The 140,380-nt window shown below is 44.1% G+C and overlaps 14 protein-coding genes across 24 annotated transcripts in view; 5 read left to right on the top strand and 9 right to left on the bottom strand.

Moving 5' to 3' along the window:
* Positions 1–15,972, top strand: part of LOC128306544 (transcription factor SOX-9-like) — a 34,582-nt gene extending 18,610 nt beyond the window's left edge. Inside the window, exons 2-3 of the mRNA XM_053044082.1 lie at positions 4,727–4,873; positions 14,003–15,972. Coding sequence (XP_052900042.1) covers positions 4,727–4,873; positions 14,003–15,749 — 1,894 coding nt within the window. The 3' untranslated portion in view covers positions 15,750–15,972. The remainder of the gene's footprint in view (positions 1–4,726; positions 4,874–14,002) is intronic.
* A 336-nt stretch (positions 15,973–16,308) lies between these two features.
* Positions 16,309–21,316, bottom strand: LOC128306545 (brahma-associated protein of 60 kDa-like). The gene is made up of 3 exons (XM_053044083.1): positions 20,968–21,316; positions 20,709–20,890; positions 16,309–17,746 (listed from the first exon to the last, which is right to left on the bottom strand). The coding sequence occupies exons 1-3, from the start codon at positions 21,070–21,072 to the stop codon at positions 16,534–16,536; spliced, it is 1,500 nt and encodes a 499-aa protein (XP_052900043.1). The 5' UTR covers positions 21,073–21,316; the 3' UTR covers positions 16,309–16,533.
* A 459-nt stretch (positions 21,317–21,775) lies between these two features.
* Positions 21,776–25,003, top strand: LOC128307003 (uncharacterized). The gene is made up of 3 exons (XM_053044703.1): positions 21,776–21,830; positions 22,673–23,787; positions 23,873–25,003. Exons 2-3 carry the CDS (start codon positions 22,708–22,710, stop codon positions 24,080–24,082), a joined length of 1,290 nt encoding a protein of 429 aa, XP_052900663.1. The 5' UTR covers positions 21,776–21,830; positions 22,673–22,707; the 3' UTR covers positions 24,083–25,003.
* Positions 25,004–25,942: 939 nt separating this feature from the next.
* On the bottom strand, positions 25,943–50,419 carry LOC128307246 (inositol hexakisphosphate and diphosphoinositol-pentakisphosphate kinase). 6 transcript variants are annotated; one of them, XM_053045008.1, is made up of 16 exons: positions 50,355–50,419; positions 49,379–50,098; positions 43,324–43,650; positions 42,199–42,289; positions 41,216–42,134; positions 41,023–41,141; positions 39,519–40,834; positions 39,130–39,252; positions 38,677–39,052; positions 38,476–38,541; positions 36,415–36,495; positions 31,098–31,652; positions 29,551–30,009; positions 27,823–27,967; positions 27,195–27,555; positions 25,943–27,106 (listed from the first exon to the last, which is right to left on the bottom strand). In XM_053045008.1, the coding sequence occupies exons 2-16, from the start codon at positions 49,496–49,498 to the stop codon at positions 26,147–26,149; spliced, it is 6,018 nt and encodes a 2,005-aa protein (XP_052900968.1). In that variant the 5' UTR covers positions 49,499–50,098; positions 50,355–50,419; the 3' UTR covers positions 25,943–26,146. The 6 variants fall into 6 exon arrangements, with proteins under 6 accessions (XP_052900968.1, XP_052900965.1, XP_052900963.1 ...); XM_053045005.1 differs by lacking the exons at positions 49,379–50,098; positions 50,355–50,419 and adding an exon at positions 43,923–44,601 and having other exon boundaries at positions 27,195–27,552; XM_053045003.1 differs by lacking the exons at positions 49,379–50,098; positions 50,355–50,419 and adding an exon at positions 43,923–44,600.
* Positions 50,420–51,534: 1,115 nt separating this feature from the next.
* Positions 51,535–54,146, bottom strand: LOC128306533 (myosin regulatory light chain sqh-like). Of its 3 annotated transcripts, none has more exons than XM_053044068.1 (2): positions 54,059–54,140; positions 51,535–52,570 (listed from the first exon to the last, which is right to left on the bottom strand). In XM_053044068.1, exon 2 carries the CDS (start codon positions 52,533–52,535, stop codon positions 52,011–52,013), a length of 525 nt encoding a protein of 174 aa, XP_052900028.1. In that variant the 5' UTR covers positions 52,536–52,570; positions 54,059–54,140; the 3' UTR covers positions 51,535–52,010. The 3 variants fall into 3 exon arrangements, with proteins under 3 accessions (XP_052900028.1, XP_052900029.1, XP_052900027.1); XM_053044069.1 differs by lacking the exon at positions 54,059–54,140 and adding an exon at positions 52,770–53,985 and having other exon boundaries at positions 51,535–52,590; XM_053044067.1 differs by having other exon boundaries at positions 51,536–52,590; positions 54,059–54,146.
* Positions 54,147–54,481: 335 nt separating this feature from the next.
* Positions 54,482–55,813, top strand: LOC128306668 (peroxisome biogenesis factor 10). 2 transcript variants are annotated; one of them, XM_053044248.1, is made up of 3 exons: positions 54,482–54,644; positions 54,768–55,066; positions 55,127–55,813. In XM_053044248.1, the coding sequence occupies exons 1-3, from the start codon at positions 54,551–54,553 to the stop codon at positions 55,508–55,510; spliced, it is 777 nt and encodes a 258-aa protein (XP_052900208.1). In that variant the 5' UTR covers positions 54,482–54,550; the 3' UTR covers positions 55,511–55,813. The 2 variants fall into 2 exon arrangements, with proteins under 2 accessions (XP_052900208.1, XP_052900207.1); XM_053044247.1 differs by having other exon boundaries at positions 54,482–55,066.
* On the bottom strand, positions 55,781–79,202 carry LOC128306667 (CUB and sushi domain-containing protein 2). The gene is made up of 10 exons (XM_053044246.1): positions 79,010–79,202; positions 61,877–62,053; positions 61,042–61,611; positions 60,811–60,963; positions 59,816–60,142; positions 58,671–59,201; positions 57,998–58,591; positions 57,570–57,923; positions 57,322–57,501; positions 55,781–57,250 (listed from the first exon to the last, which is right to left on the bottom strand). The coding sequence occupies exons 1-10, from the start codon at positions 79,200–79,202 to the stop codon at positions 56,733–56,735; spliced, it is 3,597 nt and encodes a 1,198-aa protein (XP_052900206.1). The 3' UTR covers positions 55,781–56,732.
* A 3,475-nt stretch (positions 79,203–82,677) lies between these two features.
* Positions 82,678–87,569, bottom strand: LOC128306923 (uncharacterized). Its single transcript, XM_053044593.1, has 4 exons — positions 86,125–87,569; positions 84,235–84,534; positions 83,615–84,081; positions 82,678–83,539 (listed from the first exon to the last, which is right to left on the bottom strand). Exons 1-4 carry the CDS (start codon positions 86,659–86,661, stop codon positions 83,101–83,103), a joined length of 1,743 nt encoding a protein of 580 aa, XP_052900553.1. The 5' UTR covers positions 86,662–87,569; the 3' UTR covers positions 82,678–83,100.
* A 2,294-nt stretch (positions 87,570–89,863) lies between these two features.
* Positions 89,864–98,433, bottom strand: LOC128307119 (fl(2)d-associated complex component-like). Its single transcript, XM_053044849.1, has 3 exons — positions 98,272–98,433; positions 94,214–98,191; positions 89,864–91,891 (listed from the first exon to the last, which is right to left on the bottom strand). Exons 1-3 carry the CDS (start codon positions 98,431–98,433, stop codon positions 90,620–90,622), a joined length of 5,412 nt encoding a protein of 1,803 aa, XP_052900809.1. The 3' UTR covers positions 89,864–90,619.
* A 1,491-nt stretch (positions 98,434–99,924) lies between these two features.
* On the bottom strand, positions 99,925–110,787 carry LOC128306605 (coronin-7). 2 transcript variants are annotated; one of them, XM_053044160.1, is made up of 12 exons: positions 110,503–110,787; positions 108,226–108,802; positions 107,576–108,129; positions 107,358–107,510; positions 106,389–106,913; positions 105,692–106,000; positions 105,457–105,474; positions 105,103–105,284; positions 104,107–105,027; positions 103,536–104,017; positions 103,350–103,465; positions 99,925–103,206 (listed from the first exon to the last, which is right to left on the bottom strand). In XM_053044160.1, exons 2-12 carry the CDS (start codon positions 108,719–108,721, stop codon positions 103,114–103,116), a joined length of 3,849 nt encoding a protein of 1,282 aa, XP_052900120.1. In that variant the 5' UTR covers positions 108,722–108,802; positions 110,503–110,787; the 3' UTR covers positions 99,925–103,113. The 2 variants fall into 2 exon arrangements, with proteins under 2 accessions (XP_052900120.1, XP_052900121.1); XM_053044161.1 differs by lacking the exon at positions 106,389–106,913.
* Positions 110,788–111,564: 777 nt separating this feature from the next.
* On the bottom strand, positions 111,565–112,258 carry LOC128307205 (UPF0729 protein AGAP000931). The gene is made up of 2 exons (XM_053044951.1): positions 112,104–112,258; positions 111,565–112,044 (listed from the first exon to the last, which is right to left on the bottom strand). The coding sequence occupies exon 2, from the start codon at positions 111,931–111,933 to the stop codon at positions 111,658–111,660; it is 276 nt and encodes a 91-aa protein (XP_052900911.1). The 5' UTR covers positions 111,934–112,044; positions 112,104–112,258; the 3' UTR covers positions 111,565–111,657.
* Positions 112,259–113,585: 1,327 nt separating this feature from the next.
* Positions 113,586–118,840, top strand: LOC128306993 (uncharacterized). The gene is made up of 3 exons (XM_053044690.1): positions 113,586–113,666; positions 113,770–113,919; positions 117,255–118,840. Exon 3 carries the CDS (start codon positions 117,255–117,257, stop codon positions 118,266–118,268), a length of 1,014 nt encoding a protein of 337 aa, XP_052900650.1. The 5' UTR covers positions 113,586–113,666; positions 113,770–113,919; the 3' UTR covers positions 118,269–118,840.
* Positions 114,159–120,944, bottom strand: LOC128306992 (diacylglycerol lipase-alpha). The gene is made up of 9 exons (XM_053044689.1): positions 120,850–120,944; positions 120,669–120,775; positions 119,996–120,600; positions 119,824–119,922; positions 119,560–119,760; positions 119,054–119,472; positions 118,614–118,988; positions 118,364–118,496; positions 114,159–117,113 (listed from the first exon to the last, which is right to left on the bottom strand). The coding sequence occupies exons 1-9, from the start codon at positions 120,942–120,944 to the stop codon at positions 115,224–115,226; spliced, it is 3,924 nt and encodes a 1,307-aa protein (XP_052900649.1). The 3' UTR covers positions 114,159–115,223.
* A 3,694-nt stretch (positions 120,945–124,638) lies between these two features.
* Positions 124,639–126,690, top strand: LOC128306991 (transmembrane emp24 domain-containing protein 7-like). Of its 2 annotated transcripts, XM_053044688.1 has the most exons (5): positions 124,639–124,718; positions 124,923–125,020; positions 125,252–125,362; positions 125,435–125,654; positions 125,724–126,690. In XM_053044688.1, exons 2-5 carry the CDS (start codon positions 125,006–125,008, stop codon positions 125,882–125,884), a joined length of 507 nt encoding a protein of 168 aa, XP_052900648.1. In that variant the 5' UTR covers positions 124,639–124,718; positions 124,923–125,005; the 3' UTR covers positions 125,885–126,690. The 2 variants fall into 2 exon arrangements, with proteins under 2 accessions (XP_052900648.1, XP_052900647.1); XM_053044687.1 differs by having other exon boundaries at positions 124,661–125,020.
* Positions 126,691–140,380: the final 13,690 nt, after the last annotated feature.

The following is a 140,380-nucleotide window of genomic DNA, read 5'->3' as shown; positions in this document are numbered from 1 at the left end:
CTGGAGGATAAAATCAGATTGACGAAACCGTGCATGTTGCCACCGACGCCCCAGTCGACCAGTGCTTTGTTTCGTCGGACACTTGTGCACGGCATCACTCTCCGTTCGTCTTCTTTTTCGTTCGATTTGGGGTCGTGCGTGCGATGCTTAGATCATTCGAGCTCCGACAGTCGGCTACGGTTTGGATGATTTAGTCGAGCTTCGGCAGCTGGATGCAATGCACCAAGCGTAACAGACGATAAAGAAGAAATAGACCAACAAATGCAAGACCGCCGCTGGAGCAGTGTCCAGGGTCATGTGGTATCTGCTGCGATTGTGGTCTGCGATTCGAACACATCAATACGTTTAATTTGTTGAACCCATCGGCAAGATACTATTGGCAAAGGGTAGTAATTTCGATGAAATAATTTAAAAGTCTGACTGCGACCCGTCTTAAATGTCGTAGCTCAGTTAGTCACGTTCGTTTCGGCTTATCGGACGCTTTAGCTCCAAGTGTAACTTTGATTGCATTTATTTTAATTACATTTGCATCGAGTTTGTTTCGCTCTCCTCTTTTCCATCACACCCTCTCGAGCGCATAATAATCAACAAAATTTAAATGTGGCAGGCCCCCGGACGCCTGCGTTTGCGTCTTCCTTTTTTTGCTACCTTCCATGCCCTCGAGGCCACCTTAGAGCGTGTATGCTCGTTTGCTGGAAGTTAGACGGTTGAATCGTGGATCATGGATGCATACAGCAGCGTGTACATCATCGCGAGCGCATAATGCGGAGTACAAAATTCGAATCAAGTGAAAACGGACCGAACGGGCAGATCTCTGGGCTTGCTTTGCCCATTTCCAAGAAACGTTAATGCCACAGACAACCGCACGAGTACGAGATGCACCGATGCGCAGGGTCGTGGGAGGGCGTGGTGACCCTAACCGTACGGCGACCGGATGGTATTCATCACGCCGAGCAGCAGCAGCATCGACAGCAGAGAGGTCAAGGGACAAACATCATATTTGCGCGCGGATTCTCAATCGCACGCAAGGCACCCTGACACCCTGCGTCTGCACCACCGGAGCAGCGATGCACAAGATGATGATGCTGTGTAGTTGTACTTTGTTGTGGCACCGCTTCACATTTTTCGTGAGAGCAATTACGCGACTCACAGTTTTCGGGCGTATTGAACACATTATTTTCTGTTTAGGTTTGTTTAAGGGCATTTCTATTAAGCGTTAGGAATCGGTATGGTCCAACTTCCCATCCGAGAAGTCCAATTTCCAAAGTGCTCCCTACTGATTCTCGTTAAAGGCTTGAGCAATAATGACTTTCAAGGATGCTCGTTGGTTTAAACAGTAAGGCTCTCGGGGATCCAAACCTCGGTCCTGTCAATAAGGCACTTCAGGAGGGTCTCCAAGGAAGGAGTCTGATGGAGTACCGAGTGTCCTTGGCATGTGTTAAAGCGATCAAAAAGAGCGGATTTAATTGTAGCGGAGTTGCATAACGCTCTAGTCATTCTAATGATAATGCCTAACATCTGGTTAACACGACTATAGAGATTCACTCATGTGAAGCCTCAAGCTGAAAGTTTTGTCAGTAAATATTCCTATCGAATATTACATCTACGCTACGATTCGTTTATATGGTCACAAAGGAGGACCAAGAATAAGCTCTACAAGCAATAAGTAAATAAAGCATGTACCCCAAACTAAAGGACTGTAAAATTAGACATAGAACATGGAACTATTTTTGCCAAATTATGATTATTATTACAGCTGATAGTGTAACAACGGCATGGTGTGTTAGTCTGAAGAATTGTTTGTACAAGAAAAAAGTATCCTTAAATTTTTGGACTTACTGTTGAGGGTGAGGGCGATACCGGAGGAATAGGAAGAACCATCTCGGCGAATAAACCAGGGTTCTATAATTTGACCACCAGAACAGGATGAGACATCTTCACGCTCATTGAAGGTAGCATCAACCTGGTACTCAGAGTTGGCCAGCACTGTGGCCACAATCAATCTTCAACGTTAGGACATTCCTTTTGGAAACCCTTTAATAGTCAACGAACTACAGCACATCTTACACAACTACACAGCTGATTGCGTGATAACGTAGCAGCGAATGCAAATGAGGGATATTAGGAATTTGGGAAGGAAGGATCTTCTTGCTTTCTCACTCCACGGCAGCACGTGTGGAGGTTTCTTCGTCATCCACTCATCACTTCATCTACTTCATCCCCCGGAACGAGGTATTCCAGATCATGGCAGCGCCTCGGTGTTATTATTAATGGTTTTGCGGGTTTTGAATATCCCGGGTTCCAGCGGCCAACGGTAGCCACGGCTCATTAACCTCTTGAATGCGATCCCTCGTACGTGCAGCGATCTTGCAAAACCCGCGCTGCTCGGTCTTGCTGATGGGTTCGATGATGTGCCCGCCCTGTAACGCGCTCAGCGATCGCCCCTCACTCGCGCGAGCGACGATCGAGTCGCGTTGCTTCGTTTCGCGTGGCTGCAATCTAAATGACTCACAGATTGCGATCCGTCGCCAAACGCGTCGCCAGGAAGCGAAGCCTCTTCTGACATCCCGTCTGTGAAGACGGCCAGAGCGATACCGCTGCGTACGGCCGAGGCAAGCAAGATTTGTTGTCTATTTTTTCGTGTTGCTTTGGTTTGTTAGTTTGTGTATTGTTTTGTGTTGTTGTTTTGCACCCCACTTAGGGGTGTTTTGCTCGATCCCCCGCAAACCATCACCCGCGACTCCCAACCGTAACGGATGTTAGACACCTAATTAAGAAATAACCTCGATCACTGATGTACGCATTTCGCATCAGCTGCAGTGTGCCGCTCCAGAGTGAAATTTTCTCTCCAAATGTTCGTGCCGGGCCGGGCGGTGGGTGCGCTCGAGAACTTCGGGACGCAGCATAGCTGAACGTCAGCGGGCAATATCACCTACAACACCGTGCGTGGTGCATCAGCTTCAAAGAGTTCTGTTTGTTCCGTGCAGTAACGCGTGTTTTAGCGAATTCCGCCCACCCCCAACCCGGGCTATTAAATGCTAATGGATGATCACTGTCTCACGCACTTGCCGCTAGAACGCAACGCGCCACTAAGGCAAGAAAGATGAGTTCTCTTAATTATTTGTTTCATCTTCGATGTGAAATGCGGCGTGAAGTGGATACGGGTAGAGGCACTTGTTTGATGTGAACAGTTCCACATATGGAAGATGCTCGTAATAAGATTTCCACAAGAGAGAGAGAGAGAGAGAGAGAGAGAGAGAGAGAAAGAGAGAAAGAGAGGGAGAGAGAGAGAGTAATTTCCCTACCACAGTGACCAAACCATTAAGATCCGTTCGTATGCCGCTTCCTTCCTTTAGTTTTTTTTCCTTTCCTTTTTAGCGCGGCTTCTCACGCTTTCACGCGGGGCGATTTGTTTACACGCGGTATAAAATGCGAAACGGAAATGTAGCTGCACAAACGGCACAAACCATAACCAAAACAAGCAAAACCTAACCTCCAACCTCCCGAAGATCAAACGTATCTAGCGTCGCAACGAAGGTGCACCTCGGATGCAGGACGCAGTGTGCAAATAATAACCATTTCAAATAACAAAAAATAAAATACGCCCCAGCACCTTATCATCATTGGACTGTAAAAGGAAGAAAAGTATCCTGGTGCGTGTGCCTGCTTCATATTATTTCAATCTGGTTTCTCTCTGTGTGTATGTATTTTTTTGTGTTCTTTCTCGTTTGTTTCATATTATTTCGTAGAAAATTAGTTCTTATCGCTCGGGGCCGGTTGTACATCTCACTTTTTTTTATACGCATTTTTGCTTCATCTTCTACTCCGGTCCGTACTTAGAGGTGTCGCTTGGCGAATGGCGACGTGTACGCGCGATGATTTCCGGTGCAATCGTAGCAGGAAACGGGTCGAGCGAACGTGTCAAGGGTGCGCATGGCGATTTTGGGGGAGAAAGCGGAGCATTGACATAGGAAGGGAAGGAGGGGAATAAATATAAAAATGTTAAACTACACCCGGGCACCGGAATGGGATCTATACCAAGTGCCCGCGCGGACACCCTGCAATAAAAGCCAAAAATCCCGTGTGTTCCTTACCTGCCTCATCACGGTTTAGGCGGTTCGGTTTGATCGCATCCAAATTAGGTCAGATGCTTGGCTGGGGCTCGGCTTTTCGATGCCTGCTTCCAGGACGCATAAAACAAACGAACGAATGCGAAAAGGAAGTGAACACCGCAGCCACTTTACCAGTTTGTGTGGCGTTGATGCTGCGCGGGTTTCCTTTTCCCTTCTTTCTTTTCTCTCCTTCTTGTTGAGACATTTGTTTTCCCCGGCACGCTCTGGTTTGAGGCTCATTGCGTTTAGGCGTTTAATGTTGCTATAATTTAATCGCTGCAAGGTCTCGCAAGGCGTCCATTTCGATGCGTTTGTTCGTGGTTTGTTTATGAATGTTATTGTGGCTGATTAATCATTACCGAATAACGCACTCCATCCAGTGGCGCGGTTTATCTTATTGGAGGTCCTGATAATTGGGAGCTGTGGGATTATTAAGCTATTAATGTTCCTTTTTTTGGAACCCACGGAGTTCTGAAATTGAAACTCGATTTTATTTTTCTTATCGAATTATGGCAACCTCCATTGTGTAAAAGACAGCTTTTTTTTTGTTAAATCCAATCTTGTTCTATAAGTGAATAATATGTAAATTTTTCCTCTCTCCATCTACACTGAAGGTCGCCGAGTACAAAGAAGAAGCAACACATCAAGCGTCCGATGAACGCGTTCATGGTGTGGGCCCAGGCCGCCCGTCGCGAGATGGCACAGCAACAGCCGAGACTGCAAAATTCGGAAATCAGCAAGGATTTGGGGAAAATTTGGAAGTAAGTATCGAGCTGCTTGATCTATGGTCGAATGGTAAAAGTGGTGTCGGCGGAGTTCGTAAAAAAAACAACGTACCAAGCAGTGAAGATAAGCTAATGTAAGGGCTCATTCAATTATTACGTAACGCAAAAATCGTCAATTTTCGACACCTGATTTATCAGTACTGTTCCTTATTTTTCCAGCAACCTTTCTTTTGCGTAGTTGTCTTCTATTATTTTTTTATTATGAATTCATTTTTTTACTCACTGACTAACTTTTTTTTAAACACAGATTTAAAGGTTCTAAAAAAAATGGTGAAAGTAAAACTACATTTTTTGGTAAAATAGATTTGGTGAATAATTTTCAGCTTAACACCCAATGGAACATCAGAAATTTAGAATGTCAATATTTGTTAGGCTAGGCATTAGGTTATGGTGGTTGGCATTTGGTGTGGAAAAAACGGTTAAATTGAATCGATAAGCTTCTTAAAATTCAGCACCATTAAAATCAACTATTTTAGCTGGTATGCTGACTTCAAACACAGCAACCACACCGATCATGATACCACACGTGTTGATACCACTAGTGTGGAAAGTTGATCATTGAAACGTGAATGAGCGTACAAGCACTAAATGATATTGAATAATGATTGATGTATAATTGCATGAAGTTCTTTAAGATAGTGGATAACTTGAAAGCATCATTATGAGACAGTTTAGAGATCTTCAATCTAAATTTAAGGATCATGAGACGAAGATGCTTGTTATGTGATAATGGATGCAAACTAGATCCACTACTACACACAGGAATCCAAAATCACCATCTGAGTGCCAGAAGTCTACAATGAGTAGGAATCAAAAGATACTAAGAAACTTGACCTTTAAATAATCGACAAGTAAATAAGTAATATGGAATTTGCATAAAAATCCCTTAAATAAGTTTATTTTTTATACATCGACTGTAAAGCGGGAATCTAAGTATAGTCTTATTTTATGTTACGTAACAAAAAGTAAAACCCCCCTCCCCCCTATGTAACAAATCGTAACGCTGGTACTGATCCCCTCCCCCCCCCCCCCCCGCCTATCAGCGTTACGTAATAATTGAATGAGCCCTAATGCCAGTGTGTGAGGTTCGAGAATGGTTTAACACTAGAACGACCAAGATTTTAAATGTGCAGGCCATAATGTTCTAGCAAAGTTCTGCAGCAGTCAAAATGTTTTGCGGGACGTTGTAGTGTTAATGTATTTGCGGTGGGGGATGGGGTACTTTTTATAAATTTATTGCAAGTTTACACAACACGCAACAGCGAAAAAAGGTGGTGCAAAGAAAGGGGTTTGTTTATATAGGAGGGGTACATACCAAGCGGGGACGGTACAGAGTCAAGGGCAACTTTCAAATACCTTTCCCGATTTTTTGTGGAACAGAAGGTGGACTCTGTTGCAGTGTGGTGATAACCATTCGATCGCTATTGCCACGAATGATTAGTCGGGCACTCAGTTTGTGTGATCTAACGTAAACTCGTCCATAAAATGAGCTACTTTAACGGTGACCTGGACAATGAAGATATGTTAACGTGTGAGACCTCCCAACAGAGTTCTGCGTATGCTGGCAGCATGGCTGCAGAAGTGTGGTTAGAAGTTATTGCCAACTCCGCACACGATTTTGTCGCGCGTTTGTGCAGGTTAATCGAAATCTATGACGACTTGAGCGATAACTGAATCGATGCGGTCCGGTATACGCACGCGTCCGAGCATGTCCGTCTGTTCGATTTCAGCTACAGCTGTTCCGTGCCCGGACGTCCATCTGTTCTTGACCAGCCTGCGCCGTGTCCGTTGCGAGTTCCTCCGTACGAGCACTGTCATGCCAGCGCGCCGACATGAACTCTGGCAGCGAATTAAATACCGCAATCCGCATCGAACCGCTCCCGTTCCACGCTCCAGTCTCCGAGCTGGACTACAATCGGTTCGATTGTTGGTTGACTGGCGAACGGTTGGTTTGTGTTGCCTCGCACGGAAGGTGGCTGTCACCACAACGCACACCCCATCCAACGAATCGAAGGGGAAGAAAAGCAAAATAACGCACGGAGAATGCGGTGCGTTTGTGGATGTGGGGATAAACGAAGGGGCAACGAAGGAGGTCAAACACACAAACTCAGAACTGGGATTTCCTCCATGAGAATTTATGATAAACCCACTGCTGCCGCCACTTTCCTCGACGAAACGCGCTCAGCGTTGCGATCCTGCGGATATACTGTAGCAATATCGGTTTTTGGGGACACCGAGCTTAGAATTCGAAAGAACGCCAACTGCACCTATTACATTGTATATAGGTGGAGAACCTTAGACATCAAACATTAACCAGTATCAAGAAACGAAACATATGCTCTTATCGAAACTCGTATTATTATATGCTGGCTTTAAGATATGGTAGGGCATCTGTATTCTGTAGCTGTAAGTATGCTTAACGGTTAATGCCCTTAATATTGGTCAAAAGATTCTTAGGAGAACTATCGCTTTTGCGCATCGATCCCCTGCTGGTGATTATGCTTTCTTTTTTCTTCCGAGTGCTTCGTTTAAAGCTTCCAACTATTCTGAATGTGCATCGGAATCTAACGTCTCCCACATTGGGGAATGTCACACCTTTTCATCCAAATGGCCATTCTCTAAACAGCTGGGACCGATGATACCCTTTACGTGGAGGAATCCGGCAGCGTGGGAATTTATTAACAGCTCTTATCCCTCACTATCCTGCATTAATAATTTCATTTCTCTCCTAGCGCAACATTCTAGCTAGTTGGGGGGAAAACATCGTTGACGTCGGAAGTTGATGTGATGATTTAGCGGTAAAGAGATTCCGATGGTAAATGTCCCACTAGCTAAACTACCCTCCTTTATCGATGCATATTTACTTAATCGATCATTGACGAAGAAGGTTGCCAGCCAGTTATATATCGTTGTTGGATAGAGAGTTTTTAAAAGGGTGTCCGCATGATACTTACCCCATTAGGTGATAAAGAAGATACAAAACACACGGGACGGTACACGCTTGTGCTCGCCGTACCGACTAGTGATGGGAAAAATCACTCCCATGTGGGATTCGATCCGACCGATCCGGATCCGCCTTGGGATCGATCCTCCGAATCCGATCCGAATCCTACTAGATTTTGTTATGACCACAAAAAAAATCTTTGCTTTGCAAATGAAGAAAATGCATAGTGGATATGCTAATACGACATTTTTTTCTTGAATTAAAATAGTGGGTTCACAATTGAGCTATTGTTAAACAAAAAAAAAGGAAAATTAAATTTATTTATTTTTATTCATTATTTAAAAATTCATATTTTTTAATTCATAATTTTCAGTATCGATTTCAGTATTACTCAACATTCATGAGACTATCATTTTTCAGCATCAGCAGATTATCAGCATATCACAATTTTATCAAAAAAAAAAAATTATTCAATTATTTCTATGTCTTCCTCGTTTAAATTATGCTTTAGAAACAATATTTCATTCATTTTTTGGGGAGCAGCCTATTTCTTCTGTCCGTGTAAATTTGTCCTGCCTTAGTGAAAATACGTTCAAATGGAACAGAATAAAAAGGCAATAAATCACAAAATATCCGCATTCGAAAACAATCCCTACCACAATCCCACATTCCAATCATGACAGATCCGGATCCGGGATCTGGACTCTTGTTTTGGATTTTGATCCCGGATTCTCGTATTGACGAATCCGGATCCTGAAGGATCCGAATCCGGACTCTTGTTTTGGATTTCGATCCCGGATTCCCGTCATAACAGATCCGGATCGAAAAGGATTGTTTGGAATTCCAATCCAGAGGATCCTGGATTTAGGATCGAATCCGGATTGATCCAATGAAGGATCCAATCCCAAAATCCGATCCGATCCGATCCGCCCAACACTAGTACCGACAGTGACAAACTGGAGGGCGATCCAGGTCCTTTATAGGGACACCCTATTTTGCCCCATTTCGTTTCTGGTTTGTTTGCTGTACCGTTTACATCATAATCAGTAACAGTGCTAGGAATGGGACGAACGCAGTGATTTCAAGGGTGAAGTGTGAAACATAATACTATGAGAAGGTTAACCAGGTATTAGCTGGGCTTAAAATAATTTATCCCTTTTTTTTGCCACGCTTGGCTAGAGTAAAAAAAACGTACCTAGATTGCTCAAAAAATCTTCGTGAAAGTCCCAGTACTTAGATTCAAATCATGGTTAGTAATGGGACAAATACAACGATTTTGAGACGAACCCGATTCACGATTTGATGGGACTCGAAGAAAATCTGTTATTGTGAGTTTAATCCATATGGAAAAACGCTTAAATTAGTTATCTAATGTTATAAACTTTTTGAAGTTAGAAATAGATAATAAATTATCAGAATTAATCAACAGAAGACTTGACAAACACTGTTTGTTCTAAACACTATCTTTAGATGATTTATTTAGGTCCATTCTGTGGATGTGTATGAGGTGGGAACATCATCATCATCTCGATCCTCATCCATAAATCTCCAGAATTTATCGAAGAGATCTTGTGGATCGTCTAATAATTATTTAATAATCTTTTTTGCAGATCATTTTAGATTTTAGATCTCATATCTACGCTCATATCAATTTGTTTGCTGTTTTTTATTAATTAACCGTCCAAACAATCCAAACAAAAGTTTGCGCCAGTAATCTCGGAAGCGCGTCGAGCGGCAGAGAGAGACAATTAGAACATAAACATCCCACCAAAACACAGAGCCGGGAACAGCGGAGCATAATCTTATCTCCGTAAGCGCCTTCGGGCCTTCTGTGCAAAGGACACAGCCGAGAAGTGGGAAAGTCGTGCAGATCCAGCCTTTTACACTAGGCACACTTCCGATGGAGGCAACTCCATCGCGTGTGTCGCGCTATGAACAAAATTGGCGCTCAATTGTTCCTTAAATGTTTTAATGCAATGAGCGTGAGTAATTGGGGCTTAAAATGAAGTACGAAGCCCGTACCGGAGACGATGCTGTTGGTGCGTTTCGCCTAATAAGATTTGTCTGCTTTAAATGGCTGCTTGATGGACGGTTACTTGCACACGCGATCGGTACCGGTGGCTAAACGGTACGGATTTGCACAAGCTGTAAATAAAACGTTGTACCAGTTGCTTCATCCAACGTGTTGATATAAGTTTACCCTGCGGAAATGCCAAAACAGCGCAGTATTTCCGTATTAATTAACGTGCCGCAGGTACTCGCGCTTTCGCTTGCCAGTTTTCCCTCACCACAACGCACATCGGTGACGGATCGCGGTGGCGGGTGGGATCAATGGGGCTAACCTGAATGCATCAACGCCCCCATTCCTCCTCCTCCCCAAAACCCTCCAGCATCATGCAAATAACAATCCACTGTGCATCCGGAAGTTGTTTTCTGACTGGTTTTATTTTTATTTTGCAACTTTCCTAATTAAACCGGGCCTCGCGGATGATACGGGATGCAGTGCAAGTGGTTGCGACAGCACACACTGCGTACGGCCACATACGTACTGCAACGCGGTTAGCGAATGGTTTGGGTGCGATTTTAATGATGCGAGCCTCGGTGAAGCATGATAGCAAATGTCACCAAATTTTTGCATTCGTTTGCTAAGTTTGCTCCAGGGTTTTTGCTGCAATTGTTTTAGCAGAGCGGGTGACAGGTTGCTGCTAATTATTTACTCCGAATCGCCATCGTTACCGATGCGCCAGGAACCGGGATACACTTACCGGTGCTGCAGCGTTCGGGAAAACTCGGTATTCAAATACAATTTCAAAGAATCGGTGTGTGGCGGCCGTGCTTGGCGCAGCTTTCAACCAACGGAGCACCGCATTTTCTCGAGCGTTAAAAGCATTGAATGTTGTTGTTTTTTTTTTGTGACCGGAAAACTAAAACACGGCCACGCAATAACAAAGCAAAAACCACCCTTCGATATCATATCCATTTTGCGATCGATACGGGGCATTAGCATAAATATCTTTGCTTTCGTCTTGTTTCGCGCTCGCATCGTTGTTCGGAGTTCACTCGCGGTTCACTTTGGGTTTTGTTTCGTTTGGCGCGGATGATTTTTCACCCGAAAAAGTTGCTTTTTCCCAAGCATTTTGCAAAAACCGGTGAGCCAGATTGAACAACAACAGTCGCCCGAGGTGGGAGGGATGAATGGGATCCAACAAAAGATCAACGTGGATTAATTAATAAGCTACGATTATATAGACCACGGTGACGGCTTCCACCAAAACGGGTGAAGCGCTGGAATTCGTTTGTTGGCACAAAATGGTGGACGAATCTTGGAAAATCCAAATCAACGGCCACGACTTGCCACGACTGGTAGGAGCTGCCCGTTTAGAACGATACTCCCGCAACGCAACGTTCCCCGGAAAGGGAAAACGGAAGGAATCCGTTTCATGGGCAGATGATGGGGAAAGACAAACGAGAGCGAAAGGGAACGTCCCACCGTTCGTCAGGAGCGCGTCAAGGATTAGGGATTGTTCTGCCAGACTGCATAGCTCTCTGCTGGGGGTTTTCCATATTTCAGCGGAAAAGGAAAAGGGGGAATAAAAACAGAACGTCCATAAATATGCAAACGTTAATATTTTAAAGCACCTTGTTCTGGATGTGCTGAAACAGTTGATGAGTTTTCGAAGAAATTGCTTACCGGTTACAGCCAACCGTCCAGCTGGCTGTTCCGTAGCATCAAAAGACGAGTCAAAATTAATTTATTAGACAGCGTTGCAAAAAAAAGCCCCCCCCCCTATTGAGGGATGTTGAGAAAGAAAATTATAAATTTATAATAACTCTTAAAACATTATTAATAAGCAAGAGATCAAACCAATACCGAAACACCGGAGGTTATAACAGCAAGAATAGATCGAAATGATGTTGGTTGCTGTTGTTTTGTTTTATTTGTACGTTTCATAATTCTTTTGCAAAAGTTTCGACGGATCAAAAGCCATATTTTGCATTTTGCATCCATTCTATTCCACTACTGTTCGTACTTATCCTAAGGAGATTGTAACAGAATGCGGCTTGGATCGCTTGGAAAAGTTAAACAAAAGAACCCAAATGCCTCCAAACGGATGGAAGAGAGAGAGAGAGAGAGAGAGAGAGAGAGAGAGAAAGAGAGATAAAGCACACACACACATTTAATGAGCGATGTGAAAAGTGGCGAAAAGTTTTGTACCGAATTTTCCACCCGTTAGCAAACCGCGAATTCGATGAGGCATGTGCGCGCTTGGGTGGCCGTCGATCCATATATAAACCGCGCCACCCATCCGGAAGCTGATTAGCCAGGACTAGGGCTGTGCAGAAAGGCGAAAAGCGTGGGTGTTGGCGGCGTATCCCCTCCGGCACCCAACGGGCGGTACACACTTTGTGTGAGGTTCGCAGTGACGGGATTATCAAGTTCTTCGGCATTGCCTTTCATCGCTTGCTGTTGCCGCTATGTTTGGAGGGCAGCAACCCGGCCACTGCCTGCTAAAAGATTTCGCATCAGTGACGTCTGAGTTTGCGTTTGAGTTGCATGAAGAATTTTGCGCTGTTTATGTGTTTGTTTCCCCCATTTCCGGTAAACTTTGGTGCTATGTATTGGCGGGAAAAAGTTTCATCCGTCTTCCGGAATTCTACTTAACTGATTGCTTCATCAATAGCCAACGACAGACTAGTGAGGAAGCTTCCACAATTTCACAGAAAATGATGGTAACATTTCATAATGTTCTGCCCTAAATATCACTTTGCTAAACAGCACTCTTCCTACCAATTTCTAATAAAATTCTGCGTCCCATAAACATATATCTAACGAAGTCCATACAAGTGGCATGGAAAACCCCTGCTTTAAACCCTCAAGAAATCCTCAAGAAGAAACACAGCTTATACTGCTACTCATTCGCAAGAATTACCAATGACCAACAGCTGCTGCTGCTTTACGTAGTACTCCTACAGCCCTAGGAAAGTACATCAGATTTAAAAGGAAATCCTGCATCTTGCCCTCTTCTCTGGTTCTGTTACGTTGACTGGAAAACTGGACGTCAACAAAAAATAATATCACCAAACCAAACATCTATCCTTTTCCTGAGAGCAAAGAGCAACGTTCAAGTAACCGAACAGCGTAGAAAAGGGGCATAAAACATGTGACATGCAAACTTATCAATTATTTGCCTCGCACGTGTGTCAACAAAAAGAGGGGGAATTGTAATATTTTCTTATATTATATTTCTTCTCGCTATCGGTTCATAAGTTCAGACGAAACCAATCACGATAACGACCCCGTCATGAAGCATATGCAGTTCTTAACCCTTGAATTGACCGGCGTAACGTAATCTATTATCACATCGGAAGGTCCCAGTCTGTACGCAATGCAGGGGTTGCAGGGGTTTTTCAGTTCTAGTGGTATAGTTGATTGCCGGATTTTTTACCAGTTTTAATGAAACACTTAGACTTCGTTAGACTTAGAGCATCGTTTTAGTATAGCGACATTCTTCCAATACACTCCATATTTTAGTAATCGTTCTGGAAGACCTTCTTAACGGCAGTGTACATGCTTAATGAAAGCATGGTAATTCCACGTCTAACAGCAACATCAATTTCAATGCAATGTGAGAACATTAAAATAAGTTTCTTTCATCCAACCTGCTGGATGGTTGTTTGTAGAGGTGGTGGTGTTATTTTTCCTGCAAAGTGTTCTGCAGTTTGTGTCGATCAGAAGGCTTTCTACGTTTCGGAGCACGTATAAGGCCTTATAAGAAAATGGAATGCTTAGTACATGTGTGTACCAGTCCTAGGAACGCTGATGGTAGCAATACTACCTACAGAAAAGCTGCACAAACAGCGGCACAGCACAATCGAGTAACTCTTTTCGCTCAAGACTCCAAAAAAACTGCCAAGTTTGTGGTCTAGCGGGTGTTGTGTGCGTTTGAGGGTAGGGAGAGGGTATCAATGTCTGCAGCACCAAGGACAAGACAAACCGGGTACGCCAACAGCTTTACCGCGTGGAATTATATCCTCCCGCAGTACACCCCCGAAAATGTTACTGCACCTGTATCACCTTCATAAATACAATCGATTCATATCAGCCCATACCCTGAGCTACCCAGACTAAATAGCTTCACCCTCTGTTCGTATCTCCACAGGAGTCTGACGGATGAGGATAAACAACCTTTCGTGGAGCAGGCGGAAAAGCTTCGGTTGGCCCATAAAAGCCAACATCCGTACTACAAGTATCAACCGCGGCGCAAGAAGTCCAAACGGTGCGTTGGAGCCGGTGCCAAGTCAGGCAAGTGCTGTGAGGATCACTATGCGGAACTGCACGAACTGGCGAGTCCACCGTCTATGGACGATGTGGCGTCGCCCGGAGAATCTGGCAGTTCGTACTCACAGCCCGATGGTCAGCGTCCATCGACGAGTGGGATATCCCGCACACACAAGCAATCGTCGACGAAGGTGGCGTCTAGAGGTCGTTCGAATCTCCGTATCGCGGCGGCAGGTGGTGTGAATGTGCTGACCAGTGCACCGTCTACCACCACCAACTACGAGTTGGGGCTTGCGGGTGTTACAGACTATGGTGCTAGTGGGACCACTGCCCCGTATGAGGCACCACTCCCAGTGGAGTTATATTCGACTGGTGTCGATGGAGTGGAACCCACCGGGAATACACACGCTTCCGCCGATTGTCATTTCCTGGATGAGGGCCAACCGCAGAACATGGAGGTCGTAGATACACCGCAGCAGACGATCACCACCGTTACAGAGCCGTCTGTCGCGACGCAACTCCATAGCCAAAACCCGCCGTACGGGAGCCGTGATTGGACACCGGTCATCGGCATAACGAACGTCGTCGGCACTGAGACGCGTGCCCCATCAGCAATGGACAGTACGACGGCTTCGTACGAGCTGCTTGGCAACAGGAACGTATCGTCTGGCGGTATGTTGCACCCGAGTTCACACGTCCTCACGGGATATTCCTACTCCAACTATGCCACCTCCTATATGCCAAACACGACGGAGTACCACAGTGCCCAGACACATTTCCATCCAGCCGGCGGTGGTGCCGGTTTTGGTGAACCAGGACTCGCCTGCTACAGCCAACAATCGTCCACGCATCGGTACACAGCGCAACAGCAATCTCGAAACATCGGCGAAGCGTCATTCCCGCAGTACGGTCAAACGCTACATCAGCAGCAGCATCCGACATCCCCGTCAATCGAGCATGGTGCTACCGCGAAACAGCAGACCCGTGAGACACAAGACCTGGAAGAGGTAAAATATTTCCTATCAGCACGCATACCCTCAATCACCCTTCACCATGCTACTCCACAGCATGCCGTCGGCGCTATCGCTACAGCCGCGGAGGTCATCAACAATGCGGACCGAGCACGAGGCGCCGCGCCGTTAATGGCACTCGACTTCGGCGGTGCTGAAGTTCACGGGTACCGCCACGGTTCGGAGGAACGCCCACCGACCGGTGGCATTGCGATGTTACGTGCTGTGGATGGTCAAATGCACGGCAGCATTCAGCAACAACGGCACCCCTCACTACAGACCAACAGCAGGATGCACAGCACATCGAACGGTGCCTTATTTAACTATACCATAGGCGAGACAGGTGGTGGCCAGCAGTACATGCAGTCCACAATGGTCCAGCTGCCGTACGGTGGACAGCCCAGGATGGATACTCCGCCTAACGTACAGCAGCTTCGGCCCGTACATCATCTGCCGCTTCACCAGCAGGACGTGCCGGAGCAGGTGTCACAGCAGCACCAAACCTTCCATAACCAGCAGCAACAGGATACCTACCAGTACGGTAGTTCCCCACCGACCACCACCATTGCCCAGGGAGGACGCATCTCGACGGGCAGTGGCGATGGACAATTCTACTGATTACTGTTTTACGATTCGGTTTGTTTTATTACCAGAAAAAAAATCGTGCTTTCTACAATCTTTCTACAACCAGTTCTTTCTACAATCATGCTAATCAATTAGACAACAAGCAGCGTGAAAAATTAAATCAAATATGCAACTTAATAATCAAAATTATAATTGAAGCATAAAGCATTAAACAACTTTTGTTTTTTGCTAACTTTTCTTCACATAATTCTGTATATATTGTTTGCCCTTCCTTACAAAGAATAAAAGACGTAAAAGCGCGTAGAGCGTATAAAAAGACGTAAATATCGTTGATATGCTAATGCTACGAGATAACGCATCATACTTCCGTTGTGAATTACAAACCACACTGGTGATCCGTCAGAACGTCAAATTACAAAGAGTGTTAAGTCACTAAAACAAATTTACGTTAAATTCAATGATTTCGTAAAGGGAACCACGCAGATACCGACCGATAGACCAACAACCACTGGACGAAACCAGAAAATACATAATGTATGAGAATAGTTCATCAAAAATGAAATAAAACTATCGTCTAAACAAGTGGAAACCATTAAAATCATCGTATACACGGTATATTTCTGGTTTCTATCACTCCACTACACACAAAAAAACTAACACGTATACTTGTTCTCTTATGATTTGATTCTAATTGCCGGCACACGTTGTGAGATTTGTACGCTTGGGTTTTGGTTCTGCAGTTCTCTGTAAACTTTTCATTTGTTTGTAAATCAGATTGTTATCAGGTTGGTTGGAAGGCAGCCGTGTCGTGTATCTGTTAGGTATGACGAATGCCGAGTGCTTGCTCTAGCTCGGTCCGTCTGTCATTCACCTTCGCGAAGAAGTAGCGCGATACGGCTTCCTGTGCCCAGGGCTGGTAATAGAACTCAGCACGCCGTTCCTCCTCCGGATTGCCGACGACGTCCGTCATCAGCTTGAGGTCGCGGTTCTGTGACACGATCCACCGGTGTATGAACGTGTGCGGTTCTTTGGCGAAGGAGAGGAAAAACTCTCGGTTCGTTTTGAGCTGCTGGATCGTCTCGACCGTGTCGTGGATTTTGCCGTCGAGTGCTTGTATCTCCTGCTGGCTAGCGGTGCTCATGAGAAAGTTGTTCATTTGATGTTTCAGCGAATCGTCCACCTCGACATCGATGTCGTAGCAGGCCGTCTGTTTCCCATCCTGCCCATCGCCACCCTCCACCATGATCACATGATTGATTACGATCGGATCCGGCGGATGCAATAGCGGGTTAAGCCGCTGCGGTATCTCGGCGAACTTCATATGCTGACAGCCAAAGATCTGCTCCAAATATTTATCGCACGTGATGTACTCACGCTCGTGCGCATCCTGCAACCGATGGGTTTTGATGTACTGCCATAAGGCGGAAATGATTACGGGTCGTGTTTGCGTATGCACGCCCAGCAAGCGAGCCAGCCGTGGATCGAGCTTGAACTGCAACGGTTGATAGTCGAGCAGCAGCAGGATGGTGCAGCGCACATTCCGGGCACCCGTACGCTTCACCTGAAATCCATCCGTTTCCTGCGTCGTATGGGTTCGGTGCCACTCGACAAGATAATTGTCCGGCCCGTACAGCTCCTTATCGAGCTCTATGACGAGCGACTTGAAGAAGCTGCTAAACTTTCGCTTCATCTTCACCCCGTCCGGTTTACCGGTGTCTTCCAGCAAACGGCCCTCAACGCGCAATTCCCACGACGATTCCACACGCGGCAGTGACGGGTTCAACGTCTCACTGTCATGCTGCGCCGGATAGAACGTGTTGGAGATGAAAATCCGTAGCTTGCGCTTCTGCTTCATCGGACGCTTGAGTGTTTCCTGAATGTCGAGCCGTTTGCGTGTTATAGTTGCATCCAGCTTACGCTCAAAGGCGAGCAGATCCATGTAGGCTTGCGATTCCGGCACCAATTCGCGCACCTTCTGCGGAAGTATTTTATCGGCGAGCTTTTTCCTTCTCTTCGCTTGCTGATCGTTTCTGCAGAGGGAGGAAACAAGAAGCAAACGCATTTAGTTATTTATTCATTCATAGCTTCATTCAACTGTCATTAAGCCTATCATTGGATTCCCAACATCAATACACGAGACTCGAACAAGTAAATTATTTGTAAACGAGTAATTATAAGAAAAGAGGTTACGAGAGTCAGCGACGGAAATAATAGAAAAGCTAAAACGACATAAACAAAGATAATCAGGGATATCGCTTTTGGTACCAGCTGTTTGGTATGTAGGAGTTCCAGAGTTATTCTTGTACATTCCTTTTGGTTCGTAATTCGCGCGGGCAGACATCAACTTCTAGTAGTTTTGATCTCCTCGTTCTCTGCAGTTGATGATTTTACACTTTTCATGGCTAACGCGATAAAGGAGTGCTCCCAGTCAAAGCGCAATAGAGGCGGCCCTCCCTGGAGTGACCGGGCACTTCGTAGACTAAAAGCGGCCAAGGCAGCAGCATTTCGCGAATATCGTTCACGTAGGTGTAGCGCTTCGCCTCACACCTATAATGTTGCGCATAACCTGTATCGACGCTACAATAGGATCCGCTACCAGTCGCACGTGCAAAGCGCCTTGGTGCACGCTCTCGCCGGAACCCCCGCGCTCTTTGGAGTTTTATCAACTCCAAACGGAAATCTTCTGGTTTTCCCGGCAGCGTCAGCTACAATGGGCGCTATGGCAACACGCCTACCGAAGTTTGCGACAGTTTCGCCACGCGCTTTGCCGCTTCCTTCCATCCTGATGCCGCGGACTGCCAGAAGCAGACTGCAGACGCCCGGTCTAACATCCCAATGGATGCAATGGTCCCCAATCTTCCGTCAATTGATGCGTCGTTGGTCTTGAGGGCGATTGACCGGCTTAAACCTTCATTTACTCCTGGACCTGACGGGATCCCGCCATCTATGTTGAAACGATGCGCCACCGCTGTCGCACCCATTTTGGTTGCGATTTTTTGTGAATCGTTGCGACTAGGCGTTTATCCTGCCTGCTGGAAAAACTCGTGGATGGTCCCTATTTACAAAAAGGGTGATAAATCCAACGCATCCAATTATCGTGGCATTACAACGCTTTGCGCCTGCGCCAAGGTATTTGAGCTCCTAATGTATGAACCGCTTCTCGCTACCGCCTCGAACTACATTAGTGAGGTTCAACATGGATTTGCCCCCAACGCTCAACCCCCACCAACCTCTTGGAGTTCGTTAGCCTCTGCCACAGGACCATTGATGCCGGCCTTCAGGTTGATGCCGTATATACGGATATTAAAGCAGCTTTCGACAGCGTGCCACACTCAATTCTTCTCGCTAAGCTTGAAGTCCTTGGTCTTCATGCTAAAATACTGGCCTGGATGCGGTCCTACCTTTACGGCCGATCGTACCAGGTAAAAATGGGAACCAATACATCACGATGCATCAACGCTACTTCCGGAGTACCTCAAGGGAGCAACCTTGGTCCACTGCTTTTTGTCATCTACATAAACGACGTGTCGCGGGTGCTTCCAACAGGTAGTCACTAGCTGTATGCCGGTGATGCGAAGCTGTTTTCCCCGATCCGCACCCAAGCAGACCATTCGCTTCTTCAGACGGCTCTGAGCGTGTTCCAGTCCTGGTGTTCCACGAATGGCCTAGAGCTCTGCGCCGGCAAATGTGCTGTAATAACGTTCGCTAGAAAACGCAGCCCGCTGTTATTTGAATACGCCATTAATGGATCTGCCCTTGTGCGCCAAAGCTGTGTCAGGGACCTTGGAGTGCTCCTTGATGCCAAGTTGAGCTTCCACGACCAGCTTGAGCATGTTGCCACTAAGGGCAACCAGCAAATTGGCCTTCTGCGGCTGGAGTCGCTGAAACAGCGAAGCTGTAACGCGCAGAGATTATTTGTCGCAGGGCTACTTGACCATCGGATCGACTCGTCGGCACTACTATCCAGGCTCAACATCTACGTTCCGGTTCCGTGCCAGACTATTACTTGACGTGGAGGAACGCGTTAGTCGTTTTGGTTCCTCTGATCCGTTATTGTCCATGTGCCGAGAGTTTAACGCTGTTTGTGATCGTTTTGAACCTGACATGTCGCGTTTATCATTCTTAAATTGTATTCGTTCTGTGCGACCAACTACGTGTTAAATGTACTATTAAACCCAAGCTTCAAAGGGGCCATATGAGGCTCATTGAATAAATAAATTAACAATTAACAATTAATTGATATTCCTGCAATCTTCTTAGTCCCCGTACCAACAAATGAACAATGATCTCTTTTTTTGCTCTCGCGAAAGAAATATTTACGACTGTATTATAATAAATGTTAGACTACAATAAGTCGACTATCATCGGGATTTTGGGATCGTTCTTGATGGAAGACTAGTGTCGCCTAGTTTGAATTCAACGGTTTACCTTGCTTTTTGATTATATTTCCCATTAGTTAAACTCAAACCCATCCTCGAGGCAAAGGCTGTCCTTTATAATCCAACAAGCGAATACGGATACAACCATTGATATCCAATCGGATTGTGGCCATTACCATTAATATTCTACTCGTTGCCAGTTATAGGGTTTGGATTCTTTGATGTTTCACCTTCATAGGTTCTAGACCTTCTTACTGGCAAGCCTCTTTCCTTTTTGGTGAAACTCACCTCACCTACCTGATCTCCTTTCCCTAGTCGGTTTTTATATACTCGCCGTTCCCTGCACAGACAGAACAAAACGTTGCTTCAAATCAAGCCCTCAAACAAGACTTTCAATGTATTTTTATAATATCCTGGTTCAAATCTTTAATCGTTTTTCTCCCAGCTTGTGCTTGTTTGTGTTTGTTTAACTGGGAAACTTACCTGTTTCGATGGTTTTATTTCCCTTTAATTTAGATTAGCCTTATGCTATAACCCATAATGTAAACCCCTTGCTGCATGCATCAAAGTTAAATAAAATTAAAAAAAAAAACCGTAGAAAACGGACACTTACGCCTTTGCATGGGATGCATTACGATCTACGCTACCGCGTTTGCCACCACCACCGCTACCTCCACCGCTTGGGCCACCGGATCCTCTGCTGCTAGTTGCCTGAAATCCAGCATACATCGGACGTTGGTGTGGTACTTGCGTTGGTCCTCCACCTGTTTGCGGTTGGGCAGAATAGTTCCGCGGCTACAACACAAAGAAAGTCCCGAAGTTATGCTACTGGACAGGAGAAAGTTCTTAGCTGACGTGATGGTTGCACTTACCCCGAAACTATTTCCTGACCCATACGGACGCATAAACGGTGGATTGCTAACGGGTGTACCGTAACGCTGCGGCATCCCACCAGCGCCCGGAAATCGCTGGGCCATCGTCTTTCTTTTTGCGATTGGTGTACGTTGAAACGTAAATTAACCGGATTGGGTTTGGTTGATTGATACAGCTTGGGTGTTTGGAGTTTGATAATAGTTGATCGTTTCTAGGAAAAGCTTTGTAACAGTAACCGTTGGCACGTTCCACGCATACGCCGGAAAAGGCATTGAAAGCAATTAAAACCTCACAAATCAACACAAAAGATTTATTTGTACACAAAACATAGCAAGCTGTGAACCACCGCTACGGATCGCTACGGGCGAAAAGATTCATTTTCGCAGAAATGGTTGACACGAAAATATTAGAAACATCAAACATGTCAAGATTGACATAACATGTTAACCCCGCTCGATTGACACAATGGAAACAGAGCGAAAGTAATTAAATTATTTTATTTTTTACCTGGTTTAATGCCAACGATAACTATCCCTACATTTAACAAAAACCAACGGTATATTTTTACAATAAAATTATAACAAAAAATGTATTTTTTCCTACCTTGGTACGTGGTCGCCACAACCGATAGGCACGAAGTTTCGCCGCATTGAAATTCCTGGCGAAATGTCGCCCCTTCATCTCGCGTCACAGCAAGAAAACGTGTATGTATGTGTGCGTTGCCGTCAGCCATCACTTTTGTGGTGAAGCCGAAACGACTCGGACTTGCTTCGGTGTGGTTGTCGATGGTTTCATCTCCAACGATTGGTGATACCAATTTCCTATTTTTTACCAATTCCATCGTATCTGCGGCACACGCAAGGTAAGTAGGCTAGCAAAACGGAAAAAGAGAAAGATTATCTTATTACCCTGTCAAAAATTATCATGTTTAGAGCGCCTACAGAGTTTTTCTCATTGATTAAATATTGTTGTTCTATTTCGGGTAACTTAATGTGAATATCGGTAGCATCCGGTAAAAGTTTGCTCAATATGTGAAGCGGTGTTATAGAGAGAAGAACATACATTTGCTAAAATTGTTGAAAATGGTGGAATTTGTCTTCATTCATTTAGTGTGGTTATGTTCGATAGTACTGATCATGAAATTTCTTGGTAGAGCGTCTTCAGTTGCGTGTTTTTTCTTTCAACGCAGCGCCTACCTAGGAAGCCATTTGACACAACTGTCAAAGTCGTTCTTTGCAGAATATCGTTTTCCAGGTAATTCTTTTGTTGGCGGCTAGATTCATTTATTCTTTCCGTCAATTTGGCTTCATCTTGAACAGCTAGTTCGTTGGATAAGGTTAGCAAAGGAACGGTCACCGGTAATGATATTTGGCGCCCTTTGGATTCAAGGTTTGCATTTTCTTAGCTTGTACGCTGAATCGTTATTCGTCAATGCAAGTGAAACATTTTCAATCCGGTGAAAATACTTCCGGTAAAATCATCAGGAGAATGAAGAAAAATACTGTTCTTGTTATATGGAGGGAAATAGCGTGTATGAATCGACGTGACGCTTTTGTCAATGTCTGGTTAACCATGTCGCTTATGACGCTTATAACTCATGGTTACCACATTGCTAACCAACATTGCTTTCAGAATCGTAGCCTAGGAAGAAAGTATATTATTTGGATCTAATTCGCTTTATCTTTTTTCGTTTCTCTCTTCTAGGTTTTTTTTAGATCAATCACCGTACGACACACAATATGGACGAAGACATTAATTTGAGTCTGGATGAGATTATCCAGAAGCGTAAAACCCAGCGTCCACGGTACACCGACGGTCCAGCACAGCGCGGCACGAATGCGAACGAGCCACGAGGAAGATATCGCGTGGAGAATGGTGCAAGTCGGCGACCGGTTGAGGATGCGCGTTTGAAAATTATCAATAACAAGCGCGCCAAAATGCGGGATGCTCGTGACCAGCTAGTGATTAATCGTGGCCGTGGCCGTGGCTCACGCTACCGATGGTATAGACAACCCCATCAGGTGGAGGTTTCATCAGGCGTAGTGCCCGCGACATTCACCAACGGTCGGAACAGTGTCATTCCGAAACATCTGAAGCGGAACCAGTTAAATCGACGCTACGCAGATTCGGAATACGTACCGTCGATGTCCGCCCCATCAGGACCGTTGCCCCAATACCTACCCCACAACGGAATCTCGTTCGGCAACGGCACTCAGGATGAGGGGGAGAATCCATTCGAAAGAATGACCGTGCAGCGATTGACCGTCAATCAAACGATGGGTTCACTGGCAAATGCCACCCGCACACTGCACAACGATGCATTTACGCTGCCGAGTTCAATGCCACCGTTCCCACATTTCCGCACGGTTCGGGCGACTAGCACACCGATGAACTCGAATAACGGTACCCAATTGGTGAGCTATACGCCAACCCCCATCAGCTCGGATCCGGATCCATTCGATCAGTACGAGGTGAATTCCCGTCCGAATTTGAACGTTCCGCCACCACCATTGCCGGGTGGTAACAGAACACCATTGCGAGGCATCCTGCGCACGAAACCTAGTACGCCGCAAGCGTCGAAGGGTTCCCTCGCTAAGATTGTGGGTGTGCCGCATAATCTGTCACCCAGTATGCGCGCCCGTCTCGAGCGTACCCCCAACCCGAACAGGTCCATGGGAATATTTGCGCACAATTCGGGCAGTGAGTCATCGCTTTCGGATATGCGGATGCTTACTCCCAGCCCGCCAACGACATCCATCACCGGGTATCGTATCATAGTGAGCAATCTGCACCCGAACGTCTCGCAGATCGACATTAAGGTGAGTACGACGAATATCCCTATATTAGTATCATGCTGAGTTTACCCAAAACATTTACTCAACACGTTCTCTTTTCACCATGCAGGAGTTATTCGAGGACATTGGCGATCTGCTCGAGTCACGGTTGGTGCGCCCGGGCGTTGCCGAGGTAATTTATCGCAATCTGAGAGATGCTGAAAAGGCGGTCGATGCGTACCACAACCGCCAGCTCGACGGGCAGCCGATGAACTGTCTGCTGGTAAATCCTCGCGCTGAGTACAAGTTAAATGCTACTAATTTAAAATATGGTCGGTAAACTTAACGGCGAATCAGTCAGCTTATTTGCATTATCACATACAAACACATACAGCAAGGGTTACGATTAAGGATAGCAAAGTATAGAGTATGATATAGGAAAGTAAATGAGAGAAAGAGGCATAGACAGAAACTGCTATGCTAATAAGGAATGTGTAGGATAACAGTAGGGAACGAAAATGATCGTTTTGGTTGATAGAAAAGCGAGAGAAGAAGCCGGTAATAAATAGAGAGCATAATAGGTAACCCGGAACCTGCGAAAGAGATTCTTTTCTATGTTTATGAAGAGAAAAGAAATGTAGTTAATCGAACCATACACCGGGTACTGCGGCATCGATGGTTTAAAAAGAGCAGATATTAGAATGAACCAATGCAGGATGCGTCTAGTGTAGCAACATCGTAAAGATTTCTCGGGATATACGCATAAACATAAGACTGCATAGCATAAACCAAACATAGCATGCTACAGGAGATAGAAGACAGAGCGGAAAGATCAGATCAGAGCCAGGATAACAATTACAATACAATTCTGGCAGCACGAACAAAATTTGAGCAGGGACATGTTTTAGCCTAGTACCAACGAGGTTGATGTAGACGAAACAGATCAGATCTGAACCACATGCTATCGTCGCTTTTCACCATTCTATTCCCTGTAGCAATGATAACTAAACATCATTGTTAGTATGTGAAGTAGGAACTTCATTTGGCTAATTTAGATGATTCAAGTATTCATTTCACACTTACGCGAGATCCAACTTTTAATTCGTTAGTTTGATCAAGTTTGATCGTTTTTTTTTTTTATTTGCCGCCACACGTGCGTGGGAAGCAAACAATCGGCACAGAACAAAGAAAAAAACAAACACACTTGTACATCAAACAACAACATTTGTCATGTGAATAAAGATTATAATTGAAGAGAGAACATAAGATTACGAGTGCGGTTATTCCGTCTTGGCAACACGAAAGCTTCGCCATGGTGTTAGGCTAAAAATTCCGACCAAAGTAGCGTGGTGAAAAACCAGAGTCTAAATTGCATACATTTAGGCTGAACATTGGATGCTTAATACCATGACACATAGATGGCGCGGATAGTTAGCAGTTGTTAGAACAAGAAGATGGCTTGGCTAAAGCGCTTTTTTTAGCTTTTGCAAAACTTAACGAACGGAAATTTAGCGAAAGGCAAAAAAATAAAATGAGGTGGTGGAGGTTGTACACGTGTCTATCAGTACTATTTGTCGATCGATCGAGAATATCGATTGATTACATTCAGGATCGAACCATAAATTTTTTGCTGAATAAACAATAGGGAAATTAGCAGGGACATGTTTGGGCAACGTAATTGACGCATCCCTAATTTCCCAACACCCCCGCTCTTATGACAAAACAATGACTGTTAAAATACACATTTTCCACACGTGTTAGGACGAACGTGCTAAAAAAACGTGCGAGCAGCTGCTATATTGTACAAATTACACGATAAACAGTACCACATCAGTGATCCGGCTATGGAGAGGATCATAAAGATGAAGTCATTATGGATGCTTTGGCTCCTACAGCCCGATTCAGATATATTTTCCCAAACTCTAAGCTGTTATCGCTTATCAGTAGTCCAAGTGATAAAAGCCAAGAGATACTGAAGAACGATATGGATTGGGCACTTCTGATACAGCTATCAAAGAGAATGTAAAGATCGATTTTTCTTTCGTAGCTCGTAAGGGTATTGCAGGTGATCCACAGAAGATGATGCAGCTAGGGGAGTTGCAGGTAAATACCTTCCATCCGTTATGCTATAGTTATTATAGTAGATTACAATATGTTTGCGTTTTCAAAATCATACACACAAACTTCAACTTCTAGTAGCTACAGGTTCGAACAAATGTATATAACATTATACTGCTTTGAGAAACATGTTTTTAAAACTACAGTTTTACAATTGCACAACCAACAACTACAGAGTTCATGATAACACAATCCTTACATCATTGAAAGCACAGCCAGTTCACATAGCGCTTACATTATCAAGGCTGTTACATTATTTCGATAACGCTGGGTGCGTTACGTGTTGCTATTTTTTCACACTGCTAGCGGACACTTCCTCAACCGTATTCAACTGTTCCAACTCCTGCACGATCGATGTCGTGAACCGTCCCTGACTGCTGCTGCTACCGGTGCTTGAGTGCTGCTGGCGTAATGTGCCCTTGTGGTATCGATTTGACTCCACGACCGGACTGTCACTTGCACGTCGAAGTCCTCCAGCATCAGTGGCAGACCGGGCCGCGCCCTGTTGCAGTTCGACACTAAGCTTCTGGTGGTCGGTTTTGCCGTGGAAGCTCTTCGTGACGCGTGTCAACCTCGGTGGTTCGATGTACCCCTCGCGTATCACCAATGCACCGGGTGTGTGAATCGATCCAACGACATCCAACTGCCCATCGGAGGATGGTGCACGCTGCTGAGAAACGGTTTGTGCCGCTAAACAACCTCTGTTCGGCTCTTCTGTCGCGCGGGTTGCAACCGGCTGTTCGTGGTGGTAACGCGTACTTCGCTCGTTTCTGGACAGCTCCACTCGTCGCAACTCGTCGAAGGACATGTGCAATGGCTGCTGTACCGGTTGGCAGTATGGGTATTGGTGTTGACGACCCAGTTGCACTACACACGCAGATCCGAATGTTCCACCTTCACCGCACCACTCATGCGCTTTTTGTGTGTGTTTTGCCTCCACCGTTCGGCTCTCTTTTTCATATAGACTAATCTGACGCTGGATACGACTACCACGCACACGGATATCCATCCTACCGACACCGTCCACGGAATCGTCTCGACCGTGCAGCGGTTCATCAAATGGGAATACACCGGGGACTGTGTTAGTTATGCAAGCGCTACCACACGGCACGGTACCGCCGGAAGGAGCAGTGTTCAACTCCCCGCTTGGCTTCAATTGCTGCTGTTCCTGATCACCAACGCTCAAGCAGGTGTCGGTAGATATCGTTGCATCTTCGTCATCTTCCTCGGTCGTGTTTGCCGTGGTCTACAAAATATGATAAACAGGTCAAACCTGATAAGTCATTGGGCATTGGAAATGGGACACTGGGAAGAGGAGTTTGTACCATACTCACCAGATCATAGTTAGTCGTCGAACCTTTGGTTGCGTCGTTTGTATTGCTTTCCCAGTCAGAACATCCGCTCACCGGTGTTAAGTCTCCGCTAATGTCCATGGTGGAACTGCGCCGAAGGTATGCATCGGTAGTGGAGGCACAGGCAACAACAGGGTCGCCACCACCAACGAGGTGTTGATCATCCTGCTGTCTAGCGTCTTCCTCCCCGAACTTACCGAATGATTCAACCATTGCTAGCTCCATATACGGGTGCTTCGGTGACATCCGTGCACCGGCTGCAGTCGATTGTGGATGAGCGAATAGCTGCGGCAGTGCTACTAGCTGCTCACTAGTACCGCCACCAACAATTGCCGCCAGGCTGCTAATTAGTGCACAACAACAAGTAACGCCAATAGCGGAAATCAATGACCAACATCATCTGTCAATCCTTTGGTTAGTCTATATTACAGCACACAAAATGATGAGCGTTAGCAAATCCCATTATTTCCAGCCCGATGTGTAACACATGAAAAACCAAGGTGGTTATGAATAACAACGAATAGGTAAATAAAAACGGCGTAAACGTAAACATCTCACGTGTAGGAGTTTAGAAGGCTAGGTGCACTGGAATGCTGAACGGATCGCTTACCCATCGGTACTGCTTGTTATGCTTGCGGACATGTCACTGCTGGGGCAACCGCGGGAATATACCTCGGAGTAGTTGGGCGAGGATGGTCCACCGCTCGACAGTGCACTGATGCTACTGGTCATACTGCTGGAATGGTCACTCCAACCTGCAGGGTGGGCCAGCCCGTGATCCGAAGCATTGCATTGTACAGCCGTGCAGAAGCAAACGTGCGTAGAATAGAGTTGTACGGATAAACATGTTAGTAAGGGTTAGAGGGCTGTGAACATTTTCTGAATGAATGCAGTGTGTTAGCTTTGTTTATATATCACATTGGCTTGTTGAATATAGGTTAATGATGAAGATGATGATGATGACGATGATTACTTCCATCTCGTACTTTAACGTAGGTTTGAGATTAAATATACTCTAACGTTCTATGTAGTATAGCCACAGCTCACAGTATCACATAAAGATACTGGATCACTAATTTCCAGGACACAACTGCACAAGATCTAGACAATTTCCTCGAATCTCTCTTGTTCTCTCTCTGGAGTACTCCCTTCTGGTATTTAAAATATTTTACAATTCCTCCCAATCCATTGTCGGGGTCATTCTCAAACCATCATCTGGGCAGGAGGTGGGACTGATCATCATCATCATGTTAAGAAATTACACGATAAACTACGACTATAACTATTCTAGCAGAAGAAACATAAATCCTTCACAACGATTGGCAAACCATACCTGTGGATTATTGGTTTAACTAAACTAAAAATAAAACCTCATTTCAATTGATGATTTGTTTCGATGGTTAAACATTTGTTTAATATAAGCCGTAAGCATTCATATGTAGCAAAACGGCTACGTACACACTGAGTATAGAAACTCTCTAATCGTCTAAACGTATCGTTTTTTAATAACAATTGTTCTAAATCACATAGAAAATTTCTCGCCCACAGAAGCGTACACCATGCCTTAATCTCCAATATGTCCTAGTAGCGTAACATTTCGGCGGTTTTATAATTTCGTTTATATGATACCGCTTCCAGAAGGGATCAACATCCATATCACATCCACTAAAGCATTATCGCGCTCACTAGTTGCTTTACATATTGGGTTTACTAGCGTGTTAAAGATTTGCAGAAAGGCTTTTAAAGACTAGTAACGTACGTTCGATTTTTGTATCAATTTTTAGCTGGCGTACGCGTAAATGTTAGCTTGTTAACTACAATCATATACTTTAAAAATTGAACAAACTCGACTTCAGCAACTAATATCTGATCACAAAGATACAAAACCTTCTGTTACACTTTTCTATACACCTAACTGAGGTTGCTACCCCTCGGTTTAAACTGAGATAAGGATGAATTTCTGTACGGGTTTTGAATAAACAATTTGTTTGCTAAATATGGTGCACCAAACATAAATAATTCACCTTATACATTAATTACTTTTTGGACGGAGTAGCTTTTTTCCAAATATCACACAATAAACAAATCATATTACTCGATTTCGTCTGCTGTTCGTAAAGCACTTTCCACTCAATTGTCAGTAATTGTAGTACTACACAAAATTGTTACATGTTGCATAATAGGATGTCTAATACGCTTGAGAAATACCTAATATAACAAACGTAAACGCATTACACATGAAAGCCAATATTTTAATACACAACATCACCATATCGTTCCGTTTGAAATGGATCTGTCTCGAATCTCATCCAATGTTTTTCACATCGCTACAACTTACTCTGCTGAGCACCAGCGACATTGGCACCGTTGGTAGATGTAGTACCGGTGCCGGGCATGGTTGATATTCCACCGGATCCAGTCGCTGCACCCGGCTGACCAGCCGATGCAAACGGAGCAAAGTCCCGGATTCCTCCTGCACGGCCGCTACATTTTTCCTCGCCACCACTACCCGACGCTAGTGGCGCGTTCGAGGACGGTTGGACTATCATAGTGGCACCTTCCGGAAAGCTGTCACGACTCACCAGCGACAGCGGACTCTTAGTTCCCGATCCAACATTGGACAATGCTGACGATCCCGTTGCGGCCGTTACCAGGGGATGTTTCGGTGGCGGTGAAGATGCGGGAGTTTTAAAGAGTGGCCCGATCGTCATGCGCTCCAAAAACGCATCCAGTTGCTTGAGCGAAAGCGCGTTGTGTAATGTTTCCAACGGGCGAATCGGTGGTACGCCGCCGAATCCTTCTCGTGGAAAATTAGAATAGGCGGTATTAACTGAGATACGAACAAACGATTGCATTGCCCTGTGGACTGTACACCAGTTGTAACCCTAGGTCCGCCCAAGACTTGCCCGCGTGCGTTCTTGCCGTTTGGAGCGTCACGCATTTATCACTCAGGCACCAATGCCCAAGTAACTCACATGGCAGAATCAGAATCAATTCTCATTTAAATAACTCTTCCATCTGGCTATGCAATAAATTAAATCTAGTTAGTAAGGTAGCTCAATAAGCCAAACAGAAATAATGTATGCATTAAAAGATGGACTAATATCAGCGATTTATCATAAGAGTTCTCTGTCATCTGGGGGAGATTTCAAAACTAATCAATTCTATCACAACCATCCAAAATTTGATAATGTTATCAGTTGAGTTTCTACAGTTACTACAAACCTCAGGTTTACTGCAGCTTCCTTCCTTCGAATTTGGAGTACGCATGTGTACTTTGAAGCCCTACTACCCCCACCCACTTCTATTGCTCGGCTAGATGCGCGGAGTTTAGGCCTTGAACCTTGAGGTACTTGGGGGCTTGAGCGCAGGGCCATTCACACTGCCGAAGTTTGTCCATCTCTGAATGCATACGTTATATCTGGAATGTTCTGTTTAAAACAGTTATGCCAATCGCGTATTCGAATCAGATGGTTTACTACTTTTTTCGATCCTAGATCCTTTTCAATGCTCAAACCTGTATCCCGGAATCAGGGACATGTTTAGCAAATTCAACAAAACCACAAGTAATTCTGAGGTGACAGTCCTTCAATGGGTAGACGCGCTTTAGACGGAGCTCGAAATCATGAAGCTGGTGAGACTTGGCCCAAATATTTCAAAACAACACCCAGACACCTGTCCCACAGCGTGGGGAAATGGATAGCGTTTTAGCCACGGTTTGATCTAGGGATACAGCCGCCGTGACGGTCACAACAAATCGTTCATGTGTAGTTTGAAATTGAATGTTTGCTGAAGGATCTCTAGCTAGCGTTTCGGTAGCTCAATTTCATCTTACCATGAACAACTGCTGGCATATGAGTGTGTACAGCACACGGAGTTCCTTACCTGACGGGGATGCGGTGCTCGGTATCATATCGCGCAAATTTGGGGCGGACGAGCTGCCACTGATCACCGCGGTACTGAACAGACTGTTTGTGCTGGTCGCCATCTTTTTACTGAAGGTACCTAACATTTTAAAGTAGCTCATCTGGCCGGCAATGCTGTGCCGCTGGCGTCGGACCGTCGTAGCATTGGATGTTCCCGCAGGCCCTCCGACGCCGGTCCCGGCGAGCCCACCCGCTGACGACGAGGGTGTAGAGCAGCAGCAGCAACAGCAGCAGCAACAGGATGACAACGAGCCGGACCCGTGGGAGAGGGTTGCTCCCGGTCCTGCCATTCTCGGTACAGTGGTCGTGCCACCGGTGCAGCAGTACAGGCAGCTGCCGGTAATGGTGCTGCCTGTGCTGGTGACATTATTCGCTCCATCATCGTTGGAATCTGCTGCTGTTGCTGCATCGCCTGCCCCGGACACCGTCGTCGTCGTCGTCATCGTGGTTGCAGTGGTCGTAGTGGAGATGGCGGTTGCCATCATCGAACTGTAACCAGCACCACTGCTACCGTCTATCGTGTACGATTTAACGAACAGTTTGGTAGGACAGCGCGTGGGTTTGCGTTCGGCAACGACAGGGACCAGCGACGACATGGTTAGTGAACCGATAGCGGACGAGGTAGTCATGTTGGTGGTATGAACAGAAGAAGAACAAGTCGAAAAGATGTTACTCGTGTCAGCCACAGATGTAACGCAAGGAATAGCAACGGCAGAACAAACGGTGGTGTCAGTAGTGGTGACGGAAGTAAACGTAGCCACAGTAGTGTGAAAAGAAGTCGTAGTAGTAATAGTAGCATTAGTAATTAAGGTTGATGATGGACGATCTACGCTAGTAGATTGTTTGCTGATATTATTGGGTATGGTATATGGGGAAGTAGTACAAACGGGGACAGTACGATGGTATGTTAAGGCTGTACTAATGTTTTCCAAATTGCAGTGAGTCTCGACAGTACTACAGGGCACTTGCTTTGTGGGCGACAGAGGCAACGCAGTCACCGCCAACGGAGTTTTAGATGAGATGTGGGGAAGGGGACATATGGACGAAGGCACACTGTCATCGTGTTCGCCCGAAGGATGAACGTTAGTACCACACGATCGAGTACTGTGCGCAGTATGACATTGCTCGTCGTTGCCTTCTTTACCAGAACAGAGAGAGCGAACATGGTTCAAACCTAATGCGGGGTGCAGTCCTTCCTCCCGATGTTCACAGTCGAACGGTCGTGCCTGTGGCTTTGTATTCTTGTTAAAGAGCTGATGCAGAAGTGGCTCACTATCGTCCTCGTCTGGAGGTGGCGTTGTAAGCGTCACGAACACTAGCTGGTGCGCCGATTCTACCAGATGTTCCGTTGGTTTTGCCTTACCAGGAGGAAATCTAAAGCCCATCATTTTATCCGATGCGTTAGATGCTTCCGCCCAAGCGAGCCCTAACGGAAGTGAAGGATCGCTAGCAAACCTGGTCATCGCACGTACCGGATAGCGCACAAGACGTAACCGTGCGTGATCGTTTAAATCGTGCCGAGCGGTGATACTATTTCCGCCCGGTACCTGTAACGTTAACGGATGCGATGCATCCGTCTGCGTTACACCAGCGGTAGTGTTACTGCGGAACCGTCGCACACTAGCATGCGGCGGACTCAGCGAATCACTCTGGCGTATGCTAACGTTCGGCTCATTGACATCTCTTGTGCGCAAAGCAAACCGTGGCATTTGCGACATCCAGCAGTATCTGCAGTAACAGTCTCGATGATCTGCATAGCGTTTGTCGCTTGTATCTATCAGCAGCTCGTCGAAACTGCGTGTCATTAGTGACATGATACGGGTCTCATCCAGCTCTGCCGAAGACATCTTTCTCCCGCACGGCCAACAATTACCATCCACATTTGGGTGGTAACGATCCGGATCGTTCGAGAAGGTATACGACAGTGAACGTCGCAGACAACTATGACCGATAGCACCGTCTAATTCAGCATCATGCTGACCGAGTGCACTGTAGTACCTGGACGGCTCTGATTCGCTCGCATCCTCGTAACCGTCCGCATCTTTCTCGTCGTCCGATTCGGAAAACGACGACACATAGAGTTCCTGATCGTCTAGGTTGGGTGTGAATTCGCTGATCGAATCACAGCTGTAGGATGATTCTGGTGGACCGATATACAGGCTGGTTCGGTTAGTCAGTGCTTTATCCACCACAATCAGCTCCACGGTCTCTGTTGCGTTCAACTTAGCTGCCAATTCGGGCACGTCTATACCAACGGTTGATGGTTCTGAAGGGTGAAGTTGTTCTGTACCAACGTTTGATGGTTCCGAAGTGCAACTGACGCACTCTTCCTGAGCTCGTAAAGATGGCAACGCCGAAAATGTCAGATCTGCGTTAGCGAAGGATCCGTGGGATTCCAGCGTGAACGACTCACAAAAATCGCATCGTTCGCATCCTTCACTGCGAAATTCTGCGCACAACGACAGTCAAAGGGGAGAAATGGGCAACATAACGCAGAGGTTAAGCAAAGCAGTTCATAGTCAAATGGATCATACAACTCCCAAAGAATTGTTGGAAAGAATGTAATGTAGTATGCCAAAAAAAGATAGGCAAATGACATTAAAGTTTAAAAACCACACACACACACACATAAATAAGTTCATTTTTATCGATGAAAATGATTACATGTATGTGGGTATATGTATTTTTTTTGATTTAGTGATTGGTAGCGTTTATTCATTGCAAATACAAATAACAAAGAAAATCGAAATTGTCGAAAATCACACCAAGTACACATCGAAACATTCACACACACATATATATAGCGGCACAAGCGATACACGCATGATTAGCCAATGCGTGAGTAGCAAATGCAGTGTTTTTGTAGCACACATGCAGAACGAAAAATGAAAAAAAAAATATACACATTTGCATGTGTTTATAAGAAACATGAGCGCGTTGATTATCATTAACGCAAACAAACAAAAAATTAAACACATTTATATGTATGGCCGGTAGAGAAAGAATTAAAAACAAAACGTTTCGTAAAGTAAAGCAAAACAACAAACAAACCCCATTCCATTTGTGAGATAGCCATTCGAAAAACCAAAGGTATAGTAAAAGAGCACGTCAACACACACAAAATACACACGTTAGAACAAATCACGACAAAAATGCAAAGTGACAATATGCATTTGTTTGAGCAAGTGGGTGAATGGGGCAGGGGTAAAGTAAAAAAAAGGAAATGTGTTAGAAATGGAAAACCAAATCCGTAAAACCCAGAAACACCCACAAAATGTTAGAAAAAATTCACATTGCACAAGTTTCGGGATATTTTTAAGTGTTTGTTTTTGTTTGTTTGTTTGTGTGTGCGTGTCATGAACGGGGTGTTACGATCAAGTTGTACGAGACCGTGCCGCATGTAGCGCCGATTGTTTAAAGAAAATCCCGAATGAAAAAAGAAAAACCAATCAAACAAAACAATCAAACAGACACGCGCATCAGCAACATTTCAGAAAAGGAAAACCAAAAAAGAAAAACGTTGCAAATATACAGTTACCATTTCAAGTGGATGGTTGCGACCCCATCGGTAGAGTGGCAATAGCCAACATCAGATCGGTAGAGACGGGGGAGCAAAATGAGTGAGGACGAAATTGGGAATGGACGGCAAATAATAAAATTTGCGCAATGTCAAAGTGTGTGCGTATATTGGAACGATGGAGCATAAGGATGTGAATCCGAATAAAAAAGAGAAGACCAGGAAATGGGAAAAGAGAAAAAAAGAACGACAAAGAAATTAGAGCTTGGGCTAAAGCATAGTTTGTAGTGTTGGTGTTGGATCAGATACAGATGCATGATTCTGAATGAATCTTGCGATTGCATGAATGATTCTGAATCTTTGCTTTTATAGATTCGCGAAACTTTTGAGGAAAGCCTTCAAAAGCATCCTCAACGATTGATTAATCCTTAAAGGTTCTGAAAGATTATCGTAGAATCATCGCCATGATGATTAATGAACCATGATTCGTTTTTTACGCCTTTTTTTGCTTCATTTAATTGCCTAGACCTTCTCTCTGGATTTCCTAGAGTTCTCTTTGCGGATTAATGAACCTATAAGAATTTATCAATCAATCAATGAAGTTACATGAACCTGTTCCAGAGTCGATATACGTTTTTAAAAACTTCTCGTTGAATGGCTCTTCTTAAATGATTCATTCAGCACAATTATTTTTCTTTGGTGAGCAATGGAGATACTTTGTAATATTTGTTTTTTATTATGCAAAAAGGACGATCAAGCCGCATTGCTTAGACACTTTGTAATATATATTCATAAAAAGCTAATCACATGAAAACACCAGAGAAGAAAATAACACTTGGCGGTTTTTACTTGGCATGTTAACTGGTTATGTTTGTCCCGAACCATGCATGATACATTTTGTAAGTTGATTCACAACTTGGGAAAAAGAAAGTCATCAACCAAAAAAAAGGAGAAAAAGAGTAAAAATTCTATACTAGCAGCGGATTATGTTATTTAGTTGGAAGGAATAAAGCAACAACAACAACAACAACAACGAAAAAACACTAACCGTTCACTAATTCAATCATTCAAGGCATTTGTTGGAATGTTTGCTTTCGCGTGTGAAGAAGGCAGGGGCATAGTGCACAATTAAAAATGGCGAGAAAATGTACATACAACAAAACAGAAGATACAATAATAATACCGTGTAATGCAACAGGAATTATTATTTTTGGACTTTTTTTCCAGCGAAAACAGTGAAAAAGGCATTGCGAAGAGTTTGTCTACCAACATTGAAACTGGCCAGTCAGCAAATCGTAACGGAGACTGGCTGGCAGAATGTTTCACATAAGAAAGCATAATAATGGATGGAGACTGTTGGGTTAATCGACACTTGGAGAAGGAACGAATCGAAAAAGCAGATTACAGCGTAACGTTATGGAATGTTCCGGACTCGAATACATTTCAATCTGATCCGCATCTAGAGTCAGAGTGTCTGACAATCGCCTGTCATGCTGGTTCAAAGCCAAAAGATTGCTGCTCCTTTTAAAAAAGCCAAACACACTGAACAGGGGAGAGCGGATGAAGTAGGTTGGCGAGGAGGGAGGCAGGAGATTGACATTACGTCGCCATCGTTTTTTTTGTCACATAGAAGGGATGCTGAAGGGGGAGAAAACAAAACCCACGAGAGCTAGCGCCGGTTGCCAACCAACCGAGGACACGGATCAATTGCTGGCCAGATGAGTTATTAATAAATTCATTTACATTAGGTTACGATTACCGCGAAGTCTGTATGGAAGCCCAGCATGCTTTTGTACTCCGGTTATACACCTCGCTTGCATGATGTTGTATTTCCATATATCTGTCGAGCGCGAGTGTTTTAGAGTTCAGCGGGAATGTAGCTTATTAGTCAGATATTTATTTTTAATAAAATTAAAAAAAAAGAACCCGAACGCAATGTAGATGATGTGAAACTAATAGCCGCAAACAAACAAACCAAAATTCCGGTACGGGTGTTTTAGAGCAAGACAAACTTCTACACGATTATATCCAGAGTACCCATTTGTGTGCTTAAGAAATAATCAACTAACATAACCCGATGGCTACGATTAAACATTAGTACATGACATAATACAGGGCATTCGGGACGAAACACAGCTGCTACATGGTTTTGTTTTATTTATTCGCAGACTGCGGTCGTATATTGGTGTACGCATCTATTACATATCAGTACAAAACCAAACAAAACAAAACCAATGCAACAAAACTCCACAAAACTAGCCAAGGATGAAGAAACACAATTGGGAAATAAATGATGTGACACATTATTCATAACACTATTTAAAGCTGGCTAACATTTAGAATAGAATATCAACAGTAACATGAAACAAAGTTTCCATTTTTAAGCTGGCAAATGAGAAAAAGTATAAAATAATTAAATAAACACTAAATAAATTATCGCTAAAAATAAAAACACCTATGAAAATGTAAACGGTTTACAAGATTTATTGGCAAAGTCGGAGCCATTCGTTGGAGAAATTCAAACTGATCTGGAGATCGCCTGTTTGAACAGCACCCAGAAGGTGCTCAATTTTTACAGCAATCTAGCCCTATTTGAACAGAGTCCAGAAATGGATCCGACTTTGCTAGATAAACTCGAAATCCCTGTAAGAAGAAAGCAATAAACATGTCAAAATGTTTTGATTTCTATATGACGTTTGGAGAAAAACAGCGATACGTCGGTATCAGTATGATCACGATCAAAGCAATGCTAAAGCATCGATAAATTATCACAAGAAAAGTCTCATCAAATAATAATCCATGGACAAACAGGAGTTTTTACTGGAATTACTGAAAAAGCAACGTATATCTTTTGAAAAACAGAAAAGAGATCTTTGCTGTTTAAAAACATAGTGAGTAGTGCAAAATGTGTAACAAAAAAATACAACCCTCAGCATCCTAATTTGCCCATCACTTCAGTCATGGTGAGTGTTCGTCTAAAGGTTAATTTGTGCTTAATGTGTAAAAAGAATTTACTGCTAACCCAATGATACGGATACAGTACATAACGGAAACCGGATACGAATAGGAAAATGCACAATCTATGAAATTGCTTTTCGATATGCACATGTGTTAAGGTGATTAACATATTAGTAGGACGAACAATGAAAACAAATTTGCACACCTTTAAAATCTAGCCATTCACTAGTAACGACAAACAACCGGTACAGCCAGATCAATAGGTCCATAAAAAGTGTTTAATGTGTCGTACGCATAATCATTATGTATCGTTACATATGAAAGGAATGCGTAAGTAGCTCGCCGCGCTGATATGAATTACCCGTAAACCATGATTTTTGTGTCTTATTCATTTTACGGACGAATTGATCTGTCCTGTTCCCGTTCCCGAAAAGCGACGGACAGGCTCCAGTAATGCATGAACACAGCGAATAGGTTCTAATAAATATTTAAAGACAACACACGCAAATGGACCCTTGCATTACATTCTTTGTAAAGTATGTTAAGTACCGAACATGGGCTGGATTAATAAGAGAAGAAAAAAAATGTTTACAACGTTTCACATTCTATCTGTTCCCGACCTCTTCTACATTCCCGACCGTACTTTCTATCTCGCCCTCTTTCACTCATCCCTTAACTTAATTTGTTACTACCTTGTGTATGTATATTGTTTGACTTATTCCACCATACATAGAATAATGCAAAAAGGCATAGATGGACAAGTTGAGAGTAGAAAGAGCCACGAAGAAAACAAAACATTGGATAGTGGACCGAAGGATATTAAATATGATGATTAAATAAAAATAAAAAGAGATCACATTACCTGCTTCGTGTAAATCTTTCGCCCTGCAACGTTCAGCCGATCCCCGAGAGGCGTTCGTGTTCAAAACTGTTCAGAGTTCAATACGTTGTTCATTCGTGGTTGCAACGTAGCGCAAGCATAAAAAAGAGATGAAATAATAATAATAAATTGTATAAATACGCTGCCTTGTCCGTGTGGGGTGGGTTGTTTTCCATTATTTGCCTCCTTTTCCTTTGGATCGGTGATGGTGCATTTTGCCATGATGGTGATGGTGCTGATGGCTATGATGGTGCTGCTGCTGATGTTCGAAGGACCGTGCACGCGGTTCCGAATCTGGGCTTAGCGGACGCGCTATGTCCTTCGATGTACCACAACCGAACGAACCCGTCAGATGATGCTGCTGTTGGTGCTGCTGTTGTTGTTGCTGTTGCTGTACAGCCAGCTCCTCGCTAAGCCGTTTTGCCAAATCCATCGCCTCGTGTCCGGATACGGTATGGCATGAACCAATCGGTATCGGTGATGACGATTTGATTTTCTTCATTCGACGCTCCTTCATAACTACAGCGGAACCCGCACCGGCTACAATATTATCAATGTCCTGTTTACCAAAGAAATAACACAAAACATATCAACCGAAACGGTTAAGAACGGGCAACCGAACAACGGGCTACTTACAGTATCCGTACGAGCTAATGATTTTGAGGGCGTATGATGCAAAGAAGAGTTGTGTGAAAACGAATTTTCCTCCTCAGTGTCGTTTTCCTCTTCGATCCGTGATGTAGTGTCCTCATCACCACTCTAAATATGCAAACAATGAAGAAAAGAATAACAATTGTGAATTACAGACAAAGAATCAAATCAAACAAAATAACGACTAATAAAACATGATGTGGTGCTTTGCCTATAGGTTGATTTGAAGATACCAAAAATCGATCATCACAGCGTGAAAATTAAAACGTCGAACCAAATGGAATATAATTCTTCATCATGGTTTGACTATTGATATCACACATACTGTGACCAAACTCTAAACAGCACAGCCATGTTTTCGCAGCCGTACTTACTGCATTTTTAGATGTAACGGAGTCGTTTCGGCTGTGTGGGCGAAAGCCGGGACCAGGTGGGAGATTTTTCTGAACACAGCAGTTGACACCCGGACTGAAGTGTAATTCCACGTGAAAGCGTTCCTCCGAGCTTGGATCTTTCATCGGGTCCTCATACAGCATGATCACGATCTGTGACATGTAGTTTAGCTCCGATACCATGGACACGTATTCCATCGCACGGCGCCATTGTTCATCAGTCAGCACATTCAACAGACCACCGTGTCGCAGTACGGTTAGCAGCGAGTGTACATGGCTCTCGCTGGTGAAGTACAAACGTGTTCGCACATGTCGTCCCGGGCTCGACACGCCATGGCTGTAGCGTGGGTTGAGCCGATTCACGCTTTCTTCACCGCCAAGTTCCTCGATGTTGCGCTGCAGATCAGCGCGGATTTTTTTCAGCAACGGTGTGCAAATACCTTGACCAATGGTTAGCTTCTCATGCATGGTTAAGCCGTACTCTTGCGGGATGACGATATCTGCTAGATATTTCGCCGAAATGTACAACTCCTCGGCAAGGTCAAACTGCAGCGTGTGCTGATTGTGCTGCAGATCGTACTTGATGCAGTCGTATATGTCCGGTATCTTCGAAATGTCGTAGTTTTTGTTCTTCGTGCAGAAATCTTTCTCAATCTTACCCCAACGCCGACCCATCAGCTCCCAGGTTTCACCATGGTAAAGCACTGCATCGCGCGTTTTCGGATCATCACGCTTGACGGCAACCACGGCCATCAGTGAGCGAATCAGTGAGTGCACCTGCGCGCAACACTGGACCGGATTTTTGACGAAATTCATCGCCTGATTGATGCTGATTGCATTGCCCGGGTTTATCGCTGCCCGGTCCTCCGCTGTAAATTCCCGATCGATCTGCATCAGCTCATGCAGACGAGACTTTGCCATGTTCTGGTACTTGCTCGAGTCGCAATCGTTGTCGAGAAGTCCGTTCGTGTTGGCGCTTTTTACCATCTGCACTAGGATTGGCGTTAACTCGCCTTCTAGTGCCAACAGGCCCTTGGCAAAGGCGGCAGCCGTCATTTGCACACGACCCTCGTCGGATGCGTAAATTTTTAGGTCGTGCCGAAAGGTGGAGTGCAACCGTAGCAAACCGAGACCCTGTGCGCCGGGACCTTCGCCAACCCCCGGCTGACGGCTCTGTCCACCAGGGTACATACAACGAAAAATGCGACCCAATTCTTCCGCCTGAATACGCCCCGCGGGCGTAAGTTCACCACCCCATTTGAGAATGAGTACCAACGAAGGATCCTTCGGTGCATCAGCTTAGGAAAATCGAGAAAAAAAATAAATTTTGTTACAAAAATCACAGGGAAATTATGTAAGGAAGTTAAACTACAACCACCATTGGGGAATTTAAATAAAAAAAACAAACCAAACGTAATGGACAATGTTCAACTAAAGCAAGTATATGTAGCAAATAACGCAAGGGTTAGAAAACAAAGGAACATACACACAAAAACAAAGTTGCTGCAATCGTGTTTACCATCGTCTGAGCTTGATCCTCTTGGTCGACCCTTCGGTTGGTATTTCATTTGCACTTTCCGGTTGATACCCGAAAAATGGCCGTACCTAAAAATGGAAAGAAATAAAAAATCAATCAAACACGCTTGCAGCATTGGCGGCCGGTATAACAAACAACATACATCTCCAGCACACTTTTCAGCTGCTCCAGTTTGCTCTGCTTCTCTTCTATCTCCGAATCGGCCGCCTTGGTTTGTATTTCTGCCAGTAGCGAACGGGCAATGTCTAATATTTCTTGGAGTTGCTTTGGACGCTTGAGCTTAATATGGCCGTACCGATAGCCATCATACTTTTCGAATATTTCGAAAAATTTTTGATGCCGCACCTCGACCTTCATCTTTTGCTTCGGTGTCCGATCACCATGTCGGATGACGGCGGTCACGCATCGCAGCTCCATCATCTTGCCGAAGGTTGTCGGTACGATCGGTGGATCGTCTAATTGAAATGGCACCGACCACGGTATATGCAGCTGCGGTGCCAGCTCGCGCAATATCATGTTACCCAGTATTTTTGCACAGTCGTCATAGTATTTGTTCGAATTCTTCACGAAGCTAAACCCATTAACGTCACACACGAACGATTTACCGTTCGCGCGCAGCAGATCAAATCCACACACCGTCTGCTTGAAGGCAAGGCACACTTTACGCGAAATCAGCTTCTCAGCGTTGCTCAGGATCACCGGATAGCGTATCTCTTTACCGTCGCTGTCCCGTTCTACCTTACCGTCCAAGGCGGGGCTTTTGCGTGCTTCCGCGTGTGCATAATCCGGACCGACCGTATACACCTTCACATCGGTGCCATCGGTGGGCATAAAGTCTTCGTAGATAAATGAGCCAGTCTTGCGCACACGCGATTCAGGCGAGTAGACGCTACTTCGACTACCAATCTTGCGAAACAACCGTTGACTGCCACCGCCAGCGGACGTGGGATAGTAGATGTATATGTTGTGGTCTTCGGCGGAGACAGGCTTTTCGACGAATGGTTTGTTAAATACAATCCCATTCACCTCAACGTGATCTTCCGATTCCACCAGCTCATGCTCTGGAAAGTGAGAGATAAATTATGTAATAACCGCATTCAAAACTGAAAACTAATTAATATTTACGTTTGGGGTCCGGTGAGTCACGATCCAGAACAGCGTAGCGTGGTATTTCAATTCCCTCTTTCTCCAGGATCGCATAAACACGACGTCGATCCTATAAGTGTGTTGTAAAATATTAAGATAAATATTTAATATCCGCAAATATTAAAACGTGTCATGTTCTTAGTAATTGTATACATATATGTATCATAAAATAATACAATATTTCCTCCTAGAAATCTTGTAACAAATTTTGGTCTACCAAAATCAATCTTTATACAACGAAATTTCTTAATTCATTAGAAAACGAAAACAAAATAAATCCAACCAGCTCGTTGGCATTAAACTTAATCAAGTCATTATGATGGATCGAAAAAACTATCTCGAAGCTATTTTTGCGGAAAAGCTGCATAGTGTTCACTATCTACTATTCCCTCACTTTCAATCTCCTATATCTCTTCGATTTTGTCTTCCATTGAATCATTTTCCTGTAAATGCATTAACGAACCACTAGAGGAAAGTGCACATTCAGCTTGTCGTCAAATTGCCCGATATCCGTTAATTCATAATCCCAAGGCATCCAGAAAACGAATCAGGGAAACGTTTGCGTTGGTTTCAACGTCGATTGCCGGCGAAAAATAGGCTAAAAATAAGGAACAGGTAATTTGGGGAAATCGGGTTGAGGGGAGGGCGGGGGGAAGTGATGGAGTATTGCGATGATTTCCTCTCGTCCCTTTACCTCCTGACAGGGTGGTGTTATTCATCACCCCAACCCCATTATCGGCCAGTCAAATCGGCATCCACCGGGGAAGAAAGGAAAGAAAGAGGGTACACATACAGAATCAGTGCGAGGAATCATGTTTTCCTTTTTAATTTACTAACTTCCATTCCCTGTTACTGCCTCTAAGCTCTAAACACTGCGTATGATCGAAAGTATTAATACCTTTGCCATTGTTTAGTTTGTTTGTTTTTTTTTTTTGCTTTCTTTTGGTTTTATATGTCGATGGACAATCGCCTACACCTTATTTCCCTTATACACACATGTTACACAAACTTCGATGAGGTCTGGTTTAATGAGAATACATAAGTGTATGATAAAGCATCGTAGATAACACACTAGTACATTCAATGCAGCTGACCGTAACATACCTGAATATCAAACTGCATGTGCAAGTTGTTGATGACGTACGGTTGCCGCAGCTGCGCATACTGGATCGCCTTCTCGAGCGGGAAACCCTTTGAATGGAATGAGATCAGACAGTCGCACAAGGGCCACCGATCGACCGGTTCGTTCAGTATGATCTCCTCACCGATGACCACCATGCGGATGAATTCGAACTCCTGCAATCGCGTCAGTATTTCTTTCATCGGTTTTGATTGTGACTTCTTTGACATGGCGCATACGGCCACCACGACCTGTTTGCCGGACGTGGACGAGTCGTCCGAATCGAGCCCATCGGTTGGATCCAGATCACCCTAAAACGAAACCCGGAATGCATGCGAAAGATAATCATTTGCTTGAATGAACAGGAATGCAGACCACCAACGTTGCATTGGTGGAGCAAAATTAGCGCGAGAACACTTTGAAGACTCTATCACACGTGCTATAAAAAGTCGCTTGAAAGGAGTTTGAAGCTATATGGCATGTTCGATATGTAGTAAAAGGAATTGGAGGAGGAGGTTATAGAGATAGTGGTAACTAAGGATAAAGAATGTTTATACTGATATGGGTGAGAAATCTATCGTACATTCATCCTCAAGGATTTTTCACAGTCACAGTACAGGTGATCGTACATCGCCTCCGTGTCCGAGTACGCCTGCTGGTCCAGCTCAGTATCCGAGAGCAGTACTCTATCCGGATCATCCTCATCGTCCTCCACCAACTGTTCCTCGTCGTCACCGTCATCCTCTGAGTAATCGTGACGATCGACGAAAAATCGTACGGGCTGATTCGGTTCACCTTCGCCCACCGGCTGTTCGGTGTTTCCGTCCGTATCGCCAGGCGCGGTGTTATCCGTAAAGGCGGGTGCGACAGCATTACCACTACCACGTCTTCGGTGACGCTGAGTTGCTGGATTGGTGCGGTCCCCACGGCGGAACTTTGCCATGTGCCACCAGTCGCGCAACCACGACCATTCCATTTGATTAGATTGATCGTTGAGAAGGATGATAGATGGTTGATCGTTGCGTCTCCACTGTTTGAAACAAAGTTTTCACACTGTCCTTGGGTGTTTCTGTTTTGTTTTTTTTTTTCACACAACTCTTTTGCAAAGGCTAAATTATCGTTTCACTGCAGCAACGCACAAAGCACTAACGTGCAATTTTAGGGTTATTCATCGCCGAGTTACCAAAAGAGATTTCCCGTAAAGGCGCCCTTGTAGGTAGTGAGCATATTTACACATTCCTATTACTAGTGTTGGGTGAATCTGAGTTCAGATTCATGAATATCTCCACACTGAGAACACCGATGGTTACCGCTGTTGGTGAGAGTTGACACACTTTCATGTGCTCTTTTACAATTTAAATTTATCTTCTCTATGTTTAAACACCTACCCAAGGTCTTAACAATCTTATGTTGAAGGTCAAGATGCTCGCAACATGTGTAGACAAATTAGCTTAATTGGCTATTTCCGTTGATAAGCTGAACTTCTAGCGAGAAACAATTGCCTACACATTTAAGCATGTACATCGAACCCCATTGATGTTATGGCCAGTATTATCTCTCATTAGTTCCAACAAACAAATACCATTTACATTTAAACATTTACAGTGGCATGCATGTAATGTTGTCTTTTATCCAATATATTCGACAATGAATTGACTTTATTGAAAAGAAATATTGGAGAATTCTCATTGCGAGTTCTTCCAAAATTTAGTTAATTCCTATTGCATTGTTTAGAAAATGGCCATCAGAGATCTTTCCTCAACAATAGCTTGTCGTCCAGTTTCCGAAAATTGTATCCAGAAGTACATGATTGAATTACGTCAAGTTACGCACTCTCCCGAAAGTAAGCAACAGAAAAAAAATGCCACAACGCTCAAAAATACTTAAGGCCCAACACGTTACTAGCATTCCACGACGACAACTGCACCGAGCGCGGTTGTTGTAATTGGACGCGGCAAAGGGGATTCGCTTGATTATAATTAGATTCTATCGTCGGTTCAAGTACACGTCCACTCCAGGCGGTGGGCAATCCAATATTACCAATGTCAATTAATGCCGGCATCGGTACACGCACACTGCTGTGCGTTCATTTAACCGTGTATAAAAAAAAGTGCGCCGAATCGATCGGCTATTCTTGCGCAGTTGCATCACGCCGCATCAGTCATCGCGTCAACGCACGGGATATGCAATTGGTCGTTTACTGCCCGAAAACTCACAATTTCTTCCATCCATGGTCACCTTTTTCACATACATATTTTCAAATATCAAATAAAACAAATAAGTAAGGTGAGTCGCGTTGGGTGGCGTACCAAACCAACGCGCCAACCAAAACACACGCAGAGCAACGCTGACTGCTGTCGAGGAAAAGAAAAGAAAACAAAAATAAACGATACGGTGGTACGTAGGTTTGAATAGAACCCAGCGCGAAAGGGTACATTTTGCGTCTTAAACTGTACACCTTAGTTCAGTTTCTAAAGGGTATTTGGCGTCGGAGTATTGATTGTTTTTTTGTTCTCTTTTCATTTAAAATCAACTCTTTTCCCAAAAAGTATGTACAGTCTTATTGTGTAGCCTTGAGAACTGTACTGTTAAGTACAAAGGACTTGGCTAGCTTAACAGCTTAGTGTGTATATCTGCTGATTCCTCGTCTATTATTAAGACACAATACATTCTCTGTTTTGCTTTTTTTAAATTACTTAATTTCCATATTAGTAGCACACGACTAACGAAAACCACCCATAGTGTAGCAGTAATTTTTATAAACCAAACGAAATACACGAAAAGAGAACCTTGAAGACAGGAGAGCAATAGTGCAAAAAAAAAAACTAAACCAACTTCAATACCAGCTAGGAAAATACGTCAAACCGACAGCGTTGGAAAGATGAATGTATCTTAAAATCCCGTCAAAATAGAATAAACTCGCTGACTCGCGTCTCATACTGTAAACATTCAGTGACAATTTCTAGACAGCAAAACCAAATTCCCCTGCCATGCCATCTCTCATAGAGGACATTCTTTTTTTTTTTAAACCTTCAATCGGACATGGGTCATTTCCCTGCCAACCACTTCCCACTGGTCCGTGCGGAGGGCACTCGAGTTGATATTTTCGACGATCCAATTTGCTCCACTGAAGCAAAAGGTGAAGCGATAACGTGGAAACCGACATACTTTTACAGGGGAAAGAATAAAGTTGGTGCCCCCGCTTACTGTTTTAGATCGTTTCGAATTCCAGTTTCGAAGCGTGAAATGCCGTAAATAAAGCGGTAAACTAGGAGAATGTGGTACGTTAAGCTGTGTCGTATAATATTGAAGTTTGCATCCAGCAAAGTAAGACTAAACCTTCCCAAACATATAGGGGTGTTCCTATATTTCTGTTGGATGTTGGTGGAACACTAAAGCGACTGGATGTTCAACTCATTAATTTTTGGTGTTAGATAACTATGCATGGATATATAGTGTCCTCTCCAAAGCAAAGAATAAAAAAAAACTATTCCACCTTTTTAAAAGTTGCTCATCAACTCACTTTCAATAAACAAATCCTTGGTAGTTCTATTAATATGCTTAATGTTCTTCTGTTCTCCACTGCTCTCTTAAATGGGACTTCATTCTTGTGGTAGATAGGCAACTCTCGGTCCAATCGAGATTCCTACCCAAACCGGGTGTGTTGCTAAATCGCGCCATTACTGACAGCGTTATTATTGACCGACCCAATTTATTTTATCTTACGCTTTATCAACCCACCAACCAGCGAACACCGTGTCTCATTGCCATTGTGACGTATCGGTTTGCTCTGATAACGTTCCAACCAGTGCCATTTTGCACCGACCATCTCAAAATGCACCGACGGTACGGGGATGGAAACCATCCTCCCAACCACTACTCCAACCAGCACGGGGGAATCACGGGCAAACAACTACCTGGGCAAAGGACGGTTCCGAACGGATGGCATTAGCGAATTGATATTTTCCAAACCCGACACGTGGCACTTGAATCGCATTGTCACGATCATGTCAGCCGGTTCTTAACTCTTTGCATGTTACCGCTAAGTGGAAAAAGCTTTAGTACTGTAACACAACTGAGCTGATATGTGCTTCCACCCCTCGTTCTTCAAAGGCGTAGTGCTTAGCCGTGTGCAATGTCTGTAGTTGCAAGGAATATAAGACCAACAGACAATGTATTGGTACGTTGTCTACGATTGTTGAACATCCAGGGCCAGAGCTCTTATCGGGATATGTTTATCATATGATCAGCACAACAGAAGAACAAAACCGCTGGTCCAAACATACACAACCTCCGGTGTCGCTTATTCACGTGATGTTTTTTTCCGCTTTTTTTTTTGTCCGAGTGAGTTTTGTTATGGGATGGTGCTTTACAGGATACAATTACTACGCAACTCTGCTACTTTCTTCGCAGATTGTGCGCATTACCCGTGAAACGTTTTGTTTTACTAACGGATTACGATGTAAGCAACGGGGAATACGCGTTCCATCAACCGATTATGTGCTTCGAGCAGAGAAATGGTTAGAACTTTCAACGAATCCATCAATGCTTGTGTAATCTTTGATGCTTTCACAGAACTGTGATGCAATGTAGCAAAGCATCACACTTTCTGACCAGCAACACAACACTTTCCGCTAGTAGACAAACCAAAAACTTTGTTAAAAAATCACAAACAATTTGTACACAGCCTAACAGACGTTCACCAAATTGTTGTTGCGAAGGGTAATATGCTGTTATGATTATCAACCCGAAAACGGTAACACCAACCATACACCAAATACATTAATTATAATATGCAAGCGCTAACAGAAAACCATTCTCCAAAACACACATCTTTTCGCGGTAGGGTAATAAATGGAACTAGGAAACTAGTAAACAAACACTGCGGGCCGCGCGAGAACGGTGGAAAAATGAATTCGTCACGAATGTACGCAGCGCGCTGTTAGGAGGGAAAAAACCGCGTAATGGCACTGCGGAAGATAGACGGCGTACTGAAAATGCGCGCTTTAAGCGTGGCCGGCCATACCATTACCATGAAGCGCGCGTGCTCTGTTAGCTTTCTTCTCTCTCCGCGAGAACATCATCCCTCTCATTAACGCGGTGGTGGTGTGTCTTCACGTTTTCTTACGTGACACAATCCAACACCGTTTGCTGTTGGTTTGTGCGTGTCGACCGTTTTACCCTTCCAAACAAGAACCCTAGGAGTGGTGTGTGCGCAGTGTTTTTTTTACTTCTCCCCGTCCAGATTCTTATTCGTAGCCAATAAATTGCTTAGCTCTTGTTTTACTCATTAATTTTTCGTTTATCATCGTTGAGTAACGATCTATGTTGTATCAATAAATAAGAAACAATAATAAAGATCATAAAAACTTTGAACATAGCAATACAATTTGAGTAACGCTAAATGAGTTAATGAAATAGACAAACTGAGCGAATTAGATCCAACTTGGCACATCTTGGGTCGCGAAATACAAACAGATCTTGATGGGAAAGATTGGATACGTGGACCGTTTCAACTAAAAAAATGTCTCAAAAATATTATTTTATGTCGCAAATTTTACAATAACAATGAAATGAAAGTATTAAAACCGAAACTGGTGCGTGGTCGCAAAGTTATGAATTTACCTTGGGCCATAAATCATTGTTCAAGTCGAGTGGAGTTTGTTTCCACATTTTGAGAGACTATCGCGTTGCATGGTGTAGTGCAGTGCATTCGTGTCTAGAACGAATGTGTCTAGTATGTGACTATTAAAAAACTGTAATGCAGAATAACAAGGATGGCGACAGTGATAGTGCGCCTAAAGAAAGAGCTAGCCTTTCCCGTTTCGTATCGCGCACAGTACGAACATTTATGATGTGCTTACGTTTCAAACGTTTCGGCTCATAGGGCGGTCGGCATTACAACGCGTGGGAGAAGTGCAACCGTGTGTTATGTAACTCCAATAAGATTTCTTGGATCTATATCCTAGCCTTCTCCACTGCGTACCGAGGGTGTGAAGACTAAAAAGGAATGAAAGCAGCGATGATAACTGCACTCACCTCATCGCCAACGTAGAATCCGGGCCGTCCAGAAGGCGTCTGTAAGGCACTGATAATGCCATCGTTGGAGGATGCCTGTTTCAGGCCCTGATAGCCGCTCTCCAGCTCGGTGTAAGACATGGCTCGGATGAATAACCAATTAGTTAAGGCAGTGCTGCGCACGGAATGGACAGGACATGCAGGACACCACAGGGGGATGTGTACAGAACGGTGCGCGTTTGTCGATGAACGATGCTTTGCATCACCTCGGTTTGTTTCGTACTGCTTCCGATGGGTTCGACCGACCGTGGGTTATGTGCCCGGAAAGGGATCGAAACCTTTTTGGTGTTTCTTATCACACGAAACGCGTGCGACAACCCGTCCAAGTGCTGATAAGATGTGCGATGACAGGGGTTGTCGATGGCGATTTGTTCCCACTTTACTTTCAACCAGTTGATCCACCAGCCTGTGGTGACGCTATTCAGGCTGACCACCTCCTACACACTTTTGGTACAGCAATCTCTCCACGGGAGGGGTATTGCAGCGCTTGCTGGAGCTGATGTTCAACGTTTGGACAGTTGTTTACAAAACACAAATTACCACGCACAACTACGTAGCCATGTTACCCACGATAGGGTAGAACATACACGTAAAATGTAGATTAATTGAACGCGCACATCGGACACACAGACAACACATGCACTGAGACGGACGTGGTTCTGGGTTCGGTACGGGAAGTCACTTCGCAATCGAGAAAATAAAAAGCAAATAAAAGAAAACAGGAAACATTACACAAACAAAACCAATGTATCGAAGCTATATGTACTCAAGAGGCACAGACAAATCCCCACTGTGCTCATTTTGATTTCTGTGACGTACTGGTACGTACGTCTCGTAATAGGTACAAAAAAAGCCCACACTGCATAAAATTAAAAAAACAAAGACGGATGATAACTAGGGTATAGAAAGGTTAACAGGTATAGGATGCAGCACTTACATACAACAAGTAGTTCCCAGCCTCAGGATCGTACAGAAAAGTCATGGTTTCCGAGTTAGTTACGTGTTATCTTTCCATTCAATCCAATATTCCTGCATAAGACGATGCCGGTTTGCACTGCTGAATTGCTACCTCGAGTGTTTTATGCCCTAAACTAACTAAAATTAGTTTACCGCGTGACAGGAAGCGCACAGTCCTTGCAAATGAAGGGAATAAGAAAGTTTGCAGTGAATGTGTGTGTGTTTTTTTTTGGTCTAGTTTTTGTAGGACGCTATCGGGTCACGCATTTGGCGGTGGTTCTCGGTCTATTGATTCTTCAATTCTTGCCACCAGCTGTAGTGTACGGCGACAACTTTTAGTAATAACACACTAGTTCGATCTGCTAACTACCGTACGTTGAACGCGAAAAGAAATACGACGCAACAAGCACCACTGCACTGATATCAACCAAACGTGCGAATTTTTTCCGTGAAATTGTGCAGGAAATCGTTTCCTCCGTATTTGCCGCTAGGATGAATGACACTTGAGATGTCAAAGTGACGCGTCAGTTGTTTTCGATTGAATTCACACTCGTTCTGAAGATAAGGAGGAAGTAAAACAAAAGAGATGATATTTTTGTCAATTTTCTTATGCTACAGTTGAACAGGGATATTCCTATGACGAATCAACGTGTTTCTATACAAATTTTACAGTTGCATATAAAAATATGTTACTTTGGAACTTGTACATCATTTATCATCATGAATAATGATTTCATAGATAATTTTTTGTTTTATTTAGTCTTGTGATTGCATTCCGCTTTATTTATAAGGTTGGTAATTGGTTCGAGAAAGGGTCGTTTTTGATACGCCCTTTATATTCCTGAGTTTTCTTTCATATATTATCTTACATCACATAACATCACAGCAAAGGGTTTGATAGGAAAATGCTCACGGTTTCCACTCTGCATATGAGCGTCTTTGAGCTGCATTCGTTTCTTGTTAGCTTGATATTATCATTATAATATTATGGTATGACTCCAACCCGATCAAGGCCGAAACATCGAACTGAACAGATGAAGACGTTGAAAGATTACGGACAAATCTTAAATATCTTTTATGTTATGTATCTCATTACAAATTTTCATACAGAATCATCTGCTGCACGGTATGGGTGCTTCATGCCTGTTGGTCAATATCCCGTCTGGTCAGATACGTGTGCGATCACCAGTGTTTGACGCTGCTCGTATGATTCATTTTTAAAAGCTACCAGAAATTTTAACTGCAATTACAAGGATTCATAACACGCCGTTCGGATAAACTACAGATCTGTGGATCAAACATCATCATCCACATATCGTGTTATAAGATGGAACGAAGTGAAATATTGAAAACCAAATTTAATTTACATAACACAGACCAATTACATAGATCGTTTATTAATTAGGCAAATCGTGGTTTAACACATCATGCGTCTGCAATGCAACACGACCAATTGAGACGAGAAATACTGATGCTCATTTAAACGATAGTGCAAGTGTCGCCCTAAAAGGTTACCTTGCAAATGGAATTTGTGTTAGTACGATCATTTCAAGGTAAATGCGTCCCGATAATTTTTTGTTTTAAAGTTAATATGAGGCAGAAGGCTGAAACAAATTGTTTGTTGTTTGCATATTTCTCACTGCTCATCCTTATCCTTGGCGCCGTGCTTCAGGATGCGAGTGAACTCGATGTAATCGAACAGCCCGTTCTTGATCGGTGCCTCGCGAAACATTTCATCCACATCCTCGTCAGTGAACCGATCGCCCATTGTGGTCAGCAGCTCGCGTAGCCTGTCTTCATTGATCAGGCCCGCGTTTTCCTCGTCGAAGCAACCGAATGCGTTTTTGATCACCTCCTCTGGATCGGTACCCTGCAGCCGTTCGCCAAACAGGGTCAGGAACATGGTGAAGTTGATCGGACCGGGCGCCTCGTTCATCATGCCCTCCAGATAGTCCTCCGTTGGGTTTTTACCGAGCGACGCCAGCATATCGTGGAGGTCGTCTTTCTCAATGAAACCGTCCCTGTTTTGGTCGATCATGTTGAATGCCTCCTTGAACTCGGCAATCTGCGCTTGGTCGAACATGGCGAAAACGTTCGACGTTGCGCGCTGGGCACGCTTTTTCGTCGTACCCCGACGTCCGGCAGTTTTGCGGGAAGACATGTTTATATCTTGTGCTTGTTGATGTATTGTTGATGCTAAAACAGAACAGAGAATGCTGACCAGATGCCACGGGAAGGATGATTGGTGGATGGCGAGTATGTTGATTGAAGTTGAATTGTACGTTGAACGTAACAAAACGGACGAAACAAAACAAAATGCATCATGAGAGTATAATCGCTTTGAATCGTTAGAATAGGATGGCTTTGTAATTCTTATTTTTAGACCTAAACTAACCAAATATCGCACTAAGCTACACAGATGGTTCAGCAACCTATCAGCACTGCATAACTGAACCCTCCTACGTCCACGACTATATTATTGCGACTAAACATTAGCTCCTATGGAGTAAGACGACGAGATCGCAAACCTTGGACCTAACTGCATCAAGTCCCCGTTGCCACAGACTTATGGAGACATTTCAAACATTGTTCATTGTGTTGGTGGGGACCGTTTTGAGTCACGGTGCCTACACTTCAACGAGTATGTAAGCGTCTAGAGTGCAAGAGACTTTTCTCGGGCCCCCACCCGTTTCCAGCTCGTGCATTCAGTGATGCACAATGTGTTACATCGACCATTAATCCCATCCAGATGTTGATCAAGTTGTTACTTCTGCTGTACCGTGTAGGTCGACTCGGTATTCGAGAATTGAGCTACCACCACCAACGTCGCAAAACGAGGTCGAGTGAGAGTTGGTTGTGCCAGTACGGGATTCTTTTCACCGAATCAACCCAACCAACTTTGGGTGAGCTGTGTGTACAGGCTGCAAAATCACATCCTTATATGGTGAAAGACGGACAAAATTATTGCCCCTTTTGGTAAACAGTGACCTCCCCGAGTTGCCTGCTTCAGCCCTACCTTTATTTCTTCTCCATGACACAACGCACACATAAGAACGTCAAATCCCCTCCATAAGTCAGCTTTTGGAAGGGATTTGCAGCATCGATAGTTACCTTTGCGAGTAGCAGTTCCTTTAAAGGAAAAACAACATTTTTTCATGCCAATACAAACGATGCTGACACATTAAACTTCCATAAACAGTTGGTGGAATGTTTTGGACCAGGGTTTAATGTTTTCTTATACAAGTTTATGTTATCAATCGTCACTACAATAACGAATGACATACATTTAGACGATTAACTGCCTCATATAGAAAACCTTAAAGAAAACAAGCTCGAACTATGAATGGAATGATGAAATAAAATGCAAGAAACATCTGCAAATTCGTTACAAGTTTGAATGAAAATCCTACTCTTTGCCAACGGATGGTACCAGTCAGTATTCAGGCTGGTGAATCATCAACATTCTCATCACTTTGCACTCGCGCAGACAAAGGTAAGGAAAGAAAAATGGCAACCAAAAACATCCCAAGTTAATTTTCCACCCTTGTAGATGGTCGCTTTCATTTAATGCACATGTGTATCTACATCTACGTGTAAAAGTATGCTACTTTATGTTTAACGAAACAATTTGACTTTCTACACTTAAGGAAAATACAACATTTCAGTTACATTTCTTTTACTTACCGCAAATAGAAAGACACACACGGCACCAGTTGCAAGCTCTTTAGCTTCTTCGTACGCGTACAACTCAGTTGGAACGATTCGCTGAACTGACAATTGGCTGGAATTGTGTCCACAACTGACAGCCCGATTCTTTGGAGTAGGGAAAACATTGGCGCACTACACACGAGTCGTTCCATTTACAGACGTATTCAAAACGAGTAAACGTTGTCCTTTTTACTTCTTTTGTGTTGAAATTTTTACGTTAGTTAGTTGTGAACAAAATTCACAATTTTTTTTAAGTTAGCGAAGGTTAATTTTAAAATACATCTTTTCATTTAGCCCCACTGATGGAACAATTTTGGTGTGTAATCGGGTCATAACCTCTAAACATTTGACAGCATAAAGTTTACATTCCCGTACATATGCTCAAATCAGCTGCGATTGTTTTCCTTGAAAGTTATGTAGTCAGTAAGAGTTTTGGTGAGAAAAAGTGTGATTATTAATCTAGCCGACATGTCGCTTTTCCACGCTAATGCTGGCCAGGCGGAAATTATCCGTAGTGTGCAAAAGGACCAGGAACATATCGAGTACATACGAACAGCGCTAAGTGAGGTTTTGTTATTGCTGAGCCAACGGCACTGGTTCAAATATAATTCACTGTGTAAGCTGATAGCGGAAATCCTTTATCATCACTATGCCATCCTGAACAATCTGCAAACGCTCGGGGAAGAGTACACAGGGATCATACAGGTGGACGCCAACTATGTAATGTTACCGAACAAGGCACTTCAGCTGCTGGCTATTTTGCTTGAGTACGTTGGCGAGCATGTTGTTGACCGTGTGCTCACTTACCTGCAGACCGAAATAGACCGCAGCGAGGAGTTGCTGGAATCGGTGAAAAACGCACTACACAAACTGATCGATACACTCCGTGTGGTGGTACCATACGTGCGTGGATTTCATACCAGCCTGTTCTACATCAACGGTGGAAAGTACCACATATCCAAGCGGTTAACTGGCATTAACTATGTAAGTTTATTAAAATGAGCTACTTGCTTGAATTGGTTAAAAGCTTATTTTTTGTTACAGGTTCTTATACGAAATTGGCTCAAAGAGGACCATTCCGTTTACGGTTATAAGGTATTAGGGTACGTCACCCTTACCCAGCTTGTGTTAGCCCTTGCCGCCCGTTACCGACAGTATCGTTCGCAACCGGCCGCGAAATCCATTCCGGTACGGTCCACCAGCGGCAAACGTTCGTCTAGTGCTTCGCTGCAAACACGCAACTGTGCCCTTTGCATGGACACCACGCAAGATATCAGCGTAACACAGTGTGGGCATTTATTTTGCTGGCATTGTATACTGAATTGGCTTGATAAGCGACAGATTTGTCCAATTTGTCGCGAAACTATCAAAAAAACACGCGTTGTACGTTTACAAAACTTCTCGGCAGAACTAGAGGTAACGAGCTAGTCAAATTCAAAAGGTAAATGTAGGTTTCTAGACAGAGCACCAGGGGTTGTAAAGTTTAGAATAGAATTATGGATATAAAGGTGCTGGGTTAAAAACGACATATTAAATTCTAACGGTATGGTTAGTAAGACAATTTTTGACAAAAAGGGATTAAATAAATATGGGATTTTATAGATAAACAAAAAATTGAACGTAAAAATTCGTTAACGAACCGTTAAAACAAAACCTTTGTTTTGAATACAATGCTGAGACATGTATAGTTAAAAACATAATCTTTATTCATCTCACTCTGTTCAGAACAATTTTTGATACGTAGGTTGATATGGTTTGTTTTAGTTTTTTGAAAAGCTTTTCTCGTTACTTTCTCGTATTTACACAAAAAAAAACAAACATAGCGTTCAACAATGGTGCAGCAGTATACGTAAGAATATGCGTGCGTATCGTTGATCCACACGAACACTACGAGTCTCATCGATTGACTTCATGCTAAATAGCTGCTAAGGTATAACGTTTTTTGTTTCAATTATTCAATAATTTGCGCTCCGGCTTATTATGATTTCGAAGGGAAGGGTAAAGTAAAGTAAAGAATATGAAAATTTCTATATACAGTGTGTGCGCCTTCTTATGCACCTACCTAATGTGTGTTCAACCTACCTACGTTTTGCAACATTCTACCGCACAATCGCGTTACCGTTTTGTGTGCGGTAGTATTTTTGTTTAAATTTCATACGGTTTGATTAAAATTGTTCCGTTTCATTCTTTGCTATCTACCATCCTATCGCTGGATTGTTGCGGTTCTCAACCCATGTTATAATCTTTGTATTGCGCTTTGTAACACATTAATATTTTAGCTCAAGAACGTTCAAAACGCTATTCAATTGTTGCGTTATAATTGTATGGACGTGTTTTTCCCCCAATAACTATATGATGTAACGTGTAACTTCATTTCACGTGGTGTTTAAAGATATTGCACTGCTGCTTTGCAATGCACTCGCATGCATCATTTTCATACATTCTTTTTTTCCCAGACAATCACTCGCAGTCATACCTTTCTTTCATACTGTTGACACCCTCGGCCAAAACGTGGCAAATCCTGCCGGTGCGATACTGCCACCAGTTGCAGCAAGGGCAGGTTTGCTTTACTGCGCTCAAGGAACTTAGAGGACCAAATGCCTCAGCGGCCACACATACAATCCCGCAACGTCGGTTGATGTACGAACGCTCACCGCACACTGACACCATTGATGGTAATGATGTTGCCACGGCTGGTCGGTTCCGGTTCGTACACCTCCTCGTTTGTACGCATCTCGTACGGTGCATCATAAAACTGTTCGCTCGGTATTTGGTCGTAGATGTTTTCGCTACCGCTGCGCGAGCTGGTGTTGTTGTTGCTACTGCTAAGATGATTATTGTTATGGTTGCTGTGGGTCAGCTGACTGGGTGGTGGCGGATGGTGACCCGCCCCGGACTGGTGGAACGTGTTGAACGTGACTAGCCCGCCCCGGTTGGTGAGATCGAAATTATGTCGACCATTTTCTAGGCTGGAGTAGGACATGACGGCTGCATTCTGGTCCTCCTTGTGTTCCGCCGCCTGCACGTTCTCGGTATTCTTAACCGGCCGTGCCTTATTACGGTGGAGAAACAGGACGCCGATTAGGATCAGCAGGATGACAATGATGGCGGCACCGATGGCGATGCCTGTACCGAGACTGTTCGTCTCTTGCGCATCATTTACAATTACTGGAAGAACAAACAAAGACACGATCGAATGATGGACTAACACTTGGTTCATCGCTATTTACAATACTCACGTTCGCATCGTGGCTCTTCGCCGCTCCATTTGCCGTCGTCCATACATTTGCGCAAGTAGGGACCAATACGATTGTAGTGCGGCACACAGTGATATTCTGCTGAGCCACCATATACCGTCGATTCGTTCACCACGATCACGCGCCCATTTTCAATATCCGCTGGACGGCCACAGTCAATCACTGGAAGAGAAACAGAGGGTTCAGCAATATGAAGGTGACATCAAATACTTTTCAAACCAGATGCTTACACTTGCACACAGGATTCCTTCCGGACCAGTGTCCCGTTGGCAGACAGGAACGGGTACCGTTCCCGACCATGTATCGTCCCTTACTGCAGCTGAACTCCGCCTGCACACCAACCTTTCGACTGCCGTAGTTCACGAGCAGTGCATCCGAAACGTTCATCTCGTTACAGGTGATCTCCACGCACTGGGGCGTCTCATGGCTCCAGGTACCGTCTTCCAGACACAAACGTCTCGAAACACCATCCAGCTTAAAATTACCCTCACATTCATACAGTGCCGCCGCACCGTAATATGTCGCATTTGTTGCCAATGTAACCTTTCCGCTAGTAACATTTGGTGGTGTTTCACAGTCCACATCTGGTGGTGAGGAAGAGGAAGAGAATTTAATAGTGATCACAAGGCGCGCGTAGCTAACGTATATAGATACTCACAAACACACTCCGGGATCTCGCCACTCCATAGCCCATTTTCCTCGCAAGTGATCAGTGCCTCACCGACAATCTTATATCCACGCTCACAGCGGTACTTCGCTAGGGCTCCGACCCGGAACGTTTGGGCACCGTTCACTGTCGCGTCTGAGGTGCGAATTAGCGTTCGTCCGTACATTCGATCATTACCGGTGACGCTGACAAAGCTGTGGGGCGTTAGTGTGGGCTCTGTACACCGTATCTCCTCACAGCGTGGAGCCGTCTCGCTCCAAAGGCCCGTATTGAGGCAAATTCGTCGGTTCACTCCCGCTAGGCGATGCGAGTTCGCACAGGAGTAGACAACTTCCGAACCAAGGAACGTTGTGTTCTGCAGGTAACGATGCGATCCGAACGGTATTGGTGTCAGTGGCCCACAATCGACATATTCACAGTCGGGTGCATCTCCACTCCACTGACCTGACTCCAGGCAGGTCAGCGTATCCTCACCCCGAAGGATATGCCCCGGATCGCAATGATACTGGATCGAAGAATGGATATTATAGTCGTACCCGATCACATACGAACCGGGTGGTACGTGTGGCGTCTCACAAGTGATCACTAGTTGGGTGGGAAAAATGAAGACTATTTTAGACATCGTTGCACAGGGAAACAATATCGATCGCATGGAATTACTTACACTCGCACGCCGGTGCACTGCCGGACCATTTGCCATCCTTCGTGCAGTATAACTCCTGCGGTCCAACCAGCCAGTAATCATCGTCGCAGAAGTATCGCACCACGGAACCGACGGTGGTCGAATCGTTCAGCAAAAGCATATTGCCACGATCCGGTCTCGCCGGCATACCGCAATCCACATAACGGCAAACAGGTATCTTTCCGGTCCAGTTGCCACCGAGCCCGCACGACAGTACTGGTTCGCCGATTAACACGAAGCCATAATCGCAGGTGTACAAAGCGGTGGAACCGGCACGACGTCCCGACACCTTTATCTTACCACCCTGAATTGGTGGCGGTTCCGGACACCAATCTATCAGACATTTGGGCTGAGTGCCGGACCAACCGTTCGTCTGACAGGTACGGTTTTCGTTACCTATTAATGTATAGTTCTCATGGCAGGTGTACGACGCTTGTACACCGAAGCTGGTACGCTGCTCCGATAGAATGATTCCTCCGTGTTCGATCTCTGGCAGTGGACCACAGTCGACATCTGTGGATTTTGATGAAATGGGAAATACAATAGAGCTTTGAAATTTTCTGAGTCAATTTAGGTAATTCTCAGTTCTTAGAATCATTCATCAGGAATTCTAAGAATCATGAGTCGACTCTCAACAGATCTCTGAAGATCTCCAAAGAATCTCTGAAGATCTCCGAAAATTATTGGATCTATAAAGGCTTTTGAATGTCTTAAGACTCATGCATTACGAATGATTCCTGAATTTCTAATGGTCCATTAGTTTCAAAAGGGTAAAAGTGTTCCTTATTTTCTAGATTCTGTAATACAACGTTGTACATGCACAACGTATTCCAAGCACTGCTAATCTTCGGGTTGTATAAACCAATTCATTTGAAATAATTCGTATACTGCGCCTCCGAGTTAGAATTCGTTGATATTGCTATAAAAGCACTAGAATTGATCCGAAGAATAGCAGTACTCTGCATATTTTGCATGTCTGTACAATGTTTTACTACAGAAAGATATTGAACACTAGAAATTCAAGAAGCTTCAGATATGAGAAACTTAAAGAGTTCTGATATTTTTGCAGTAGATTCCGATTTTTGAATCTGTATTAGGACCACCTAGCATGAAGGAGTAATACCTACATTTACACGCCGGCGGTACACCACTCCAAATGCCGTTTTGCTGGCAGGTTCGACTCTCGACCCCAATTAACGAATGGCCGATGGGACACTGGTACGTGATGTTGGCGCTGACGGAATAGTTTCTGCCGACGATAGTCGTGTTGACCAGCGCTTCTGGCGAACCGCACGACAGCGGATTATGCTGACAGATGTAGTTGAGGTAATCGAGATTGCAGCCTACATCGTTCCACAGCCAGCTGCGACCACCATCAAGCACAACACAGTTCTGCTCTCCGTTGTAGTTGTTCGGCTGATCCTTACCCCATGTTGGCTTAAGCACTGTATCGCCTGCAAGTCAAAGAACAACACATAATATAACGCTACCTAACGACGAGTGTTACGGTGATGCGCCAATGAAGGGATGGGAAGTTGTGTACAAACGAGCGGCGGCGGAGAAGTTTAATTTTAAATTTTCCCCACGTTTTGATTGATAAAAATGAAACACCTACACCGTGTGTCCCTGTAACACATTCATCATCGTCGCAATCGGCAAAAACGTTTACCATTGTTTTACGCACTATTTCGAACTGTTCCCACCATTGTTTCCCGCCGCAAACACGCTTCGGGATGCATTGAAAATGAAAGCGAAATAAAATGGCCAATTATGACTGCATGCCGCGCCGTTACATCAATGTTACCGTATCTAATGGAAGCGACGTGAGAACTTTGGCAGTGTTCGACGGACAGATTTGCATTTCGCAGTGTCAATGCATCACATCCCGTTTTCGCTAATCTTCACGCGGATCTCGTATTTCCATTGCGCCGCTTGACCATTTTCGCGAGATCACGGTGACATGCTGGCGTGTAAGAAAGTGCTGATTGTTTGCAAATGAACCCCAACCGTTCTCGGGGCTCCTCGAGATTCTCTGGCTCACACCGACCCTCCCCAACTGCTGGTCCCGTGATGAATGTGATGTGTTTTGTACAGCAAGTGATAAAGTTCGATGTGCGCTTACCATTAACCCACTTCCAGGTGCGTGACGTAATGCCTGGTTCTTTCTGTGCTCCGATCCACACGAGCTGCGTCCGAAGATCGGTTTTGCGGCGCTCCAGCTCCGAGATGATGTAGTCGGTGGTAACACCTCGGAAGTCGTGTATCAGATCGCCACCTGCAAGCGAAGAAGCGAAAGAGTTATTCGATAGAGTTTCGCCGTTGGAGATCTGAATATTCCGGACTCTCGACTCACCGTGCGATTTGCAGACAGCCCGTGCCTTCTCGAAGCTTTCGCCCCGCGTAATGTGAAACTCGTAGCAAGTCTTGGCAAACGTTGTCAGCACGGTTTCGACGCTCAAGTTCGGCGAAGCGCAACGGTCCGACGAGAACTCGTCGTTGGAGAATACCTCCACTTCGCACAGACTGAGGCTGCTCTCGACGCCAACCAACTGCACCGTCACGTACTGACCGATCAGCGGTCGGGCGCAGGTGAACGACTTTGTCGTACCCTCGTCCACCGTGCCCGGATACCAGGCACAGAGCGGATTCCGTTGCAGGTCGCTGCTACTGTTGCCGACGCGTATCTCCAGATCCTGCAGGGGTTGATGCCCGCAGCAGCCGCGCGTAGTAATGCGCACCACGCGCACTGCTTCCGGCGTGAGCAGATCCACCCGCCACCAGGGTGATACTTCCTTCTGCGTTTCGGAACACTCCTGGCCATCCGGGTTTTGGTTGCCCGGTTTACCATCGTTGGCGAACCCTGCCGGACCCGAGCGGGTCGCGGACGATTGATTCACCGGTTTGCGGTACGCTACATTCGTTCCTAAATTCAGAAAAAAAGTTCAACCATCAATTGCTCAGACTCTAGCACGGTATTACAAGATAAAGTCAAGGTTTAGACACCTTTTTGAATTCAAGAATAGCCGGACAAGCGTAGTTAATCTCAGCCACAATCTAAAACTGCATCAACAGCCACTCTACAGCCATCATCTTTGTTTGCGTCACGCGCAATGTTGAATCCCATGTTCAAGGTGTGAAGGTGTAAAATTGGAAAGCTCCAACTCCAACTCAAACTCGCAAACACTTACCGCAAAATGGCAGCTCACGGTCCCATCCTTTCGCTGGGTCGCAGCGGATTGTATCCGGACCGAACAGTTCGTAGCCGGCATCGCAATCATACCGGGCTGACTTAAGCCCTCCACTTCCGTCGCTTGCCTTTTCTGTGTGTACCTTGGCGTTCGCTGGCACTGCCGGGGGACCGCAAACTAAAGTAGTGCCAAAGAAGATGAAAAAAAAAAACGTTTTAATAAACCGAAAGAGCTTGTTTGTTCCTTAAGATATCTGTTTTTTACAATAATAATGTAGAATTAATATTCAACGAACCGGTCGTGAGTGTGTTTCATTCGAAGAGGGACGATGGAAAAGGCCACTTTAAAGGGAAGGTCTTAAACCTTTCTTCTTTATCTTATACGGTCTTAAATTTTGTGTTCAAAAATTGTTGCAACAAACCGAAGGATATTGGAGCAATTTCTAAGAAGGCTCATGCACACGAGCTCAAAAACCTATCGCAGGAAAAAAGGTGTTTCGTTCCTTAGTCTAAGCTGTTCATCGGCTGCTCTTGATCTCATCCCCACGAGTTACGTAAGTGCCGTTGCTTCGTTCATTGCCCGGAACACGGATGAGTTCAGTCCGGATCAGGTAAAAAAGAGACTTCAACGTCGTACCACAAGCGAACCTTTTTCTCCTGCCTAACCAACCAGCAGGACCGCAAGACATGATGGGAAGATTCATTCAACTTTCGGCAGAAAGAAATAGCACAACGTGCTTGCGGTCCACGAGCAAACGGTACGGGTAGCTTGCCTGATCATTTACGGTCGCCCACGTCCTGCTGGACATTTCACCTTTGGTGGACCGCGGGACATCCAAAAACTTCGATGGTGTGTTGTGCCAAATTTGTTTCATCGCATTCAATCCCGGCACAGCGTACCCTGTTTAGGTGCGGTGGATGTGGTTGGAGCGCGTTTGGTGAAAGGTTACGGATTAAAATATGGACTTTTTGTGTGCATACATCTCCTGCCCGATGTTGCTAAAAAGTACATGGTTCTGAGAAGAGCACGCTTAACATTTTCGGTATCAGAATCAGTAAAAACGATACGTTTTGTGTTGATTAATTCTTATGATTAATTATGTAAGGGTTTAAAAAGGTTTCTAGCTCAATCTTGGAGTTTATCGGACGATAGAGATTGACGAGTTCTTGGAAGGATGTTTATGAATAGTTACTACCAGGAAAATTGAGAGAAAGTATATGTCAGATCTATGACAGAGTATATCAAAGTCGGAGTATATGAGAGATTTAAGACTGGGACTCGTATTAGTGTAAAGCTTTTATAGGTTTTTGGCTTACAAAAAGCAATATTCGGATTTACCTTATAGTTGAATCAAATGATCAAAATCGATCAATAATTGAATAAAATAAAGAAATATTGTCCCTTGGTTGGGGGGGGGGCTATATGAGTTTTCGTTTTACACCGCGTGACACAGCAATGACACAGAAATGATTCCAATTCGGGCAGCAATTCTTAATTTGGAGTCCCCTTTTTTCTGTGTTGCTGCCCAAACAATGGTACACTTTTACTTAACGCAGTACGTGAATAAATAGCTAATCGATTTTAGTTCGCGTGTTAAACAAACCCCCGCACTCACACACCTACATGAATGTATCTCTATCCGAATGCACACCTTCGTTCGCTTTTGGAGCAAACATAATTGTTTATGCAGTTCTGCGTGTCGCGTTCTCTCTATCACTCTACCGCTGAATAGCAGCAACAATCACAGCCTAATGGCCACAATGAAGGGTTGCGCACGGGCGTACGGGCTTCGGGTGGGCTCACCATAAGCGTAGCAATAAAATCAATAATACCAATTCAATAATTCCATCCGGAACGCGAACGTAATCTGGAATGGAAAGGGAAAAAAACACATGCACCAACCAGTGTGAGTGTGGTGAGGCTGTATAAGGCAGCGCCACAAGTGAAAACGAAAGTCGGCACCGTTGTAATCGCCGGTCGACGTCATCCAAGCGCACCCCGCGCCAGCCGTTTCCGCTTCCACCTGCCACACTTTCTCGGCAGCCTCCAAAGGTGGTAAAATGAGCCCGTGGTGTACAACATGGCTGCAGCTACGGTGAGAAAGGATGTAGAGCGTGTCAAGGGGAAAACCTATCGCTGGGCAGAGAAACGAAGAGGCAAGGGAAGAGAAGGGCAGTTACGTGTTTACTTTCCATCTCCATCTTGCAAGCGAAATGGAAATCGATTTCTTCATTTGCATCGAATGTAACACTACTACCATCTGTGGGGTTTTATGGAGCTGCGGAACCGAACGAAAGGAGGGTTAAGCATGGGGTGCATGCTGCAGCAACTAGATAGCATGTGATAATGCATGCGTGTATGTGTGCACGATGATAAACATCATGAGAAAAATATGATCACGTTACGGAGCGCCGACCACAGACGATATCTTTGGCGCTTCCACGCTAAAGTTTGCAATTTTGTTTGCCGCTTGCCGTCGCTCGAAAACAATTTTCTGACAGTGTTTGCTTACGCCCTGGGCACTGTAAACCTGGCGAGGATGGGACGAACGTGTGAGGTTATCCTTCAGTGTAATAAATCATCTTTCTCTCCACCGTTTCGGCGCGGTTTTTCGCACAATGCAGTGGAAAACGTCGTGTGGCACGAATGCACAATGGACTCATATCGGTATGAAAATGATTGAAATTAATTAAAATTAAAGTATTTGTAGTGATTTGTGTTTTTTTTTTCATTTGCTTGTTTTATACATTAAACAAGCACAAACAAGAGGTCTGAAGACTGACAAACTCGGCATGCTAAATTGATTCAACCTCGTAGAATATGACAAATGAAAGGAGTTCGTCCAGTCTTTGAAGAATCTTTTAAAACTAATCTTGCATAGAACCTTCAGTGCAGAGTTATCTGTAGCATGATGATTCTCAAATGGCTCATGAATATTTTAAATTTTATCTCTCCAAGTGAATACCTAATTTTCATAAATGCCTATCAATTCTTGGGATCTGCAAAGATCTTGAAGAATGCTCCACAGTTTCTGAGATCTGCAAAGTCTCTGCAAATCAATAAATTATTTTGAGGAATGCCCTACAATTCTTGATATCTGCAATGATCTTGATGAATACACCACTTCCTTGGTTCTTCAAAGATTCATGAATCCTTAAAATTTCATCTCTAAAAATTTCCAATTGATGATTATTGAGAACTACTAAGATACACAAATCTCATTCCTATTGATGGACGGTCGGCAAAGTAGGAGAAGAAGATACAGGGTTTTCTACTGCTCCTCAGATGTTGCTTTTCACAAACCTAGTACCGATTTATCCAATTCTAAGCCTTCAAAACCTTCCAAACGAAACTATGAAGAATTAATGGGGAGATCGTCTTTTTCCCCAGCATTTGTATGAACCGCGTCCACTGTGGAAGGGTAACTGTGTAATGCCACTGTGTGAAATAAAGGTTCAATTGAAGACCTTCTGCTGATGTCTTCCGTATGGTGTATACGCATTAGAGTGTGAATGCCAGAAGAGACCTGCTTTGTGTGGGTTGTTTCTGGTTATTGGATTTGGGGGTTGTTTTTTGGACGTTGAAGTTTGACAACTCATGTGAATCTCATTTGTCATTTCTTGATGAACCAGTTGAATACCACAACATGACATGATCATTTCAAATCAAATAAAATAATAGGACGGTTTGGGGATGCTTAGATCTTGCATTGCTCAGTAATCAGTTTACGGATCTTTTTTTCTAGAAATCCTAACATATGTCCAATTTGTATTATTAACATGTTCTTACGCATGTTTTAAAAATGTTTACTACTTCGTGACCTCCGGAAAGAGGCTACAATTAAGAAAGACAGACAAGTTAGCACCATCCGCAAAAAAAACGCACTCACAATCATAGAGTTTTTGCGTGGTTTTAGCTGAAGCTGGAGGGAAACATGCTAATCATTTTTTGATTAACGCCACGACGCGCATGAGATTAACTTTTTCTCATGTGCCCGCACGCATTACGTTGACCTTTTCTCTCCCATTTGCGACCGCACCGATACGCATCAGTTGCATCATCCACGGTCGTCCCCCTTGTTTGCCCGCCTGGCCGCCCATTTTCACCACAGGAAGCACCGCAAGGGTAGGGGAAGGGATCCATAGAGAATGGGTGTGCGGAAAAATGTAAAACGCAAACCATCAGGAAAATAATGAGATGCTAAGCGGAGTAACGCGAAGCTGCGTGGCATTGTGGTATTTAGCGTTTTCCTTTTTTTTCTGCACATTTCGTTTTGCGCATGCATCTCATTCATTTCGCAGTGCTCTTGAGCGACAATATACCATGCAACCCATCCGCTTCATTCCACTCCACCTCACTGCCCTCGAGTGACATTTGGCTTTGTGCTGTTGTCATTCATACTGTTTTCGTTCGTTATTTTCACTTCTATGAGATTTGTCGCTTTTGTTTTTGTGCACCCGGCGTTGCAATGCTTTGGCGGCCATCCTTCACCACGTATTGAAGCCTCGCTGGTGTATGTCGTTACGCGACATACTTCATCCGCCGAACGGATATTTCGGCACATTTGATTGCATATCAAAGTTGTCGTCAGAATGCTTTGGAAATAGTTTAAATATAGGAATTTCCTTAATTATTGTATGATTCTGTCTACTTGGAAGCTATTTCGTCATGTGGTTGTGATGTGCACGGTGAGGAAAATTGGTCATTTTTATACAATTGCGGTGGACAACTTTTATTACCATAACACGGAAAAAGCTTCTTCAGTTCTATTACTCCTTACTCGCTTAATATGATCACCATAATGAATTATTAGGCAAACACTTCCACAACATCCGGTATATTTCGCCATAAAAAAACCCAGAAGGCATTTTCAAACACCGATGAAATATCGTGACACCAATACTCTAGTGGGCTACTTAAGAATTTCTTCTCCCTTCGCCACTGTTAACACCTGAACCATCCCGGCGAATTTCATCACAAATTTCACCACACTGTCCCCTTTTACATGGTGATATCGAGTGCAGCAAACAAGTGAGAACTGAGCAGAGAAACAAAGCAGGGATCCGGACAACCGTTAGATTTTAACACCCCCAATCGGAGGGGTGTTTTCTACTGCTTTCGTCGCACAAAACGCCAAATCCTCCACATCTCGAATTCTTGCGGCATGCGCCCACGGACAAAGTGAGCGGGAGAGAAGCACTTGTGCAAACAATAAGCTTCCAGTATGGTCGGGATGTCCATCGAATGTATAATTTTCGGTTGACCTCGTTGGGTGTTCGAGATTGGAACCACTGGGAGTGTCACCCGGCTAGCCGGCAAGTACAGCCGGCTACTTTTCGCCTGGGACAGGCAACAGGCGCATCTGGCTGAATACGTTTAAAGAATATGTTCCTAATAACGGGAACACACATTCCAAAGCATACTGCCTTTTTTTGGTGTTGCTTTGTCTTTTCTGGAATTGCCGATGGGCAGATCACGTGATAGAATCAATAATTGAGGTAAAAAGACAAGTGGTTTTCAAAGAACAAATTTCCCATCGTACACGTTACATAGCGCAGGTTACCTCATGTAGCAGGTTTTACCAGACCTGGTTTAATTAGCCAACAGTAAAGCACTAGAGCGGAAGGCTGTCAATCAAAGCGAAGAGTTTTGAGTGTCTGTCGAGCTTTTTTTGATGCAATATATCTTCATATTTTCTTCAATCGCAGTAAGGCCAAGATTTAAAACATCATCCGATTGGACATTGGCTAATGATGCGTACGATCGAATGTAGAAAAAAAGATAGTCATCGTTATTGAACATCGAAGGATAAATTAGAAGCTGATGAAGCATATGGAATTGAGAACAGACAAATCAAATTAACTGGAAAACAATCTAATTTAGACACGCTCATCGCAAAAACTTAGTATGGGGTTATTTTGGGGCGAAAGAAATAGTAAAATTTTAGCAATAATAGTGTTGTTAAGCTATTGAGCAGATCAGCATGTTCCAAAACAAATAGGTAAGAAACAAGCTATGTTCGATACAAGAAATCTTCGTGTTCGTTGATGAAACAGCGTAGCTCACGCTTGCAACAAACCACATATTGCGCAATGTATAGGAGCTGTTGCTTTTTTTTCTACCTTCATCATCATAACGAGTGCGCATCATCAGTCGCAGGAACCCCTGACCACTAGTCGAATGTAACAATTCGACTATCACATTGCCCTACATAACTATTTTGTAGCCACTAAGTGCACTGCTCGGGTTAGCCGATGTAGCACGATTTGCGAATTGATTTGCTATTCAAATGCAACATCACCACCAACAACAACAACAACAACAACAAGAACAACAAAAATCAGTTTTAATGCACGACTTCTCCCTACTCCCTAATGTGCAGGTTGCTTGCGGTGGCTTGTGTAACCCGTAACCGTTTACTGGAGCCACTTGTAGCAACGCCCAGACGCAGCTTGAATTGAAGCGTACTAATTTTTATAACGAAGGTGCGAAAATTATACCAAAAAAAACACACACACACACACACACACACACACACACACACACACAACCGATGGAACATTGCATCGCTTTGATTTTATAATTGCCGTGCAGTCTTTGGCAGACGAATCGATAATAAGGCAAAATGAAAAAGGAAAGTTTGAGTAAGTTCGTCGTCATATGTGTAGGGCACGCATATGATTACCGAAATCGGCGTCTCGCTGGGGGAGAGATTAGATAAGCGCGTCTGGCAAAATGATTGCGATTCGGCTACATCCGCCAATTTTAAAATCGCTGTAAAAGTTGTGACTCCAGTTTGTGTTTTTTCATGCAAACGACCGTATATTAAAAAAAAACTAAGAAATAAGAAGTGTGTGCTTTTATTTACAACCCAAAATCTTACTTCCCTATCGTGAAAAAACTTTTTTTAGCACTTTAAAAAATTATCGCTACGCAAAAAGAACTCATTTGGAGCTCCGAACGGTGGTTCGAATCGAAAGACTTCAACGCGAAAGCTAAAGCGACGAACCCCTCGCTCGCAGACAAAATAGCTTATTTTTTCGGTCTCACGGTTGGTATCTGTTCTTAAGTCCAAACGCACGGCTCTAAACTCACTGTTGCATGCACATGATAAGTGTTTGTGTGTGTGTGTGTGCGCGTATGCACACATACATACCTAAGTTCACGTGTAGTGCTAGGCGCTCAAACTCAAACGCAACTTTCACATGCTAAGAAAATTATCGGAGCACCCGTCGAGCTACAATAGCGTCCGGGGTGATCGGCAGTAGGGCGTCGCTGCACATTGCACTTCCTGCATCATTCAATTTGGAAACGATTTTCCATGGAGTGCGTGGAGAAGATACTTGCGAAGATCTGCGTAACGCCAGGAAGCCAACCTGGCCAGAGTCCCTGCTGTTTCGTTTCGCGTATTATTAATCGTTGAAGGAGGAAATTCATTTTTCCTCATCACATGTGTGTGTGTGTGAGTATGTGTGTATGTGTGCGTATTTTTTCCTGTTTCGCACACTTTAGCCCTCCCATGGGCATCTTCACAGGTTCACGCATTATTATTTGACGGAATCACTTTTCTATTATGCTTTACAAATCTTCATTGATGATCTGCCTAGTGCGAAGTGGTGCTGTGAAAATATTATTAGAGAGGTCTCCCATTACCCAACGGGGAGATGGGAAATTATGATGCCTGCACATAAATAGGAGTACTCCCTTGTGTTCATGTGAGCGTTGGGTTTGTTTTTTTTTGGGTTGAAAATAATTAAACGTTGCCGATTTCAATGCCCAATAACCGTTGATTACCGTGTGGGGATGTTTTTTTTCTGTAATACATGCTCACCACAAAGCTAAAAGGGAACACTTGGGGATGAAATATTCACCCGTAGCTTCGAACGGTTTTGACTGGTTTCACTTCCCTGCCTTGTCTTTCTCTTGCACTGCTGGTCGATTCTCTTTCTTTTGCTGTTTCTGACTTCTAATGCACCCCCAAAACCTGCCAAAGCCGAAAGCGAACCAAAAACTGTGAAAGTGAAAGTTGTTGCAGCGCTGTGTGTGTGTGTGTGTATTTTTTTTTGCTTCATTATATTCATATTTGTGGATGTGTGAGTGGTGGTGTAGGAACTGTATGAGAATGAGTAGGAATGAGCAGATGAAGCGACAGTATGGCGCTGTGTGCAGCGCGATTTTACTATACGTTGCAAATTGTGCAACGTGATCTATTCAATGCTTCGTATCGAAACTCAACTCAAATTACATAAAAAAAAGTCGTCAACCGTCGTCATGGTTTCCCTTTCTCTATTTCCCCTCCCAACATTGTTTCTCTCTCCTGCTGCATCTCTTCCTCACCAGTTCTGGTTTTCTTTTCACGCTGTTTTACCCCCTTGAGCATCCCAAGCCGGTACCGAAATGCAAGGTTTTCTATTCCCTCCCATTTGCGGGGGGGTATGCGCTTGATCAGCCCAATCAATGCCTAATGTCTGCCCGAATGCACACTTTGCACACAAACTTCTGCGCGGTGTTCCGAGTTCATCAATTTGGAAAACTTCAGCCAGCACCGCGTTGCTTCGCGTTGCTGTGATGACCATTACTCGTCGTTGCTTCTTTTGCTGTTCCTTAATACGATAATGTGCGTTGGCAATTAGTGAACAGCGTGAACCGAGTGTTGAAGAATTGTGGTGGGAGTGAGGAGTGTTGGAGTGGTAAAATGCCAATGATGTGATGTGATGTGTGTTGAAATTTTACCAAAGAACGTACAAAGGATGTAAATGATCTTTAACATTTTTACGCGATAGCGTAGTTGGACGCCACGAGATTCAATGAAACGTTGCCCAAGGACGCTATTGTTGCGTTGTCAACGAGCCGAGATAGATACAAGAAAGATACAACATACAAGAGCCGAAATAGATATGAATATGATAGATTTACAATAATTTACAAAAACGAAAGACGTTGCACGGCAACAAGCGACGAACCTTTTCTATAAATAATGAAAATTTGAAAAATAATTGAAAATTCTATTAAATTAGTTATTAAACTTTCCATTACTTATGTTTATTCAATGCATTTCCAAATTTTGAAGACTGCCATTCGCAGAATTCCTTTAGTTATCTATAAATCTTTTTTTTTTCTTCAAAAATTCGCGTACTACGAAAACGCGTACATCGAGTATGGCGTACTGCGTATGAAAAGACAGAATTGAATAGAAATTTTGTCGTTGGATTGTGGAAGGAATGTAACAAAGAATTCTGGAATGATTAGTTATGCATATTTAAGCAATGAACTTGTTACTAATTTGTTCTATCTACAAAGCTCCTAGAAATATTCACTAGCAGTGGTACCCAAAACGAAACATCGACACGTGGTTTCAAGTGAATCATCCATTGCTTATACGCGGCACAGCCAGACGCTATTCTAGCCCATCAATATTTAGCTCCAACCACGCTGATGAATGCGTTCAGCCGGCTCGAACGGAATCATCTACCCATTCTTTATCGCTCGGTATCGCTAAAAACTGTTCGAACGTGTCCTTAAACGTCGGCGCAAAAAAAAAACAACAACAACTGCAAGCCCGGTGCTTACTGGCTGGTTCTTTGCCGATTCTTCACCGCAAAAGTTCCAGCACGTTGCCTTTCCACGCATGAGGAAGTTAGCGCAGTGTTTCGCTAGCCATTTTACGCCACGGATCGGTAATTTTCTAGACGTACCGTGGCGGTATGTGTTACGCTGCATAAACAGGCGATCGGCAACAACGGCTGAAAAGAACAACCCCGTTTTTTCCTTCTAATGGTATCGATTTGATTTGCCATTTGGTGGTTTCGATGGTAGTGGTGCAACCGGTTAAGGGTAAGAAATAGAAAAACCGAAGTGCCATCGATCCGCCATCGGGTTTGGTAGTAGTAACACGACTAGTATACATTAGGTGATTCTGTGTTTGTGGTTTCGGCGGTACAAGTGACCCCGCTGCCCGGTGCGAACATTCGAAACAATCTGATTGTGGTGTGCGCGGCACGATATTTATTCATTCATTCTTCTCCTGAGTTTTCGTCTTGGTCGTCGTCTTACCGTTCGGACGATACGCACACAGCCACCCACGGTTTCGTTAGTGGGCTTCGGGGTGGGCTAGGACGGATCTGGCCGTACCGATCTCGTCGACAATTTAGCGATTTGTAAATCCAGCGCGAGTGTTTTGCGGTTCGTGTTCTGCAGACCAGACTGCGAAACAGGTTTCCCCGCTTCGTGCCGAAAGCGACGGGTGGCACGGAACGATTTACTCGCGATCGGCCAAAAGCTCAGAATCCCACTACCAGGGATCATTGCTTCTATGCTTCGCGCTGGACCAGGAGGGGGGCGCTATTTCGCTTGAGCTGCTTGGTTCCCGCGCGCGCTGCCTTTAAATGTCACCTTTGCGCGCGTTTCCTTGACACTAGCGCATTCAGATTGTTGTTGTTGCTGTTCCTGCTTGTGCCATACCACACACGGTACACCCTTCACCTGTCGAGGAAAATCGAGAGTGGAAGGAAGAAGAAGGGCTGTTCTTACGGATGCTGACCGGCATCAAGCCCTTGCTGTTTCGATCTCAATGAACGGCAACGGCACTTTGAGTGCGGTGGAGGTAGAAGCTGGATTCTAGCGCGATTGGGTCACAGATCGTGCGGTACACGGAGGTAGGCTGAACTTGTTTTAAATTCACCACGAAAAACATAACACAGCCACACCAAGTGATGCGTCGGTGTGTATCTGCGTATTTTCTAAGGATTCAGGTGTGCTTTACAAGCACCGAAACCTTCTCCCCTTCTGTTACCGTGTTTTCCTTAGTTCTGCCAATACAGGGTTCTTCATTATACGGAATATAATTACTTTTTCAATCACTTGGAGAGTTGGAATCACTAAAAAATGGGGCGACTCGGTGACATTATGATAGCGGCGTTGGTCTTCACACGAACGGACGGGATCAAATTCCCATGCGGACCAATCCCCTGTACGTAGGGATGGCTATCTAGCTACTGGTACATAAAGTCACAGAAAAGCAAAAATAACAGACCTCTTGAGGTTGTTGTGCCGATAAAGAATAAGAAGAAGAATATTTAAACAAAACAGAATAAGATAACAAACTTCAAGATACACAGAGGTAGAAGTGGTCATTCATGGGTTCTATATTCTTTCTTGTAGTTTGGCAAAACTAATTCTCAGACATCTCGTTTCCTGAATATTAGTACTTAGACATCGGAATTGTATCTAAGGTTCTGACTAATTGCATGGAACCGTGTGTCCTGAAAGCTGAGAGAAACGTTGACGAACCGTAGTATACGTGGAACCACTTTAACGAAGATTAGGGTACTAGTTTGTTGGGGTTTTATAGTTGGAAGAGAGGGGAAAATCGAATGATGACTTAAAAAGTTCCTGGTTGGATTCATATTAGCTAATTCTGAACATTTTGTATCAAGTCTATGTTTAGACTATGCAGTTAGTGTGTTAGGTATAGTGTGGTCATTCCTGTCATATCTATGGCGGAACCCTGTAAATTTATTCATTTTAATCCCACTGGCTGCAGCATGACAGCAGCACGGCAGGAAAGAACGTGTGCTGTCGAGCGTTTTTTTTTTGCACTAACCAGATGACGGTACCTGTTTCGCGCTATATAAGGTGTGGTCCACCCAGGACCACAGAATGGAGAGTGTGGACGATATTTTGCTTGACTACGGGCACTACTTGAAGGCGGTGGTCGCAGGTGAGCACAACAGTCGGTTTGGACGGGACGGTTAGCGGCAGCACTACTTCACTTGTGCGCTAACCGTTTCCACTGCCGAGGCCTGGGATGAAAGGTAGCTAAAGAAGTGGTCGTACTTGAATGGCGACAACGTTATGGTAGACCAGGCTGGATACTCATGCGCCAGCCAATAACCTCCGCCGTAAGGAAGGGAGAACGTTGCTTACCGACCTCGGGTGACAAAATATAGAAAGCATCGTTTTTTATCATTCTATGACGTTTGTCTTTAGCGCAGTAAGACGAGAAAATAATCTTTCAAAGAATTAACTGAAAATAACTGATGATAAATACAATGATTAGAAAGAACACAACGTCTGAATCAGCTGAGGTGTGATGAAATCAATGCTAAACGAATTGATTTCGTTCATTTCACCTAAATGGTGATGTGTGAATCAATCTCCTCTAAACAGAAAGCGCAAATAAATTGAGCAAAAAGGGGAAAAACAAGACAGCAAACAAACTGTGAACGACTTACAGCAAGTGGCGTAATTTTGTTTGTCAACCTGCCTTCTGAAATATCACATGGACAGTCATATCTCGTTGACAGTATTCACAAGAGAAAACGAAAGACAGTGTTGCCAACCATAGCAAACAAGGAAAGCTATGAAGTAAGAATTCAGCTAAATTGCGCTGACCGGTTGAGAATAGCATGGGATAGGTTTGGTTCCACGCGTTGGTTGAGTTGCTCATCGTACTGAAACAATGGTACCGAGCGGATGGCACACACAACTAACACAGGACGACCCAGCGCTGAAAATCTTCTACCGGGCACTTCGTATTCCCGAACATCGCCCAAAACAGAACACTGAGCCCTTCCCAGCCCATTAACAGATCGTTGCCCTTGATTTGAAATTCCGGTACCACCGCGATGGTACCGGCAACGAATGCAATACAACACAAATTTTGCTACGAACTTGCTACGGCGAATGGTAGATAAGTGTATCCCGTTTTCTTTTCCCATCGGTGACCGCAACGTTTTTGTCAACGCTGCTTGAACGCCTAGAGAAGGGGTGGAGTTTTCCCGCTTTCCATTCCAGAACTTTATAGTGCGTTTCCGCTTCTTCTGTGATTAACCTCATTTGCCCGGCGAATAGCCGACGAGGGCAGTGATAAAAACACATAAAAACGCACAAGATTGGTATATAAAATGAACCGAAATGAAGTCGAAATGAAGTGCGGATGTCAAACTCTTCTCTGCACGGGGGAGGGTTCGTTTTTATGAAAACAATGCATTTTTGTGGTTGTCACTATAAACTTGTACAGTCTACGATGGTAACGAGTCAATGGCAGATGTAATTTAATGCCGCGTCTCATTGTTTGCTTAAGGAAAACTTACTCGAAACTAATGAAAGCCACCAACGCAACTTGCTTCAGGATTTATAAGCACTATTAATTAACATTATCTACATTGTGTTTGTATACAATCTATATCACAACCTTTTGTATCACAATCTTCTTAATATCCTTAAATATTTTGTTACAATTATGGTCTAAGTTGTTAATCATTTCCAATTGGAAATTTTACAACAAATTCCATGAAAAATGATGCAACAATGATGCAGCGCAATTAGGTTCCTGCTCGTTGACGAAGTATAAACATTGAAGAAACTGTGACGAAATACTTAATATTTAGATAATTAATATAATTAAATAGATATTTAATGAAGCTAATCAGAGAACATGTAAGAACGTTAATAACCTTGTGATGTTGGTCAATTCTTCAGGACAGGGAATTGAAAACAATAACATCGAAGTGTTTCTACTCCGTTAGACTTGGAACACCCACGAATGATGTTCATCGGAAGATCTTTTGGAGATACTAATATCGCGGATCAATGTTAAGGAATGTCATTCATAATCGTCTCGATGCAATGGAAAGCTGGACGAAGTACAAAACAAATTAATGAATGTTAGTGAGATACAATTATTTTTCTAACCTCGCCCTGGGAAAGTAGCACCCAGATAGTTGCGACCCGATAGACCGACGGATGTCCAAGTAGTGATTCGATGTGTGAGGCTTTTAATTATCGCACTCCATCTATACTGTTGGACATTCTCTAGCCCACTTCCGAAACGCTTGTGAGCTAGTGTAACTGCTACAATGTAAAGGTATGTCTACAGATTCTCTTAGACCAGTGGGCATTTTATCGCCTAAGGGCATACTCTCCCTCTCCTCCGTCTGCTTCCAAACCTTTCCGAATGAACGTATGCATTTTTTTTACCCTGACCATTGTCTATCAAGACAAACGTACGGAATGGGCCACTGTTAGTCGTTCCCAAAGCCCTTTTCACGTGCGTTTTTCTCACCACAGTGCCAGATGGAAGGAGTATCGCTATCGCGAGTACGCGCCGGATAAAATGAGGACAACTATTCGTCATTCCATCAAATTATGCCGTACCGCGGAGAAGCAGTACGCCAATCGCTGGAAGAGAGTTTTTGTTTCCCCCTCGGCAAAACTGTCCGTCCACCCGGCGGACGGTGTCTACATACGTCCCGTACACTGGGTCGAAGATGTGACTTAGCAATTACCCGGGCCCCCGGGACACCCTTGTACCCGGTCCTGGATGATTCAGATCCGTTCTCGTGAAGGTAGCTTGTTGCATGACGGGCAGATGGGAGGAATGGGAGAAGGAGATGGTGGTGGAAGAGAAGGGGGCAGGTGTGGATGTGGCAGATGCCAGAAGCCTTTTCTCCTTTCTGCTTTAGCCATCTTTCATTTTTGCGGCTTTCTAGGTCAGGCTGGGGAGCTTTGCAGTTCGGTGGTCTGTGAGAACGTTCACAACCCGTAGTTGTAGTTTAGGCTTTTTTTTTATTTCGACGTAGGCTATTGTACGGAGTGCGGCAACTTTTGCTTTTGGGGGAAGCTAATTAACCGATGCGACCCCGGCGCAATGCCTCATGCGAGAGAAATCCGTAGCGCAGTATGCGACCTTCGCTTGGACGCGTTTGTCCGCTGGTAAGCTATTTCCGTAGAACCGACGGAGAGATCGAGAGAGAATTCGTTTTTTATTATTCCGTTTTACAACCATAGCAAAACAGCTCACTTTTTATAACAACGAGCATCGTTTAAGTCGCTTCAAGCTGACCGGTTGCGAATGCGGAATGAAATCACCTCCACCGGGCTGTGTTTGAACTGTGCGCGCAAAATATTTGTTTGAATTCCATTACGTCCAATCACATTTATCCCATCCTCTGCATTAGTCACGCAGCTGCATCGATTGGAAAAATAGATGCCGATAGATTGGAAAAATTACACCTCATTAATTCATGTCAACCACGAATCTTTGAGAACGAATCTTTGAGAACTCATGAATCTTTGAGAATTCCTGAATCTATATAGATACTTGAATCCTTGAGAATTCTTGAATCTTTGAGAGTTATTGAGTCTTTGAAGATTCTTTAATCTTTGAGAATGTTGGACTCTGTTGAAGTAACGATGTCTGATCTCAGCAATTAAAAAAAGGGAAGACTACTCATAAAAGATTTGCATCGTTTGAACAGGAAACACAGGCAAATCTGTTTTTTATTGCAGCTGCACGTGCTGGTATGGGTAAAATTTGTAGTTAAGATTTGTACAGTGTAACCGTACCTAATTAGATGCACCCAACGCTTCTCCAATCCAATGTTATGGCAGGTTGTCGTATCTATATTTAACTACGCAAAGAGTGCAAGGTGGCAACCATTCGATTTCACCATCGATGTGGCGTTCCGCATCAGCTAGTTTGAACGTATACTGCATTTATTTAACCTTTTTGATAGTCAAGGTACTTCCAAGAAGGGGATCATTATCTCAGCAACAACCAAAACAAAATACATTCTAGAATATCAACTCACTTCCCAAATCCCTTCCAGTGACCGCAACAAGTCGTGTTTTGCGTGCGTTTTTTTTTTGCTTGTGAGGTTATCCTATCGAACGTTACGTTCGAATCATCCACCATGAAAAGAGATCCAAAACAGAAAGAAAACCTTAATTGAAACACTTCCAAAAACGATCCATGCGCGGCCAATGCCATTTTGCTCACGGAGTGACGGTACGCGCTCTTGTTTTTTGTGTATTTTGACAACTTCAATCTTGGTCACGTTGGCCAGAACTTGTCCGAGTGGGTGGTTGGATGGATTAAGCAAAACCAGTTGAGTACAAAAAAAAAATAAACCAAGCATCCGTTATTTTCGTTTCTTTTTTCTCCTGTTATTTGAAACCCATACATATGCACTCACAAAGACACTTACGTGTAGATGTTTCTTTTTTTAACTCTTGATAAAACGGCCCGGTTGTATTGTTACTTACACGTAGATAGACAGAAAAACGACAACTGCAAGATCAAGTGATCTAACTAATTGCTATGGCAAAGGGGTTCAACAGCGAAACGTCTCTCAGTGGCTTTGGTTACCTGAGACGCCAAGATCACGTCCCAACGGATGATGGTTTCGTGATATCATTAGCATCCGTTTTGCTGCAGGCACGGTTTGTAGAGCTGTAAGGTCGGCTCGAAATAGTCGGTCACCGTAAAACCAACCTCACGAGTGGCTGCGTGAGAAGATGCAGAAAGGCAAGCCGAGATTGCACTAGACAACGATTTGTTGGCGCTTTGGTGTAGATGATTATTCAACTAGTAACGCTAAGAATGTTATTAAAACCGTATGCTAAGCATTTATCTTATCATCTTAAACTGAGCAAGGTTTCGATGGCAAGAAAAGATGTCAGATGAGGTTATGGTATCTTCCAGTACTCCAGAACTCGGGTAACTCAAATCCCTACTGAATCTCCCGCGATTCCAATGCATATGATAAACAATCCGACCTAGGCTATGGTTAAGCATCAAGAGAAGAAGACGAAGGAATTGTACATCAAAAAATTCCTGTGGAATCCTGATGAAACTCAATATGTGATCCATGATTTCAGGCTTGTAAGTACCCAACACATCTTGGGTACATCATAAGCAAGACTGAAGATGAAGATAAGATAATACATCAGTAGGTAATTCGTGGTACGTACTTGTCAGAATTGAGTAATTGAAATCTCTAGTGAAACTCCCGTGATTCCCATGCCTAGGACAAACAATTCGTCCTAGGCAATTGTTAAGGATCAACAAAAGTATAGGACAAACTATAGTTTAGGAACTCCTCGAAGAACCAAGGAGTTCTCATGGAACTCAACAGTTGATCAAAGATATTTCAAGTTGAATAGCACTTAACGCACCTTACCCGTTGTTGTAAGGCGGGAAATGAAGATAAGTAGAATATGCGGGTGTAGGCAATCCATACCAAAGCAAAAGCTACGTCATCCGCCCCAATCAAGTTGCTGCCCTGATTACCCGTTGTGCTATATCGTGAAGGGTGAAAGGACAGATCGTGCACGACGCGTTCCACTCACCTTGACTGGTGACTCCGGTACAGGTGAGGTTGATCGTAATGGCGATGGTTAGCAGTGTGGCCGCATTGAACCAGGTGGCGCCACCGGTCACCACGTTCGGTTGCTTGCTGTGCTGTACATTGTTGGTTGGTTGCTGTGCGGTATTATTTCGACCACCATCCGTGGCAGCACCCGGATGCTTCCATTTCCTCATGCTGAACGTAACGCTGTCTGGTGGCACGGTGTTGCGGGTAAATCACTAATACAGCCACGTGAAAATTTTGTTGGAGCCGAATCACCAAATTGACACCCTTATCTGGTGGACGTTTCTAATAATCACCCGGTCGCTCTGGTTTGGCCATGTAATGGTGGTAGTTGCGAGCGTACCGCCGCAATAAGGAAGTGAAAGGATTTCACACACTACACCCCGAAGAGTGCCGAGGCCTTCGCAGGTACTGTCGGTATACTAGAGTTAACACATAAGCACTTAGCGATCAACACACACACACTCAGGGACGGAAGGGTAGGCAAAGATTCAGGTTTTCGGAACTACCGGACCATAGGACCGGACCCTTGCCGAACGCACAATTACGATACACTACCTGGTGGGATAGCTGCTATGTACAGAGTGTAATGAGTTAAGGAACGACTAGACAAAAAGATACAATCAAAATTAATGAAAGATACTGCAGTGATATTGAAGATGACAGAAAGATCTAAACATCTCGTGTCCATTCAAGGATGGGTGTCAGGTCAAAACAATCATCAGATAGGTAGCAATCCCAGCAACTAGTAACAAAACTGACGCTCTAAGCTACCTCTTATCTTTGAAGTTGCAAGAAGAAAAGGAATGCCACTATTCAAGCTGTTAAACTGCAGCGATTGCAGCGAATTGCACCCTAGGCAACGGAGACAACATAGCACAGGAATCCATAAACCAGACAGTAAAATCGGCTCACTATCACTCATGTACAATTCCACCCACCACCTCGTTGCGCATGGGGAATCTGAATGGAATCGAACTAGAGACACAACTTGTTGTTGAGGTTGTTGTTGATGTTGTTCGGTTTAGCGTTTCCCTTATCCGCCAGCACTGTCCCAAAACAGAGCTCGAGCAGCAGCGCGACGTTAAGAAAAACGATTGGGAATAGTTGATTGTTACGGTGCGAGGCTCTCTTCCTAGTTTTCACTTTCGCTCAGTGCCGGTTTTGTCGTTGATGCGGAGTTTGCGGTGCGCGTAGTTTATATGCGGGAATCTACACTTCCTTGCACTCTGGAGCACTCTGGTGTTGATGCAGAGGAAAATTTTTCCTGCTGTTTGTGTTTCACTTCACTTTTCTTACCGACCTGATGCTGTCCCCATTCCTTTCTATCACTCTGTTTTTTTTTCTCTTCTCTTGTAGTTTAAACCGATCACTTCTTACGCGCACAAACTCCTCAGCTGCACTCGATTCCCAATGGGCCGAGCATTTACCAAGGCCCACGGCACTGCACAAACTGGTTCAGCTATAGAACTAGGCCAGTGGGCACCCGCGACGTGCAGCTTGTATGCACTCGGAAAGGTTGCACGATCTCCTTAGCGTCGAGACAGATGGTCGAAATTGTCGAAAATTCATTAGACGTCTAGGCGGTTTGGAATTCTGACTATCAACACATTTAGATCGTCAGAGGCATTGCAGAAATCAAACATAATTCACACTAGCCCTCCTAACGTAATGTGTTAGGCCGTTCCTGAACACATACCAGCTAACTTCACTACCGGGATTGCTCGGTTGTTACACACTAAAAGCCCTAAGGCTGTTAAAATTACTCCACTGTTGGGCAGCTTGTTACTGTGAGACAGCTTGGGAACGACTAGCGTACACTTCACTAGAGCGTTCACAGTCAGATGTGAAATAACAAGCGAAACAACTCTCCCACTGTCCGTATAGGGGATCATCGCTGATCGTTGAATATTCGTGCATCCCATAGTGTGATTTCGTGGGGAGTGTGCGTATGCGAGAGGAAAAAATAATACACCTTTGCTTTGCTCTCTCTCTCGCGTTCTTTTCTACGATTGAGCTCCCCAACACGATCAGCAGGCACTCTCCAGTTTTATAAACTGTGAGTAGACCAACTGTTTTTCTCTCTTGCAGTTCGCAGCACACTGTACTTTTGGAAGAAAACCTTAGGACAAACTTATGCATGTTCGAAAATGCACATACAAGCTGAATGCAAGAAGCATGCTACGCGCATAACATAAATTAGGGATAAGGGACACCAGGGATAAGGTGCCCTCCACTGTTTGGAGAGGCCCTCCTTCTCTCACCGATTGAACCGCAAAATGTCCTGCCTGCGTGTTTCGGAACATTTTTGTGGTGGAGTATTGTGTTTAGTATTTCGATTGTCACAATTTTTGCAAGTTTGCAAGCCGGTAATGTTGTTATAACCGACACAATCTGTCAGTGTACTACGACATAGCTAGCATTGTCATAGAAATTTGAATAAAACCATATTGCGATCATTAGAACTATCTTTTCCGTTTGATATTACAACCTCATAGTTCTTGGAATACCATTTCTGTCTTTCTTGATTATTACTTATTCGTAGCTGGATTGTAGGTCCAGCTTATGAACCTAATATCTTCGGAAAACTGGGGAGAATTACGTTCAATCCATGAGAAACTGTAAAAATACTTTATGATATACTCGTGTCAAACTACATTGTTGTAATCTCGGTAACATTTGCACCGTTGTTAGACTGAAATTGTTCTAAAATCCATACGGTTAGATGGACAAAAGATTAATGGGTACCAGAGCCATAATTGATTTTGAAATTCGACGATTAATCTGTCTGTCAAAAACATTAATCAGATTAATCTTTTTGACAGAAAGATTATTCAAAGATTAATTTTGAGAATAATATTAATCGTGTCTAAACTTTCGGTCATGAGTTGATGGCGCATAGTGATGGCCCAAGTACTAGAATATGCACGCTGGTGTGACTTACATGTTACCTTCTGGTGATGCTGAAAACATGCTCTCCTGGAATCGTAAATCTGAAAACTGCTGGTTTGTATGAAATTTCGTACCAGCCGACGGAAATTTTGAGCGATATAAAGAATGCTTTCCGCTTCATCGATCTTCCTTACACTAGCGATCGCTCTCATGGGTTTGATAGTATGCAATGCAATAGGGATGGGCAATTTTTTCCAAGCTTCAGGTGTCACCTCTTGAAAAACATGCTCTCTTGGTATCGGAAATCTGAAAACAATTGTGTGCGCGGCAACGGTATAGTAAGTAGTTTTTCGCACTTGACCAGCTGATTTTGTCACTTGACAAATTTGTCAGCATTTTGTCAACTCTCGTGGCCCTGCACCTAACGGATCGAAGAGTGCTATAAAACATGGTCAATTGTAGGAAAAGTTCAGTAAGTAAGAGCTCACCACGGAAATAAACGGTTTGTTTTATCCTCACCTAAAACACCAACTTGAACGAAAAAGGATTCTACGAAATTTTGCTTATTGTTACCAAACAAGTAAACCGTTTGAAACCTGTTCCTTTGGCGCAAAAAAAGTCGTTGGAGTCGTAGGAGTAATATATGAAATCGTGAAAGTACGTAAATCGTAGAAAATGTGATCCAAGTAGTGGCGTTATGGTTTTCCTTAGCGCATACAAACCTTTATATATAGATTTAAAATGTTGTTTTATTTTTAGATTTCTTTAAAAACATTTATTCATTCCATTTTCATATACCATTAACAAGAAAAGTATAGCTTAAGCACGCATTTGCCCAAAATCAAGAACGAAAATTTACAATAGTGTCTACACATGGATGTGAAATTAGCATCAAGTGTAGCAAAGATATTAGCTAATTTTTACAATCAATACACAACACCACGCGCCTCCAATAGCGCTTGGATTTATTGTGATGCTTATAGCTTACAAAATACTGTTCGTTCCTGGGGCACTCATCTCTACATGGTTATTTTAGTTAGCTTCCATAGCTATGGTATAGGAAGTTCATATAGCACCGTCTCATATACTGCATTTAATTCATTGAATAGCAATATCAGCGTAGGAATTGATTTGTTACGGTAACGCTGCTTAATACCCCTATAGCATTGTAAACCATCAAGACATTAATGTTTTGTCTTCCTCGTCGGAAAGGAGCGTCGTTATTGTGTTTTCCTCAACGGTTGTATCGTGGTAACCCGTTTCTTGCTTGTTATTGCTATTGGTGCTAAACATACTGGTATCTGGGTTTTCGATTACACGGGATGTTTGTGTGGCGACCGTTAGGAGCGGTAGGGTTGATGCATCCGGTACGCTATTTGGTGCGGATGGATGACCTGGGATGGGGTTGTTTGTTGCCGTGATAACATTTACCACCATGCGTTCGCCTGTTTCACCATTCTTTGCACGGTGCGATTGACGATCTGATCGTCGCATGCACTCGATGCTGTAGATGACTAGGAATATGGTTGCCAGCAAACACCCGATGCTATTTAGCAACGTTGAGACAATCATCACGTAGTACCAGATGCTGTGCACTTCATTGCAGTTAAAATCGCTAAAAGAAAGGAACAATTTAATGCAAATTCCGATGATAATTGCAACTCGCTTTTAGGCCTTGGGTGATACTTACCGGTACTCGAGACGTATCACTCCTTCGGGTACCCGCGAGTCGTCTCCATTCATGAAGCTGAAAGGACCACTACCGGAACCGGATAAAGTTTCATTGAACCCAGCGTCGTCCGATGGATTTGTCATGTTTGCTACCATCGGTGATGCAGTGGTGCTGGCCGGGCGAGTATCGATCGTACAAACGCAGGTGGATGAGTTGACGTTAAAAGTAAACTGCGGTTCGCAACGTAGGCCCGCGGCAGACAGGTTGGTCGCATGTATCAGCGCGTAGATGAAGGCAAGCATGGTAAAGAAGATGGTCAGCAACAGCACGATTAGGGCATTTACACGCAAAAAGTGAAAGCAATTTTCGTGCCATTGGGATTGCGGCTGGTGCATTCGGGATCCATTTAATGCACCTTTGTCGGTACCGGTCCGGCCACGCTTAAACTGGAACAGTACTAAAAATAGTACTCCACATAGAATAAGCTAGAACAGAAAAGATAATTGAAGTAACACTGTTAATGTGCATGCTTGTTTTTCAGTCAGCATTTTGAGTGAAATGGATTTGCTTTCGTAAGATATTTTATAGTTTGGACCAGGTTTCGGTTGAAGATCCAGTCTATTGCCACGAATACTTACAATCAAGCCCGACCAGTACGGATTATCCTTGGTGTTGGTGGACGGTGACCAAACCATGATGGCAAGGCCGATGGTGTTTAGCATCAAACCGATCAAAATCTGCAAGATCATCAACGTTCGGCAGAGACGCAGGTGGCGCAAGTTTAACGAGTTGCCGGGTGGGTACCGCACCGGTATTGCTTTGTTTACCACCAACATCCGGCTGTGTCGGAGGCTGCTGCGTGTTGGCTTGTGGCGACCGATGAGCGTATTAGCATTTTTGGTGAAGTTTTGCGGCACAGTCGTTGTCATATATACGGCCTAAAATGGTAAAACGAGATAATGAGAAACGTACGAACGAGCTCGAGTGTAGAAAAGAGGAAAGTAATTTTAAATAGCAAGCTGGGCACTACGCAAGCTTAAAGGAATCTGCGAGCGATGTGTATTGGAAAGATGCCAAAGCTATCGAAAGTTTAGGCTTTATGCCAGTGCAACATTTTTTTTCTCAATAGACCAATGTCTGTCTCACGTGAAATTGCAGCGTTCAGAGCATCTCAGACTGCATAAAAATATGTCATGGTAAAATAATTACTCTGGTTTTAATTACAGTTGCGCAAATCTCAATCTAATTCTAATTCTAATATAATAAATACAATATCGGTAATAAATCCCATCCGGAACGTACCGTCGTACACGTATCTGTTTGTAGTTAAATATATTTAATTTCAGTATTCAAACTTGTGTCGTAAAGTCTTTCTAAAAGAGTCATTCGAATGAATATTCTTCGACGATTCTTGAGTCTTCATAATAGATATGCAGGATCACTCGTTTGTTCCTAAAATGCATTCGAATTCCGAAATCTGAATCAGATTCACCCAATATAAACTCGAACAGTTTGAAACATTAAGCGAAAGAGGCAAACAAAATCAACATTTTTATTTAAATTCTTCAATCGCTAACGTGTGACTCACATGTAGCAAAATTCCAACAGACCTCGCCGCAATGTGACTGGACCGCAATGTCAGCAAAGAAAATTGAACATGAGATCATTTCCAAGTTATGACCATCTAGCCACCCCAAGTTGGGGGGGTTGGGGGAGTGTGAGTGGAACTTGAAACACTAGCGAAACATACTCCCCAAAGCAAGGGTTTGAATAAGGGCAATCCACACGCTACTTTACGTGTAATTCTTCACGGTTCAGTATCGCTTGGCACATAGCACATATGGCGGGGCAAACAAAAAAAAAACCCCAACAAAATAAACACAAAACAACGCTCAAACGGAACCGATCGGTACAATAAGCCCTCCGCCTACCACCGCCACGCCAAGCCGCCAAGGGCACGCATAGCTTGTTTTGTGTCCATTCGACATCCGTTTCCTCGACGTAGTTTTCTGTTATTGTGGAGTTTTTCCTGCTGCCGGTGAAAAATGGAACTACCATTGCGCGACGACATACGTAAGGTTCCATAATTGCCTATTGTATTTCTGTAAGCCATGAACTGCGTCCATGTGAGTGTGAGAATGGTGTTTTTTTTGTACTTGTTGGTTGGATCACACTCTTGTAGCGAGGAATTTGCTAGATGCCAACGTACATTATGAACATGATTGTTTGAAAAAATTTCCTTTAAGCATGCGTCGGTTCGGTGGTGTAATTTGGTAGTGTCCCCGGTTTCACACAACAGGACGGGCACGTAATCCCACCCAATACCATTCCCAATGCATTATGCAGGCCTGACTTTTCATTTGCGGGTAAATAAAATCAAAGAAAGCCAGAAATAGCCGGTCCCAGATCTCTTAACGTTTTGTAGTGCCAATAAAGCAGAATGCTTTGATCTTATGACCTATCGTCGAGAATCTCCTAAAATAGAAATAATTATACTACGTTGACTTAACATTGACTCTCTGACCCACCTCTGACGGTCCACTTGTGTCGGGCAGTTTGATGGTGATGGTTTTGATGGTGGAGTTGGGTCGCGAGCAGCGTGGTGTGCTGGTGGTCGCATCGGTAGCCATTTCCGTTATGCTGGAAGGTGACACCGATGGTGAATGCATTGGTGCGGTGGACGAACCACCACTGGACGTTGGCGAAGAAGCGGACGCACCTGCAATTCCTCCTGCGCCATTTTCAAACGATCTGCTCGGGTTGTTCGGCGGACTAACGACCGTGTTTGTCGGCGAATGATCTGTCTCCTCTTCAGCGTTCGTGGTAAGGCTAAGCCGGTCAGTCGCCGGTGCGGGACTGAGTCCAAAAAAGTCCGATTTGGCGCTGCTATGCACCGAGCGTCGATCGGGAATGTTTTCATTGAATCGAAACTGGATGTCGGGGAACTGGATTGTTCGTCCACCGTTCGAGGAGTTCGACAGGTTGTCGTAAAAGCTAAGCGGCCGATCGCCTCGCGAAGCCGTGGGTGATTGCTGCTGGTGAGCATTTGGTGCTGAAGACGTCATGTCGGCAACAAAGATCACTTAGTAGTTTCGAGGAAATGGCTGCTTATTGGAGGAAGATGGATGCTGCAGCTAAATAAAAGGGGTTGCCAACCGAAAGGAAACAAAAATGGCTTTTGTTGCCTGCACCGCTTTTTATCGTTCGCTTGCGGATGACCTTCCGAGGCTGATGACCATCGCAAAAGGCATGAGAGCACGCGGATTAAGCTTGGGGATCGCGGTAGACGTACAAGCTTTAAACTTAATCAACCATCCGGCTCACACACAAACAAACACACACACATAGAGACACGTGGCTAGCGCGGTCGTTCTGCAGTGGTTGATTGAAGGTATTTTTTCGGGGTTGAGAGATACCGGTTTTCCAGCTTTCCTCATCGGTAAGCCTTATTTCGCTGCTCGCTTTGGTTGTTGTTCGCGTGGAGAGTCAAACCGTACGATGATACTCAAACATTGCTTGCCTCGAACACACTATATATACATATATATGTATACAAATGTTTGAATCCATCCAGCATTATTCGAATAGATTATGTTTTTTTTTTTGATAATTCCTTTACTTCACACGCCGCGCACTGCTCGGGTCTGTTGCGCTTCGCACTCAATTACCATCGGACTACTTTCACTCGGTCGCTTATTACTCGAAAGCGGACATTTCTCCGCGATGGTCACTAGCGTATTCCTCCATGCTTGGAGCTCGCCGATCGCAACACCTACAACATTTGATTGCGTACACATCCACTCTTAGACGAACTACCATGGACGCTTTGAACGCGTGCGTTGGATACGGGCTGCGATGATTGCGTGGTGATCGAAATATATGCAAGCGGTTCAGACTTTTCCTATCTCTGCACCTTTGCCTCAACCAAGACCGCGGAAAAGCGGTATGCACACACGTAGCGGAAACACCAGAATGTCCGCGCAGTGAAGAAAGATGCGTCCGACGACCACGCTAAGTTGAACGTGCGGTTCACATTAATGTACATCTAATGGTTGGATGAGAGCGAGAGATCGTTCAAACAACGATCAGTGCTAGCTGGTCATGTGAAATGCAATGATCTTCCTCCTCTTTCGCCCCACTGTACTGTGTCTATATTGCGTTTGCAAAGCATGCGTCTCTTTAACATGATCATTGTGCTCCCTTCTCTTTCTCACTCTCTCTCCTATTCTTAAGCGAATAGTTGAGAGAAAAGTAGACAAAGAGAGAACCGGCAACTGCTCTGCGTCAGGGATGGGCAACTTGATCGTGATTATGTGTATTTAAAAAAAATACATGGATTCTTTGGGAACAGAACGTATCGTGGAACGTTCGTAAGTTCTCGTGAAAAATTTCATTCTTATTTGTTGGGGATAATGTTTTTCCAAGATCACTAACATTCCAAATGACACCTAGATGTAAAGAAGATAATTTCCTAAGGGAAAACCTTCCTTGAAGGACTGCTAGGTGTGTTCCGTTCGTTTTAGAAACCTGGTTCGATTCAATCCTTAAAAACAGTGGAACATTGCCCACTACTATTTAATCACAAAAGATACTCAATCCAAAAATTCGGCCTAAAAGGTTGCTAATCCCTGGCGTAGGCAAATGCAATTATACAGCTTAACCTGCCGTACTTATATTAGCATTTTTAATCCTAAAACATGCTACTTCCGGATATGTTCCGTACAGTGCTGGGTTGAGGCATCATTTTCCTAAATTAGACGAAGAAATGACGAGTTTACACATACAGTCTGTTTGTATAATTGAACACGTTGGTTCAACGTTGTATTTCTCATTTGAATGATTTCCACTAAGCTGCTTGAAAATAGCACATCAAATACTGATCATTAGATGATGCAAATATTGTCTTTTCATGCATCAATTGCTCTAACTCTAACGCTAACTAAAAGTGTGTGTGTGCAGAGGAAGTGTGAGCCAACAAAGACAATTTTAGTATTGTACGGGTAAAACCTTGAGGACTGGTTATGCTAGCAATAATTGCATAATTGATGTTTAGTTAAATACGGTTAGTTCGCTATACCTCAGTTAAGTAAGTCTCAGTTATAATGTAATTTTATTCTGTAGTTAGGCTGATCTCACTATTGGCAATTGTTTGAAACCAAGATTTTTTTTTCCTTAGATCGTGATTGTAATACGGTTTTAATCAATTGCACAAGAGCGTGAGTTTCTCTGTTTGAACGCACACGTGTATAAACATAAATAAACTCTAAAATGAGTTTTATTGCGAGTGTCATATACAATCACGCTATATATATATATATCTATATTTCAGAAGGCAACAATACTTTGGCATTCTTATGAAGCGGAAATAAGCGAAAATGATTATAAAATTACCATTAACTTTATGGGATGAAAATTTACTTACTATTTAAAATGGACAAAAAATTAAATGAAAGAAAGATCTGCTACCAAGAGCAGCACGGCAGCTACCATCTCTATTCGACTCTCATACCTTGTTTCGAAACAGACCCAGATTAACTCCGCCAGAACCATCTGCGTTCTACTCCAAGACGAATGCATCTTGTCCGGCAGGATGTGCATGTGTTTACTTTATGATATTTCCGCATCTTCAATAGATCGCAGATCGCATTGAGTCATCAGCTATCTGCAAGACGCGGCCAGCTGAAGTAGAAGATTGTTCGTGTATCGGCATCGAACCGCGCGTCTGGCATAGGAGAATAACAAGAAAGGGAGATAGTTATTTCCAGACAGACAATCAATATTACTTTACTGCATAACGATGACTCAAGGCCCGTATTTAAAGTGATCTGCCCAAAACGGAAGCCTAGTCTGGTTTTTTTTTACCTCGGGTCCGTCAGCCCCTGAATGGTAATTAAAGCAGTTTATGGTTAGATAATGGTCTTGCCGGTCTGTACTGAGAAACGACGAGGTGCCAACATATTGGAAGGTCATTTGAAGACACCTGCAGCCTCAAATATTTATACATTGAATATTCTAAAAACTGAACTGAATTCCGGACCGTACATAGCATTATCAGTGAAACTGAAAGCAATCAAACCCATAAAACGATGCTGAAACTGGAAAATGCTGATAAATACGGTATTTGCTTTGAAACATTTGCACTCTATTGAGGATCCCGAGACCAGATGAATAGTTCAGTCCTATGAATGATCAACAAACATTATACATTATCTACATCGTTATTTCTCTTTATGGTTCGAGATATTCAAAAACTCTTGCTTTGTCGCTACTATCGAGTTCTACTTTATTGCATTCCTTGCATCTTCGTACTTGTTACTTATTAACCGACTTATACATAAGCATGCTTTTTTGCATGTTCATAGAACCCACCTGGTAGTGTTAAACCATTTTCCTAATGCTACAGGTTGTCGGGGTTCACTTTTGTAATGTAATCTTCCAGATTACGCTTCTTCTCAAATCTTTTTGGAGAGCCGTTAAAGTTGTTAAACGCGAAAAGCTGAGTAATATGTTAACTTTTACCCTTTCTTCTTAAATCAAACTTTCTGTTGCATTCTAATCAGAATCCAGTATAAGTTACTGGGAATAATAACCTCAAATGAATGAAAATTAAGGTTAATATAACGACGGTTGAATATTTCACTAACTGATTTTTTTAGAATCTTTCATACAACTAGCCTATATCTGTGCGTTATACATCTTCCTCTTTTAATGCATCCACATTTGTTTCTTTGTATTTCGCATATTTTAAGAAACATTCAAGCTTAACTATATGTTGTATGTTGATTTTCACTTATCGTTTGCTTTTATTTTTAAAATATGAATTAATCTAAATATCTACGGACGACCCGCATTGCGCAGTAATGCTGATACATCAGCGACGCTCATTAATCGGGGACCATAGTTTCGATGACGCCAACAGTGACCCGAACGTTGTTCCTGTCCCCGTAGCACAACATTTCCAGGAATTGCGTCGTACCGGGCACCGCCTGCCCCGGCGACCGAAAACGGTCGCGGTAGACATTCTCAGACCGCTGCCAAGCTTGTACAGATACCTTGCGCCTGTAGTTGCTCTTGCTGTGCCACCATCTGCCGGTACATTTGTACGATCTGCTCGTGCAAGGTTGATGACGCAGTTCCGCCACCGCCTCCGAGCGGGGCGTCCGCATGTAGCTCTTGATGCAGGTAGCCGGCAGCAGCCCCGGCTGCACAAGAAGTCATCGTTGCCAGTGTGGCAGGTGGAAAGCCACAGAGCTGTCGACGGATCTGCAGATCCTTCCGTGCGCTCAGCGCCCGTCCACATTGATGACGCTGTCCGGGGATGGGTTCGGTGGCCAAAATTAGATTCTTTCGCAGGCGAGCGTGTTCTCGCAGTGCTACGTGCACGGCCGCTATTGGGTGCAGGATGCGATCAACATCCTCTATCTCGCGCTCGATACTGCTTACGGTTGAACTGGATGGTTCCGGTTCGTTCGGTTTCTGTCCCATCTGCAATTCCGGACCGTTCAAATCGGTCGTCCGGATGTTTTGCTCTTCCTCGGGCGTTTCTGTTTTGATCTCAGCCGTCTCGCCTGTCGTTGAAAGGCATGCGTCGTTGATGCCCGTACCGTCCTCGTTTATTTGTTTCTCCTTGTTCGTTTTCATCCTGACCGCAGCGGAGGCAGCACGAAACTCTTCTAGCTCCTCGCGAAGCTTATCCTTAGACTCTGTCAGGACACGCTGAGCATAATTTGCTCCAGCCAGCCGTACGGAAATACCCATATCCAGCAGGATATGGTGTGCCTTCCAACGGTTACGGGCCGAAACGGGAAATTGTTGCTCGAGCGGTGTGGTCGGCTTTAGAGGGCGTAACGCCTCCTGCGTCAGACTGCCCCAATCGACCCCAAGTGGATCGCCCAGTCCTCGGCAACGACTACTTTCTTCCGCTTCAAGCTCACCGTCCGAAATTTCTTCAAAATCGAGATCCATCTCTTCCTTCAGTTCTTTGTTCGCATTGAGCTTTCCCACGTTCTTTGTCAGCTGCTCCGGTTCGGAGGTAGTACCGGCTTTCGGTGTCATTTTATTATCAGTACCAGACAAGAACTGGCCTGCTGTTGTCGGGTCAGTTTCATTATGTCCCGTTTCGGCGACGGGTAGAACCACAGATGCAGTAACAGATGTGATGGCAGCCGGAAGATGGCTTTTTACCGCTTCACCACCTTGCTCGGACTCTGCCTCATGACCAATCAGATCTACCTGCTGACTGCTGCCGCTGCGATCGGTTGATATAGAGTCGCATAACTGATTAGCGCTCATGTCCTGGAATAAGAATCAAAATACGACAATCATTAGTACGAGTAGGTATGCATACTTCCAGGGTCAGGGAAAACCAGAATAAACTAAATTTACATGCTGTTCCTATTCGCAATAAATCCTTTACTGTAAATAAATAAACGCAACATAACATCCTCTTATAACGATATAACGCGCGTTGTGACTATAAAAGGAGATAAATAGATTCCGATTCTCGTCGTCTATTAGAAGCTCTTAGCAGGAGTAACGATGCATGCAACGAAACATTACGTAAGCTATATGCTTTGTGTTCGAACAGAACAATGCGTCCTTTTTTAAATTAATGCTATCTGCGCATCATACTCGAATGTGGATGATGAATCCTGCTGCTCAGAGTCTTATTCCGACATGAAGGCTCTGAAGACCAACATTGACATTGGGCCTTGGTTTGGGCGTTTGGTATCAAGAAGGAAGTCATTGCGCAGTCGTTCCAGAAATCGTCAATTCAAAATACTCTTAACAACATAACAGCAACAGAAGATGGTTTTGAGTTCTTCGATGATTACAATTCGGAGCTCGAAGATGGGAAGGGAGCTGACGTCAAGCTTGATAAGGTCGACAAGGCTAGCCGAAGAATTCCATGATTGTTATGATAATTAATAAGTTGTTTGATTATGCTACAAATGAATGTAAAATATTTGCGCACAATACTCGATAAAGTAGGAATGTTATGACACTCCAAGAACACTCCGTTTGAGTGTGAGATCTTAGTTATTCAAGCTATGCTTATGTAAAAATATCTCAACAAATCGATACGTCCAGTTTCGATGGAAACTTTTCAACGAAAACCCCAAAAAATCTAAAAAAGTGTCTGACACTTGTTGGTGTTCTTAGAACGCAGTCCAGTTTTAATTGGCATACCGCCACAAGTTGATGATTTGAACGATAATTTCCTCTTATTGCAATCATGGTAAATATAATATAATTCGACCAAGAAAAAAGACAATGAAATTCCACAACAAAAAAAAAAAAACAAACAAACCACTGACAAAATGAAAATTAAACAACAGATGAGCAAGTGTAGGTCTTACAGTATGGCAATACACAACGGGGAAAAAGAAACATCACACCATGCAAAGCTTAATGCGTACAAACCGAATACGGTTCGGCCAAATAATACTGATACTTGTACAAAAATAATAATAGCAAAACGCAGTAATGAGCATGAAATATGTAATGCATAAGGCGCAGAGAGCATGAGTAAATGGGGAGGGGAAGAAAAAACAAAACCGAGCTTACAGTAAGCAACAAACATGGCTTAAGGCCGTCGACGATTGCGTCCTCGTAGGATTTGTAGCGCGCTTTCGACAGGAAGGGCGGTCTGCGATGCGTAAGCTGCGAATCATTTGCGTTGTTAATAGCTGTACGGTTTGCAGCACCATTGTCCGCATCGTACACGACGGTGGGTCTATAATGATCCGGTATGTCCGTTGCCCCCGCATCATTCGCTGTGGAACCGAGGTCCTTGATTTCCTATATCACACAGAGTCGCCACCCCGTCGTCCGGTTGATTGTTAGTAAAATGGCAAGCAGCACATATTGGCAGGATTATAGGGAAAGATGAGAAGAGGAGGTGCGAAATGTACGGCAGATGAATACGAAAAGCACGAATGTAACATTGGTGTTTCGATGAAGGATGAGTGCGTATTGAATTAGGTGTGTTACTTAAATTTGATTTTGATTTTGGTCGAAACCGCTGGCAAATACGATTCTAAATTTCTTCAAATTGCTTATTGAATTTCAAAACACCCTATCGGACCTATCGCGAGTCGATTATACAATGAACAAAAACTTAATCGCGAGGATTAGCTAAGCCTCATCAATTTCAATAAAACGGAACAACTTGGCATAAAGGTTGGATAGGTTGAAAATATATTAATCAAATGAACGACCTAATGCAATACATGTGAGATGTGAAAATTATACGTGAAGATAACATTCTGTCAGCATATCATACCGCGCAGCCATTAGAAGGGAAATTAGAAGATGATGAAATTCGACACATGGAGTGCTAATACGGGTGACAACAATTTCAACACCGTGCCGCAACAGCATAGCGTACAGCCATTTATCGCAATGGGATGAACTCAATTAAAATTGTTACACCGCAACAAGAAAAGCTATTATCGTCACTATTCGTGAAGAAATGAATTTACCAAACTGGTCTTGTAATATTCACGACAGAACGAAATTTCCTACCAGCTGAAAGTTACAAAGGAGACCTACATCACTACGAAAGATACGAATTGTATCTAAAAAGCACGTGTTCCTATTTCAACGATTATTTACCTCTTCACGCGTCAGAATGTCGTCCGGGTCGTCGCTGATTTCGCTCAAGACGTCCACCTCCATCGTGTCAAGTGATTGGGAGGGTATCGTATCTGCCGCATCGCCGGTACCGGTTTCTTCTGCTGTTGGGGATGCAGGTGTAGTACTTACCGTCGGTGCACTTCCTACCACACCAGCCACACCGCATGTAGCGTCTTGCGGTGAGGACGATTCGTTTGAAGCAATTGGTAGTGCTCCGGACGGTGTGATTTGTGCCGCCTTTCCGGCATCCTCCGGTGCTGGACTGGCCGGCTCATCCAGAACCGTGCACCGTGGAACGGTCGTTTCAACCGGTGTAGCTACATGTTTCGGTTCTGGTTCGTAATTCGGACCGGGTGGTCGATGGGATAAACCTAGCTGTGGTTGTTGAAGTGACACCGCTCCTGCTGCTGCGTGTTGCTGCTGCTGTTGTTGCTGCTGCTGCTGCTGCTGATGATGCATATGGTGATGGGGGTGATGGTGCTGCTGTTGTTGCTGTTGCTGCACCAGCTGTTGTTGCGGTTGGTGCTGCTCGCCATGTGCGTGAGGCTCTGGTCCTCCACCTGGCTGTCTCTGGTTCTGCATGAGATGTATGCTGTGGTGCTGATGTTGTGGCTGCTGTTGTCCCATCGGTGCTATGGAACTGGAAGGTTGATTCGCACCGGATAGTGGCCCTCCTCCCGAAGGTCCATGGTGGGGCGGTTGCATTGACGGACCACCGCCTACCGGTGGCGTCTGTCGGTGCGTATGGCCATGCTGGTTAGGAGATTGGTTCGGAACCATTCCATGGCCAGCCTGACGTTCGGCAAGATTCGCCTGGGTGCGATTCATGGTGTATTTGTTCGGAATATACCAATTGTGTGGACCATTCGGACCCATATTACCACCAGCTCCACCGCCTGGTGGACCCGTTGGTCCTCCCACGCCTCCACCACCGCCGACACCAATGTGAGGTTTGCGCGGATGGCCGTGGTACGGTCCTTGATGATGATGCCGTCGGAACATGGTGCGTTCGTTCGGTGGACCGGGCCGTTGATGGTGCATAAAGTCTCGATCGTGTTCTCCGCCAGGCCCTGCCTTTGGAACATGCCAATCACCTGGACCACCTGCACCACCGGATGGACCAACACTGCCACCACCGTTCGGTGGCTGCCAAGAACGTCGCGAAGGTGGCCCACCACCCACTCCACCACCGTGTCCTCCGTGCCCTCCGCCATGAGAAGGTGGTGGGCCTGGCGGTCCATTGCCACCACGCTCTCCGTGGTCTCCGTGATCCCACTGTCGTTCCTTGTACTTCCAGTCTGCATGTACCATATTGCGGTCTGGTTTGTCTGAACCATGCCATGAATCGCCAGGACCCTCCTTCCACGAAGGTCGCTCATCCCATGCGCGGGAACCGCGTGGTTCTCCACCGCCACCGCTCGGGTACGTCCCATCCATGTCCACCATTGGTCCGTGCTGTTCTCCACGATCGCTCCAATCACCCCGCCGGTCGCCTGCACCCATCTCACCAACGCGCTGTTCGTAACGGCTGCTGCGCTCCACACGATCACATTCCCATCCACCACGATCGTGGTGAGGCGGTGGTTCCCGTCTGGGCGGTGGATCATCCGGATAGTCTCGCACGTATTCATCCCGTCCACCGCCTTGTGCTCGTTCGCCCCGACTTCCGCCGCCACCCATCGCCATGCGCTCGTCATAGGCCAATTCGTTTCGATCTACGCGATACTCAACGCGGCCACCCCCACCGCTACCAACGGACGATTCCCCTCGTCCAAGCCCAGCGTGTCGCTCGTAGTGCGATGGAGGAGATTCACGGCGAGCCGATCGCATTGGTGGCGAGACCAGATTAGACGCATATTCGCGCTCTCGCGAACGACTTAACGTGCGCCGTTCGTGCATCTCGTGCAGATATGAGGCACGCTCATAGGAGCGATCCCGTTCGCGCATTGCACCTCTCGATCCGCGAGACGCCCCGGGTGAACATGGCGATCGGCTTCGATCACGATCGACGGACTTACCGGGCGATCGTGCAGCTGCCAGTGCGCGGGCACGTTCCGCTGGGCGTGGTAATAAACGCTCCACTGGTCGGTGACGGTCCGGTTTCTCTAGCCCACCGTCATTATCACGCCGTAAGCCGCGCGGTTGCGGTTGTATGTGTTGATGTTGATGCTGTTCCTTCCCCGTCACACGGTCACGTTCGCGTTGTCGCTCCTGACAGCGGACCAGTACCTCTTCACGCTCCTTTTCACGCAATACTTCTCGTTCACGATCGGCACGTTCCCGTCTTTCCCGCTCTTTCATCACCTCGTGTCGCCTACGCTCCTCGCGCGTTAGTTCCGGTGTTCGTTCACGGCGTATCGGAATCATTTCCCTGTAGCGAGCCGCACCCACGTTCGACATTGGGGACGAAAGGCGCCTCTCGGGACTTTTCTTACCTTTGCCCTGCAACTCGCGCATCGGTACACTACTGCCGACGCCTCCGCCGCGCGACGAAACTGGAGATGCAGCACCGGAACGCATTCGCGGTGATACTGGCCGCATTTTCAAGCGCTCCCGTTCCCGTTCGCGTTCTCTTTCCCTTTCTCGTTCACGCAATCGCAAGCGTTCCTTTTCGCGTTCGCGTTCTTTTTCTCGTATTGCCAGCTCGCGCTCCTTCTCTCGAACACGCTCCCGTGCATCGATGGCTGACATTTTCTCTTTCTTCGAAGATGAGGAACCGGAACCGAGTAGCTTGGCCTTCAGTGCGTACTTTGTTGCCGATACTTTAGCACTGGTCGGTGACAGCTCGCGAGAAGATACCTTGCGCGATACATGATGCGTACCACTGCCCGGGCTACCAGTTAAACATTTCTTTACGCGTATAGTTTTCGTGAGTAGCATCGTACTTCCTGCACCACTGCTACCTTTGCTTGCCTTCGCCAATAAACGCTTGCTACGTTCGGCCTGTTCGTGTGCAGCTGCCGCAACGGCCAACTTTTTCGCGTGCCGTTTTGATAGTTTGCTGCCTGTTCCGATCGAGGTGGAAGTAGTTATTGGTTCGGAACTGGAGCTGGAATCATTACGACGGACTCGGGTCACCACTGCGTGGCGCTTCTTCATCCGGCGTAGGTTTGAATTGTGCGAGGACGAACTGGACGAGCTCGATGAGTCCGATTCGGTAGTTTCTGAGCCGCTGCTGCTGTTGGAGCTTTCGGAGGTGCTAGAGGAAGTGTGCTGCTGCGCTAGCTGTTGATGTCCATGACCTCCGTGGCTCCCATGTCCACCGTGGCCGTGCTGTGTCTGCTGCTGTAGAGAGTGTTGATGGTGCAAGTGCTGCTGCTGCGACAGCTTTTGCTGCGAACGGTGTGAACTACCGACTAGCTTCTTCATCTTTTTATTCAGTTCACTGCGGCTGTCCTTCTTTTTGTTCGTGCTCGCGTCCATTTCTAGCTTCAACTCGTGCTGTAATTCCTTACGCTTGCGCTCTAGAATGGCCTGATCAGCATTCTCGAGAGAAGATTGATCCCAGCCACTCGCACCAGCAGCCGTGCTGCTGCGATCGCTACTCAGACTGTGCACCCTTCTGTCGGTGCTGAGCGGCGAACGTTGCCGCTGCCTTATTTCGGGCACCTCTCGATGTCGTTCTGGCTTCTGTTCTGACTGTTGATACTTTTGATAGTGGTGATGGTGATGATGATGATGCGTCGATTCGTGATGGTAGTACTGCTTCAACGCACCCTCCTCCAACTCTTCCTTATCCACGGCCGTGGTAAGTCCTGCACTATGCGGGGCTGCTCCTGTCTGCTGCTGAACGTTTGGGTTCGTTTTGCTTGCTTTTAGCTGCGCTTTTGCTGCCAGCTGTGCCTGTATAAGACGAGCGTGTGCCGCTACACTTTCTGGAACGGTCACGGAAGCTGTCGCGGGAACAGGTTCTTCCGAAGCTGATACGATACGTTTGACAATTTCTTCCTTGCTTTCCTGTAAAGAGGTAAACATAAAATACAACATTAATTGAGGTGAACAAAGCAATGGGTTTGCTTTTACAAATCGATACGAACACCGGCTTCCTGTGCGTGATATTGCTGTTGTGCTGCTGATCCTCCTGCACGACCAATTTTCTTCGTGCCAAGTCGCTGGAACACGCTGGGACGATCCTTGATCAAGGTGGACTTCTTGCTCGCGAGTTCTAGTGTTATTTTACGTTTGATCGGCGCAGACATCTTATCCTCGCTCACCCCAGTGCCGACACATTTTAGGCTCGCGCACTAAATGCCCCGTATTTATGTGTGTGTAGGGCAATGTCCGAACGAGAATTCGTTTGATAGGAATGGTTGAATGATGGTTAAGCTTTATTGTTAGGTTTACCAACTAAATGATACTCAGGAACATAAACATAATTGATAGCTTAGCAGCAAAACACATTTCTTCACATATCCCGTGATGTTAGCAAGTCTGTTTGTATAGCAGTGAAATTATCTGAAAAATACACAAATAAGCAGTTTTTTGAGACAGGATAAACTAATGATAATCATATGTTTCAGATGGCATAATTACAACACCTCGTACAAAACGCACCTTCGAATTGTTTCACATAATGCTTTCCCAGCTGGAAGCTCCATTCCTCGTAGGCATACAACGCTTTATCGTAAAACAGACGAATATACTACTATCTAAACAATTGCTTCACATTTTCATAAACCGGTGCAAATGTCTATCTTATTCTGTGAATCTCCACACTAGAGTTGCTGGATGCCACTGAGGCATGTGTGGGAGCTCAAAACACTGCCGGTCAACAAAACTAACGCTGTTATTCAACACTCCCGTTTGCTGTAGAACGATTGAATGCGGGAAATTTCTTCTCATAACCCGGCCCATAAAAATCCGTGGACGCGTAGCTTGCTGATGGCTTCACAGATGCGTCCGTTCGTAAGGCCCGGTTGTGGTAAACGACGGCCGCAACCGTGAACGGCCTTCGACACTCACCCAGCAGTTTAAGATCACAAAGCGGTGATGATGGTTGATAAATAAATAACTTTACAGATGGAGAACTTATTAAATTGCTATTACTGTAAACGCGTCACTGTGCAGAACGACCGATTGCATGCTCCGGGTTCATTTCCTCTTCGGAAAGAAAACTTTTTGACAGCTGACGCCATTTTATCTAGCATATGTACAGGTTCTGCTTATTTCAGACCAAGGGGTAGGAATGCAAAGCTAAAATGACATTACGAAGAGGAGTGCCATCTATTGAGTAAATTTGAATGGTCCAGTGAATGCTGCCCGTGATTTCTCGACGTAACGACATATGGCACCGATATTCGTATCACCACTGCTAATTTATAGGGACATCTTCTGAACCTTCGTATTTTCGCAATCGCAATCTCCAGGGACATCCCCTGGGTGGTCGAGCTCGTTGGACATCATCACTTAGCTACAGAAAAATTTGCTGCTCCATCAAGCAGCTACCCATCAAGGACAACCGAGGATCTCGAGCCGGGACGATACTCGGATACTAGGACGATTTTATCTAGAGGGTTCTACTACATTGGCTACTGTATTTCGGGAGCAACCCCGATTGTGTCCCTATGAGACACAGCGCAGATGGAGAGAAAGACCGTGACAAAGACATCTTTAATCTTCATTCTTCGCAGGACACTATTAGATGACAGTGGAACATAAGAACATAAGTAAAACATTTATTTGCATAGAGCTTTCGATTTCTTTATTTTATAATCTATGTATATATATACCAGTACAATGAAATATATGGCAGGGCACAGGGAGGATTGGGGAGTATAAGAAAGATGTTCGTTTGCCACCAAACAATGAGGCTGCTGATTTACAATCTTTGGCAGTTTCAAAGACACCCATAGGCAAAAGACCTCCTTTACAATACACAAACTTTGATACGGGCCGGGGCGTAATGGCGTTTCTTTGGATTATCACACACCAGTTTGTCGCATTTGCGTTCACACATTCAGTCAGATGCATGCACCATTAGGATTTGCAAAATTTGCTGTTATTACCGAAAAAACAGGGATATGGATAGAAGGTGGTTGGGATGTAGGTGATAGCTGACAAAGGTGTACGGGACATATAGGGTGCCTCAGTGCATTCTTCATTCACCATGTGCACTTGCAAAGATGGGGATTCAAAAGGATGGGAAAATAGAAACGAATTGCATACATTAAAACTAAACATGGTTAATTAATTGTTCAGCACAAATACACTGTTTGAAAGGAAATTAACAGTCTCACCTCATCATACATCATACAAGAGTGATGTGTTTGCTAGAGTACTGGAGTGCGCAAATCCCGTTGGAAAAAGGCGACAAGAAATTAGTGCATTCTAATTTGCAATTGTAAAACGTAAAGACTGTTACATGGAGTATGTGATTAAGTTCTTCAAATCAATCATAATCAACTTAAGCGTTGATAATGGCACCGATAATTCTCCGTTTTGCTTGACTCGTCTCATTTTCTATCTGTTTTGTTTTCCCCCTTCATTTCATTATGCGCTTTTCCATCGGTCCTAAATATCAGACTATTTTTTTTTTCTATATATCAGAAGAAAGTAAAACTAATTGATACAAATTGATCACAATGTTTTAGCACAAATTTTCGAGAAAAGAAAAAAAACACACATTGCTGTTAAATAAAAAAAAATAATAAAACAAACATATCCTAATGCCTAAAAACGCCAAACGGTGACAAAACAAACATGTATGTATATGTACAGGATGTAAGCGTAGGGAGCTGATAGAAATCTTTTTTTGCCAAAAATGCGTACAATGTTGGGGTAAGAACTATAAAATCTATGAAGGGAAATTATTTCTAGTGTCCCCCTTGCGATGTTTTGTGCGTTACGTTGCGTGCGTGTGTTTATGCTGCTTTTCTTGTGTATCTTTTTCTCTTTTGCTGTCTTTTCAGCTACATATCCATTCTATCCGTTTCTTCTTCTCTTTATCTCATCTCTTATTGCATAGTATTCTAGCGTCCCACAGGCACATACCAGGCCAATGCTTTCTCTATTTGTTACACAATTGTTGTCTAATTTATCTTGTGCCGGTTTTTGTAATGGGTTGTGTTCATAGGAATGGAGCATATTAACGTTCGCACAGATCCTTTCACACCTCACCCCCTACTTGACTAGCCTTGTTTCGTTGAAGCTTCTTCTTTAGCGGTATATAAATCGTTCAAATGCATTTACTGCTTGCAGCCCCGTAATTGTGTTGGTCTAGTAGAAAAGCAATCTAACAAATGCGGTTTGGAGGTAGATCATTTTGCATCTTCCAAAATGAAGTATCCTGTTATCATAAGTGGGTGTAACATTGTGTGTAAGCCACTCTCTTTCCAAAACCTATGCAATATAAGCATTTTTAAGCATCCTTGTATCTTTCATCCGAACGATTGACGGGATTTCATCTTTTTCTACCTCAACTACCTGGCAAAAACGCAAGGGTAAATCCGGTCCAACACACACACAAAATTTGTCATATTGCTCTTGGCTGTTTGGTGTAGCAAAATTATGCTCTAAACAACAATAATGGTCATGTTTGCCCTACTTTCTCGAGCATGATTCATAATATCAGTAAATAATATTACAAAACTGGAAGTAATGACAATCTTTAGTGGCCGATTTCCGTTCGCTTGATGTAGATATAGTTGTCAAAATATTGTCATTTTTGTTATGTATCGCTAATATGTGACTTTACCACGAGGTTTATTAAAAATGAATGAATGATTAAATGCTTCATTTGTAAGACCTATTCTGTGTATATCCTATAGTATCCAAAATTACTCTTCCATTTGTCATTATTAAGGGCAGTATGTCTAAGCCATGTCTGTATGTTTGTGTTTTTGTGTTACCTGTTTTAGTGTTATTTGCAAACGAACTGGGAAAAGAGAGCATTTTGACGATACATTTGTTCTATACGAGCGTGTAGCCTTGTAGAACTTGTTGTTTTTATGAGAGCCTGTACACATAAGATCTAGTCTTTTTTACGTTTCTATCATCTGCTGTTGAATAAGTTGATTTTGGTTGGGTTTTCCCTTTGCTTACACAATTTACTTTACTTTACTTGCACTTTACTTTAACGTGCAATGAGTAGCGTGAGGAATGAGTTTAGGAAAGTAGGAGGATGGTTTATCAGTCTCCGTTTGTTATAGTATAACTATCCAATTTCTCGATTTATCCGGACTGTTCGCCCATGCGCAGGACTGACTATCCAGCTCAAATAAAGTCAACGAAAGCCACAAATGGCGCAGGCCAAAAACTCTTGAGCTTGTTGGGCCGATAAAGAAGCAATACGCAGGAATGATGATCATATTACGGGTTAGTCAAAAGTCAAGAAAAAGCCAGGAATGGCAGTCCACAATACCATTGAGGTTCAAGAGAAAACGAAATCTCAAGCGTCACGCGAAAATGTGTGTGGCTTCATAGTTCGCTCAAACTAAGCTGCACGCTTTTACGACCGGCTTGTTCTGTGTGTCTGAACGGTTTAACGGAATTGAAGAGGAATGCCTGGATCGATTCCTTTCAAGCTTCTTGGTAATTGCACTCCATCATCCTTTTATACACAGCGTCGCCGTGTACGCGTATCTGTTATGGACTGTATAAGACGAACTCTTCGTACTTCCCGAATATCAAGGAAATTTACAGTTTTACATTACGCAAACCGAAATAAAAGAGCGCACACAGGAAGAACAGAATAAACATAGAGAGAATAAAAATTTAATTACCTTTGGCGTACCAGCGGAATACTTGCTGCCGTGGTGCGCTATTAGGTAGGGCCGAAATCATCATTTACACGCGAATGTAAGTATGGAATTTTCCATGTAGTTAGTGAAATATTATCATTAAAGATAGGAAGCTGCAAAACAAATGGAGAAATTTCTCGCTCATTCTTCCCATTCCTTCTCGTCTACGCCTTCCATGCTGTCCTGTTCGAGCTTCTTGTTCACGGACATGCGGGCGCTAACAGCATTTTTTATCTAAAAGTAACAAAAAAAAAAAGATCCACTAAAGAGCCAATTCATATTGCTACACGATAGAGAAGGAAGAAGGGTGATCGTATTTGGATGTTTGAAAATCTCACTAGGATCAATAAATAAAATTAATAAACAGCGCGTTTCACCTGCTCTTGTACGTGCTCGGGAGCCTTCGAAAATGGTTTCTGTATTCCCTGTGGCATTACAATGGCGTCAGTTTTTTTAGAAGGTGTGGTCGTTACAGTTGGCTGAATCGAAGACACTAAAAAAAAGATGGCACATAAATAAGAACATCAATCCATACACGAAAGACATTAACGTTGGTCACTTACGCGTATCCATGCCGTCCGGCTTCAGGCTTATGCGAGTTGGTGTTACGTCCCGACCAGCAAACCATTCATCACCGCTCAGTGTCGGTTGCCACAGCACCTTGGTCGGTGGGAACAGATCGTCTTGGAAAAGCTCAGATTTAATGCGCGGTACCTTGAAGCTCAGCGGCTCAACCGTGCCGTTCGTAAGCCAGAGCGCCCGAGCAAACTCGACCGTTGCCACATCGCAATGGTTCTTGCTTAAAAAGCTGAGACCTTGCGTCAGCGTGGTGCAACGGTGGTGGGACAGCGGGCAGATAAACGGTGCCTCGTCGGTAATTTCGAAGCAGTAGATTGTGCTGTCTCCCTTGCCAGTGGCGAACAGCGTGGAGCTGTCTTCATCGTAAAACGGCATCAGTATAGCGGGAGAAACGTCCAGTCCGACCATGCCCATCGGCGCACTGAGATCAGTGAGTTTGTATACGTAAATCTGGCGTTCGGATACTCTACAAAAATCAGGGTAGTAGATAGTTAGAACAAGCGTCAAATTGAGTGAGGTAATGAATAACTAAGTAGAGGAAATAGATATGCTTACTTGTCAAATCCAGTCACCACTAAATATTCGCCTTCAAGAGCCCACACAATGCGTGCGCCGCGTGTTCCTATCGGACCCGTACCTTCGTTCGTCGGTTGCGACGATTTGCGTGGTTCATACACCCGTATGCGTCCATCCTTTGACACGGTGGCACCGTAACGGCCACACGGGCTCCACGAAAAGCAGAATATTTGGTCAGTGTGACCATGCAGGCTGTACTTCTCCGTCATCCCGACCAGATCCCACAGCTTCATCACCATGTCGGTGCTTGCTGTCAGCAGCACATTCTGTGCCAATGGGTGGAATCTCATGATGTAAATTTTGTCGGTATGCGCAACAAGCATCGCCTCCGGTTCGTTCGTCGGTTCCGTCAGACCGCCAGCAGGTATGCGCCACAGCTTTACCGAACCATCGTCACAGGCAACAGCGAGCCGGTGCGAGTCAAACGGATCCCACTGGAAATCCATGATGTTTTGGATGTTGACCAGCGTCGGAATGACACCGTCAGGCAGGCGACCCGGATCGCTTAGCTCCAGCACCGCTATTTTACCACCCGCCCCGGCAATCGGTACCGCCACACGCTCGGCATTCGCTTGAAAGCCATCGCACTCGCCGGGTATTTGACGGCTCAGGTTACGTATGTTCTCTATGTGCGTGCTCTTATGCCCGGGGGTACCCTTCAGGTGTCGGAACTTGGACACACGTCCAAACACGGTGGAGGTTCGCTTGGAAGCGACGTTGTTATTGGCAGCCGATGAGACACCAGCGGTGCTATTGCTTCGTTTGACTATGTCTGGCATGTTCTCCTTCGACAGATCACTACGATTGCGCAGAAAGTCCGTGCTCATCGGTGGTGGCATCAGTTCGGAGTCGTCGGAGCACGTCTTCTGCTCACCCCGAACTTTCAGCGAATCAAGGCGTCTGAGGAGATACGTGTGTGCGTGATAAAGGAAGAATAAGGTACTGCACCACTAACCATGATCTTTAAAGTCATACCTGAGTGGGGTTGGCGAGCTGGCCTTTTCATCCTGTACACTCTGCGAGCGACTTTCGAACATGCGCCGCCTTTCGGCAAGGCTTGTTCGCTGAGCACTCATCCGCTCAAATTGGTTTTTGGCATCGTCCGAGCTCGAATCAAATTGGTCGACTGATTCTGACGAAGCTTGACGTTCAAAGATCTGAAACACAAGTAGAAGGGAAATTAAACATGTTTTCGTGCAAACATTTAAGGAACTACCACTAGCTGCTATAGTAACTAGATTCCATGGTATAGTAAAAAAAAAAACAAAACAACAAAGGGACGACCAAACAAACAAAACGAACGTATGGAATTGAAGCACAATATGTAACCTTTTCTTGTTCACACGGCTGTTGCGCATTCAGCAGACAATCAGCAATCCCGTTCCGGGCCCAAGATGTGTGTGTGTGTGTGTGGTTAGTTGGGTGGAAGTATAAAAAAAGACATTGTTGGTTGATTAGTAGTGATCGCACGTCTATATGCATCAAACGCTTCCTTTGAAGTCGCTGTATGTTTACGTTTCTCTCCGGAAGCATAATATTCCGGTACGCTTCCGGTTATTCTTACCTTTCGAAGTTCTGCATGCGGAAGTTGACGCGTGTCTATGTCGCAATCGTCCATCGGTTCGGCAGATGTTTTTTCCTCATCGGTAGGACTGCAGTCTTTGGGTTCCGGTTCTGTCGCGATGGTTACAGTGTTGCCATTTGTTTCAACTGAAACAACATCGCCAACTATCGTATGCGAGGGTACTGATGATATGCCCTCTTTGTCGGTGCCCGGTTCCACACCGGGTACGACTGGGACGCTGAACACCTTGTCGAAGGAGAAATCACCCGATGCTCCAGAGCTGCAGAAAGGCTTTGGTCCCAGACGTGGCTGGTTTTGTTTTGTTTTTTTTTTGTACATAAAATTAATAAGATGAAAAGATATATTAGTTACTGCGAAACAATAAACCAACAGCTAAATGTAAGCACTTCAGACGTTCAAACTTTGTACTCACGGACAGGCTGCCCGTTTTGAAAAAAGTGTGAAAGTTTAAAGACTCCATATAAAGTACAAACAAAAGATAAATAAAAAAAAAACACTTAAAATCAATGTACTTAAGGTGAATGAAGCAATCTAAAACTAATTTGTATGAGCTACGAATGGGTTAATGTGATGCATATGCCGTATCGAAACTACTAAACTGAATGAACTGAATGAATAACGAAATGCACTATAGAACACATGAAGTGAAAGGATGAGTTAATGCACGCCTGTTAACCTTGTATCCGCTGGTAGTGCGCGGTCTGGCAACCGGGCGCGGAGTGACGGCAGCGCTAGGTGTGGTGGCCGTCGTCGTAGTTACGTCCTCGTTCGTACCACCGACGGGCGTAGACATCTGCTCACAGACCGAATTGTTGCGCGAGGTCCGTGGCAGCGGTTTGGGTGGCGTTGTTTCGCCGGTACGTGCCTCCGTCTCCGAATCGAACGACAGCGAAGATGTTTCCCGCTGCTGGAGATGATTATCATTGCCATTTTTCTCGGTGGGTGCCAGCGGATGGTTACCGTCCTCATCCTTTTCTTTGTGCGCCGCCGATATTTCCTTGAATCGCTGCTCCAGCTCACACTTCTCCGTGTGCGATTGTTGTTCCATGTGTTTGATTTTCTCCTTGATCGGCACGAACGTTGTCTTTACGATTCCTTTCTCACGCTCGATTTTCGCTGCCGTCGAGATGTTGGTGGACTGTGCGTTGCGCATCTTGTTAGCGATATTGTTCACCACCTCGTTTAGCGGTCCGCGAAGGACCTTCAGTTACGGAAGGATGTTAGCAAATTGAGGAAACAGAGATGGGTTGTTTTATACAATGTAGGAGCGCAAGCAAGTAAGCAACCAGACGGTAAGCGAGAAGAGAGGAAAGATAGGGGGAACGCATATTTAGTGGGTTATGATATTAATGACTAGATTAATGTAACGACGCCCCGACTGCTCTCCTCAGACAACACAACCTGACTGATGTACGATTGCGTACCGAAAATGAGCGCTACGATTAATATTACCAATACGGCAGTTTCTATCGCATTTCCATCTTGTGCCGTTCAAAATTTGAATATCGCTATACAAATTTTGAAAATTGCAAAGCACGACCACATGCATATATATACAGGCGTTAGTAACAGGGCACGGCGAACCGAGGCTAGAGCGGATTTCTAGTAATTAAAGGAGAGAAAATTTGATTGAAGTTGAACCTACAATGATTGGTGCGTCGCCCAGTTCGCGTTTTGCTGGATCCAGACTAATTTTTGGCACCGGTGTGTTTGCACCACCGAACCACTGCGTCGCAGACAGATCGGTTTTGAAGCCATTCGTTTCCGGGTACAGGTCAGTGTGAAAATCTCGGTATGTCTGTACAAAAACAAACAAACATTAGAGACGTGAGGATTGCTTACCGAAAGCAGTTAATAACTTACCTTGCGCGGAACTTGGTACATGATTGGGATGACGGAGTTGGAAGTCAACTGCATGATGCGATTCACTTCCCCTTCCATCACTTTCAGCGCCCGTTTCGGTACCAGGCAGGCACCCTTCGTTTGTTCTCCGGAATGGCGGATACCCTCAATCAGGTACGGATCCTTGTCCGTCACCTCGAGATAGTTGATCGTCGTGTCACCCTTGCCGGACAGGAACAGCATGTTGGTGTCCGGATCGAACAGCGGCATCAGGATACCGGTGGAACAGTCGAGTTCGAGCGTTTTTTCCGGCTCCGAAAAGTTACGGAGATCGCGTATGATCACCTGCCGCAAACGGGCCGAATCGAACCCGGTGCTAAGGATGCGGTTTTGATCGCCGAGCCATACCACGCGCGAGTCCTTGATGCTTTGGTGGCTTTCCGCTGCTAGCGTTATTGGGGTCGGTGCGCGCGGATCCATCACACGCAACATCTTATCCTTACAGCTTGTCACGCACAGCCGTCCGTCTTGTTTCCAGCTAAGTGACTGAATGACCTCCGGGTGTTCGTTGTTAGCTGCAAAATTGCAAACGATAAAATGCCAATAAATATGGGGTAATGAGGCGAATGGCGCAACGCGTTGCATGACAGTGTGATTGTTCAATTACTTACAGAACGCTTCCTGCTGGCACGTTAGATCCCACAGGCTGACGCATCCGATAGCGGTCGCAAACAGCAGACAGTCGGCGGTCGGATGAAAGCCGACCGTTTCAACGCGCCGCTGTTTGGTCGAGAACGTACACTCCGGGGTCGAGATCGATTGTTCCAGTCCTTTCTCCGGTATGTGCCACACCTTCACCAGGCAATCCTGTGAGCCGGTCGCCAACAGACCGTCGTGAAACGGGGAAAAGTCCAGATAGGTAACCGTGTCCGAATGCGCATGCAGTAGCGGCATCGTTTTGCTCTTCCGGCCACAGTCATCGATCGGCAGCACGGCCAGGCTGGAACCGGCATGCTCCCAGTTGAATGCGATAAATGCCGCCGATGCCGCTATGTTGTTACCGTACGTTTGATATGAACCGACAAAGATATCACGAATGCATGCCTCCGGTTTTGGCACGATCGGTGTCGCGTTCTTATATTTGGATGCTTTAAATCTCCACGCCATGTTCGCGGGCGGTTTTGCTGATCGTCACAAAACCAGATCTCGTTACAAGTCTTCCTCGGTGTATAGTGCGTAGACGGTTTGCTGCAACGGGAAATGCAGTCATTTAGGAATGTTTGATCGAGGAAGCCACCCCTCACGGGGGTCCATCGGACGCGCTCTCGATTTCCTGAAGGTATTTCACACAACACGGGAGTGAATCGTTCCTGCCATTCCGGATGAAGTTATCAGTTTGGAGAAACAAGGGAAAAAAGACGCGAGCCACAAACAACAAAGCAAACATTGCGAGTAAGGCAACTGTGTGCGAACCTACGGTTGTGTATGTGAGTGTGTAAGTACCATTGAGAACATCGTTGTGTGTCACCAGTGGGAAGCTTCATCCCGCCCTTGCTCACTGGAAGCGAAGCAGTGACCCTTTTCCTGAGGTTTTTTTGCGTAGCGCGTGCGCCGAGAACCCAACCGTACGGGCTGGAAAGGTGGCGAGGATATCAAACTACATATGCACACACATTACCGCCTAGCAACCTACCATAGTAGGCCCTACGTCCGCACCGGTTCCTTTTGGCTGCATCATCGTTATGCCACCTACAATAGGAACTGCGCTTTCATGTTGCAGCGCAAGCAGGACAGCGAAACTATGCGTGATATCTAATCATCCGAGACGGATCGAATCGTGCAGCGAGCGAACAAAAAAGGGAGGAAGACTCTGCGTCCCGCACAAAGAAATTGGCTTGTGACAGCTATTGAGCTAAACAACATACACAAAAATATTACAATCACTAATTCTTTCCTCAAGAATGGCCGAGTAGTTTAAGATTTCGATAATGAATGAACGCATTGTGAAGATTACAGTGCAAACCATTTGTTCTTTTGGTTTTGGAGCAGCAAGTTGAGCAGCACTTGGAATGAATTGGGCTTTCAGAAAAATGTTCGAACGTGCAGCTTGACTGTACAGGGCTCTGGTCACAGTTTTTTTTTATCGATATAGACGACAAGTGTTAAGCTCCTTTTTGTCTTTTACGCTCCCTCGCGCACTGTTCCGTACTCGCTTTCACGCATTTATCAACTGGAAATGGGACGCGCCTTACTCACAATATTTTCAAGATAATGTACGATTTTGTGGCGAAGAGCATAATGCAACCAAACTAAACTTTAGCTTTTATGGCTATGTCCTACGGATGTCCGTTTCTTAAAGGAAAGAAACCACCAATTTCCCCGAAGGGCCTGGGGCCAAAAAAAAAACGAGGGGCGAGAGGGAAAATGTTTTCGTTTTTCCTCACCAATATATCACCACCAAAAAAAAAAAGTGAAACCGGCCGGTGTATAGGGCGGAACCCTTTTTTGCGCGTGTTTTCTTCAACTTTTTTCCCACCCGTGCTCCGTGAAGCCGTTCTTGGGCGAGAGGCTGACATCACGATTTTTTTGCTGCACGAATATAGTAACCTCTGCCTATGGGACCATCTCATTCAACTCAGAGGGAATATAGCAAACTCTACCGCAGATAATTTGGTTTCTATGCACTGTTGTAAATGTTAACTCAGACCCCGAACTGGAACAGCGAGGGAGTTCTTGCAAATTGAAAATCGCGACCTATTTAGTCATCCAAATTTTGGAGGTGTAATGCTAATAATAATGGGGTTTTGGATATCCTAACGTACATATTTTTTGCTAAATTGCACTAGCTATCCACAAAATATTCACTGGACTATCTCCTGAGCATTTTCACCAAAGGTTGAATACCCAACCTAATACCCTGGACAGGAAATCAAGAGGCATACGCTTACCTTTATTTTAATCCTTCGCTAGTTATGCCGGCTGCTTCGATTTCGCTTGATTGCAGATTGGTTCTTGGCTAGAGGGTTTTCACTTCCCAGCGGGCCGGTTTGTGTTCTTTCTGCACCTGTGTGTCACAGCCTCTTTGAACAATGGCAACAACGAAAACCGGAAAACTGATTCACGGACCACGGTACACTACACACTACACACGATAAGCCGAGCGGGCTTGGAGGGTTTTCTTTTGCTGCTGCTTTCCTGGCTGTTGGCTGCTGTTCTCAAGACGACCGGAGGTGGGCTCCATCCGCTACGACTTCTGTTTCGACAATGAGCGGCTTTCTTCGATGATGCTGTCTTTTCGCCTGGAGATGCTGTGTGCGTGTGTGTGGGTTTTTGGTGTAAAAGACGCCGCGTCTGCGCCTGCGTATGTGTTGGTGACCGTTGTAACGCTGCTATACCACAAAGCAGTCCGTGAGCGGTGCGACAGCACATCTAATTACCTTGGTTTGTGTCTCGGGATGGACGATAGATGGCGCTTTCTGCAGGTTCTTCGTGCTGTTGTACTGGCTATACATGAATTTAATGTTTTATTTTATTGATATTCATTGAGATAAAAGGAAAACAATGTATCTAATTTGGGTGGTGGTAAATCTTATCTTACATTGTATGATCAAACATATAAATGGGGCTGCACGAGTTCTGCAACAGGGAATCAGCCACGAACGATGTAATTCACGTACACACCCACTCGCAGGTGGAACAGAGCCACTCACACATATGCGCAGACACATCTGGTAGCAATTATCAATACACGAATGAACTGCCGGATAGCATTTGGGGTGCAAGATGCACCGTGCAGTACGAAGGAACAAGAGGTCCCAGAAAGAACGGAAGGAAGGGACGGTAGGAATGTTCCCTTCCGGTCCCCCACAGAACAGAACAGCAAAGAACTGTTCATCTGCATGTATTATTATCTTAACATTATTGGAGCTGCAAAAAGCTTTGAAGTTCAGAAGTTTATCCAGATGTTCTTGAGATGAAAAGAGATTAATTTCCTGCCAGAAGAACAGCTCGTGTTTGAACTCTATACTTGCTTTAAGCGTTTATTTTTATTTTTCAATCCGTTTGGCTATTGCAAATCATCTAGCGGAAGCAAATGCGATAGTTCAAAGAGTTTTCTTGCTCGTTTCGTCGGGATCGCCGGGTGTTTGGTTGGTAGTTTCAACAGCTGCATCGGAGTTTTCCACGATGGTTGATTTTTTGCCCGCAAACCGACAAACTCCTCCGCTACAATCAAACGGATTTTTCGGTTCGGTCTTAATAACGTTTCCATGTTCGTCCTTCTTTTCCCACGGATTCCAGTATTTCAGTAGAATAGGCTGGATGAATTTATGCCAAAGATAGAGCAGAACGGGCACGATGAAGCAAGGTACACAAACCATTTTCGTTCACTGCTGTTTTAAGCTGTGATAAAATTTTCTAGCATAGGGTTTGTTTATTGGTCGCTTTGCTGATTGACCTCGGATCTGAGTTTTGTTGGAATGGTGATTTACCTAGGCAAAAGAAAAATATAAATTTCGGGTCGGAAGTTTACACTTGAAGACATACTTACTCATATAATTGGTTATATGTCACATGGATCAATTTTTGTCCAGTCTATAACATCCTGCGGTCAGGGAATTGAGATAATCTGTGTTGATTGAAGTTATGGAGAGCGAAAAATAATTATTTTTCGTATTTTCCAATTGTTCTACATTGAATACAATAAAAACAAACATTCGATGACAGTTGTAAATCTGTCAGCTGGCCAGAAAAGAGCAAGGTAAATACAGCGCAGTCACTCAAAAATCCAGCTTTGACAGCTGCAAGGCGGAAAATTTGTTCCGAAATAATTAAATCAGCTGATACCGTTGATGACGGAGGGATAGATACATATGGAAATGCAGTAGATTTTTAGGAGCAGTAGAAGATGCCGATAAAAAAAAACTTATAATATAGCAAGGTGGAAGTATTTGTTTCATGTATTTACATTTCGCTTCTTTTCGTTTTTCGAATGCGGTGGTTGTAGCAAAGCATTTGGCGATTTTCAGAATATCCTAGTTTGGTGCCGTCTAGCTAGAGTAGCATGTTCATCTTTAGCAAGTTTTGGTACGCTCAACTTCACCTTTTGTCATCATCGTGCAGAGATGCATCCATTGGTTGCACGTGCACGTTGGACACATGCACGTGCAAGATGATCACAGACAAACGATCGTGTTAAACGACTGGATGCAATGGCATAGCCCATCAGTTGTGGAGGCAACAGCCAATTTGAGTGCATTGTTGGCATCTCCACGCATCCCACGCATCAATGAGCGTGTTGGCCACCGTCAATGGAACGTGGTCTTGATCGGTCCAACGCAGCCTTCAACTGCGATCGTTACATGAGCCAGTGGCAGGGAATCGGGACGCTGGAGCTCACCATGCCGATGCTCTGTTCAACCAACCGAACCAGGTCAACGTGAGGTAAATATTTAAATATTGCAGCAGCTCGTGCCAATCAATTGGATGTCCTTGGTTGTTCCTAGTATGGTATAACCAAACGGAATGCCCTAATATGTCCTCGTACTGTAAACCGGTACAATTTTAATACAAACATAGTACAGAACAGGTATTCAAAAAATCCCATGCTGACGGATTTCGATTCGCCGAACAGGAAAAAAACAAAATCCTTGCAAGATGGGCATCCTTGCAAGGGATATCTGTCTGTACACACTTTGGTTCGTTGAAATGTCAAACTCGAAATCAAAATAAACTGTCAGCTAGAACAGCTTTTTCAGGCTCTTCAATCCGGATCGTGGCTGAAGTAAACGGCTGTCTTTACTATTCAATGAAAATATCTACCGGTACCGGTGGATTGTTTGGAAACTCGTAATTGATATACAGTGTAAGTAAAGATACACTTTCGCGCTGAATTGCTCAACATAAAGTTACAATTATGTACATCTATCGACTCCATTGGGAACAGTTATCTATCTAGCACAACAATATTTCAGAATCATTATTTACATTTCTTGTAATCATTACTTTCTTCTAGCTCTTCTATATCTTCTAGCTTGACTGTTAAAACATTGAACAATGCCCCACAATTAATTGAATCGCTGCAAACTATCAATCCGGAAGCCGGGCCGGGAAGGTAAGGGAAATTTGGTATAATACGCTTATGTTTGCATCATTGGTGAACAAAATGTACGGCGAAGCAGGAGATTAATCGGAGGTATTTTGTTTTTTCCTTCTAGTTCCGGTACGGGAAGTGGAAATCGTGGGACTTTCGCGCTTTACGACTGTATAGTTAGATTGCAAACAACTACGCTTGTTGGTGTTGTTGGTGCGCAAGAACTTTACGATTTGCCGCTGTGCCCAAAGACCTTATCCAGAGGAATTAAAGGGTAAATATTTCTTGAACACTTTACAATGTTTACTGAAATTGATAAATGGTTCGCGTTTGTGGCTTTGTTTGCTTATGGATTTCAAGAAATGGTAAATTAAATTGTGGCTAGTTGTGGCCGTACATTATCAAACAACAACAATAACAGTGAAGGAACGAGGAAAATTTGCAAATACAAAATTCGATTTTATTCAAAATATCAATAGATACGTTATCATCATCTAGTAACACAATACCATTGTCGATAGGCTAGTGTAGAATCATTTTGCACGAACGGAGTCATTTATAACGTACGGTAATTGTCTATTGTTTGTAAACCGGTCCAAAATATGCCAGCAGGCCTATTTTTAACTATTTGGGGTATTGGGGGATTGGCAAGAAAGTGGCCGTACTTATTATCAAAAACGAAACATAACTTGCTTTGCACTATTGTGGGTGTTTCTTTTAGTAATATCTCAGGTTTTAATTTGATTAGATAAAAGAAATTGAATTAGTTGTTTAGCATGATGGTTTTTAGTTTTGAATGCTCGTTTTAATTTAATTTCTTTTAATTGTTTGTTTCTTTAATGTAATTTTGTTTTGCTCTCTAATACACATATTCTCTTTTGCCATTGATTAAGATCGTAAATTTAGAATATATTACCCTTGTTTTTCATCCATCTAACATTAGAATTATTTGTTTATCATTTACGCTACAACAATTTTTTTGTTTAAATCTAATTAGTAATGGCTCTGCTCTCCGACTTTTTTATTATTTTTTGTTTTTTTTTTACAATGTTATTCTTTTGTTTTGTAATTACTCTTCAATACACATTCTATAAATTCAATTCTCAATCAATCGTCTAGTTTTATACTACCTTCTCCTTCCATTTGGATACACCTCCCAAGGGTCATGCATCCACGTACATTGTGTTGTGTATAGTAAAATTGACATTCACAATTCACAAATTGGGATATATCCCTACTATTCGATTAGCGTTTAGTGAACACCTAAGCAATGAGATACGATCATTTGAGAGTAATTTAAAGATATTTCTTAAACTCCGCAACCAGACCCAGGGATCTGTTTCGGGGTTACATGCTGCAGCAAAATGGAATACGTAACGAGCATCACAGGCCTACGGTTTTTTTTCTGTTTGGCACACTGTATCGGTCCCATTTGGTCCGTTGAGCAAAATGTCACTAAATTAAAAAGAGAGCTCGTATGAAATCAACCAAAAGCATGGCTATTGAACCTGGAGGTAATTTAATATCACTACTCACTGTTAGAAGTAAAGTGAATGCAACTGGTTACGATTCGCATACCTAAACGTTGCTCTCGTTTTTGCGCGCTTGCTGGATGTGCTTGTTGCCGGTGGTGAGAGAGGCGCAGGAACTCGCCGGTGAACAACGAGACTCGACTGTTTCCGTACCGGCAGGATTAAACCCATCCACCGCTATAATGTGTCGCTCGGTTGGGTGCACCGTGTTTTTCCTGCGCCCAAAGCCACTCGTATTTGGTGACGAATGTTCAGCCAGGTTCACCAGCAACGGGAAGGTTTCGGTACGTATCTCTATAGCTGTGGCAAGCGGTTCTTGCGCACCTGCCAGCTTTATCGGTGTAATCGGTTTAACGGATTTGGCCGGTGGTAACGCACCTGGCCGTGCAGTTTGGACGTAAGATGGTCGCGCGTTGTCATTATTGCCGTTTTTGCTGTAGAAAACGGGAAAGTGTGACTCGAGCAGTCCGGCCTTAACCGGCGGTGATGGCAAAGCGGGAACAGTATGGATCGGGTAAACATTATTATTGTCCTCGTTTCCTGCTTGTGTCGGTGCTGCACTCCGGTCGTGTTGCGGCCAAGAGCTTGTGCCAGCATTCTTATCGTGCTCCTGGTGGAGGCCTTTGTTGATGAAAGCATTGCCACTGGCAACTTCGCTGGGTTTGCTAAACTTGAAAATGTTGAATGACGTGTACTTATAATTGTAACATTCTCGGTGGTTAAACTTCTGGCAGCACTTTCCATTCGATATGCTTCGGCATGGACAGGTCGGGCAGCTGGAGCTGCACCGTGTTGCGCTTTCACTGACATTACCAAACGCTCGCCTTTCCCCCGCAGCGTGTTCATTCAGCTCATCCTGCACCAGAATATTTTGATTACCGTTAGTAGCAAGCGGCAGAGTACCCTTCTCACTGATTGTTGCTAGAACACCGTTCTCTTCCATTGTATTTACAGCCTGCTCCTGGTCGTAACTCTCAAGGGTGGTGCTCGAATCGGACGACGCTTGATTTAGGACGAATATCTTTCCCATCCGCTTGTACTGGTAAACGGTACGAGCATCTTCGGCGCAGGTTGACAAATTGCCGCTCACCTTCGGTGTACGGCGCAATACTTTCGGCGTGTGAAGCTGCGATTCCACCGCTTGCATGTCGTTCCGCTCGCCCACTCGCATCTGCCGTAACTCCTTGCCATTGTCTAACCCTTTCTCCACACCGCCCGTCATGCAGTTCGAGATGCTCGCCCGCGAGCTTATGCTGGACAGTTCCGACAAACTTTCCGGACTAGCGAGCGGCGCCATACCGAACCAATCATCGTGTATTAGATCGATCTTCTGCACCTCGTAGGAGTTTCTGCGTGTGATGCCGAGTGACAGGTTGTCCGCCCGGTACGCCGCGGTGCCGCCGGGTGCGGTAGGTTGAAACATGAGGTACATATCGTTCCGCGTAGGATTTGCTGAGGCGATAAAATTTAACGTCTTGGCGGCGTTACCGCTGGTAACCGAAGGAACACGGGTTACGGTTGCCATTGCCGGTGCAACCGCGCTTTGTACTTCCGCTAAAATCACAGTTGTTACTTCGCTCGGCCCTGAGATGCTCTTAGGAATTCCGCTATCCTCGACTAGACTGGACAGGGCGCTATGCTGTCCGACCACACTGTCGGCGATTGAAGACGGCTTTGAAATATCGACGTGCTGCTGCTCGTGTGCCGGTGCGTGCAGGGACTCGCCGCGGTGTAGCTGTAGCAATTGCATATTGGTAAAAGAAGTTTCCAGACAGATCTTATGTTGTGCGACAGGTGAAGCGAGATTTGGTTGAAGTGTTTGGCTTACGGTTGACTGTTCTCCTGCTGCCCTCGGCCCTTCCTCACTGTCCGTACAAATAAGCGGAGGGTTAGTGAATTGTCGATTCGGTTTCTGTGGTCCGATAGATGCGACGACCTGCAAGTTATTTTTTTTTTGAAACACAGACACACATAGTTAAAAGCGCGTTACATTCACCAGTATTCTGGGATTAATTTATAATAATCAGAGATATTGAGTGGGGTAATAATAGAACGTTCTTTTCGTATTATTTTTCAGATGCATCCAGAAGTGGAAGCCATGGATGTTGACGAGGTGCCGGAGAATATTATCAATTTAAATACGATCAAAATACGGTCCCGCAATGCTAACAGAATTCGTAATTTAAATGCTTCACGTGCAACAAGAGACCGTAAAGATCCAAAGTGCTTGATGCGCACCAACAAAAAATCCTCTACAGTGTGGCTGTTCCTTAAACTACTGCTGTTTGCAGTTTGTATTGGTGCTTTCATTGTTCATCTGAGCAATACCAAAGAGTTGGGTGAACATTTGAAAAACAATTATTATAAGGCGTACGAACGAATGTCCCGACTGTACAACGATCTCTGTACGAAACGTCGCGCTAACTTCACACCAATCGTGGAAGCAATCGCCGGTAATGTTATTGGGCAACAGCATTTACACGAAGAACTAGACGATTGGTTTCAAACCATAGGAAATTCTTCATATAGTTGCGCATTGTTCGTGGGAGCAACTGGTGTGGGTAAAAGTTTCACGGCCAACATCATCGCAAAACATTACCCATACCCGAGGAATGTTTTGCACTTATCGAGTACGAAATTGAATGATGAAAAGCAACACTATGCAGCATTTAAGATGGCCGTGTTTAAGATCCAGCAAGAAACATTCCTTCGCGGCAAATGCACGTACTATATGCTAGTGTTCGATTACGTAAACCCCACCGATATGCCATTCGTGAAGAAAGTGAGCGATCGGTTGCGTGTATTGAGCAACTCACATCATTTGATACTGCAGGCACTATTCATATTTAAAGGGACGGCAGACAATCTGCAAAACGATATGATCAGGCAAATAATTCCCGAGGCACGGCTCATCAATTTTGCCCCCCTTGGCAGAAACGAGTTAGAACACTGCATCCGGCGTGAGGCGTCCAAGATTGGTATTGATTTGCGCGACAAAGACTACATCGTGGAGCAGGTCGCAAATCACATTAACGTTACACGGCACGGCTGCAAACCTGTGCGAGCAAAGCTGTTGTTGCATTCTGGCTGATTAAAATACATTTAAAAGCGATATGCCGAGAAGACGACGAGATAAACGGGATTTAAATGTTGTAAACAAAAATGCGCCACGTAAATGTTCCTTACCTTCTCGAGTGCTGCCAACACTGTGTCGGGCATGTGATCTTGAATCATGACTGGCGAAATGAGTACCTCATCGAAATCCTTATTGTCAGCCCAAATAGCTTGATAGACTGGGTCTCGTTTTTTCAGCATTTGTCTAGTGCGATTAGAATTGTAGTTACAAACACAGAACGGTTATTAAATTACAATACAATTCCGAATAAGATCTTAAACACAGTTCACAACACACCGATGCAAAACGGACGATACTTACTCCTCTTGGATTGGATGGTGTCGTACGATATGTATGATGCGACCAGGTGGATAGAGTGGATGATGAAGTGTTAGTGCGATAGAATTATCATTCGGGTGTACCGTGCTTTGGCGCGCACTGTTGCGTTCCTGCTTGTAACGCTGCACGTTAGAATCCTTCGTCGACATCATCATGACGGATGTCGGTTCCGGTCCACAGCAGCAACAGATCGCGGAACAAGCGATTGTTTTCCATTTCGGATCGATGCTACGCTGGATTGCGTTGATCAGGTCGGCCCTCAGGGCTTCCATCTGGTAGAGCCCTATCCGTGGCACGACATCTTTACCAACCACCACCGAGGTGATGAACGATTTGCTGTACTCTACCGCAGGCATACTGGCGAGAAAATAAGGACGATAATGTAGCTGGATGTTGGAAATTTAAATTGCATCGTGGTTTACCTTAATAACCCACCCGGTGGGGAGTAGCTGTAACAGTGCAACACATCGTACTGCTGCTTCATCAGGATTGCCAGTATAGACGCTGTACCGGCGCCGAGCGAATGGCCTACCAATATTAACCCGAATCCGTGCGTACCCCGGGCAGGATTGTGTTTAAGGGCACGTTGGATAAGATTTTCCTCCTCCAGCTTCTGTTTAATGTAGATCGCCGCCTGCACCATACCCTTATGGCCGAGCCAATCTTCCCGCGGTGGATTCAGTGGCAACGGTTCGCCCTCGGCATTTAAATCCGTCAGCACATCCTTCATGCTGAGCGTACCCCGGATACTGATGACGATTTTATTGTAGTTGTAATCGATCGCAACGAAGAACGGTGTTTCGGCGATATCAACATGATATGTAGCATAAATAACTTCAACCTGTTAAGAGGGAGGGAGGGAAGAGAGTGTCATGTTGTGAAAATACAATGTATGATAAGCGGTAATGGTTATTCCGGCTACAATTACCTCGCCCAGTTCAAGCATCTTTTTGAGCGCGGCGTAATTACAGAAGCAACAGTTATCATCCACCACATCGACTGTGTTTCGCCTGCAAAAACAGTAACGCAACTCGGAAGCCAATTGACACACGCCAGTGCTTGAATGGCTCATGAGATACATGGGCCAACCGTACGCACCTTGCGCAAAGTACATATACCGAATAACAGTCTGCAAGTATGGTAAATAGACATGAAATATTATCAGTTCATGAGATGCACACTGGAAGCTCACCTGAAAATGGTCATAATCTCTGGAATCGTTCAGTGCCAGGAACTGTGTACCAGCGTTAATGGGTACACCGGACAAAAACTTGTGCGTTCCGTTCTTTTGCTGGAATAATAGTAGCATAGAAGGGAATCATTAGAACTCTCTCGACAGCCTGCTGTTGGGAGGGAATCAGCACCTGTCGCACGATAACTTCCCGTTCCAGCTTTTGGAACTTCCGTAGCAACACCAATCCAGCCACCACGTCCGACGGTACCACGTCGAGGTCGCGAAAAAAATCACTCAGCAAGCGGGCAATATCTGTAAAGGAGTTACGACTGCGATCGCTGTTACCCATGCAACAGAAGAGCAACCGACACCGATGGTCCCAGCTGTCCTGATACGCCCGGATCACTTTACGCTGCCGCCAGTTCCGGCTACGACTACCGCTGCGCTTGTAGTTGAAGCGTGATTCGGACTCGCGCATCGAGCGTTGGTATTTCTTCATCTTCACCCAGGACCGGCCGGCCGGATCAAACGTGCACCAGACGGTGGTAATCATACTGAGAATGACGAACAGGTTGCAGGCTATCGCGGCTAACATCACCTCTTTCGGTTCTGCCGCTGGGCAGGTCGCATAGTTATCTCTTAACCAGGTGATGCCCACCGTTAGCAGACCGAGATCGATCAGCATCAACAGTACGCGCCCGTACAGCAGGTATTGCATGGACGCCCTTGGTTCGGTGTCGAGGATGCTGCCACGCATCGATACCACACAGATGGAGAGTTCCAGGCACATGCACACTGCAAAAGAGGATGTAAGCCGTCGGATGCAACAATCGGTTCCAAGCACGGAATACAATAGATCTCACCTGCAAGCAGTATCATGTATCCAATCTGAAAGTACCAGAGCTGTAGAACGCAATTCTCCGTGCGATCGAAATGAAACGTTAGCGTCATTACCATCAGCACGACGAGCCTGGAAGAAGCGTGGAGAGCATTTTGTAGGTGTAAGTAAGAACTACTACCTTATGATATTATCTTCTTTCTTACCAAATGAAATGAATAACAAGTAGGAATAGGCCAGGGACTACGAGATCGTCTGAACCGACCGACCATCTTCGCTGAAACACTACTATACCAGGCATCTGAAACAGAAAGTTGATGACTTGATGACTGAAAGACGCTTAATATCTTGGTGTTCTAAATCATTGCACTTTGGTCTAAAGTGTTGTCCAAGTTTAATTCGTATTTCGTTATCGTTAAATTATGCCGCATACTATACACAATCATTCTAATTAGTTGATTAGTTGAATTAGTTGAATATCCTAATAGTTTTGACGCCTATTTGATTGGAACTTTGTGCTGGCCGTTTTAAATGAATAAGCAAAAAAAGGTAATATTGGAAATGTGCCTTAGTGTTTGATATCTCTACGCGTTTCGTCTAACACATTTGAAGGTCGTGTAACGAATCTCTTTTCCCCGCGAACTTCTTGGCAGAACTGATTCCAATAGCTCGCTAAATGTCCCCGGCATGACCTAATAGTTTGAGAAGTTTGACAATAGCCGAGGAAAGAAAAAAAATGGTAAATCTATTCAGTTAACGGTCGATACGAAGGCGAAGCCTTTTGAGACTCTCCGAATACGCTTTATGTCTTTCCGCATCGATCGTCTTTTCGGGTGATGAACTGATTTCTTTTTGCGATTATGCGTCATATCTGCGGGTGGGCTCGTCATACGATACAGCAAATACCGCAATTTGCCGGAAAACCAGCTCAAGGAAAGGTTACGATACGTTCATGGTAAGATATGACATCACTTCGTGGCACGAAACTTTACATGGGCTGGATGTACTGTATATTGCCGTACGTCTTCAGTTCAAACCACAAAACACGTCTCGTTTAATCGTGAAGCGGTTGCATGAGAAGATGGCGAAATTCAATAGAAGCATATGAAGGTTTGGCTAAACCTAAGAAGCGTCTTGAAGTCCTTAGCGTCTTGGTTACTGTATTAGGAGATGTGAATTTGTGATATCTCCTGAGTCTGACGGTGGGAATTTGCGTATAACATGGCGTAGGTATTTGTGTTGTAAAGTCAAACGAACCATGAATAGCTTAATAGTTAAACTAACAAATCACAACGGAGGTATATTTTTTAATCCAATACCCATTACCCAGCAGATCAAACGAGCTATAATCCTTGCGTTTCAGTATGTTCACCCCACCGGAGCACGGGTCTAAGCAGCGTTGAACCCACGGAACGTGACACATGCTTTGCATACGCGTTATAACTTTCCCACCTCGTATCACGTTTGGCATCAAGCCTTACTCACCGCGTAAAACGGGACCGTTCAGGATGATAGAGGGTGATGATAGCGGTGCACACACAGAGGTGAACTTGATGGGGTGGTTGATTGGGTGGAACGGGTAAAGAAGCGTGGGCAGGAGTATTACGACCACTTGGCGTTGTTCTGCGGTGGCACCATTTCTTCTTCCGCGCTGCCACCGTCGGTACGCTGTGATGCCTTCGGCGTCGTCCTCTGTGGGAGTCGGGCCTTTCGCATCTGCCACCGTCGCTGGTAATGTTGCGCACCCGTTAAAACTAGCAGCCACTGGACATGCACGGTGCGGTCACAACACTGTCCACTGGTTTCGGAATTTACCACACACCGAACAGCACGGTAACGGTAAGAAATGGCTCGCTCGCGAACGCTTTCGCTCGGCTGGGTAAGCGCAAAACAACGGGCCCCCCGATGCGGTGTGTTCCGCTTTAATGCATGCAGGACGCGTTCCGTGCCGAATGTACGGCGGCTTCGAATGTTTCAACGGTCTGGTTTCGATGCGGAACGGGTTGCAGGCTACAGCACAGCCGTTTGCCTAATTCGTTTTCGAGTAGGAATATCACTGAGCGACGGGAAATTCATCGCCGTCGCCGACAATCATCACAGTGCACGCATACAGCAAAGCGTGCACCACTAACACAAACACGTGCGCGCGCCTCAGCGGCACAAGTGCGCAAGTGCGCGCCGTTCTCCCCCCGAAAAAAAGAAACCCCCGATATGCGTACTAATCAACCGTACCGAAGTTCTAGAAGCAAGGTAAGTGAGGGAAAACCTTGCTCAGCGGTCGTCAACATGCCGACGGGCTGTACAATCATCAAGCAATGGGGTTCGTCGGTTTTACAAATGCTTATCTTCCCGTTCATTCTGTCGGTGGTCTGCATTTCGCCGACGCTTATCGGAACGGGCAGCAGCACGGGTGCTCTGGCGCATACACCGCCACTTGAACAGGAAAGCCTACACTACGGAATGTGTCGGTGCTGCACAAGGGTGACTGCGGGATGCGGGAAAACTCGGCTGCGAGCCAGCACAGGGGTTTCGTATTTTCCTCTTCCCTGCCTCAAAACGGCAGGACTTCTATGGATGTGTGTTTTTTTTCAAGCGGGTTTTCCTTATCTCGTGACTTGCGCTTTGCTTTCCAACACATTACACAGAATCAGGTTACGCATACAGCCATACGAGCTTGGCAAGGAGAGAGACATAAAAAAATGAAAACTTCTTACGTATATGAAGAGGGGATGATTAGGTTTTAGAATGATAAAAGAGTTTCCGTCTGGGATAACTGGGATATGCTTACACACGCACACAGTATTCTAAGACTTCTTAAAACCACCAAATACTCCTGTGATAATTTTAAACAAACGAAGTCGATTCATATGATTTCTGTTCTTTTGCTGGGGATTAATATCCCTCACTGACGAAATTACATAACATCCGAAAGACCTCGGTCTTTCAAGTCTTCATCAAGACTTCATTAGGGACAACAAACCCCAACAATCCCATTGAAATAGAAGTACCAAACGCACTGTGATTTGGAACTTAATAGGATTTGGACTAAAACGTCCCAGTTTAGTAATTTTCCGAACTCTAGCTCAAATGTTACCATTGCTTGGGTATTTCTCAGGAGGTATCAGCCCCAGAATCAGGAAGTAAAAACTGAAACAACTCTGAATGTAAGTGGCCTATATCTTGTATAGGCAGCTAGTGCAAGTGAATGATATCCTGTTGCTGAATTTACTCAGTATGCGTTTCAAAGGCAGCGTAACTCGAATGTTAGCATCAGTAGAGTATTGGTTGAACCACTGTTTATATTTCGTTTTCCTTGTTCTCTCTCATTAATTACAATTTATTAAAATGTCAATGTGATCAGGCCATTCGTATGCAAAACAAAACAATTCAAATGTAGTATAATTTTCTGTTTTTAGTTTTGTAATTAATTTTTGCTGTTATTTAGTCTGGCATACATAGCGTTATGAACTCAGCACAATATGTGCGCCAACATGTATGCAATCTAGGTACAAAAAATATTTTGTTGAGCTATGAACATTGCATACATCTTGGCGAAAAAAGATCAATACTTTCATCGCAGGCACAATGCGTTCATTACAGACTTGGTTCGCAGTTTAAACTTCCCGTTATCAGTTTAATTCATTATAAATATGATTGATAAAGCGTAATTAAAATGTTGAAACAGTTAAATGCTTCAATGTTTAACTAAAACATGGTTTTCCTATTGTTTAACAAAACAGTAAATTACCTCATTTGTTTCATTAGAGTTTTTAACAAGCACAAACCATTTCTGAATTATTTTTGTTCTACTCGTTTTGATATATAAACTGTATGGTTTAGTTATGTATACAATTATTAGTTATTTCAGTGTTTGTCGTTAGAAAAGCAAACACAAAAATTGTCGGCAAAAAGTATATAAACTAAAAAACGAAGCTTAAACATATATACCTTGGATGTAAATGTCAACGTTGTTGACATCTGCACGAGAAGGCCGAGGAACCCATCGCAATAACAAACCCAACTGGAAATGAGGAAAACAGTATTTGCACGAAGTGGTAGGACAAATTTACATCCTGTTAGTACATTCCAATTTCACATTCCCATTAGTCTAGAAGCGTTACCGCGTGCTTAAAATACAAAGAGTTTAAAAATCTACCGTGCGCGCGATATTTAAAGCAGGAAATGAGTGACACAACATCGCGCCGGCAATACCACCAGCTGGTGGTTTTGCATTTAGCTTTTACTATGTTAATAATTCTTTGTTGTAAAATTAACGTAGCTAATAGCGTTGAACTTACATTCGAATTGCCAGACAACGCAAGGCAATGTTTTCATGAGGAGGTGCTAAAGAATCAGACGGTGATGCTGGAGTTTCAGGTAAACCATTTGCGATGTGTGGAATACACGTCATGAATATTGTGCAAAATTAATGTTGTAAACGTGTTCCAGAGACTTCCATTGTTATACGTGGAAGTTTTTAGTGAAACAACTAACAATTCTTTTGATCTGTCCGCGAGGAAAGCAGATACAGTCATATTTCATCGGTATTAAACTACCGGTAACTTTACAAGTAGTGTTTTTTTTTAATTTTGTTCCTGTTTTTTAAAGGTTGTTAGCGGTGGCAGGTACGATGTCGATGTAACTCTGGAGAACCCCACCAACGAAATTATCTATCGGCAGATAAAAAGTCAGTTTGATTCCTACCAATTCAGCGCTGCAGTACGTTTCCACGAAACACATTCTCCCAATGTTTATAAATGCTCATATTTGATGATTTTTCCTTTTCAACAGGCCACCGGTGTTTATACTGCATGTTTCAGTAATGAGTTCTCTACCTTCTCACATAAAATCGTGTATATGGACTTGCAAGTGGGCAAGGAACAGCCATTACCCGGTATAGAGGATCATACGACGGTGTTAACACAGCTGGAAACGTCGGCCCAAGACATCCATAAAAGGCTGAATGCTATCCTAGACTATCAAACCCATCACCGGCTAAGAGAAGCACAAGGTGATTGTAGATAGCGAAATTAACTGATTGCTAGAATGTATCCTATTTTTTGCATTTCATTGTTCGTAGGTAGGAAGCGAGCTGAAGATTTGAACGAACGTGTCTTGTGGTGGTCGCTGGCAGAGACGGTTTCCATCCTGCTTATAGCCATCGGGCAGGTGCTGGTATTGAGAAACTTTTTCTCGGAAAAGAAACCTAGCCGAATGAATTATCGTCTTGTGAAGTCTTAACTATGCCTGCAGTATAATGACCACGAGTGCATTAGGCCAATTTTAATCGATCGTTTTAGAATGAATGTTCTATTTTACCCTTCCCATGTACAGGTTGACGGTATTAGGTTCTTTTTAACGAATTCCCACAATACTTGCTTATCCATCTAATATTTGTTAAAAGCTCCATTGACGTTGAAATTTTGGTCCACCAGTCTAGTCTGAATTGAAAAGTGAAAATATTAACAATTTAGAAAAGATACATAAAGAAATGTATGCACATGTATTAAGCACGGGTAATTTGGGTCCTCTGGGGTAGACCGCTAGTTATGAAACAAAATATTTATCATAAGCATACAGTGTACACGGGATGCACACGTGCAGAACAACATCATTCTATATCAACTGTTAAATTGCGAAATCATTCCAATTATTGCTAGAGAGACCTCTTGCTACATTTTATTACCAAGCCATTACGCTGCAAGGCCAGTTAAGACAAAACATTGCTCTGTAACGTGATGCATGTGTTACGTTTCCGTACTAAAGTTTTAAGTTGACAAGATTTTATCTTTCCTTTTGGGGTGAGTGTAAATTATTTCTATGTGCTACAGTGTAATGTATGTTTTTCGTCTGTAAAAGAAAAATAGAGCAAAAAAGGAAACGATTTGATTCTTTTCCTCGATTATAGAACAATTAAAAGTAGGGTGCTAAGGAGGGACGACTGTTGTTGTACAGAAATAGAATTTTTGTTAATATGGATAATATTTTTTTTCAAACGATTCAAGGTGTGGGGAATGTAAGAAAATTTTAACAGTAAGTGATGAATAAAAGGATGTTCATAAGAATAAAATTGGGTTTTTATTTTTAATAAAATCAAGTACCTTGCCTTGCCTCGTGTACTATCACTTACTGCGTGTACAACTTCGGTGTAGGGAGGGTAAGTTTGCAGTTTTCTAAGTAACATACATATTTCTTGAGTATGTTTTCCAACATTTAAAAGGTTCCATTCTGTACATCATTGCGTAACTTGAAGGGTGAGTTGATTGATCCTGTGATGGTATAATCCTCGTTTGGCATTAAAATGATAAATACGTAACAGGCGATATCAAACACGGTTGGGTTGTCTACAAATAATATAAAATAAAATCCCCTTTGTGTGTGTAAAATTGATGAACTCTGAACCAAAACTGATTTGCGTACAAGACAGCAGGCACTAGGTGGAAGTGCCTTCCTGTGGGATATTGTTCGAATAACCGAATTTAGCTATCGTACCGTAGCGTTGTTCAAAAAGATAAAAATGCACACCGCGTTTCGCTAGTACGCAACACCCTGAACCGGATGTTAGACGATCGGAATCCAAAATTGGTGGGCTCGAAACATAAATCGATGCACGACAACCGTGTGTTGTCCGCCGCTCTAAACATGATCCGCAGCTATCGTGCCGTGCTGGTGGAGGTTCCATTTCCCGTTCGGCGGGCTAATTCTTCCGCAGCATTAGCAGGTAATTTATCACGCCTGCCCGGGTGTCTGATCGTTCCGCACGGCTTTACCAGACGGAATGATGATCTGGCCTGATCGGTTAGGTGGCAAACGGTGGGGAAGGGATTAAAACAGCAGAGTGTTTTGTGTGCGTGTTTTGCCGGAAATGACTACTCACTGACGACACCTTGCCCAAAACCCATTACGAGAGCACGGGAGCGTCGATGCACCCATTACAAAAAGGCCGTACTGCCGGTGTACAGTGCCGGGTGGCAATTAACGATACAATAAAATGGGCGATTTATTGCGGCTGCCGATAAGGATGTCCAGCCTTTTCCCCGAATATCCGAACGGTGCTAGCTGGTGGCTGGAGATTTGTTTTTTTTTCCTTCTTGCAAACCATCCTTTGCTACTACTACGGTTATAGATCTCTCACGTCGTAGCCCAACTAATGTAACCGAAAAACCTGGTTGGGAGGCAATACACACTGGAGAGCGTAGCGCAACGCACATAAGTCAACAAATATCGATGGGAATGCTGGTACGCCAGTTTTACAAGCTGATTTATGATTAATAAGCAGTAGCAGAAGTGTAAAACTATCCTCTATCGTTGTATTCTGCAGGCGCCATGTCCGTGCATGTTCGAAGGCTGGAAGGACACAGCTGACCCAGCATACGCTAGGCATAATTTGAGATCAGGGTTTTTTTTGGCGCTGTACCGATGGACGAACGCGATTGGGGTTGCGTGTGCGTATAATAAATGTATAATATGTCATGCTGACATCATCCGTGAACCCAGTCGTGGGGCGGAGCGGGCTGGATGTAATACGAGGTAGGATTTTTCCTCAAAAAAAAAAAACTGACGCCTCGTTACAGTCGATCACGAAGAAGGTCAACTTCTTGCATGGGTGCCCTCAATAGTGGAGCAACTGCGTTTGGCTCGTGTCGGCTGACTTGGCAAACGGTGGCTTGGTCGGCATGCAGGCCCAGCCATATTTTAGCCGCAGGTTTATCGACCGTGAAGCGCGAAGCACAAGAATCCACTTTTCCATTACTTTCGGGAAGAATCGAGGTAGGTGGGGCATGGTCGTAAACAGGTAGAGGTGCTGCAATGATGCAACAACGGACTTGAAAAACAATTCAGCTTATTTTTTTGGTCACCATTAGACGACATGACCCCCATTCCCTCACCGTTCAATTACCCATGCAACACCCGAGGAAATATGTCAAGGAGACTAGAATTAGTAAGTACAGGCAGTCCCTGAGATACGCGGATCCTCTTAGGGCTCATTCGACCCCCTCCCCCCCCCCCCCTATTGTAACAAAACGTAACACTGGACGCAACCCCCCTCCATTAATTACGTAACATTTCGTTGACCCCCCCCCCTGTTTAAAAAAAAAAAATCAAATTTTCTTAAGTAATCTAGTAATGCCATCGTATTCCGACTAATGCAAAAAGAAACAAACATACTACATAATAAATTTACTACTCACGCCACGCCTTCTCACGGTCCATTTAAAAAGCTTAAGAAGCTCGTTTGAGAGTTTATATTACATAGTACTATGGCGAATTGATGTAATCTATTAAGAAAAAAAAATTCGTATGTAAATTATTTATCAGTACTATTGCTTATTTATCTAGCAACCTTTCTTTTGCGTTGTTGTCTTCTGTTAATTCCCATTATTCATTTACTTTTTTGACTAATTTTTTTTTCATAAAACACAGATTTAAAGAATCTAAAAACATAACGAAAGTATAAATACATTTCTTGGTAAAGTAGATTTTGTGAATAATTTTCAGTTGTACGAAGCTGGGAGTATATAGAACTTATGTTATATAGCTCTAGTACCTACATACGCCTGTGAGACATGGACTTTGTCCAAAACTGACGAAACCCTCTTAGCCGAGTTCGAGAGGAAGATGCTCAGAAGGTTTTTTGGCCCCGTATGTGTGGAAGGACAATGGAGGAGCCGCTACAACGATGAGCTCTATGAGTTGTACGGCGAACCTACCGTCGTACAGAGAATTAGACTAGCCTGGGCCCCGGTGGGCTGCTCACGTCATGAGAATGACACTGGACGACCCTGTCCAAAAAGCCGTTTTACTTCGTCTTCATGGGCAGAAGAAGCTTGGTAGGCCCAAGTTAAGATAGATGGCTGACGTTGATGGGTCCCCCAGACAGACCGGGATTATGGATTGGCTAACGACGGCGTTCAATCGTAGATGGTTGAGAGGACTCTTGCAGCAGACCAAGACCACGAAGCGCCGGAAAACTCAAAACTCGATTAAACTTGGACTTTAAACAATCAACAAGTAGATAGATAACATGGAATTTGTATAAAATTCTTAAAATAAGTTAATATTTAATACATATACTATGAAACGGTAATCTAAGTATAATCTTATTGTGTGTTACGTAACAAAAAGTAAAACCCCCCCTCCCTCCTATGTAACAAATCGTAACGCTAGTACTAACCCCCCCCCCCCCTCCCCTATCAGCGTTACGTAATAATTGAATGAACCCTTATACGCGGATTCGGTGATACGCGGTTATTGGAAATTTGACAGCAGAGCTAGTTTATAGCATAAAATTTAAGCAAAATGGTGAAAAATTAGTCGAAAATATCTTTTATGTCACATCGCTTTCTAAAAATCGCTTGATTCGTTGCATAAATCAAATGCAGAGAAGGAAGTCGACTTTGTGACTTTGAGGTATAAACGAAATTGCACCAGGATTCGACTTACGCGGAAATTCGAGTTACGTGGATTTATCCCGGGTTATAGCGGTTCGCTATAATAGCGTATCTCGGGGACTGCCTGTACTATGAAATATCCAAACCAACAAGCAAATAGACCAACAGAGAAGAAGAGTAGAACTGTTCAATATTTAGAAACACCTGAGGAAGAGTAGAAGAACTGTTCAATATATAGAAATACCTGTGGAAGCGGTCAATCTACTCTTATTAATTCTACTCTTCTTATTATATCTACTCTTAAGAATTGTTTAGAAATTCCCGAGGAAATAGACCAAGAAAATTAGAACTATTCAATATGTAGAAATTCCGGAGGAGGACCAGATAGGCTATGAAGAGAAGAGCTACAACACTATTTAGATATATTCCGTAACAGTTTTTCGGGAAAACAAACAAATAAAATAAACCATTACAGTTGCATGTTAATAACTTGGTGGAGAATGGTATGTTATCAGCTGCAGGCACTAGCATTTGATCGCAGCGAGTTGGAAACAGGTTAATAGCGGGCTAATAATCCTGATTTATGGCGTATCTTTAGTGTAATTTCATTACAGTTTTTGCTCTCGTGTGTATAAAATTGATTGCTTAAACTTTCATCCGTGTGGCCTTCAAAACTGTTGGGTGGCAGTACACAGTTACTGTTTTAAGCCCACGGATGCGAAAGAGAAGAATACCGAATGTGAACATTGTTGTGTACGTTCTTTTTTTGTTTGTTTGCTTTGTGCAGAAGTCATCGTCTATCTTGGTGTGTGCGATTGGATGGACACCATTTGCTACTCGGGGGGGTTCTGGCACTTTTGACTTCACTTTCACTCCGAATGCGTATAACATCCAGGGCGAGATGAGTGACCGGTTGCGTGTTCACCATAACCCGACCTAACCGCAATAAACATAAATAATCACATAAATGACGGTGACATCACCAGCAGTAGCAGCAGCAGCAGCAGAAACGCAGAAGCAGCAGTAATGTGGCACCAGTGGCATTGCACGATGAAAATATGTGCTGCGATGGTTTTAGGGCTGTTGATGGTACTGCTGCTGCTACTGCTGCTGCTGCTGCTGTGATGTACATGAATTATTGAGCGAATTGGCATTGGTACGCTGTTTTCATTCCTGGGTTTTGTTCTCAAATGCCAACGGGCGGTTCCGTTTTCGGTACCGAGCAATCCTTCCACCTTGGTGATCCGCATCGCATTCGCATCGTTCGCTGCATTGATCGACAGGAGTGAGCGAAGAATGATGCCCCTGAACTATGGCCATTCAACGTGACGATTACGGACATTGAGGCGCAATGTGAGCCCGGTCTCGGTGTAATGTTCGTGTGCACCGGTGTAGGAGCAATGGCGCGTAGAGCCGAAATCCCAACTGTACGGTGTAACAAAACTACGATGTGCAATTAATACTACAAAGGTACTGTGAGATTGGCAGGGAAAGGGATACTGCTTCAGTACATCAGATCTTATCGATATATGTCGTGTGAGCTTGCAAGCAACACCCAGACGAAGACTGTAAGACTTATGCTCTATCACTGCAATAAATATAATCTCCAATAAATAAAATATAGAATTACAAACAAAAAAAAAAACAAGAATGCGGAAAATCTTCTTCTAATCCTTCCTAACCTCGAACCAACTGCGCACATGTTTACAGCAAAATCGCATCCTTTCCCTTCCCAGCTTAGAACCCACAGTTTCCATCCGTTCCACGTACAAAAGCCGCTTTGCTCGTCTTGTTCGCCACGATTTGGTCGAAATCACATCCGCATATTGCGGGTCCCGCGCGCCCTGGCTGCTGGATGGGACGGGAGGACGCTTTGACAACATTGCCAACGTTGCGGAATTGTCACGTCAGCGTGTTTTCTTCGCTGTCACGGTTGGCTTTAGTCGGCCGTTCATCATGGCCACGGAGGCTTTTGCCGGGTTTCGGTGGTAGATGGAAGTTTTATTTCACGAAATCGAAGCAGCGAACCTGGGACACCGGTTTCGGGACTTGAATTCTTTATGAAGGTGGTCCGTTCCGAGCGGGCAGAGAGAATTACTTGGGCTGCTGCTGATGACGTTGTGTTCCGCACCGGACCGTAACGGTCACTCGGTGAGGCTAATTGAAGAACTGACGTCGCTATGATTATGTGTCATTGTTTTTGCCCGGCAAATCATTTTGTTTGATTGAATTTAGCATACATTATTAGCAGGTGGAGTTCGGTTTTTTGGGTTCTTCAGGTCAGCATCAGTCGCGTACGGTAATTGTAATTCGCAATGACGATGGGGACTACTAGTTTTTGCTGCAACGGTGCAGCTGGTAGTACAGACAATTTCATCGTGTCTGAGTCTTGAGATGAACATCGTACCGTCACGCAACAAAACGCGGGACCACCGGCAGATATGTGCTCGTCTAGGGGTTTGCTCAGTAAAAGGGAGGGATCTCCAATTTTTTTCCTCGCTTCAAAAAAAAAAAAAAAAGCGAATGTCTAGAATGTTCTATTTCATCTCGGTTCGACTAAAAAGCGCACTGGTGTACCACTTAAGATTTTGGGTACAATAAAAAGAGGCAAGATCCAACACCGGCAGCAGATAATTTAGTACTATCACATAAAAATCGTTTCGACATGCGAGGTTCAGAGTTGCCATGATGCTGAAAAACCGGGGCCTGGTTTCTGTTTGGGCACCGGAGCTTCGTTAATGTTGTTTGATTGGTGCGCTTTTGGGTACGACCGGAAAACAGAACTTGCAAAACTTGGGATCCATTTTTGCCGAGCACATGCCACAGTGCTGTACGAGATACTTATCCTCTCAACAGTGGCAAGTACGGCCTATCAGCAGCAGCACTACTACGGGATATGGGGTGGCATTTTTTCCTTGTCTTTTTGTTTTTTTGTGTAGAATACTTGCTCTAAATGCTTTAGCGCGGGCTTGTAGGGGGCGGTTTGCGTGGTGGGTGATACCTCTGCATTCTTGATTTAGAACGGTCCGAAACGGTGCATTCGAATGGCTGAGCAAGCGGAAAGCCGCAATCTGTTCCGCAAACAGCATAAAAGCACAGCGCGACAACAGGGAATCGGCAACACGTTCATTGAAACGTGTCGCTGTCGGTTCTATTTGCAGCCCCGTGCCGGGATAAAGCAGTGATGAGCAACTGGGATGAAAATTCACATTTCATACGGTACGAGTAAATTCTAAGCATAAATGTTTGTAATTACTATTGAATGATTGATTTTTCTACATTCAGACAATTTAATGGAACTTTTGCTTTTCGTTCACTGATCAAAATTTCTAATTACTTTAAATACTTCTTTGAAATATCTATAGGTTGTTGATTTTAAAGATGTTTGAGAATTATAGGCTTTATTTAGTTCTAGTTCTAGTTAGCACCATCACCTTACGGGTTGATAATCCCTGACATTTTCGGGTAGTTTCCTCCCTGTTTCTTAATGTTTTCTCTTTATGCTTCAAAACTGCTTTCACAATTTCGGGTTTTAGCCTAGGTTCGTATAAACACGATCGAGGTTGTTCGTTCGTAGACTGGTGATTATTTTTTATGTTTCGGCTGTCGGGTGGTACTTTATGTTACTTGATGGCGACCAGAGTTCGGATGGTCAACCAAAGGTACCACACCTTACCTTGTACGAGTGAATGTTGAGACCTGCATCTGGCCTGTGCATGTTTCCGTTTCTCATCTTCTTAGAACAATAAAGCAGCAATTGAACGATTTGTCGATGCTACATAGGCGTTATGTTTTTTTCCTTCTAACCTTTGATCGAAGGCTGCTACTTGGGCTGATGAAAGGCACGACAAACATGGACACTCAAAGTCTTGACGAGTGTTTTTTTTCTGCGTTCAGTTTTTTATATGAATGTTTTTTAATGGTGCTCAAAAAATGAAAGCTTGTAAAGCCATCTAGGCATCTATAGGATATCGGTTGCGAAAACATGAGAAAAACAACATACTATACTTTCAATACCTACAAAATGTCTTTAATTTATTGTGAGTATCAATAACTCTAAAAGTTCTTCAGGGGATCAGTCGTCCAAATTCTCCGTTAGTAGCGCTTGAATGTTGTTCGTATCAAATGATAATTCTAAACTTCTATCCAACGTCACAAGTTCATTAAATGATGGCATCTGAACAATTTCTCTGTGCTCTGAGACACGATACCTTCAATGTTTCGACGAGTTTCAGAGGTGCAAAAAGGAGGCACTGAAACCCCTAATGCTCATTATGCGAGGTTTTCCTAATCGCAGCAGTATTGAAACATATAAATCATACAGTGCGAACAATATTAATGTATTTTTATCACAGTAAAACAACTCAATATTAATTGCAACTTTTTTGACATCATACCCTTTCGGCAAACTAAATCCCGCTAGTACCGTTGCCGTAGCACAAAGAGGATCTTCATTACGTGCTTTAGGGGAGAAAAAAAAATCTATCCAAAACAAGATACGGGCAGGAATGTAGACAGCTGAGGATCAGTAAATTGATAGTTTTAGTCTGAAATTGAAACATATGAAATACGTGACGTGTAAGCGGAAGCAGCTTCGATTGTTTGACGTACTGGACCACGGTGTTGATTTGTTAGCAGGGGGACACAAGCAAAGAAAACAAAAATGTTCGGTGTGAAACGGTGCCCAGGATGTTCTGCTTTGTGCAATGGATATTGTTTACCGAGGTTAATATTTAATGAGGTTTGTTGCGGAACTCTGCTCCACTCCCATTTACCAGCTTCGACCAAATTTGCTGCAAACTTTATGTTCTAACGTTAAGAATTGATGATAATGTAATTCAGCTAACAGCTTATATAGATAAAGAAAAGATGCGATCTAAATTACCGCGTATTATTAGACATCTCGTTAGGGGGTTTCTTTCTAGCATAAAGCAACATTTAGAGCGATTGCACACAAGCCATATATGTCGTGATTTGCTTGAGTGCACGGTAAAACTACTAGGTACTAACAGCGACATTGAAGCACATACGAAAGGGCAAGAAGGTGGCGACAAAAAAAGGGCGAAACAAAACTGAACGAAAAAAACAACAAACACGAAAAAGTACACAAGTAAATAAATAAATATAACCTCAACATGAACGACATTTCGAGTACATTAGACGGGTACCTTCGAGAATCAATTTGTAGCCGGAAGTGTTCGTAATTCAATCCAGCTGGTACTGAGGCTTTCGCTTTGATCCACCAGTTTCGACTGTATCCTGGACACGGTACGGGCGCCTCCCGTGTGTGTGTGGGTGGGTGGGTGGGTTGAAAATTCGTTTGAAGACGATCTGCATCCGTTGCACGGAGATGTTTGGTAGGGGTTTGGGAGGGTGGGTTGGGTGGTTGGAACGGTAAGGATGAGGTGAGGAATTGGATTCCTATTTCGTAGTATGAAGAAAATCGAAGTTCGCCAGTGGCGCCAGGACATGCAGGATACGGACGTATTGAATTACCGTGCGCTACACATGACGCCGTACATATGGCCTTTTACGATTGAATTGCAGGGATGGAATTAAAGTTTTCTTCCATCACCAAGCCAAGCTTTCTTTTTTCTTCTTTCCGCTTGTTGTCGCAAATCCTTTAAGTTTGGATCTTATGCATCGCCACATCAAAAAGATGTCACCGATGTACGAGAGATGTATACTTAAGCACTGTAGCTGGTATAATCGTGGCCTAATCAGTTTACAATCATAAATCAGCTGCTATTAATAGATTTTATGCGAGTTCTTGCTGTACAATTTCATGCGACTCACCAGAAGCATCGAGGAGCAGGAGATCGAATCAAAAGCGAAAATCAACAACGAGCTAACAATATGCATAAGAGCGGTACGAATCGTACCAGCAGTGCGACTTGCGCGTATATAGAAGTTAGTGCCGCGTGTTAGATACTCCCATTGCAGGATATTCGCTGCTCGGGGTAAGAGTCCAATGGGCGTCATGTTTATAATATTCCGGGGGGCGCCAAAAGTATTCTTGACGCTCTTTAACGGTTCAACTCGAAGACCATGAACCAGAACCAGTTCGTGGTGGTATGAGCCTTTTTTCTTTCCTGAAGAATCGTCGGCTGGAACGCAACTTTGGATGAAATCGACGCTCATTGAATATGGAAATGGAATGGATGTCTTGAAAATCTTTTCTTCTTTATCTCTTTTTGCTTTTTGTTTTATTTCACCTACACCCAACACATCCAACAGAAGCGCAAAAAAAAAGATTGTTTCGACGCCTAGAAACAAATGCCTTATTCTGTTTATTTCTTGAAGGACCTCCGTGCGGGGGTTTTTTTTTGTGTCCGAAGTCGTTCGCAAGAGTGACGGTTGCTGCGGGGTGGCGTAAGCATGCGTGATGTTGTTCATTTCGCTTTCCAGCATTATCAAAAACCGCGAGTCGTGCTCTATCTCACCTCCGATCGGTGGCAGCAAAACAGTTACCGAGTTGAGTCGCAGAGGGTGTTGAGTCCATGGAGGCGCCCGGTACTTTACAGAAGAGGGTAGAAAAAAGTTGTTGAAAATCTGTAAAAAAGGCTAAAGATTATTATTGCAGCTCATGAGCCTTTTGTCCGTAAAAATTTATTTTGAAATTTAAAAAAATATAAACTAAAAATATTATAACTTTAAAGAACTATCTTTCCTATGTAAGTGGATCTTACCAAAATCCACTGGTGAATGACATGGAGGCGCCCGGTACTTTACAGAAAAGGTTAGAAACAAGTGCTGAAATCTCTGTAAAAACAGGCTAAAGACTGACATTGCAGCGCATGAGCTTTCTGTCCGAAAAAATTATTTTAAACATTAAAACAAATTAATAATTTTTTTAATATTATGACTTTAAATAACTATCTTTCCTATGTAAGTGGCTCTTACCAGAATCCACTGGTGAATGACAGAAGTTACTGGTGAACAAGAATAGTATTAAAATCCTTATTTTTTCTACTATAGTGTATAAAGTTTCTTGTATTAAGTTATGCACATATCGGCTTATATTATACCCCATACATGTAAGATCGTAAATGCATCGCAGTAACATTGCTGTACCACTTGCAGCGGTAAAGTTTTCACGCAAACCACTTGATCATATTTCAGCTCGCATGCTGAGTGTACTAAATGGAACCATACAACAACAAAAAAAAAACAGGCAAGAAAACAGAACCCAAGCGTGTTACTCGATCCCACACCACGGTACCGGTGCCACCGAAACGCAATCAATAGCATTTTTCTTTTTAGCAGGAAAAACCGTTAAAACCACTTCTGCTGGATGGGGTTTCAATTCGATCGGGTGGGGTAAAACTGAAAAAAAAAATATGGGAAAACCTTACCCCGATCACAGCATCCCCAAAGCTGTGGAAGAAAACTAGCGCGAAAAACCACCCCCCCCCCTCTCACAGCATTAAGCGGCGCATGAAGCAGATGAAAACTGAATGAGATTGCTTGTTTCCTTTTGAACAGTATCGCATAACCGTGTGCAGTGACGAATGCCGGATGGAAATCTGATGCGACGTGGAAACGTACATAATAAAAACGTGCCCGAAAGTATCGATGAACGGTTGGGATAGGGCCGAGCAGCTGTATAGAAAGCACATGTACGCGGGATGCAGCGGGTAGATGCAGATACGCGTCACACGCAGAGAGCCCGATGCATTGGGTGGGTGTGAAACAGTGGGTTGATAATATTTCGCGCTAGCGCGGTTGATGGTTTGGGGCTTCCGTTGTTTTTTTTGTTTGATGCCGGAAAAAAGCCCATCATACAGGATGTTTTGCGTGTTTTTATTCTATTCCACCTCTCGCCTCGCACTCTAGTTAAGAGATAGAAAGAGCAAGAGCAGCACGATCTCTTTTTCTTGCAGCTTAATTAAAACCATCAACGACTCGTGCGCTTTAAGTGAAACACCGTTTTACGAACGTGTCGATCATCAATCGAGTTATATGAGCTTTTCCTGTGGGCGATGGAAGTTATTTTTGCAGCTGAATGGTCATTTCGACATTTGCAGGTGTTTACTATCAGCCTTCCGCAGAGAGTTCTCTACAGAGTGTTATTCACACATGACTGTTAAGAAGGAAGTACTTTTTGCCGAGTGGAAAAACTTGGCTTGCGGAGCTAGAAATATTAACTTATGTTTTATAGTTCATTAATACCAAAGTGAGAGAGAAAAAAAAATCCCCAAGAAAACTTGATTTTCCGGTCGTTGATAAACCTCTTGCTCAAGAAATTTATTTTCGGGCAGCTGTGAAGATATATCTTCCTGCAGGGGTTTTGCTCCCCCGACTGCCTACGGTCATTAATCATTTGATTGATAGGGAACAAATATCAAATCCGAGAATTACAAGCTGTTTTTCGGTCTGACAGATACGACTTTTTATGGCCGTTTGTCTGTTGGATCTGCTGGTCTGTATTATTCGAAGGGGCTGCACTGCTTTATGAACCTCCGCATAATCCTGGTGCACAAGACCGAGACCAAACCAGTGGAGATGTGAAAGGAAAAGCAAATCGCCAGCTGAGTTTAGAGTTTAGCGCCTGTTTTGCTACACCACAGAAGAAATGCATATGGTAGACTAGAAGCAACTTTTTGTCTAAGTTTCCGTCACCTTTGTAGTGCTCCTTGAAGGCAATAGGTTGAAAAGTTGTTTTCGATATTGACCGTTGGAATGGCTGTTTGTTCATTAGCTTGAGTAAGCCGTTTTGCATAGTCATTTCAATAGATTGAATTGCTAAAAATGTGTCGATTTGTGACTTAGATAATAGGGATTAAAATCAATTATTAACATCAGAGCATGTTGAACGTAATTGGATATCATGGATACTATGTTTGACATTCACGAAATCGTGAAATCCATTCGTATAAGCTGGTCAATATTCCAGGACTTTGTGTCCGATGATATGGTAAAGGATTCTGGATTCTGAAGAGTGATTTGAATTATTTACCATTAGAACTGTAGGAGTCAGGTGAATTTAATATATACACAATTAAGAAAGAATCGTTCGATGCTAAAGATTGGCTAGCCCGACAGCACATCTGGTTTCGTTCATCTAATACATTGAAGCTGAAACCAAGAGCATAATGAAAGAATGGCTGCAAAGAATCTTGGTTGCAAATAGAAAATTCATCCTACCCTTTCAACCTTTTAATAAAAAACTCTACGGCATTGCTTTTAATGCGAAAGTACATGAAAAAAGTGCCCGAATCTTGAGTAGCGAAAACGAAAATTGTGGGAAAAAAATGGTTTTAACCATTTACGTGCACTGCTTTCCGGCTCAGCCCTAAACTCTCCCCAAACCATCGTGCATCGATAGCGAATGAAGAAAAACGAAAGAAAAATGTAGCTAAAAGGAATATATCGGAAGGAGAGCTACCTCGTGAGAAAGGGATGCAACGCAGGGGGGGAAGAATGTCTTCCGATTGACGAGGATGGTGTCCATGGAGTTGCTTTTGCATTTTCCATTCCCGTATCCCATACCTTCGCCCTGGTGCATGTATTGGTTTTGAATAAATCCGCCCTGCCATGAGGTTGAATACATTAAACGTATTTGGGGTTTTGTTCCCACCATCTCTCTGGGGTCGATACGATCGTCCACGCTTTGATGACTGGGTGCACGGGTACGGGTGTCCGTTTTGTGCATCCTTTCTATTCTTGAAGATTTTCACACGGATTATTATAACAGTTTTTTGTCGTTCTCGTTGTCGTTGTTGTTGCTTCCTCCTTACAGGAAAGTGTACCTTGCCTACATGCAAATTCCGGCAATGTTGTCAGAACCAAAGAACTAGGAAATCGGAAGATGGACGAATAAGAAAAAAAATCAAAGTATCAACCTAGCCCTGTCCCGCCATTTACGATGGACGTTCGTTTGGAGTGAAAGTGGTCGCATTGAATTCAAATATTCGACCTTAAATGATGAAGGGTAAATTAATAAAAGGAACGAATACATGCTGTCGATTTCCGCAAAGAAAAGAGAGCGAGCGAGAAAGAAAGGACGTTGGAAAGAGAGGAAAAATAGTTGTGCTATATTGACGAGGAAATGCGAAGGCGATAGACATTAGGGATCTTTACGATGAAGAAAACCTTTTTTTTTGAGGGGATGGATTTTATTGATGGATTCGAGTGATGATGCGGTCGTCGTTCGTTTGCAATTTAAAATATCAATTCGAACCTTGTTGTGTTGATGATGCCCCGAGAATGATGCTTGATTTGTGCTACATTATACCCTTCACTGTGAATTTAGAGTTTTGATATGGAAAAAAAACGCAAAAGTTGTCTAATGGCATGTATTTTGAACGAATCGTGAATGTGTTTTTGAACGTTGTTTTTACAG

Source organism: Anopheles moucheti, chromosome X (assembly GCF_943734755.1).
Source record: "Anopheles moucheti chromosome X, idAnoMoucSN_F20_07, whole genome shotgun sequence".
In the NCBI taxonomy this organism is placed as follows: Eukaryota; Metazoa; Arthropoda; class Insecta; order Diptera; family Culicidae; genus Anopheles; species Anopheles moucheti.
The sequence above is the reverse complement of the archived record's forward strand: the minus strand, read 5'-3'. Positions and strand labels throughout refer to the sequence as shown.

Bases quoted from the DNA above. Each gene is read 5' to 3' on its own strand.
- LOC128306923 (XM_053044593.1), bottom strand. From the start codon at position 86,661: ATGACGTCTTCAGCACCAAATGCTCACCAGCAGCAATCACCCACGGCT. The intron at 84,082-84,234 runs GTAAGTATTCGT...TTTCTGTTCTAG, and splicing joins CGTACTGGTCGGGCTTGATT to CTTATTCTATGTGGAGTACT. The intron at 83,540-83,614 runs GTAAGTATCACC...CCTTTCTTTTAG, and splicing joins GTGATACGTCTCGAGTACCG to CGATTTTAACTGCAATGAAG.
- LOC128306667 (XM_053044246.1), bottom strand. From the start codon at position 79,202: ATGAGGAAATGGAAGCATCCGGGTGCTGCCACGGATGGTGGTCGAAAT. The intron at 60,964-61,041 runs GTGAGTCGAGAG...CTTCGCTTGCAG, and splicing joins GGCTGTCTGCAAATCGCACG to GTGGCGATCTGATACACGAC. The intron at 60,143-60,810 runs GTAAGCGCACAT...TTTGACTTGCAG, and splicing joins CACCTGGAAGTGGGTTAATG to GCGATACAGTGCTTAAGCCA.
- LOC128306545 (XM_053044083.1), bottom strand. From the start codon at position 21,072: ATGGCCCAGCGATTTCCGGGCGCTGGTGGGATGCCGCAGCGTTACGGT. The intron at 20,891-20,967 runs GTAAGTGCAACC...TTTGTGTTGTAG, and splicing joins GGTCAGGAAATAGTTTCGGG to CCGCGGAACTATTCTGCCCA. The intron at 17,747-20,708 runs GTAAGTGTCCGT...CTCCCTCTGCAG, and splicing joins AATGCATCCCATGCAAAGGC to AAACGATCAGCAAGCGAAGA.
- LOC128306991 (XM_053044687.1), top strand. From the start codon at position 124,826: ATGAGTGACACAACATCGCGCCGGCAATACCACCAGCTGGTGGTTTTG. The intron at 125,021-125,251 runs GTAAACCATTTG...TGTTTTTTAAAG, and splicing joins CGGTGATGCTGGAGTTTCAG to GTTGTTAGCGGTGGCAGGTA. The intron at 125,363-125,434 runs GTACGTTTCCAC...CCTTTTCAACAG, and splicing joins CCTACCAATTCAGCGCTGCA to GCCACCGGTGTTTATACTGC.
- LOC128306992 (XM_053044689.1), bottom strand. From the start codon at position 120,944: ATGCCTGGTATAGTAGTGTTTCAGCGAAGATGGTCGGTCGGTTCAGAC. The intron at 120,776-120,849 runs GTAAGAAAGAAG...CGCTTCTTCCAG, and splicing joins CTTGTTATTCATTTCATTTG to GCTCGTCGTGCTGATGGTAA. The intron at 119,473-119,559 runs GTAATTGTAGCC...CCCTCTTAACAG, and splicing joins AGATGCTTGAACTGGGCGAG to GTTGAAGTTATTTATGCTAC.
- LOC128306605 (XM_053044160.1), bottom strand. From the start codon at position 108,721: ATGGCGTGGAGATTTAAAGCATCCAAATATAAGAACGCGACACCGATC. The intron at 108,130-108,225 runs GTAAGTAATTGA...GCAATTTTGCAG, and splicing joins GTGCCAGCAGGAAGCGTTCT to CTAACAACGAACACCCGGAG. The intron at 103,207-103,349 runs GTGAAACGCGCT...TGTTACTTTTAG, and splicing joins CCGAGCACGTACAAGAGCAG to ATAAAAAATGCTGTTAGCGC.
- LOC128307119 (XM_053044849.1), bottom strand. From the start codon at position 98,433: ATGTCTGCGCCGATCAAACGTAAAATAACACTAGAACTCGCGAGCAAG. The intron at 98,192-98,271 runs GTTCGTATCGAT...ACCTCTTTACAG, and splicing joins ATCACGCACAGGAAGCCGGT to GAAAGCAAGGAAGAAATTGT. The intron at 91,892-94,213 runs GTAAATAATCGT...TTCTTATTCCAG, and splicing joins ACATTCTGACGCGTGAAGAG to GACATGAGCGCTAATCAGTT.
- LOC128306533 (XM_053044067.1), bottom strand. From the start codon at position 52,535: ATGTCTTCCCGCAAAACTGCCGGACGTCGGGGTACGACGAAAAAGCGT.
- LOC128307246 (XM_053045003.1), bottom strand. From the start codon at position 44,315: ATGGAATGGTCGTGGTTGCGCGACTGGTGGCACATGGCAAAGTTCCGC. The intron at 39,053-39,129 runs GTAAGTAGCCCG...TTTGGTAAACAG, and splicing joins CATTAGCTCGTACGGATACT to GACATTGATAATATTGTAGC. The intron at 31,653-36,414 runs GTAATCGTAACC...CGTACACGATAG, and splicing joins GCTTCCATACAGACTTCGCG to ACGGTAGCAGTGGTGCTGGT.
- LOC128306668 (XM_053044247.1), top strand. From the start codon at position 54,551: ATGTCGCTTTTCCACGCTAATGCTGGCCAGGCGGAAATTATCCGTAGT. The intron at 55,067-55,126 runs GTAAGTTTATTA...TTTTTGTTACAG, and splicing joins GGTTAACTGGCATTAACTAT to GTTCTTATACGAAATTGGCT.
- LOC128307003 (XM_053044703.1), top strand. From the start codon at position 22,708: ATGGACGAAGACATTAATTTGAGTCTGGATGAGATTATCCAGAAGCGT. The intron at 23,788-23,872 runs GTGAGTACGACG...TTCACCATGCAG, and splicing joins TCTCGCAGATCGACATTAAG to GAGTTATTCGAGGACATTGG.
- LOC128307205 (XM_053044951.1), bottom strand. From the start codon at position 111,933: ATGGTTTGTGTACCTTGCTTCATCGTGCCCGTTCTGCTCTATCTTTGG.
- LOC128306993 (XM_053044690.1), top strand. From the start codon at position 117,255: ATGCATCCAGAAGTGGAAGCCATGGATGTTGACGAGGTGCCGGAGAAT.